The sequence below is a fragment of the Echeneis naucrates genome, chromosome 1, assembly GCF_900963305.1.
Source record: "Echeneis naucrates chromosome 1, fEcheNa1.1, whole genome shotgun sequence".
NCBI lineage: Eukaryota > Metazoa > Chordata > Actinopteri > Carangiformes > Echeneidae > Echeneis > Echeneis naucrates.
Genome location: NC_042511.1, coordinates 7,947,437 through 8,072,383, shown reverse-complemented (window position 1 = coordinate 8,072,383; position 124,947 = coordinate 7,947,437). Strand labels below are relative to the sequence as shown.

Here is a 124,947-nt window from a genome sequence, read left to right as displayed (position 1 = left end):
CCCCTCCTAAGAGAGAAGACACTAATACAGGCAGACAGACCACCAGAAACATATTCCGGCCTTATTATTAAAATATTAAACATATTCAAACTTATAATCTATTCAGTGATCTTTTGTGCTGCAATCAAATTTTTGATTTTCCTCAAATTTCCAGGAACTGTCAATAATCTAATCTATTTAGACATAAATGAACATGGATTCAATAACAGGAAACTGCAGAAGGGAAACCAAATTCTGCAGCTTGATGTTCTGCTGTTAGTAATCAAGGTATGTCAGAGGAATTGTATAAAAAAAGAAACTTTACTCTGACAGGAACAGCAGATCGAATGTAATGACTCAAAAGTACAAATCCAAACAACACATAAAAACTCAAAAGTATTTGATCCAGAAAATAGTGGACACACAGGTAGACAGTCAGACACAGACAATGAATCTAAAAGGGCCAGGTTGAAGGCTGAGTCAGAAAGTCAAAGCTAAGCCAGTGAGCACAGGGGAGGTGGGACGAGAAAGAAAGGCCTAGAACACTTCCACAGGGACAAAGACGAACTGGCACAGGGAACTCATTCATTCACTCACATGGTCATTATCCCCTCCAGCACCCCACCAGGGGCTGGAGCCAATCCCATCCAATGCTCCAGGGGAGGGCGGTCCATCACAGGGCCAACACACAGAGACAGACAGAGACCAACAACCACTCACACTCACACTCAGAGCTACGGACAATTTGGAGTCACCAATAAAAATAAATATGCATGTCTTTGGACCGCAGTAACCAGAGGAAACCTGTGCCAGCACAGGGAGCCTCACACAGGCTTCACCTCACACAGATCCTGCACAGAAATACCCCAGGCCTGGGAGGCAAACCCACAAACTTCTTGCTGTGAGGCAACATTGCTAACAGGGAACAAACACACAGACTAAATACAAATACAAAGACAATCAGAAAAGGTGGGAAGACCACAAAGGCAGCCTATGAACATGAAATGTGGGGGGAAAAAACAGGTAATTCTTAAGTTAAATACATACAAAGTCAATTTAACTTTTATCCTTGATGTTTTGAAACAAAGAAAAAAAAAGGAACACCCAACCAAATGATCAAATGCAATTCATAGACTGCCTCTCTGCCTCACTCTCAATTTTAGATAACTAAAGCCCTGATCCTGTTGAGGCCACATCCCCATGTAATGACACAGTATCACCACTAAATGGCAGCAAACATCTGTCCTTCTTTGCTGCTGAGTTCTTGTGGAGCACAAGTTTCCCAAAATATAAAGATGCAATGAAATGTATTTATTTTACAGGGATATATGAGCACAGCAATATATCACATATTTATGCCAAATGACCTTTTTGTAGCCATGTTTAATGATGTATTCCGACCCACAGCATCAACCTGCTAAAGGTTAGGTTAGTATCTTGCTTAGCAAACTTACAGCCCAAAAAAATCACACCTTACACAGTGTGTACCAGCCAAATATGCAAAGCTTACAGGTTTTGTCGGTTCAGAGCAAATATTTGTAGAGATGAGCAATTGTGTGTCAAAGCATTAGAAGCCATTATCTCTACTCATGTTTATCCCAGCTGTCTGTTTTCCAAAAGGTCACATCATCATTGTAATAACAAAACAAGATGGAGGTTCACTCATTTCCCCTTCACCTATCTGGGGGTTATTTACTGCTGTACCTTTCTAATCTAACCTCCAGGGTTTTGTCACCAACCAAATACTGATACAATCGCCGGTCCCCGGTGATATTGTAATGCTTCGTGCTTTGGCCTAGTTTTTTGAAGATGTGAGTTTGTTCTCTGACGAATTAAAAATGGCTGGCGTGCTCCCCCCTGTTTCCCCCTGCACTTGAACAGTCTGACCTCAGCCCACCCACTCTATTATTCACAGCTAAAGATCTGACTCAGACAGACAGGTGTGTGTGTGTGTGTGTCCGTGTCTGTGTGTGTGCACGAGTGCATAGTTAGGAATGTGAGACAGAGCGTGCTCGAGAAGGGCAGTGCGTGCGGATATGTGTGTGTGTTTGTGTGGACACTGACAGGCTGTGACAGGGCGGAGTTTGAAACGCTCTAGATTCCACATAAATAAACAAGCTCGCAGGTCTTTGGAGGGAGAAAACCTGTAAAAATATGTGAAACACCCAAAATATTCTGAAAGCATCTTCTTCCATCAAAAGCATATTGAATGCACTTTAGTGTTATGAAATGTATAATTTATAATAATTCATAATAAGAAACATAATTGAAACTGAAATTCTTTTGGCTACTGACCCATGCAAGCCATAAATTATCATTTGTATCACTGATATTTGCCTAAACCATTGCAGGTACAACACAACAGGTTATAAGACGCCCTCGGAGGAACACCATTTCTCTGGGGTGGACTGGATATCGGGCTGGCTGCTTTGCTAACTTCAGAAGAATAAAAGAAGACAAAGACAAAGAGAGGCAAAATGAGAGTAAGCATTGCTTTCTACTGCTGGAGGTAGCTCTTGTTAAGAAAAGGAGTAATGCTGGCTATACAGTGCTAGTAAAACTTGAGTAAACACAGTGGGGCCAAAGCCATGGACTGTATATAACAATGGATGTAAACTCCAGGGCTGTAAAGTGAATCCAGTGCTGAAGAGCCTTAAACCTGCATTTTTATCTAATGACCATCAGAAGGCAACTCCACTGGCCGTAAAAAGTAGTCAGGTTGTATTGAATTCTGGGGCCAGCTGGTCTTCTCAATGGATTCATTACATCAGTAAACGGCTAACTAATGAGTTTATGGTCTCAGTCTCTAGTTTTAAGGAGTTGTCAATACAATATGATGTCCAAGTGTGTCAAATTCAGCCCTCCTCAAATTCACGTCCCACCAATTGTTGTTACAACTACTTCTTCAAAAAACCAAGATGGTGACGGCCATATAACAAATTCCAACGAGCTAACGGGTGTCTCCCCACCTGAAAACTCATACGCTATCCTCGCAAAAATCATATGACTTTTCAAAAAGTTTAAACAACATTTCCACAAAAGAAAAGAGAAAAAAAGGAAAGAAGGAGTGAGCTCACTGTTAAATCCAATTCCATATTGGAAATGCCAGTATTGCATCTTAAAGTCGGAGTAGTTCTTGGCAGAAGCTCAGGGGTCAAATACACAATAATAACTCCTGCTGGGCAACATTCAGGCAATTTGCAGCCTCATCTGGCTTTAGTATTCACTTCTCATGTACATACTTCATTTTCTGTCACATCAATGTACAGCTCAACTTGCAATGAAGAAGATGAATCAAAAAGATGATTACAAGACCATTCTGGGGATTTTCAATACTCATAAAGACTCAATTTTCTGCCTCATGTGTGTTTTCACTGCTGTGAATCGGAGCTCATCTGGATTGAAAGACTTTAAACACTTTTTCCATGAGATCAGTCTCACATAAATTATTAATGACACAACTTCAGGTTTGACTCTTTGGGGGAATTATGGTGTGTGGTCCCGACTCCATGACTGCAAGCAGCGTTGCACATCATGTCTGGGAGCAAAGCAATAACACGGCTGTGTCTCATCTGCGGTATGCCAACATCATATACATCAACTGTGTGTGTGTGTGTGTGTGTGTGGACCTTGTCAATCTTCAACTCCACCGCCAGTGGCACGATAGGGCTCTGAAAAGGTTGTTGTAGATGCAGAAAAATTGTTCCGTAGGTCACCTCAGCTTCCCCATTTGAAGGCGTACCGCTGCATTTCAAAGAAAACACTGTCCGATTTCACCATGACCTTTAACTTTCATGCTCTCTGTCACAACGGTCGGCCCTTCGAAGGTATGCAGTATGAATGAGAAGTGTCACCTAATGTTTCCTTTTTTTCTCAGTTTGAGAAGACAATAGAATGTGAAGAAAATGACAGAAGAGACAAGAGGCAGAGAACAACGTTAATAAGCAGAGGTTTGATCTAAAAGGTTACAAATTATAGATTTTAACGCAAGCCGAGCGGCCATGTCCTGTGTAAATAAGTAAATCTGCTTAAGGTCACATTACATCACTGCTTTCAGGGACAGAGCACATTGGGTTTTAAAGCTTATCAAGATCATACTCAGAAAGAAACTAAAAACACAGTCATAGAATCTGACCAGTTCAAAACAAAACCAGACACTCCAACAGCCAGGCAAAGGGACACAATTGTCAGGCAAAAACTCAAGAAAACCGGGAGAAATAACAATGCACAAGATAAACTCAGCAGGAATCTGTTAAAACGCTGACAAACTGACAAGACGATCTTCCACAGCACGAATGGAGAACACAGCTTAAATTCACTCAGAAGAACACAGTGAGATACAGGTGCAGCGCATTAGGGTGGACAAATGTAATCACACAAGAGGGAACAAACAGTCCAGGAAGTGATCTGCATTTCAAAATAAAACAGGAAGTGGGAAACTGAACCTAAGAATAGACTCAATCAGCTAACAGGCCCTGACAAAGATTTGCTCCTTGGCTTAAAGCTGCACTTACCAACATAAATATATAAATGAAAAAAGAAATACCATCGTGCATTAAGTAAAAAGTAGTAAGTAAGCAAAAAAAAAAAAAAAACTATCCTGTCCATCTCTGCACTAAATGGAAAAAGTTAAAAAGTTAACCTCTGTGAGGTCAGCTTTCCACTCGATCTTCTCAGTGTCAGTGCCAAAAGACAGATAAGCAAAGTTAGCATACAGCTAGCAGGCATTGTGGAGTATTTAGCAGCTACAGGTCCAGATATTTCCTGTCAGTCGGTGGTGACCAAAACACAGCTTAGAGAGCAGCGACTGTAAGACTTGAGTTTATAACACGACTCTCCATCGGAATGAGGCAAAAGCTTTACCCTTCAGACAAAGGGGAAAAAGTAACTTAGAGAAGCCATTGGTAAGTTTTGCTCGTGCCATTCTCAAAAAAGTGAGTTCAAACTTCATCCCTTAACTTGTACAGAGCGATGGAAACATTGGATGAAATGTTAACGCTTGTCTTTTTTCTTTTTTTTTTCCTAGTGAAGTTTTCATGCTCGTCACTTTGTAGTAACGACGCCCGCTTGCCCTGAAGGTTTAGTGCTGCTCTGGAGACATCAGAGCTTCTTGTTTTGTAAATGCAACAATGACTGAACCTCTTGTCAAGTGCCGATCACTCCCACTCACTGCCAGCAACAAACTATGCTCTGTGGACGAGAAAACTAACAAACAACCCCTTTAATGCACGTCTCCATCAGCTACTCTTTGAAACGAACAGTTGGGGGGATTTACTCTCCAGCTGATGCCATTGAACCACTGAAGAAGAGGGTGAGTGACATAATGCAAGTGAAAAGTCCCAGATGAAACTCACATGGTAAAAAAAAAAAAAAAAACCCAGAATAAAGACATTTGTTTGTATCATGTATTCCTTTTTTGATTGTCGCTCTCCTATTTCTGAGTCTCACTTCTTCATGAGATTTTTGTGTTATTCATTGATTGATTCTTCTTTGATGTTTCCACTGTGTCTAAGTGCATTTGTAATTTGCACAGTACAATGGCTGACTGGTTAGCAGCACAAAGCCAAGTAAATGTAGTATTGCTCCATGGTGGTGGATGAGGGCATTTGCTTGCTACCACACGGACCACATTGACCGTAACTTGTCTGTCTTTAAATTTGACACTTACACCACACCCGGTGGATATGGTTAGAAAATCACAAAAGCAGGTGACTTTAATTTTAAGTTCTAATTGGCCTTAAATGTTGCTTTTTTTGTCTGAATGTAATTGTGTAACTCTGACGGCCATCTGAACAGAGAGTGTTGTTTTTCACATCTACATTTTTATAAGCTTTTTCTTTGATAGTCGCCTCAATCTAGTGATTTCCCTTCATATAGATACATTCACATTACATATGGATCTAACACAATGAAATCCACTCCGACATATGCAAAGGCATATGCCTCAGCACAACTCATATGTCTGCCTTATGCTAGATGATTCTACATGAGATGTTGTTTATATGTTTATTATATTTATGGCATGGCTGGAGGCGGCTGCACTGTATACTATATGTTAATGTGTTCACTGATCAAATGGGAGGGGGGGTCTCTTTGTTGGACTTTAAGGGACGACATATGAATACAGAACTAAACTGTAAATAAGACAGGTGCACACACATAAAAACAGAAAAACCCCAAATACACACACAGGAATAAAATGGAATCCCTGCAGGCTCAGCCAAAAGGACATTTATTCAATGTGAGCTGATGGCAGACTGTGTCCACGTACGACACTGTGTCCAGACCGACGCCTGAGGGGGATGGAGGGAGAAGGACAGGGGAGGCAGCGAGGGGGGTTCACACACTGAGGCTGAAGTGAACGGGAGAGGGAGAGTGATAGATAGCGAGAGCCAGAGAAGCGCTGCAGGCGCTCCTGTAATGGTCTGAAGACATAACCGAGTCTGATGCTCACAAGCAGAGCTGAGAGAGTACAGAACAGACGAGTGGGAGAAAGGAAACTGAGAGGAAGAAGAGAAATGGAAGGCCAAGGAGGAGGAACAGGCACGAAAGAAAGGAGGCTCAACAGGGTGTTGAGGGGCGGATGAGTTAAGGGAGAAATAAAAGAGAAAACTCAAGGGAGCAGGAGATTGCAAGAAAGGATGACTAAGAGGGAAACAAAAGTAGAGAGAGAACATTAGGAAGATGATGCATAAAGGGCGGGGGTGGCATACATGAGTAAGCTTCCAGCTCAGGAAACAAATCATCAGAGCATCACACCGACCGGCAACCTGAAACGTCTCCATGCACGCTAATGAGGTTGCACACTGACTCCCACACACACACCTGGGTACACAACAACACTCCTCCTCATGTGATGGGAGTGTAAGAGGTGCTGCCTGTGGGCCCTTAAGGTGTTTGTCTGCCCGCTGACGGCACCACACAGCCGAAGCTCAGGCAAATGTCTTGTTAGAGACAATTATGTGATGCAATATGTTCTAACAACTGGCCACATGCACCAAAATTCAGCACGCTGGACGGCTGCCATGTTGGATTTAAGATGCTTTCAGTAGATTGTGTTAATGTGAAGTTGTGTTCATCTAATCATCATCTGCACTGCTGCGGGAAATGCTCATAACGCAGCATCTGTGGAGGATGTCCCTGCTTTAAGACATTAAGCTGATGTTTGCAACATTTTTTTTTAAATAAGAAATGTGGAATTATAAAGGACTAACTTTTTTTTTACCCTTTAAAAAAAACAAACTAGTAAGCGGCTTATTGAACCGATTTCAAAAAAAAAAGGTTTCATTGTTTTGAAAGTCAAGCCCCTCGTGTAAGAATGAAACAAACTGATATTGGGCAGCAGAGTGGTTGACACCATGTCCCAACAACAAGGTTCTGCGTTCAAACCCTTCTCTGCTTGAAGTTTGTATGTCCTTTCACTCTGAGCGTTCCAGCTTCCTCCTACACTCCATGGACTGAGTGTGAGTGTGAATGGTTGTTCGTCTCTTCATGTCGGCCCTGTGATGGACTCGATGAATCCCTCATTCACCCATTGTCAGCCCCATGACCCTGATGGATAATTGGTATAGATAAGAGACTGATGGACAAAATGATATCATGCAGAGCAAAAGGCAGGGTGGCTGATGCTGATCAATACCAGTTCACTGCCTGGGACACAGCTGAATAATAGACGTTAAATAATTCATTCATGCACTTTCAATTCATTTAACTTCAAAAGCCAGAAAGAATTGAATAACAACTGCGAGCCAGAGAGGTTCGTACCTTTTTTCATCCACAATCCGTGAGCAAATGTTGGGGACATCCATTCAGCATCTCAGCTCACCTACAGATCACTGGAACATCACATACAGAACAGATTTCACTTCAGTCATTTTACAAAATGTGTTACTTTTCTTGGCATCAGCTCCTGGAGGAAAAATAGTCACACATGATGGCGTTCGATGCAGTCTGACTGCCCTGGCGGAGAGAGGACAAAGAGAAGCGAGAAGTGAAGGTCTGGGTGGAGTGGGAAGGCAATAAAGGTAAAATCATAAAGGAAACGACTTGTTTATTTGTTGTTTGCTTTGGTTCTCCCACCTGGAGGAGGAGGAAGAGACCCAGGATGAAGCTCCTCCCAAAGAAAAAAAGAAAAAGCTCATATAAAAAGTGAAATAACCTTCACATCATTTTTCACCATTCAGTTTACATGAGGAAAATAGAAAAGTTTCCAGAGGTGCATGGGGGCGGGGCTTATCGACCTCTGACGGAAGCCCTTTGGGTGCGTGGTCATCTTTCTCCGAAGTCATCATCCATAAAGCGGAGGAGGACGAACCCGGGATGACCGGAGGAGACGCGCTTTGGCGGATTTTGACGCAGCGGCGGCAGGAGGACAGGGGGACAGGTGTCTCCCCGCACAGGGACAGGACGCCTCTAAACAGTCTGAGAGAGAAGCAGAGCTGAACCCGAAGTGACTTCTGAGGCGGAAGTCAACTAAGAACACACACTCACGAGGAGAGGAGGACTCCGGCATCCCAGAGAGGCAGACAGAGAGACGGCTTCGGAGGGAGTGGAGCTCCGCTGCTGCCATGGAGCGTCGGAAGTGCGCTGGATGTGTCCTGATGGGAGTTTACCTTTGGGCCACACTCTGCTGTCAAGGTGAGTCAGTGACGGACCTGGCTGTGCACGCAAGTTTTGTTTTTGTTTTCTGATTCTGTCTTCATTTCCTGAAACGCTTGTGCTTGAAAAGACAGCTCCGTAGCTGCACATCTGGAGCGACAGGAAACATCTGCATTCACAACTGTTAAAAAAAAAAAAAAAAAAAAAAAAAAACATAAAAAAAGACATGAATGGGAGTTGACTGCAGTTTTTTTTTTTAGCTGAGAATCTTTTCTTTATGTTCTATTTGTGTTATTATGAGGTGTATTTCAAGGCTGAATCTCTTGCACTTCACATTTCAGACTGAACTTACTCATTTGAAAAGCTTGCAGTCAGTGTGTGTGTGTATTGAGCCTCCTTTAACAGACAACATCTGGCCCAGAATAAGGAGGGCGTCCCAGCCTGATGTTGGCCTGCTCATCCCCTCAGTGTAATCTACAGCTGAAGGATTGTTAAATGCGTGACAACGAGAGGACTTTCAGAGGATAAATCCCTGCTTTACACTCCATAGCTCAACATGACTTTAGCATAATCATATTTTACTAACACAGTCTGCTGGTGGGACTTTTTTTTGGTACCTTTGCTGTGACTGGAGCAGAAAAAAAAAGCCCCGTTATTCAAACAGCTGACGTTCACAATGCGCAGGCAACAGTTTGTGGATGTGGTTTCAAAACCTTCCTCAAATTAAAGTAGTTGGAATAGTTGGGCAAATTAACAGGTGATTTGCACATAATGCTTATGCCATTAGATAGAATCTCCACTGCAAGAGATCTACACGTATAATTACCATTCACCAAACATCTACCTGTTTTGCCTCTTGCTTCTCTCTGGATAGCACGGTGAGGAGGATTTAAGATTTAAAAGGAGGTTCATTCTCTTGTTCAAATATTTAGCTGTTGTTGTGTCCACCTTTGCCTCTAGACACCAGCAGTCAGTGTGCGAATGAACAGTAACATGCAACAGTACCAGTTGTCTTACTTACTCCAGACAGATGGCATTATGGTAATTATGAATGGAAGAAGAATATGAGGTTAGAAACTACTAGTTTTATTTATTTTATTTATTCTATTTGCAGCTGAATTAATTTTAGGCTAGAAAAACACCTTTTGTGCCCCTAAATGTGATTAATAAAAACTAGCTATAGTTTTGGATCTAATGAATCATGTATCCAGGTTTTCTATTGCTGCTGATTAATTGTAATTCACACTCTAACAGCCTCAGTTGCCTTGATGACAGACACATTTAATCTTTTATATTGTCCTTAATTGCTTTTGAGTTATTGTATAACATTAATAGACACCACATTTGTAAAATATTTTATATTCAAAATAGAAAATAAATAATTATTTCCAATTTGTGAGGAGTTCCTTGATGTGACAAGCTAACATATTACCATCGCTCCACTTTGTAGTTCCCATTTGCCCTGCCAACTGTTTAGCATCAGCCCATTGCTTTGAATTATAGTTATACAACTTTCCTGTTGAGGTTCAGCCTCACTGCTCCCACCAACTTTGTGTATTCATTCAGAAAAAATAAAAATTAAAAATAAAGCATTAGTGATTAAGAACATTGCCAGTCACCTCCTCAGCACCAGACAAAAGCTGGTGATCACAGTGGAACAAGTTTCAACTAAGGTGCAAGATAATTCCCTCCGGTTGAGACCAAAGTGGAGCTAAAAAGTGAAAGTATTAGAAAGTCTCTACTACTTGTGAATGTGAGGAAAATGTTGAGGGTTTTTTATGATCCAAGGGCAGCCACAGGAAAGGCCACCAAGAGACCTTGTTTGATGTTCTTGAAGAAAATAAGTTGATCCCATCAGAGCTTGTTCTGTCTCTTTTACTTCTCAGTTTTTGGTCTGTGTTGATCTTTTACAGACACGGCCAAGTTGTTTAGGTGTTAGAGCCCTGAGAGGTAAATCAATATTTAAACGGTCTCCGGACGGACTCAGAAAAGGATTACTGGTATTTTGCTGCATGTGCGTGTGTCAAAAGAGACAAATTCAATATGAGCAACAAAATGATGTCATTATCAACAATAATGATTATAATGTTAAGCATTGCTTATTTTCACCAGCAACACTGGAGAAAAACATTGCATGGCCATCAGAGAAAAATGTATTATGAATAAACCAAAATGTATGTAGTTACAATAACAGGATGTAAAGTATTTGAACAGCAGGTTTCTCTTTTATCGGGATATATTTTTGCTCAGAAGACAGAGCACTAATTGAAATATGAGGACCTTTATCCTCTCAGCTATTGGCCTTTTTAACAGGCTGTTATTCTCCTTCACAGCTGTTGTTAGTACTGACATTGTCACCTCCTCATTTTCACTGTATAGTGGTCCACTGTGTATTTTATGTCTTTTATTTACTGTGTATTTATTGTTCTTCCTTGTGCCATTCATTTTGACAACCATCAGTGAACCAAACTGCCCACTTGGGGGACATTAAAGATTGATTGTAGTCTAGTTAGTCTTTGCCCTACTGTCCTCAGACACCCCCCTTAGGGTAGAGATAATATTGCTGAAAGCAGCAAGCTGTCTGGCTTCACCTTCTGGCACTTCAAAGCTCCAATATGTTGTACAGTAAGACGGGAAAGCCTGGGCTGTGTATTCTACATATTCTCAGGTGTTCTGCACTGTACTCAGCCCAGTTGTTCAATATGGCCTACTAAGAGGTTGAGTTAAGTATAATTTTATCATTTCAGTGAGCTGAACAAGAGCATCGTGATTGGTTAGTCTTGTTGGTTGCCTGTTTTGTTCCTCATGCATCTGTGAGTGCTGTCTTAGTGCGATATGGTTCAAGTTCAAAAAGGTATCATAAGATCACATAATGAATGCAAATACCTAGATTAATGAGAACTGTATTCATCCTCACGTATCCAAAGGACAAATTTCTCCTTTACAGAGAAATTACATATTTACAGAAACACATCATGCCCCTTAGCTGTGCAAAGGAGAAGGAGATCACACAAAACTTGGTTTATGGCTGAACCACCGATGGCCAGATCCTGATTTTACAACTTCCAAACTGGACTGACAAAAACAGACAACACTTTGATGATCAAATCAAGTCACATTTTCCGACAGCACAACCAGCTGAAACGTGCTGTGAGAGATTGCTTATCTTTCTCACTATGGCATTACATTTGCCAGGCAACAAGCAGTTATCATTAAATTCCTCCTCTGGCAATAAAACACCCCAAATCCTACAGTTGGTCCTTTAACCTGTCTCTCCCAAGATCAGAACATTTATGGATGTGACTTGGGAATACATGACAAACCTGTGAGAGGCTTTCACTCAGTGGATTGTGATGGCTGTGAGTGTCATTGTCTATGACAGTAGAAAAAATTTGCTTGCTGTCCACACCAAGTCTGTAAAAATGATTTTGAAGACAGTGACAGCTTTCAAGGGTGAGGAACTCATAAAATGAATTGCTTGTACATCTATTGCTGCAGCATCCTGATTGTAAAAAGAAACCCTTTTGACAAGAGCGCTTAAATGACTGAGAATGAATTGAGACCCCCAGTGGACTCTGAAATGGAAACATGAGAGGACACCAATGCGATTTGGAAGCTGTTTGAATTTGACTGATGCCATCAGGTTACACCACGGCGCTCTCTGTATTGGTATGATCAGTGTTTCTGGTGGCATTGTGAGTCATCTGGGCTCGGCAAATCAGAGACCGTTGGTTTTACTGCTGAAAGATGAAAAAAAAAAAAAAAATCACTTGCAATCTAGAGAATGCAAGAGAGGTGGTAAGTTCAAGTGTGGTCTGGTCTTGGAAATCTGGGGCAGGGTCTTGTCAGCTGAAAGCTGTAAGAAAAAGGATCAGGCTGTTTGTGGGGAATAATATGCAGGATAAGAGCAACCAGAGAATGAACGAATGCATTCAGAATGTGTCAAAGTTTTTTACACTCAATATACAGATGAAGCCTGACGTTTACAAATGCTCTCCAGATCATTAATCTTCTTAAAAATTACCTGTCTGGGGTCAGTTAGGATCACTGCTTCATCACAGAATAATTGTAGTTATTGATTTACTTCAGCTTTAATTCATCTCATCACAGTGTGACCTAGTGGCAGAGAGAGCAGAACTCACACAGATCCTATCGCTCTCTTGCTCACTTTTTGATACTGTCGGTGATGTTATCTGAAAAGCTCAACATTTGCTAAATTTTTTCTCCAGTTACTTAAAATCTGGATCTTTCACAACTAATTTATAGCTACAACAATCAAGGTGGGCAGCACAGCTGCATAGTGGTTTGCGCTGTTGTGTGTGGCGTTTGCTTGGTCTCCCCATATTTGCGTGGGTTTCCTTCGGGTATTCTGGTTTCCTCACACCATCCAAAGACATCATGTTTGGGTTAACTGGTGACTCTAAATTGTCTGTAGGTCTGAGTGTGAATGTGAGTGATTGTTGGTCTCTGTCTGTCTCTGTTTGTTGGCCCTGTGATGGACTGGTGACCTGTCCACGGTGACCCCACCCTCACCCAATGAGAGCTGGGATTGGCTCCAGCACCCCCTGCAACCTGGAAATGGATAAGTGATAGAAGATGAATAAATAAATGAACGACCAAGGTGTTAAAAAAAAAAAAGAAAAAAGAAAAAAGATAAATCCTAATTATTTTTCTTAAAACTGGATTAAATTTAATTTGAGCCCCTGGCAGGCAATTACAAGACGGAAATTTGGGCATATAGCATACGACACTGTTGACAGGTGACCAAATAAACCAGATTGCCATCATGATTAAAATCATTTGTCTCACATAACATTATCATCACGGTGGCACCAAAGTTTATCATAATGTGTTGTGTGTGTTGTTAGATTGGTTTAAATGTATTTGAATTCAGGAAAAAGAACTATTCTTTTTTCAGTAATTGTAATTTATTATATGTGTCCCTCCCACTGGAAACCACACAGAATGGTGCTGCAGAATTCGTGTCAAAGTGTTTTTCATCTCAGAGCCCCCACTGATATTCAGTTGGAAAGTGCCTGGCACACAGCTTTCCACTGTGACGCTCAGCTGGCCTGATGGCACCACTGACTGTGGTTGTTTTTTTGTTTTTTTTTTAACCCTTCTTTTCCGGTATTGATTTATCGGAGTGATGCAACTTTCTCGTCACTGACTTTCCTGAAACAAATCTGTGTCTCTGGTTTGAAGAGTCAACTCAGCGACGGTTGAATAACTTTTTACCCGGGGACTGTTGTGTATTTAAGATGAAAACGTTTACAAGTAGGCCGAGAGACGTGTTTGGTGAAGCTCAACACCATTTGTGCCTGTAAAAAAAAAGCACACATTGTTTTATCCCACTGAAAATGTTCAGTGATGTTTGTGTTAGGTGTCGTCCTGCTGTTCACATTTGTGATTGTGTAAGGTAATTCAAATCTTCTTACATTTCACAAAATGTTGGTTGCTGGCACAACAAATTTCTATACATTTGTGTATGAATTGTGTTTGGAAAGTCGGGTTGGATGTGGGTACGATGCCATAATCTAGTTTCTGTAATATATTGAATTTTTATGACTCTTATTCTTGTATTTACCAACCTGGCAGGGACTACAGGCAGAAAACAGCAACTGCCAGAACTTTGTATAGATTTATGAGCTCTATTCATGCTGCCAATTCCCTGTCCTGCAATTAGATTCAAATCTGCTGCCTGGTGAGGCCACTTAAGTATCCTTCTGTGAGGAGCCATCAGAAGTGACTAGAAAATGATGCACATTGTCATGAACATACAGTCACACAAGTTGAATCACTGAAACTATGTTGGATTGGTACTCAAGTGTCTCAAATAAACATTCCCCACACATCACAGCACCAGCAGCAGCCTGAACTGTTGAATTTGGTTCGTGAATTTGTGTGGTTGACACCAAATTCCAAGCCGAGCATCAGCAAAAATCCAGATTCATCTGGTCAGGCCACAGTTTTTTGGTCTTCCATATTCCAGTTTTGGTGAGCATGTGTCAGATTTGCTTTCTTGGCTTTCTTGGCTGATGAATGAGCGTTGTCCTCTGCTGTTACAGCCTGTCTGCCTCAGGGTTCGATGCATTGGTCATTGCTCAGCACTGGTGGATTGAGCCTGAGTTACAATAACCTTTCTGTCAGCTTCAACCAATCTGCCCATTGTCCTCTAACCCACCCTCAGAAACCTGGATGTTTTTTTGTTTCTGGCGCCATGCTGATTACACTCTAGAAGCCAGTACGTGTGAAAATGCTGGGAGGTCGGCAGTTTCAGAAATAATCTTATCTAATCAGCCCTCTGGAACCAACGGTCGCACACATCCCATTAGTGTTTGTTTTTTAGCATTGGAAAACTGCAACGTGATGCCTGATTGAATAACTTAATGAATAAATATGTGTACAGATGTTCCCGTTGAAATGCTCTGAGTGTACATATGGAGAATGGGTTTTGTCTTGCAGCTCCGCAGGCCTCGTTCTCACGCTTTTCTCCACTTCCATTTCTAAACCATGGGGATCATAACCACCTCTGAGATCACAGCTAAAATAAACTGTGACTAAAACACAAACATAAAAGCTTTACAAAGGATTGTGCTGATATGATGTGAAAATCCATAAATTCTGAATAGATGGTATATTTAGTTTGACCGACCCACAGCTGCAGCTGCACACACGTCAAAGGAATCGAGGGAGACAAAGTGTGAAAGGAGGAAGGGGACAGTGACTTTTCTCCTGTTTCCAGGCCTGGTCGCCCTCAGGCCAACACAACACTATAAGACGGTAATCCCGTCTGCCTTAAATCCCTTGTGACCTCCTTTAACGTAAGAGGTCACGCTCTCAGCTGAATCCACTGGGACAGCAAAGCACTGTCGGACAAGAGATGGGTCGAGATGAGTTTTTGTCACTATCTTTTATGATCCCCTACAACAAGAGCTGTAAATACACTTTCTTTTTTTAATCTTTCATGAGTACAGTGGATTGGAGGAGACTTTTCACCATGTATTTCAATATATCATATGTTATATTGTCCTCTAGTGAACACTTTATTTGTATTATACCAGTTCAGAAACACTCAGATGTGATTTTCGCTCTCAGCACCGACCCCACTGGGTGGTTTAAGAGATCTCGCAGCCAAAACACTCTGGTTAATAAAGAGACGAAGTAAAACCGTTCTGTGCCATTCTTCCTGCCATTAAAATAACACGAATTACATCAACACACATTAAACATATTTGTTACTATGTGCACTTTTTGTTACCAAATTGAAAAACTGATACATTTGTCTTAATGGTGTTGCTTAAATGGCAATGGCTATATGGTGGGGGGGGCATTGTAATCTTTTGATGACTGAGTCTCAGCAAGTTGCGGTACATTATGAAAGTTTCATATTAATCCATTCATTCTACAACAGAAATCTTTTTCTTTTATCATAGAATAATCCACATTACATGGGCGGACACAGCAAAGCAAAAGGTTAACTGAGATAAGTGTTTATGTGTTTACACATCAGACACAGCTATTATTAAAGGCGGTGATTATTATACGAGGTAAGAGCTTAGAGACCGCAACACTGACGGATGTTGGGTTGCGTCGCATGTGTTGCATGTTTTTGTCACGGTGAAGTGACACACGGGCTGGCTCCAGACCTGGCACTGAAGTGAACAGCTTTAAGTACATATATTAATGCACCCAAGACTCAGTGAGGGTGCCTTTCAGATCCGATCCCTTGGACCACATGGTCCAGACCATGTATGGTCACATTCTTTATATACAGTAACACAGTAATGTGACAGGCAGATCACCGTCTCTTCTGACGTCTTCTGCCACAGCTTCATTAGTCCTGCTGGTTTCATAATGAACCAAAAATATTCTATTACTTCAAGAGGCTAAAACCTTATCTCATTGTCGAGCTGTGCGATGATTCGCTCAAACCCTGAAAGCCCCCACACAGGCGAGAAACAACGGAATATATTCATTTATTTGTATACAAAGCAGAGAAGTGAAATCAAATTACCAGTAGTCACTTGAGATGCATATGTAGATGCATGTTAATGCCTGGTCTGAACAGGCCCACACTGTAGGTGGGTAAAACCAAGATTCTTCAAGCTCATTATTAAAATCCACCAGCACTACTACGAGCTCACGTGGAAGTGTAGGTGTGTGGAAATACAGCACATGGTGAAAAGGAAGGGCAGAAAGGAAACAATAGGAAAGACATTATACAACTAATGAACTGCAGATATAAAGCATCACATATGGGACGTTGTAGGGATGAACACTGAGTCCGCTGGAAGTTGCTCTTGATGCTAACTGAAGCTCGGTCTAATAACAGATCCACAGACGCCGCCTGGGGGATACTCATCACTCATCGCTACTAACAAACAACAGAATGCATGCAGGCAGTACATTACTGCAGTCTACCTCTAACAGTAACAGCTCAGTCTCTCCAAGGAAGTTGCATAAGATGTCTGTCTGTTCCTGGAGATGGAGGTACTCCACGTGTTCAAAACGAATTGTACTCAACTGCGCTAGCTCGTCTCACAAACAGGAGCCGCACTGTAAGATTTGTTCTTCCAGTTCAAACGTATTCAGGGCATGTCAGTAGTACCTTCGCTATTTGAAGGTTTGTACTTAGTCTCTGAATGTATCATGGAAGTATATTTGGCATTTCACGCAATGAACTAATCAAAGTGCCATCTCCCGTTACATTTAAAAGCCAGATGCACTTGCACTTGGGTGGGTTGCAAATTATAATAGCATCATCTAACACCCTAGCTTTGACTGTATTCTCAGTCGGCTGATTGCATTATGTGGCTGACCAAACTGTCGGAGCTGCTGAAGTAAATGCAGCTCTTTAGTGCCCTGAGGGGCAAAAAGGGGCTGAATGAATCAATGCGCTGCACACAGCTCTGCAAGGAGGTAACGCACAAATCACATCCTTCATGTTGTGTGTAAATAAATCTTCAGGTTCATTATGAGAATGTGCTGGAAAAATTTAGTCCAGGTGACGAATGGGGAAAGTGTGTTGCAACCTGCTTGCCTGTAACATGAAGAGTGTGTGTGCTGCGGGAGCAAGTTACTCTCTTCATAATCCACCGTGAAGATAACGGTGAAATACCGGGCCACTGAGGACCTGGTTTTTGTTGGTCAGGTGTACAAATGCTCTCCACTGTCTCACGATAGCAAACCGCCAACAACACCCTTGACCACAAAAGAACAACACACATTGTGTGGAAAATGCACTTCCCGGTGTTGTGTACCTTCTGAAAAGTTGGGGATTGTGTTGCTGGACTAACTCTGTAATAAAGTACAGAGGCAGATATCATTTCTCTACCAATATCTATAAGGTAGCTATCAAACGCACAGTACATAACTTCTGTAACTAAGTGCCTCTCAGTTAAAGCTCGACATAAAATAATAACTCCACCAGAATTTGGGGTTCCTGTCTTCACCACTACTGCTGACTTTGGCTTTGATTGTTCCTCTGATGTTAATGCTGACAACAGACATTCAGGATGTTTTCAGCAAGAACTTAGCTATCTTTTATCTGCAGCTATTGAGCAATCGATCATTCAATCAATCACATTGTTCCTCAAAGTAACATCATCCCTGTTCCTGTTCCCCGGGATAGGTTCAGACTTTCCTCCCTGTGTTTGGTAGAAGTTAGCGAATGCTATCGGAGGAAGAATCATTTGAAATTTCATCTTCTCCTCTCTTTTGACAGCACATCCAACGAGAACACTTTGCCTTACTATGCAGTTTCAGGGTTAAAAACTCGATTCGCTGCCATTCCGGAGCAGGCATCTGAGATGCCCCGTGCTTGTCTGGCTTTCTCTGACAACCTAAGATCCAGACGTCTGATGACTAAAGTCGTCTGTGTGTTGGATGTTTAGCGAACTCCTCTGCCTCCTTAATAGAAGTGGGTAATTTGCTTACTTGTCAATGTTGTGAGGTTCATTGGAGTGGAACTGGCCTTCCTCTTTATGCAGTTCCCAGAAAACATACATGCATGCATGGTCCATTCCAGTCTCGAGGTTTATACACAGGTTGAATCAGGTCTGTAAAAAAAAAGAAAAGAAAAAAAGTTTTACATATTAAAATTCAAAGGGCACGAAGATGCCAGTATTTGTTCTAAGTAACATGGAAATAATGGGGGTGCCTGGAAACATTTGGCTGTTGTACATCGACACCAGTGTGGGCTCTGCTGTCAGCCTTCCAGAGATGTGTTTATTCTTACAGTGGCTCTTTGACAGGCCTCTTTACTGCTCAGCTTGTTTTGGCGCGACTTGTTTCACTCCATCAACTCTCAACACTCTGGTTGCCTGCCACTCTCACACATTATGGAGATTTCCCATCACGATGAGATTCAGCAGAGCCCCGCCCGACACTCACCCATACCCTCACACACAAACACGCAAAGCGAGCAGACTGTTTATTTTCGTCTCATTAGCTAATTAGTCATCCACTCAGTCATCGTGGGCGCACTCACATCTTGGCTGTCACTCGATAATTGCTGGAATATGTGGAGACAACATCTAATTTGGACAAGGGTCGCTGGGGAAATGCATGGCAGAACCTTTTCTGTTCTGGCTGAGATGAGACACAGAGTCTTTAGTTTCTAGCTTCTTCAGTTTCAGTGGGTAAGTGACTTATCGCAGCTGTGTGGAGAGATTTTATGTGGTTATGTCTATCAAATTATTTGATTTCAAATGTTATCAGGGGGCAACATGGGGGGTACAGCGGTTAGTTCTGTTGCACCACAACAAGAAGGTTGCAGGTCCAGTACCCAAGCCTGGAGCCTTCATTAGCTGAGTTTATATGTTCTCCCCGTGCCTGCGTGGGTTTCCTCCCACTGTCCAAAGACATCATGTTTGGGTTAACTAGTGACTCTAAATTGTCCGTCGGTCTGAGTGTGAGTGGTTGTTGGTCTCTGTCTGTCTCTGTGTGTTGGCCCTGTGATGAACTGTTGACCTGTCCAGGGTGACCCTGCCCTTGCCCAGTGTGAGCTGGGATTGGGTCCGCCACCCAGGAACAGATAAGCAGTAGAAGATGTTTGAGTGAACAAATGTGCCCACACTCTTTGTGTAAAAGCTTCTTTTGGGTAAATTTTACATAAACACCGCTATTGAAGGAAAAACAATGGAGGCAGCATGGTGGCAGGGAGTAGCCGCGCTACCTTCACAACCGACTGGCTTTTCCTTTTGCATGGGGTAATGCACCATCATATTCATCCCTATTAAAGATGGATGTCTCATTGTTTCTTGTAAACCACTTGATGAGGTCTAATGAATTGAGGAATGACAAAAGGAAAGCACAGTCAACACAATTACAGTTCACCGAGTACACCAAGCTTATGACTTAATCAGGATTTCTTGAGGGATTTGGCACCTCAGCTACAATGTTGGAAATAATTGCAATAATTGATTTGATTAGAGGCATAAACATTTGGAGGAGAAAATTTCCACTTGGCGACTGGCCTCCTGGGTTGACTGGATCTTTGCAAATGATGCTAACAAAATTTGAATTTTCCAGTTCCCCCCTCCATGCCTTCCATGCCCTCTATGCCCATGACCTCTTCTCTCTCACCTCTACAACTGTAACATCCTTGACCCTATTTGCTCACTCCTCTGCTTACGTCATGCTCCTTTCCTATATTCACTGTCCTAACTCTTCTCCCTTCAGGCTGTCATGGTGGTATGTACCAGAGGAAGCTGTACCACGATCTCCTGGTCAACTACAATCGGCTGGAGAGGCCCGTCCAGAACGACTCAGCAGCCATCGTGGTGGACCTCGGCCTCACACTGCTGCAAATCATTGATGTGGTGAGTATGTTTGTGTGTTTTCATCTTGCTTTGGGTATAGAGCACAGAATGCCCAAGAGGGGAGGATTTGTGTGGAATTTGTTTGCAGAATCAACAGAGCTGAACGCTCTCTGCAAAACTTTTGTCACACTGTGTTTTGATGCTTTGTTTTCATGAAAGAATTTAAATCTGATTTATCTACAGTGACTGACTCATGCTAATGCACCTTTTTTGTTTTTTGTTTGTGTTGCGTGTCATTTGCCTCTATACATAAAATTCCATTCCAACAACGGCAGAACTCTTTTCTTTTATCCAACAACAAACTTCAGTGTCGAGGTATGCCTTCTCCCTTTATGTCTGTTTTGTTTTTTTTGTTTTTTTTAAGTAACAGTTTGACAATTTGGGTAAAATTAATTGCCTGTTAAATATGAAGCTGCATCCAGACAGGTAGCTTAGTGTAGTTACAGCATAAAAGATAACCAGTGAATTTTAGATACGGCTTTTCTCTGATTGCATACAAATTTAACTGTAATACACAATGACAAACAAATGTACCTGGGGTGACCAGAGGGGAAGGCAGAAATAGCTTGGCTTTTGGCTGAGTTAACAGACTGAGCTGAAAGCATACACAGCAAGAACAGTCACAAGCTTTTTGTGGTGTTACAGTGTTAGAAGAACTGATATTTTCTCAGTTTTCTGTCTGAAACTGAAAAACAACATTAGCTGTAGATTAGTGAGCTTTATGTGCTTTCGTAGGAGCTTTTTTTTTTTTTTACTTTTATACCAGTGTTTTTCCAACTTCAGATCAAGGACTTAGCCACTAAAATTAGCATTTTGATGTCTTTCTTAGATAGGTCAGAGACACAGCACAGAATGTGGGATTAGAGAAGCAATGGGGCAAAGACTCCAGCTGACCTGGAGTATTAAAATAACGTCCAAGCTTTGTCCTCTTAGCTGTTTGCCATGATGGGATGATGATGACATTATACCTTGCAAACTTCCAAACAACAAGTAAATAGCACAGAAGTGTCATTGAAAGTGTACAATGGAATTGAATGCAGCCTCCTCGTTAATGTGTAACTACTGATTGACCTATGACGTCACAGACCACAACAGAGGTGGAAAGAAAAAAGACTGGTGAGCTAGCAAGTTAGCCTCTGTCTCCGTCCAAACATGAGCTTTTACTGCAGACTTTGCCATGTTGGACGCGTTAGCAGTTAGTCAGCTTCTTTCATCTGACCTCCAACGTTTGCTTTTACGTTTTAAATGCCATTTGACTTCCACGTCATAGCTTGGCACGAAACTTTAGCACATGCGCATATCACCCCCTCCAGCTCCAGTCTGACTGTCCGTATACAAGCAGCAGCAGACTTTCACATTATCTGGGTGTGTTAGTCCGACAGTCAAGCTAACGTGTTTACATATACTTTAAAAGTCCAGTTTTGGTTGGACTAACGCAATAATCTGTTTTGTTTAGTTTTTTTTTTTTTTAGGTGTCATGTAAACGTGCTTACTGTTGTTTGTTTGCTAAAAATAATCCTCATTAACTGATGCAGAGAGCACCAGCTATACTTCCAGGAGTCTTTAATGACATCCCAACACTGAACAATGCACAACACATAAACACACATTAAAACATAAAGGCATTAAATGACGCAGATACAAAAATCAACCACAAACCAAAATCAAACAGCATACACAACTACACAAGAAATTCAGCATGGGTTGCCTTGTTGGTCAGACCTGGCTTGCCCTTGATATCCTTATCCAGCTCTAAAGACAGTTCCACACCTGTATACAACAGTTTTTTGCCTCTTGTTGGATTTTGGGAAAGGTTACCAGCCTGTTACTTTAAACCGGACAATTCAAATCATAATGTTTATGTAGTACATGAGTTGAATTCATTTTGAAGAGTACACATAGCCCTACAATACTCATTAGTCAGCTCTGTCACACAGTGTGCGTCATTAACATAACATCAAACAGGGAATCACTTGCATAACCACCAGTGGTCCAAAGAGCCCACAGTTTCAGTCAGAACCTGCTGCTCCCCTTGTTTTCAGTCTTGATGCAAAGCAAAGTTAATTGGCTATAACCTTTTAAATTTAAAAACCTTGGCTATAACCTTTTAAATTTAAAAACCTTGGCTATAACCTTTTAAATTTAAAAACCTTGGCTATAACCTTTTAAATTTAAAAGCGAGCTTTTATCAAGATTTTACATCAGTAATAAATACTTCAAACTGTCATTGAAACACTTTATGTAAAGTGTACAAATCTGATTGTCATACCTGTGCTTATTTGAAGTGGTTGCTTGAGAGAAAAGTTTCATTCAAATCATAATTTCTTATCTGTGTCCTACATTTTATATCCACAAATATGCACAAAAGTAGACCCACAACCACAAACCCCATTTAACTCAATGCAGCCACTGTCCTCCTTTTGTCAGTCACTCATCACTCCTTTTCTTGTCAAGCCCACGGCTCATAAATCGACACGTTTGTGGTTTGGGTAGATTTTCTGTCACATTTCATTTTATGTTTCATTCCTTCTGTGTAGGCCCCTGTGCTTCGTTGTGTGTTTCCTCCTGTTCCCCATCTCATGTGTCTACCCTCACACAAAACCACACGTAACCTCTTGCCTGTTAGCCCCACCACACAACCAGAGCGTTCATCCAAAAAACCAAAGCTGACGTGCCATCACATCCCTGAGCCAGCCCTGTCACAAGACGTGCAAGTCTCCTGATAGCTGCACGTTAGTTAAGAGCTGCACAGGAGCCTGAAACACAGGATTCCCCCTCCATTATTCATATCATGGAGTCTCCTACAGCACATATGTGAAGCCACATTTTAATGTATGCTCTGAAACACAAGCATCAAGTGGTGAGACAGTCAACAAAGGGAATCTATTCTGTTCTTGAAAAAGGATATGACTATTAAGTACGCATTTTATAACAACCAGTTGTGACGTCACTAATTTGTTTTTGGAACAATAACCAAAGGCGCTGCTCTCAAATTCTATTTACAAAGACTCAGTTGGAGGGCGCTTTTATACAGTGAGATACACATTTAAATAAAGATTTAAATCTTTATTTTTTTTTTAAGGAAAAAAATCCCCATAAACTTTCCATAAATCTTCAGAGACCAAAGACAAACACTCAAATGTCGAATATGCCTTCTGAATGTGTGTTTGCTATTAATTTTTTGTTGTACAGTGTTCGCTGACTGAATGCATAATGGATAAGCTGGCAAGACCTTATGAATTAATGCGTACTGGACAGTGCTAAATAATGCAGAGCTGGTGTGTGTGTGTGTGCGCGCGGCCTTTGATTCCTCCATCTGTTCAGAGGTAACTTTCTGACCAGGGAACTGGGGCAGAACAGGTCATAAATGATGTCATGTGCCGGCTCAAAAAATTAGATGAATAAGAAAAGTTTGTTTGTTTGTTTTATTAAAAGAAAAAAAAAAGAATTCAGGTGTTCATCGGTTATCAGCGTTTCTGCAGTGCTTGGGGGAGCGAATGATTGTGCATACCACCCTGTTTCCCCAGTGAAGTATGTTGATGCTCTCTCTGGGCTCCCGACAGGCGCCTTACCTGGCCTGACCAAGAAAGCCCTGGACTCTGTGGCAAACTGGGGGATGGAGTTCTCTCTGGTAATGAATGGACATGAATGGACATGAATGGACCGAGCATGATAATCAGTCCCAGGAAAGAGAAAAGCTGTGCCTTCCCCAGCTCCCTCTACTATCTCGGGTCAATCCACAAGTAAAGTTTAAACTGCTCGGTGAACAGAGTTCCTCAGATCTGTCTTGGGGATGCTCAAGATTGATATATGCCCTCAAAGGAACGTCCAAGGATTCATTACCTCACTTTTAAAGAAAATATGCGTGACTTTCATCGGCCCAGTCTTTGAGATGCCAGTCCTGTTTGGGGAGGATGCTCAAAAGGCCATTCTGAGGAAACGTGCTGCAGGATCATTGGCATTCTTCCCTGAGTGATGGGTGGGATGATCCCACCCAGAGCACCCCTCAACAACATGGTCAAAGACAATTCATCCCTTCTGCACTGCTTTCTGTCAGTAACCTTTCAAAAGATCAAATTTAGATACTGAGATATCGTCATATTGTTGACACATTACAAAACGGAGAAAAAGGTGTCAGGGTCTCTCTCATCAAAACAAATTGCTTATCACATCAAAACTTCTCGATGCATGGGGCAGCGATGCAGACTCATTCAGACGCTCGATATCACTCAATTTACACAGTCTGATCAGCTCTAACTGGTCCCGCTCTATCTCCAGTCTGTCCTTTTCAAAAGACTGCCTTATCCATTCCCTTTCCATGCTTAATTTTTCCTTTCCAATCTGCTATAACAACAGCTTTTTCTGCTGCTCGAACGTTAAAGCAACAAAAATGAGACACTGCAGACTCACCAGCAGCTGCAGCTGTAGCTGACAAAACCCCATTTTACACCAAAGTGCTTCTCAATAATCCTCTAATTCATTTTTCTTAAACTACGTTTCATTAATGTCAACTTTATCCTTTTCAAACTTCAAAACTTGCCCCTTATTCAACAGTTCACAGCAAGGAGTCTGAACAAAACTAGCAACTGTAGCCATTTGCAGACAGCAGTGCTTTCAGAGGTGTACAGTGAGTTTAAACATTCCTGCTAACCTCCTACTTTGATTAACTGACCTCTAGTCTTCATGCAGCTACAGTAGTGACAGTAGATATTTTAAATAATAACAGATATGCAGACTGACAGAACAGCACCAGACACCTTATGTGTCAACCATAGAAACCAGGAACCGCGGGAGCAATATAAATACAGCTTCATTCGTTAGTTACTAGATGCTTCAAATTTTCACCTATAACAAATACAGGATGATGAGCTTGATGATAAAATAAAACATATTACCAGTTAAAAGTAGAGCCACCCCAACCATCAAATATTATATGTGCCTATAATTTTCTTCAATATAATATAAGCCTGCTGCCAGCACGGCAGCAGAGTGGCATAGTAACATGTTATGTTTTAAGATGCCATAACTTTAAGTAACTTTTCTGTTACAACCGTTACAGTGGAAACAAAGTCAGAAAACCAACACTGACATAAAATGAAATGGTAGATTAAACTGAACTCAACAGTTTCCAATATTTCCTTCAATTGTTTTGTTCAGTTTTTGGTCTCTACTGACTCCATCATTATTAGCTCAATAAACTGTAAAAATAAAATATAAGTCAAGTCCACTACTGTTGGCATGGTAACAATATTGCTACTTAAAGATTTCAGATAAGTCCTCCTAATGAAACTTGGCCTGACGTAAAGGGCTAAATCTGAACTATAGATTAGTGATCTACTCTACAATTTCCTCATGGCATCAATGGCCAGTAATGTTCCCTTAGCAAATGCTGCTTTGCAAAAGATAACTTAGCAGTTCTCTATGTACACATTTGATCCTCTCAACCCTAAAACAGAGTACAGTACAGGCCTGTACTGTAGATGCAGAGACACCTCTCACTGTGTTCTTGTCGAACCAGGCCGTGTGATGTCATTCTGGTCCGGCAGAAATTCCCCCGTATGTACTGAAACTTTTAAACGAGAGGGCACTCCGTTCATCCTCCACAGGAACAATGCTCTGTTAAAGCCCTGTGAGGAAATGGGATGAAACTGTGAAACTGTGTGCAGGAAGCAAAATGGAGGATTTGGAGATATGCTCTCTGATTTCCAGATTTATTTTTCTCTATCTTTGATGATTCACTATGCTTGAAACACTGATCCGTTGATTTAGATTACATTAGATTACAGGGATGAAACAGCATGAATCCAACAGACGAAATGCAATTTCTAGAACAATACATTGTGCATACATATGAAAACAGGTTGTTGTCCTTGGCCAAATGGTGTCAGACACTTGCATTCAGTGAAAGCTCATCCACTGTTTTTATTGCAAGTTTCCATCAATCCCGTGTCAGCCTGTCTGAAACCAATCAGGGCAGATTTATGAGGAGATTAGAGTGTTTATAGTGTGTGTGACAGGGCTGATACTGCCCATCGGAGCTGAGCAAATTCCCACGAAACAACACAAAAGAGAGGTCAGGCACAAAATAGGGCAAAAAACACAGCAAGCTCCAAGCTAAGCCAAATCGCCGTGATTGTGCGCTGGATTGCGCAGCAAAGGGACAGAAAAACGTTACTTTGTGAAGCGTACAATGGGAGGCTGCTTTTTTCAGCAGCGGAGAGAGGCGACTTTAAAGGAGGGAAAGATCAGAAAGGACAGGCGGAGATAAGAGTCAGGCAGGAGAACGGAGAGGAGCAACAATTCTGAGAATCGATTTTCACTGCAGAGTAATAGCAGTGAGCACTGAGTTTGCTTTGCTTGCTTTTGATGACAGTTTAAGCATATGTCATTACTCTGATGATACATAAAGTGAATGACATTTTATATGCTATAAGAGGTCATATAAAATAAAACACAAACAGAAAAGCTTTTAAACACTCTTTTACTCAATATCTTCAAGAAGAAAGTGGCTGGAAGAATCCTGATACTCATTTAAGTGATGCAAGCTTAGCTGAATAAAATGTCAAGGTTTTCGCTCAGCATGGTAGCATTACAGTACGTCAATACTTTAACAACATTTAGGACGCGTAATCTCTGGGCAGGTGTCCTCAGTTTGAGGCCCTGCCAGCGCAGCTCCTTTCTGCAGATCACTCCCCCTCTCTGACTGCCTGCCTTTCTCCCTCACAGTCAAACGAAGGTGTAAAGAATCCAGGATCCATGCAGTTGAAAGCAGATATTTTTCCGCCACATTCTGTCAGACTGACAGTGGACTTCTCTCCTCTTTACTTAACCTACAGAGCAAATTTATAATTCATATACCAGTCCTCCATATGTGGTCCAAACACTGAGCTGGCTGGATTAAAGACCTAACAATATCATCTTAGCTATGTGAAGTGCGATGGAGTCTAAAAATGTAAAATGTACAAGAGGTAGGAAAGGCTTATGTGCTATAATCTCATTTAATGCAGCATGTTTTCTCTTCAAAGATCTTTAAATAGCCTTTAGTGGGGGTTTAGCAAGCTTTAAAGCAAACTGGATGTTGTTAATTACAGCAGAGCATTTTCAGACACATTCATTTGGCCCTACACTCCCATGTGAAGTCAGTAATTTGGCAACCAGGCGCAAAGCTACAGTTACATAGCAGGCTCCTCCGTGAGTGTTTCAGAGCAGGAGAACGACTCAGATAAGTCCTGTGAAATCAGCGGAACGACGCAAGTCAGTGAGTGTAAAACGTTTTGGTAAAAAAGAAAACTATGCAGCACATTAGATCTGGTGAGATAAGAGGGAATAAAATACGAGAAAATTGATTTCATGATTTCATTTTACCACTGTAACACTACGAGAAAAGTTTTCTCAGCGTTACTGATGTGGAATGGTGGAAGATAACCTGAGAATTCACTCCAGTGATTCTATGAAGATAACGAAAAGGAAAAGTCCACAAAGGAACACGGAGATCGGAAAGTTTGCTGCTGACTCAGTATCACTGTCAAGCGGTTTGCAGATATTTTCAGGCGTAAGAGTGATGCGGCACGTCGGACAGTGTACCATTGTGCAACAAGGAGCAAAGCTTTTCGTTGTCATGTGGGATTCTGCAAAACACAATCTGATAAAGTCCATCCCTACCTCAGATTTATTTATTTATTTATTCTTTTATTTATCATCCTCTCTTCCTGACAGTGCTTCCACTTCCACAATATCCAGTTTTTGGCCATGAGCTGACCCTTAATAAATGATCATAAAGTGCAGCTGCCAGCCACTGTGCATCTCTGTTTTCATGACACTCATAGAAATTATGTGAACTCGTCTGTTTTTTGAAGAGCCCCATCCTTTCTGCTCAGTGTCACTGTCTACTTCTTCCACAAATTGCTGTTGAAACTTTTGTCTTTTCTTATTAATATTTCTGTTTTTGTACAAAATGACAAACATGAATGCTTCCCCCATAAATTACACAAATCTCCCAAAAGAAAAACCTGGAGTGCGTCACTGAGTTCATTATGCCAGCTCTGAGTCACCGTGGGTGCAATCTGACTTCATTACCGATCCATCTCATAATTTCACCTCATGTTCGCTATTTCTTTTTTATTTTCTCTCACCCTAAGGAATATTTTCCAAAGTAATGTCTACTGGCTGCTGATCATTGTCTCTCTCCTGCTGTGTCCCTCCAGGATGAAAAGAACCAAGTGTTGATCACAAATGCCTGGCTGCAGCTGGTACGTGTCCCCTCCAAGCGCTTTTTTTTGTGTGATCACTGTGTGGTAGCTGTCATTTAGTATATTTTTGGAAGGTGTTTGTGTGTAATGTTGATGTCCTGTGGGCTGTGCTAGTCATATTTTCACAAAGTGGCACAGAGCCAGGTATGATTTCCAGCTGCAACCAGTAACCTTATGCTTTGTTCCCGGGCGTCATGTGACAAAATACAAAATACGGCCTGAAGCTTCAATTAGCCAGAGTCAGAGCAGTCTCGCTGCTCAAACTGCTTTTCTTTTTGCTATGACAAAGGCAGTGACATGAGGTTGTGTCAAAAAGGATATTTTTAAAGTTTAAGAAAAGCATCATGTAGCATTTATTGTCACTGTTAGCCATATCACATGACGATGGGGGGCAATATCCCAGCATGACAGCTAATCTGGTTTTATGATATTTTTTAGATACTAATGAATTTCCAATTCATTTTCATTGGAATTCTATACAAATGAAATGGGGAGTTCATCCATTTTCCAAAAAGCACATATGCAGATTACCAGGATAAACTGAAATCCATGGTCATACATCTTAAACAGTTAGCTAACGAGGCTAACGTTAGCTGTGTAACTTGAAAGCAGCCAGTTAGCCAGAGATGCCAACGGCTAAAGTTTACTGCGCCCAAGCAGATAAAGACCAATTGATCAGATCCTTACACTTTTGTTTCTGGTCCAACTTTTTGTTTACGGCTCTCCGCAGCCCATTTCACGCCACTTCAGCAGAGGAATCCAAATTTCATCACCTTTTAAATAGTCACTTGACAATTAAGCTTTTGTGAAATGTCAACCGCAAACAGCGTCGATGATCGGAGTGCGTAGAACTAAGATCTGTACTTAGCTCAGCTACAGCACATCCATCTCATTTAAGGACGCTGGCTGTTAATAAATAGTACAAGACACATGCATTACAATGCTCAGCAGCTATCATTATCCCAGCAGCCTCAGTCTGAATATTAAATATGTCACAGCCTGCACTCAGTCTGGTTGATTTGGCTGCTGACTGGCTTCCTGGTTATGAATGAATCAATTATTCAGGAAACCACCTTTAATGCTGACACCCACTGTAGTGGCCTAAGCTGCAGGGGGCTTTGCAGATGCAGCAGATCTTGGAAGGGGACCTGATAAGTAAAATTAACTAGCTCACAGAGAGTCAGACAGAAGAAGGCCAGGTTCATCTCCCCTGCGTCAGGGAGAGGGAAGAGGGGATTTTAGGATTACAGGTTTATCAGGTAATGAATGTCCCACATCCCAATGGATTGGATTTTATGTGGTTTCTAACTGGAAGAATTGCAGTGAGCTTAGGTTTCAAAGAACCGAGTATTACCTTGGTGTCCTCCTCAACAGCCATTGTGGGTTATTTTTGTCACAGAATTACCAAAACTAAACTAAAAAACTTTCACCTTTGTTAGCCTCAGACATTTCTGCTTCCATCTGACTTGGTGATTGGAATTGTTTCAGTATAAAAGAAAAGAAAGGAAAAGTGAAGTTCCTCTTCAGAAACCGAAGCTTTTGATAACTGACACATCCTGCCGTGACCAGTTTTCAACGGAGCAACTTCCTCCTGAAGAGGTTGTTTACTGCGGATCCATTAAATTCATTGTGGCGCTGGTCTGAGCACCCTAAATAAAATATCATTCAGTTCATCTGTTACAGTGAAGGCAGAAGTCCTTTATTCAAAAATCAGCATGGCTTGTAGAATAATATCTTTAATGCTCATGTTGATGATTATGATGCTTTAAAGACTATTTATTATTAATTTTCCCTTAAATTGGTAGTTTTCAGAGTTTTCTGGCTAAGGAAGCTGCAAATCAAAGATTAATATTTCTCAATAATTACTAGAAATGGTGAAAAAATCTAAACCCACCGTTGATAAATATCACCATTTAAGAGCTCTGATTTCTAAATACATGAGAAATATATATCTTACAGCCTGAAATGGATCGACCTTCATTGTGCATTCAGACAATGATTTTCACGTTTCCAAGAACCTAGCTGTCTCGAATTAGTGACACTTGCTTAATTTCCTTTTACGTAACCACCAGCCTATTCTTAGACAGCTGTTACCTTACGTGGCCTAGCGTCCTGCTCATCTGTCCCTGTCAGACTGCAAAGTTACTGAGCTGTGATTTGTTCTGTTGGCTGTTAGTTGTGTTTTCTCAGCCAGTGAACATGAAAAAGAGGCTCTCACACCAAACCGCCAAGGCCCAAAGATAACAAGTGTTCTGATTCAGCCCTTAGCTGCCCGAGCGGAAACATATGTCGGCGGGCTCCCTTCTTCGGAGAGAATGTGATTTTGCGTTGATTGTGAAATCATTAGACAGAGACAAAATGTGCAAAAACACATTAGTTCCGTGCATGTTATATCCTTTTGACTCTGTGTGCACATATGTGCACACACACGGGTGCAAATGAATGTGTCCAATGTAGTGTGGCCACATTAGTAATGGAACTGTGTGCTCTATAGGGAGTGTGCCCTCTGGCTGCAGCATCTGAGTGCCTCCATCTATATATGCAACTTCTATACGTTATTGACACACACACACACACACACACACACAGGGACACAAATGTAACACAAACACATGCCAAAACACACAACATCTATACCATTCTACAGATCATACGTCATCTTGCAGCTCATTGTAAGTCATGAAAAGAAGCAGGGCAGCGATACACAACACACACACACACACACACACACACACACACACACACACACACACACTCTGCTTTTGTGTTTTTAAACCCTTCAATAACAAGCTCAGTTTGCCCCTTTTCTGAATTTGGGCCCAGGATCAAATGAGAGTGCAGGGGTCAGTTCCAACAAGACAAAGTGTTAGAGCCCTGTGCTAAAGGTCATGGTGAGATTTCTCATGATTTAAGCTTGAATATAAAATTCTAAAGAGAGTTTTGAGGTTGATCATCGTTGTTATTTCATGAGGCAGGTTGGTTTTTCTTCCCTGTTATTTGCCAGAGTATATTTTTAGAGAAGATGCTATGATTCACAGATATTGTATGCAGCACGTGTGTCATAGTACCAACACCATGTAAGCGCTGTGACACTGCTTGCTTTCAGAGCTGTGAAGATTGTTCGTGTGCTGTCTTGCCATCATGTGAAACAACAAAAGCAACAAATTGGTTTTGCGCAGCCAAAAGCAGACTATTGAAGAAAATCTGTCAATTGCTGATTGACACAGTGTCTGTCACGCTGTGTTTCGTCTCCGTGTTTATGCCCTCGCTTCGTTGGCTGCCTCATGACCACTCTCTCTGTCCATCATTCCCATCAGTACTGGAAAGACATTTATCTCTCGTGGAATCCAGAGAACTACCCCGGAGTGCAGAACCTTCGCTTCCCTTCTAACCTCATATGGGTTCCTGACATCCTCCTCTACAACAGGTACGTAAGGGCAGCATCATCCTCCTCTGCAGTTTGTCTCATCATGTCTTCACCCTGAATGAGCCAACCAGACACTTTGAATCATAATTTATAAGAACACAGTCATCACACTCCTTCATTGGTTTCTTGTAAAGTTTTAGAATTTTTAGATTTCATTGATTAGTTTCATCGCAGATCTCCCAGTGGCATTCTTGCATACAAAATCTCTGACAGCTATCAAACAACCAAAAGCTCTTTACTTTAAAAGCTAACAAGTGAGCCAAAAAAAAAAAGAAGCAAAAATAAACCTAATCATAAATTAATCATAGATCCCATCATTTTCATAATTGATCATTTTGTCTGCACAGAGTGAAAAAAGGCCATTATCATTTCCCTGAGCTCAAAATAATGTTCCAATTAGTCAAAGCAAATCTCTCACACAAAGATAATCAGTTTACCCGACAATGATAAAGTTCTCTCATCTGAGAAGCTGGAAAAAAAAAAGGATGGATCTTTTCTAGGAGCTTTTCAACTGCTTCAACCTTAAGGAAGGGACAGAGGTCGAATGTGACTGGTTCTGTGTACATTCTGAGGATGGGTTGGGGCTTTGCAGCTAAAACTTTCCTAATTCAAATTAGATGGATTGATTTTGGATTTCTTTCTTCACATTTTTCTGGTCATCTGTGTCCAAAGTTACATTTGCTAATTATTTCTGAGAAACTGTCACATAATTATTCAAATTTTATTACAATCCCAAAGTCCCAAAGTGACAGAAAGAATTAACAAATAACAACAACCATTTCTTCTGTTAATCAGCTTGTAGAGGCTGAGCCTGGTGCTTTAGGCTGTGAGGCGCTGCTCCTCGGGTTGACCTAATTGAAGCACATAAAATGCAATCTGATGACAGAATTGCAACAAAACACTTGATCCACTTCTTGTTTTTCGGCAACTGACAATCCAGATATCAGTGAACCAACAAACACGAGCTTCCGATGTATACTGTTTACCCTTTGTGCATCAAGACATAACCAACAACAGGCGAGTCCCCACCTAAACCAACTGCTTCCCATTAAAGTGGGTGGAGCAACTGACTGACCCAGTTCTGAATGGGAGGAGCAACACTGACCCAATCAACCTGAATTTGGCTCTTAAGCTAATTACACATCCGTATCCAGCTAAGTATACCGTTTTAGGTAGTTTTAGGCAGTAGGAAGTAGGTATGCTTTCAAAAATGGAACAATATATTGAAATCAAATATTGATTTGATTTAGATTTCTCTTCTGCTCATTTACTTTGCATTTTGTTTAATGATGAAAAGAAGTGATCATATTTTTAAATGCGTTCTTTTCATTTTCTTCTCACCTGCCTAAAACTCTTGCGCAGTACTTTGCAATTGCACGTTCGACAGCTTAAAAAAAAGTTTGAAATTTAAAAGCTAGTTCAAAAATAGCATTAAATATTTTATAGCATCGCATAAAAGGCATTCATTGGTCAAATGTAATCTCAGCTCCACAGACTAATCGAGTTTCACTACTCTGCGCTGACAGAGTCATTTGTTATTTCACCCTTTTGCATTTAAAATCAGCACCATGGAGTGGTTCCCATGAGCAGTATCTCATATGTAAGAGCAGTTATCAAATAAAGTGTATTAACTTGAAGCAGTGGATGAAAAAAGACAAATGATGAAAGCCCACATTGGCTGGTAATTGTAACAGCAGCTACTGGCCACAGGCTTGTTCAGCACAGCGGTTAATCTGTCACTGCAGTGCTAACGTTCCCAGTTCTCTCCCTTTTCTTAAGTCTTCTATACCAATTCTTTTCCTGTTATACACGTGCAGATACTCCACATTGCCTGAGCACTGTTTACCCAATAACACAGTGTAGAGACAGTCCCCAGATGAAATTACACACACGGATACCGCCCCATTTAATGACATAATTGAGCCGATTCCCTCCGGATGGATATAAGCCGTGTCTCCCTGGGGTCGTGCATCTGTTGCCAGTAATGGACAGTATAATCATTGGCCTGCTGAAAGCACTGCGCTAACTGGTTAAAAATGGCAAGAGAAATCTTTTTTACATACCTTTATTTATCAGCAGTGTCTTGACCTGCTTCAGACCTCAACGTGAGTTTTTAAGTAGGTTTTTTTCATACCTGTGATAGTAATATATAGAAATATATAGAAAATATTTTAGAATATAAAATAAAAGACTAAATATGTCTCCTGAAGAGCGTGTTGCTTTTATTGATTAAAAGGTCGGTCAGACAGAATTTCTGTCCTGGTCGACCTACTGAGCCGCTTTCGCCGTGTTTTGTTTGGATGGTGATGCCTGTTGTGCTGCTGCTTGACTGGATACTAAGAAATCTTTGCTAAGTGTTTCTGAGATTGATATTCACAATGTGATCTGGACCTCGGTTTCAAAAACATTTCAATGACCTCCCGAGTCTGCCAGCAAGCAACTTGATCGATTTCCAGAGTCCTTTTTTTAAAAAGTGTGGGGTTTTTTGTGTTTTTCTATGGTGCCAATTTTGCCCTCAAACACAAGCTGCTTTTAGATTCTTATTACATTTATAGACATCTATAGACATCTGCCTACAAAGTATAAATGGCATCTAAAACATTCACCCTCCACAAAAACACAAAGTTCCTCCGTGTACTGTAGTACACAGTTGAATAACTTGATCTTATTAGGGACAAAGACACACATGTCTGTGTACCTGTCAAGGTAGGTAGGTAGATAGATATCACATGCTCCTTTCAATGTGTTGCCAACTGTAAAAGAGGTTGTAACATTACTGGTCATTGTAACCTTTTTATTAGACGATATGTAAAAAGGAAGTATGTTGTTTTTAAATTCTTCACATGCCTCCTTAGAATTGTGCGCACTTTCTTCTTTACACACACACAAATCCAGAGAATCACAAACGAATCGATGCAAGCCAGAGCTCTAGTTTACTGATGATGTTTATTTTTCAGCTCTACCTTCAAGGTGATTTAGGGTTCTTAAATTTGCAGGTGGAGAGTCAGATTTCCAAGTTGTGAGCTCAAATTGTCTGTGTGGAGGGGTTGTGCGTTTGAATGGGAAAAAAAAGTGGGGAGAGCAGGAGGTTACAAAGGGAGAGAAAAGAGACTAACAGGGACGATCCACGGTGAGGATCAGTGAGCATGTTGAACCTGACATTCCTTATGCATGCAGCATACATCATTTAGTTATATTTTTACGAAGCCAAAAAAAAAAAACAAAGGAAGGAGACATAAAGTTATGAGATAAATTATGAGATAAGAACAATTTCCCACAACAATATTGTAAGCGAAAAGGCATACCCAGGCATCCTTTAGGTCCTGTTTGGTATTATCTAATCTGATCAGATGTAAACAGATCAACAGGCAAACAAAACACATCGAGTTCTTTTAGCAGTGTATCATGGTAAGGATATATGTCTTTATCCTGTTCCCTCCACACTTGGGCACCCCAAGTGCCCCTCTCCAATACACACCAACTCTTTAAGTACAGTTATTTATCACGTTGCATGTCACTGCTCTGCTGACAGCTCATTTTTGCCAGACATCCCCAATCACTGGCATATCAACTCTCTAAGCGTGAACTCCTCATCAACCTAGCCGTCACAGTATCAGAATCAATATTGCCTCTTTCTGCATCACAGCCAAGGTCAGAGGAAACTTGGATGTTAATTTCTGATAGCTTGGTGCATTTCACAGGCCAAGATGCAACCATCTCCCAGTTGTGCTGTTTTGCAAAATACAAAATATGAAACATTGCAGTCTCAGTATGGCAACTAGCTCCTGGTCCAGCCAATGGTTTCCCTCTGTGCAGGGAAAAACCTTTACATTGGATCAGACAGCATCAGCCCTTTGGGTCTTCAGTCAGCCCAAAGCGTTGTTTTGGCCTTCCATGGCTGCCTGAATCAAATCCAAGACTCTAATCCTTGGCTTCAGAATAACTCCTCTGGGTCTGAACCCATCTGCTAGAACTCAATCATACAGCCTTATGCTCCATCCCAAAAACTGCTTGTCATCTGGTTTTGCCGTCCTACACACAAGTCAGTCTGAGTCCAGATTGTTGTAGTCTGTTCCTTGATGGTGAAACAAGCTGCCCAGTGCTATCAGAGCAGGGGCATCCTTCACTTTTGTTAAGCATGTCTTCAAGAGCGCCTCCTCTCATACACAGAGCCGCACTCGACAACTTTTGTGAAAGCCCTGGTATGCTGACCTCCGACGGTGGAAACTGGCTCTAAGGGCATTCCTGTCATCTCCCAGGTGGTTGAACAGCTACAGGGAGTGCAGGAAGTGGGAAGAGGCCAAAGGTGACAAGCCTGAGTGTGAGTGTTGCCATGCCAGAGCTTTCTCTGTGTAACAAGAGGGATGATCTCTGTGACAGCATCCTTCGGAGAGAAAGGTGCTTATTGCTGTTTATGGCTGTGCAGCGAACAACAGATCAAATTACCTTCTCGGAGTCTCTGGGTAGGTCCAAGATCACCGTGCCTGGAAACATCATAATGTTGCGTGCACAATAACACCGGAGGATCACTGCCGGTGTGCGTGCTTGGATTTGCAGAGAAGTGCAGTTTCGACTCTAACAGATGTAGGGTCTTCTATGTAGGTCAGTCTTAGGTCTCATTTGAACCCAACAGGAAGACAGCTGTATGTTCTGTCTGAGCTCATTTCAGCCCGGCGATAGATGAATAATAAACGAACCATTTGTCTGTACCAGGCATAATTTTGAATATTTCACCATTTACTTTGGAAGCCAGCACACAACAGGGCTTGTTCTCCTGCTTTCTTTGTGTTCCTGTGTGAATAATGTAAACCATCTACTTGTTCAGCTGTTTGCTTCACATGTAGAAATGGCTTTTTTTGTGGATCTACTTTATATGGTGCTCCCTTTCCTGGCTCTAAAGGCTTCTCTTGATGCTGATGTAGTAACAGCAATGATTTTACAGGAATTAAGCGTGAATGTCGGTGAAGCCATGAGCCAGAGGACGTTAAAGTAGTATATTCAAGATGGACGTATTCTAGCAGGGCTCTACATGAGTAGAAAGTGAGTTACTCGAAAAAAACTTTTTGAGGCCTTTGCGGCTTTCTTTTGGAGCACACTTAAAAAAATATACCCATATTGTTTACGTATTAATGGAGTTATCTAGGCAGGTAAGGCACTTGTACCTCTGCTTAGCTCCTGGTCTTTCTCCTTCCTACAGTGATAGCATCCTTCACAGTACGTATTGGTGTGCATGCAATTTTCTTTCAAATTTGGTTTCCATTTAATGAAAATTAACTTAAAGGTTAAACTCTTGAGGAGTCCCATTGCAGGCAAGAAGACTCTTTTAGGATTCAAAGCCTTCATCGTACCCTTATCTTTTCCACATGATAACTGACCTTTGGGAAGCATGTTCTACTTAGTGATCTGATTAAGATGTGGTTAAGGCTACATATGAAGGAAATTCTTGAGATGTTCATGTGAATGTTCTATTCATTGTTTAGCCATCGTATAAGCCTCTTGAAAAACCAATTACTTAGCCAGCCCTTGTCCAGGCATTGACTGACCTTTAATTTAAAAGAATCCCTCCCATGTTGACCGTGTCCTTCATTTGGCTTTTAGTATATCTGTTTTTTAAACATTGGAAATTAAACTGTTTATTTCAAATACCAACACCAGCCTATTAATGTATGCATAAGCTAAATGTATTCCAAATACCAGTATTTGAATTAATGCTAATTTAGTTAGTTTATTCTCTGCAAGAGAAGTGCAGCTGTCTCAAAGTATTCTCACGGCCTTTTTGTATTCCACCATCTGCTCAGTGAAAGGCGCTGGTGTAATTTACAGGCACGGGGAAGGGACCTGAAAGCACGACTCTGAGACACAGGGATCAGTTCAACAGGCTTTAGTCTGGGTTCAGTGTACGAGTAGTCAGTCCACACGGCAGAAGCAAGAAGGGAAGAGGCAAAAGACGAGACCAAATTATCTAAACAGGGTTGAAAACAAGGGAACACAAGAGACGACAAGGAGTGCTGGAACATGAGACAGGCTATAAGGATGTGGCAAAGAACAGAAGGGTGAAGTGAGGTCTAAACAGACGGGGGAGGTGATTAGACAGAGGTGAGGCACATTAGGGTGATCCCAGGAGGTGGAAACACACCGGACCAGGAAGTAAGGTGACCTGAATCAAGACAGAATGTGAGTATGAATATAAAACAGGAAGTGGCACACAGACACACACAGAGGACAGGGCAAGTCATGACAGTTAGATTCAGATGTATAGACAATTTTCATGTAACAGCTATAAGTCTGCATTGGGTAAAGTGCTTTCCTTTTATATATATAAAGCCGCTATAAATAAATATATAGAGCCTCCTGTCATAGTGCACTTTGCTAAAATTTATGTTCTATTTTGTCTAACAAAAAGGAAGAGTTTTAGCATACCCCTGATATTCTCCTTCCACTTCCTGTGTTGTGTCTAAAATGTGAGGAATGCGCCAGTTGACAGAAACATATGATGGTGTGTGTGAGAGACTGTCTGCTGCTGGGTGAGCACTCATTCATAGTCAGAAATGAGGTGCATCCATTCTACATTGCACCTCACTCAGCGGCTTTATAGCCGTCATTTCATTCTGGAAGATATGAACAAATACCATTATATTTCTGAATAAATGAATAAATGCTGTTTTGTTATCACATGAAGCCTTTTACTGCTTCATTAGGCCTTTCAAGAAAGTATAATTCAGTTCAGCATATTTGTTTGTCCATTCATCAGCTCCTCTGCCTGTTCCATTATTCAGCATATTATCATAACAGAGCTCAGTCTGTCTGTGAGGCAAACTGGCATCAGCCAAATGCTGATTTCAATTTTCTGACATGCTCACAGTGACAGTCCTAAAATCCTTATGATTAGCATTTAAAATCTCACTTCGTTAAATTAGCATGCTGACATTTGATAGTTAGCTTTAAAAAACTGCTTTTTCTCCCAGAATCCCAGAATCCAAAAATGTCTGATCAATTCAATTATTGTTGAGATATTTCAATTAGAAATAAAGTGGTGACATTACAGCTATGCTGCCTGCTGGGCAAAGAAGGACTTTCAGAATTTCACTTAACTCTATTGAAGTAAGTTCAAGCACAGAATTAACTATTTTTATTATTATTCTTTTTAGTTTCCACATATTCAAAGATGAGGACAAACTCTGCTAACTCCTAAACACATTGTGCTATTTCAACTATTTGGGACAAAAGGTGTGAATGACCATTACTGGTCAGTTGATTTTGTTGACAATTTATTATAAAATTCCCTTCCAGTGGAGACACATTGGATATGTTTGCGTTGCTGTATGGTGTGTTCACACCAGCTGTGGTTCTGTCCCTCTACATAGTTTGCATGATAATTGCAACTTGAACTAATTTAAATTAGCAGTGAAATAAAAAAACAAAACGAAACAAAGAGCCGCCACACAGTCTGCGATGCACCCAATGTCTTCTTGGCCTTAGGTTTCTCTGAAAATCAAGGTCACTGCAACTTTGAGGTCTGTATGGCCTCAGTAGGAAGATTTTGTCAGTTAACTGAATGTAGATCTGTGAGTTTTGGAAAACCTTTGTTCTAGGTATTCAACAAGGATGAAATGTTTAACATTAGTGTGTCACTCTTAAGTTCATCTATGACTGTCTTCATAGGACAATTACACTTGTGGTAAACGCTGCTCTTGGTTTGGCTAAGCCTTTTTGGTTTTGGTCCCTGGTAGAGAGATAGAAAAGTAAAAAATTTTCCAGGAGTTATTTTTGTCCTTGTGGATGTGTTTTATGAGGCTTTTACTTTGGTGTCTTTGTGTATTTAAAGCTCTTCTGTTTGAAGGACATCTTGATGGCCAGACAGCCATATTTGTTTATGACAATCAGTGAAATTAAACACCGTCTGGCTGGATCCACACTAATCCCCCTCATATCTCCATGTCACCTCCATTCCCACCTGCTGTCTTCTGCCTGTGTTTCATTTTGTATCTGTTTTTGTCTTTGTACTTTTGTGATCACTTCTGGGTTTTCCTCGTTTTCTTATGGCTATATGTCTTATTTTTTGGAACTTGACCATTCAAATTCTACTTAAACACTGCTCTCTGCCAACAGTGCTGACGAGAGGTTTGATGCCACGTTCCATACAAATGTGCTGGTCAATGCTTCAGGATCGTGCCAGTACATCCCACCAGGTGACACGTTCAAGACTTTCCCCATATTTATTCAGATGTTACAAATGTCAATGTGTTCACAAACGCCGTTAGCACTGTCGTTATCAACATCACATTATTTGGGCATTTATCTTATATGTCATTTCAGTTTAATCAGTGTTTCAGTTATATTTTAACGTGGCTCTTGATGATGTGATCGATGTTTTGCTTGTAGCAAACAAAGCCTTTACACTTGTAGAATATAAATGATGGCCAGAGGGTTTCTGTAGCACCGCAATGCTTATTGATGATGTGACACAACTGGTTTGTTGCACATTTAAAGAGCAATTAGTGCCCGTGAATTGCTTTGTTTCAGGTTCAAATGCCATTTGATTTGATTTAATTTCATTAGACTAGATTAGATTTTTAGTTGTTTAATAGTTAATTTGGCAACAGTAGTTTTTGATAAATAGTTTAAACTTATGTTTGGAAATCTGGAAATTTGAATTGCAGAAGCTAATTTTGATTAAAAAAAGTTAGCAAAGTAACAACTCACAGCACATCAAAATAGTTTAAGCAGTTAGTTCTAAAACAAACTTTCTCCAACACGTCTCACCAGGCATCTTGAAAAGTACCTGCTACATCGATGTGCGATGGTTTCCCTTCGACGTGCAGAAGTGTGACCTGAAATTTGGCTCCTGGACTCACGATGGGTGGCTGCTGGACCTCCAGATGATGGACGTTGACATCTCTACCTACATACCCAATGGAGAGTGGGACCTTGTTGGTAAGAAGAATAAGAAGTGCAGTCAAATGTGTAGCACAAAAAAAAAAAAAAACACAAGAAAATAAATCAGCGACAAGGCCATCTGATTAGTGGACAAAATACTGATTTACACTGATTTTCACAGAAATGGATTCAGTGGAAGTTGTTCATTTAGAAGAAATAACCTGGTAAGTGAAGTGGGCAAAAAAATTGAAAATGCATGTCACTGAAGACCAGAATTACAGTTGTGGTCATCTCCTCACCAGCCACATTGCAGGAAATACAGCTTGCCAAAGAATTTTTTGGTAGAACAATATCATGTTGTGCTGAAGATGATCATTGCCCATTTGAATATAAAATGTCATCACTTCATAATTTTATCCCATTATGACATAATGAGCTTATGATTTTGTGATGGCAGAACCCAAGGTCACAGCTAGCTTGACTTTTGACAGCCATATTTTAATCACTTTATCCAAGTGGATCTGAGTCAAGGCAGCGTTTGTACCACATACTGTAGAATGAAATCCTCTTTTGCTCACCAAAATCTAAGAAGTTACTCTTTTAGTCCAACTGGATAGTTATGTGGACTCTGAAGGGATTCCCTTGTGGAATTCCCAAGATTTTGTGTTCTAGGGGCCTAAACTGTGATGTGTTAAGGCAGTGTGACTTTCATCCTTTGGCCATCAGAATCTAATTTGTTTATCCTTTGGTCAAAATGAATATACATGTTCAGGAGAATGTAACAGACAGACAAAGCCTCATCAAGGTTCCATTTTTGTTATTTTGAATTGCTATTCAAGCTTTGTATCATGCAACTGTTGTTTGGAGTCACTAAAATCTGAGGGAATCATAATCAGAGATTCATGAGAACCAGCAGCTCAGTTTATTATTTGTTACTTCACTTAGCTTCTCAAGCTGTCTGAGCAACCTCTCAGTCTATCTGTCTCCCCTAAAGAAACAGACAAAGAGAGATTGACAGTAAATATACTGACTCCTCTCCGTTTCTTCTTTTGTCTTCAATTATTTCTCATTGAACCTAATTTGTGTGTTAATCCGAGGCCAATGCAAGATTTCATAATCACGCATACAAATATAAATACACACAAAGTCAGTGGACCCAGCTGGCTGGCTGGCTGGCTGGCTGGGGGAGGCCATGGGTGTGTGTGGTGACAGCTGGTCCAGGGATGGTTCACTTATTTCAGGCAAAGGTAGGCGGCAAGCTGGCCAAGAACACACACTGTCCTTTTGCTTCGATCAGAGCATACCCATGCCCATGCCAGTGAATAGGCACACACACCTCCAGTGACACACTCACAAAGAGAGAGGATGTGGTACAGTAGATGCATCTGCAGGTCTGCCATCTATTAAATGAACAGATGTCTAACAAAAGCTACTTCTCTTCAGCATTCAGGTGACACAGTTTGAACTAAATTAAAATGAGTTGAATTTCCAATACAAATGAACACAGCAAACATACAACCACCTATTCTGGGGTAAAATCTGGTTTGTGACATATTATTGTGTATTTTCAATATGCTGCTTAAACATCTAGGCTTCCTGTGCAGCTGTGAAATGCTGCTTAGATCACAATCACATGCAGGGCACTTGGCTTTCAATCATACACAAGGTGCAGCAGATCTGAGTAGATTACTTGGCCCTGAAGTGCATTTTCTGTTTTTCAGTGACAAGCTGCTTCAAACATGCTTAGCAAGAAAATGTGTTTTTGGTGAAACCCCGATCCTCCCTGAAACCACACAACTCACAATACAATATTTGTTCTCAGTATAAGTCTGGAATACTGCAAATTATAGATTAACAAAAATATTTATGTGTAATTTTATAGAAACTGGTGGCGTATTCATAGCCTCATGTCCTGGGGTTATAGACGATATGATTTATTTTCCTTTCTTTTGATCACTAACCCCCTATTTCAACTGCATTAAAACGCTGTCGCTGAAGATTTTATTGGTAATTACAAAAGTTGAGCCAAGTGTCCTCGACAACAGTAAAAAGAAAAAAAAAAAAGACAACAAAATTTATAACAGGAGCTACAGCTGTGTTTTAATGGCTTCTTTTACAATGTCTTTGAAAAACTGAACCAGGAAACTGAGCATTTATTTCATAACGCTGAGCTTTTGACCTTTAATTGACATCTTCCCACCTCTTCATCTATCCCCAAGGTGTGCCAGCAAAGCGTAATGAGCTGTACTACGACTGCTGTAAAGAGCCCTACCCTGATGTGACGTTCACAGTCACCATGCGCCGCAGGACACTTTACTACGGCCTCAACCTGCTCATCCCCTGTGTGCTCATCTCTGGTCTTGCACTGCTGGTCTTCCTGCTCCCTGCTGACTCCGGAGAGAAGATCTCACTGGGTACACAGTAGACCACACACATCAGTACATCGAAATCACACATACACATTCTGCCACACTAACAAAAAGGGGACAGTGATTCATGATGATAATCATTCGTGCAGACGAATACATCACTCTCCCCCTCTGTGATCTGAGCACACCAGAACACAGCACAATTGTTAAATGTGTCATTGCTCTATGCTAATGCTGACATTATGGCTGTAAATTAGCATTTGTGTTGGTTTCTATTCATTAGCAGGTGAATAAAGCCTTCATTACAAACAACACAACAGATTATCACCTGGACCTGAAAATTGTGTCTAAATGTCATTTAAGGCGACAGGGCCAGAATACATGTATCAGCAGAGGTGGACAGAGTACACAACTTCACTATTTGAGTAAAAGTACAGATACTCTGTCAAATATTACTCCAATACAATACAATACAATAAAATACAGGAAAGGAAAGTAGCTTTCTTGTCATGATACAATACACCGATGTGATTCTGCTACATGTTAATGGCTCAAAAATACCTCCAGTTAAAGAGGCTCTACAAGAGCCGGTCTGTGGAGGGATCCGGTCTAGTCTCTGGAGCAGTTTGGTCCAGATTCTCATCTGTACAAAATATATTTAATATGGACCAGTAAACACAGTCTCAAACTCCTCCGGGGGTCCTGGGGGTCCAGTCCGTGGATGTCTGCGGGGGTCTGGTCTCTGCTGGTTGTGCTGCGTGTTACTTCGTGTTTCTGTCTCTACTATTCACACTGATTAATAGACTGTCCTGTGTGCTCCATGTCTCGTTCCTCCTCTGCCTCCTTTTATGAATCGTTTGTCATAGATTCAGGATGACGGCAAAAATGGAGGTGAGAACTAGCGAGTTAGAGTCCGGCTCCGCACTTTAGCTAGCTCAGCTAATGCTAGTGTAGCTAGCTATAAAGCTAAGTCTCGTTTCATCTTAGCTTGACTCGTTGCCGCTGGTAACCATGGTAACTAGTAGTCCGGGCTAAGAGGAGAGGCGGAGTAGTTGGACACATGGACCGGATTTATTCAGCTATTTTCAACATCACAACACAGGACTTTTATGAGTTTCATCACACTGACTATAGAGCTTACAGCGGCTACAGCTGCCGGTACTTCTCACACCGTTCACCGGAGACAACACAACACGGCTACCTGCTGACTACGTCACACATTACCCACAAGGCCACCTGCTTAAAGGGGAATGCTTAGGTCACACTGCGCAGCCGCCATTGGACAAGTGAAGGAGAGACTCAGGACAGAAGACCCGGAGTCGGATCCCCTAAAGTGGAGTTGTGTGGATATTAACCAGCTGTGCTCCAAGTATCAACATACATTTCTATATAGTTCCCCATTGCTGAGCCTGTTTTGTGTTTGTAAACCTTTCATCATCTAATCTCTACAAAAACAAGCTGTGTGTCTGTCATGTTGTAAGTAAAGCACATTGCAGTGTAAAGCTGAGGCAGCATGTTTCTATGTCTTATTGTTTATCTGTGGTGTGAGTGATGCATGTTAGTGAATTTCCCTCCCTGTTTGCCCACCGAGCCTTCACTAAGCCCCGCCCCCCTTGGTTACTGTTGCTATACCAGGCTGTTCTCTGTTGTCTGAAGTTTGGTAGGAAAATGTCCAGTCAGCATCAGTCCGGTGATCAGAGAGAAAGGACAATGAGAAAAGAAAGGGAAATTTAAAAAGTAAAAAAATATTTAAAAAGGAGGTAACGGTGAAGCTGAGATGAGAAACGTAGAGCAAGGTAAGAAACAGCGCAGTTAGCTTAGTAAGCTAACTGTCCAGCTCTGATGCTAACGTCCATTAGCCTATCTTGTATTAAAGACCGACACAAAACTTTATCTTTGACAGAAACAGCTGAGTTTGGTATCTCCATCAGAAAGGAAGAGACAGAGAGGAGAGGGCTCTTCTCTGTCTCCATCCAAACTCTGGATACAAGCTGATGTGTGTTCAGGTAATAATATGGCCACAATGCATAATGAAGAATGAGCCGATGTTCTGGAGAAATAATCCAGGTAGGATGAGGATTATACATCGTGGACATATTTTTACCTGAAACACACAAAGAGGTGTGCCTGTTACAAAAACAACGTAATGTTAGACTAGAGCAAAAGTAGTGAGTAACGAGAGCATCAATAGAAATGTAGTGGAGTAAAAAAGTACAATATTTGTCTTTCAAATACAGTGAAGTGAAAGTAAAAGTATCCCCCAAAATAATATTCAAGTAAAGTACTTACTGTCCACCCCTGTGTATAACTGTGACTTTTCACTTGAGGGAAGTTGAAAATTGAACAGAACTGAAATAAATCACAGCTGTTTTCACCTATTTTGGAACGACCGCCTGCCTTTCTTGTAGAGAAAGTAGACTATGATGAAAGATATTTTCACATTTTTGTGTTGCTGCTCATCTCTGTCTACTGTCTTTTTATATTTCTCCAGGCATCACAGTGCTGCTGTCTCTAACTGTGTTCATGTTACTGGTAGCTGAGATCATGCCAGCCACTTCAGACTCTGTTCCTCTGATCGGTAAGACACATTCCAGCACTAATTGCTGCTCTTTTTAAATTATACTTTGACATTGAAAGGGATGGACAATAATATAAAAAATGCAACATAAAGTATTATTACCTGTGAAATGTATCCATAATGATGTGTAAAGCACATCAAAACCACACAGGAGTAGTTAAACACAAGTCCAAATCTTTTCTTTTTTTATCCAGGATTGGGTGAGAGATGCTACATTAGCAGAGCGGAAAAGTCGGTTGTCAAACCTCTAAAGCTGATGAATTCTTTTCTGTTTATTTAAAGATTAAGCAAATAACACAGAGAATGTTTATTAGGAAGTTAGAGGGTTTCTTTGTCTTTTACTTGGGATAGAGGCAGTGGCTGCATCTTTGCTCATCATATAGGTAAATTCACACTGAACCAAAATGTTATTTTTACTTGAATTTCAGATTCTTTCCTTACAATTTTGAAAGTCTAGAGGAGCCATATCATTCCATTAACATCCCATTCATGTGTCCTGGGGGCTGACAGTAAGTCAGCTGTCTCCGTCAGCAGAACATACTCTAATCTGGCTTATCTGGGGATGGACAGACAATTATGAAACAAATTGTCAGAATCTTTCTATTTAATTTGTTTAGGATTTTCCGTTTTCTTTGAGAAACGTATTGGGTTTTCATGAGGTTTATCGGATATCCCGGTTATGTTTTGTGCCTTTTAAATTGCTTATCCAAGTTTTATATACACGAGGCCTCTAATATGCAGCAAGTTCAACACAAAAAGATACTTTCATTGGACTAAACACTGACATCCAAATAACTTGTTCTAGGAAGCCAGTTATCAACTAGTTTTGTTTGCTTTGATTTTTTTCTGTGCAAATCCAAATGCATTCATGCGTTGAGTTTTAATCATAGGTTACATCTTCACAAAGACTTGTCTCACTAAACTCTTTTGTTTCCCTTGAGATCCTGTAGAAATAATGATTACGTTTTTCCAGTGACCTGAATGGTTGGTAACAGGTTATGACTGAACCCCCCCAGTATCTGTATCTGTAAACCTTCCAGATAGAGATAGAGCTAAAGTTATCTCAAAAACCTAATATCCTGCTTCTGGATAAGACCTTGATATGAGTATACCAGTTAGTATACTCCTATCAGAGTCGGACCACTCTGATAGAAGCACAGATACAGAGGCAGGTTAAAACCTAATCCAGGTCTCTGAACCATGAACTCTGTTACTGGCATGGTTAGACTAAGGGAACAGCTCCCGACCTGGAACTGCTGTAAATCAGTATAAGAATGGATGTTTGTTCCTGAAAAAATAACTAATCCCTAAAGTGGTCCATCAAAATTAGATGATACAGATCTGAGGAAATGGCTGATTGATGAAAAGAATCAACTACCCAGCAGGAAGTTGGCCATTACTTGTTGTCATTTCAAAAGAACATCTATTCATTTCAGGGTATCTTAAGAAAAAATTCTTGGGGGGAGTTTACTGGATGGAAATTTGATAAGACCATACTAATACAGACAAGAAGACACAAGGCAGTGAGATGATGGTGATGAGATGTGGCGGAGGCTGCGTACAGAGATGCTGCTCAGGGTCATTTGGCAGCGCAGCGACATAAAACAAAGCCATTAGCAAACTTGCCTCTATTGGTGTGGATGTATTAACATGTCCATCTACAGGGTGGAACAGAATAAATCTACTGAAGAAAATAAAATGCTCCTCTGCACAGCATTCGCTCTTTCACACAGCTATTAAGACTTTGACAGTGACAGGTATAGGAGGTAATTCGATTGGTCCACCCCCCGTGAGGTTGCCAATATCAGAGCATATCTTAGGAAGAAAAACGAGGGGGTTATACATGTTCATATCTGTCTGACTTGCAGTGCCTTCAAGCTTGTGTGTGTGTGTGTGTGTTTTAAGAAACGAAATGTGAGTCATCCTCAAAGCTACCCCTGTGGTGTTTTGACCTTAGGCATGTTAACAGGGATAAACTTCCCACTGACTTTTTATTGCTCTCTTTCCCAAGTGACATGTCTGCGTCATGCTTGTGCTCTTCTCTTCAGCTCAGTACTTTGCTAGCACGATGATGATTGTAGGGTTGTCTGTGGTGGTGACAGTCCTGGTGCTACAGTTCCATCACCATGATCCCCAAGGAGGGAAGATGCCTAAATGGGTATGTTAATCATTTTAATTTATTATCTGGTAGGAATACAAAACCTCAAACAGGGAATAAGAAGTTCATTTACACATATTGGTGCAGTCAATTACAGTTAAGAGACTTACTTAACTAAGGCTCCTTTCTTGAAGCTATCAGGTAAAAATCTATTCAGAGGTTGACAAAGATATCAACATGAAGGGCAAAAGTAGCATTGTACTGTTATATTGTGGCAGATGTGCAATTACATACTGTGTATATATATATATATATATATATATATATATATATATATATATATATTTTTTTTTTTTTTTTTTTTTTTTTTTTTTTCAAGGTTTTGCTTCAAGGTTGACAAAGCTTTTGATTAAATGTGGGCTTTCCAAAAATTAGGACACAGAAGCATTTCATCAAAAGCAGGATTATCTTTGGAGAGAAAATCTCACATTATTTTTTAAAGCTTATGGCACAATGTGCATCATCACCTTGTCACAGTTCACCTTGATAAATGTTGCATTTGCAGAAATAAGATTACAGAGTAAAGTTGTAATTTATACTTGTTCTCAAATTCTTCCTGATGCCACAGTTTCTCTTTTCCATTTTACCATTCTTTTCTTCATCTGTACTCAAAAACAACCTCCCTTTCTTGCCTCTCTCCTCCCTACTCCCTACCTGCTCTCGTTTCTTTATCCAGGTTCGAGTCATCCTTCTCAACTGGTGTGCTTGGTTCCTCCGCATGAAGAAGCCTGGAGAGGAGAGCAAAACAGCTGTAAGTTCCAGGAGCCCCCCGAACTACAAGTATGCCCACCCTCCTCCTCACCACACCAGCACCAGCAGCATCCAAATGAGCACCATACCAGGCCAGGCATCCACCCAATCGACCACGACCAACGGGAACATGAACCTGTACTTTGGCTACCACTCAATGTGCACAGAGAACCCCGCCTTTCCCACGAGCACCGACTCAACTGTGCTGGCGTGTGGTGGTGGAGGTGGAGGCCACCCAAACAGCTCATCCCCACATGACATCCACTCAGAGCAAACCCGGACTTTGCTGCTGGAGAAGGTCCCGGAAATTTCCCAGATCCTGGAGGAAGTGCAGTACATTGCGAGGCGCTTCCGAGAGCAGGACGAGGAAGAGGCCATCTGCAGCGAGTGGAAGTTTGCAGCGGCGGTCGTGGATCGGTTATGCCTGGTGGCCTTTTCCCTCTTCTCCATCATCTGCACCTTCACCATTCTCATGTCAGCTCCCAATTTTATTGAGGCTGTGTCCAAAGACTTCACATAAGGATGATCTCTTCCTACTCTTGAGAGGAGAGACGTGAGGAAAGGCTAATACAAATCCTGACACAATTCGAACATACACATTACAGTACTTCATAACCAAACCTCCCCACTCCCTGTCTTTGTCAGTAATACCTGGGTGTACTGGAGTGATGTCTTTTTAACCATTTCAAGGAGTCTCTCTTAGTGAACACCTTATATAGATTCCATGTAGGAGTTCGAGGGCACATGCAGTAGTTGATTATGTAGAAACTCACATGAAGGCACTTTGCATCTGCTGAACCATATAATGTACCTCCCCTCACTTGGGCTTTGTGTCCCATCAAATACACTTCTTTCCCTTCCTTTGACTGCCTCCTAATGTGATGCTTTTCATCCTTTAGAAACATCTCAGTGTCTTTGGCTGTTAAACACAGCTCAGTCAACAGAGTAATCACAGTTGTAGGAATCAAATTTTCAGGCCTGTATTTTAGAAATAATAGCACTGTTTTTTGTATTTTGTAAATATATCCGCATTGTGCTTTCTAACTGACCGGATAGTGATGATAGGATGATGTCTTTTCTATTAAGTGACTTTACTGAGAGCTGCCAACATGTTCAGCCACAGCACTTGCACATCTCGCTTCTCTTCTAACGACACAAAATTACCAGATTCAGATGACTTCATTTATCCAACAGCCCATAACCCAAATAAAACCAACTACTTTCACATGTCAGTGGCTGGAAGCAGTTTAGTTTTCTTGCTTTAAAAAAAAAAAAAAGCAACTAACTTTTCTCTCTTTCAATTTTGTTCCTTTCTGATTATTCCTTCGGTTCACCCTTTTTTTCTTCCCTTTCAAACAGTCCCTCTTACTTCCTTCATGCACAGCACTGTATAAAGATGGGAGGTTTTACTATGAGCAGTAAAAGTCATAATTAACTGCTCCATGTGAGACATTTACAGTTGATTTATTAGACCAAGAGATGATTTCAAAAGGGAACTTCTAACTGCTCTTTGTGTCCATCCTTTGTGCTAAACTGTATGTAGCGTGCTTAGCCCACAATACTCTGCAGCATTCACATTAGCTCACAACGCACATATCTATTGCGTGTAATATTAGCGTCTATCTGATGTATGTGCTAGTTTCGTAATGCGTGGCTGTATTCAGAGGAGGATGAGAACTATGACTGAACGAGCATATTCCTTCTGATAGGACATCACTCTAATAGAGATGCATTTGGACTAATCTTTTGTTGTGCTGAGTGCTTTGTGATTTTACTCCCTAATACGCAACAAAAAGGCGAACACTTTCTTCTCTAATCTCCAGTAACATGGAACAAAAATTACTGGATGATGCAGCAGATTTGTGTTAATACATGTTTCTCACCACTCGAGTGTCCACTGTGATCTTAAGCGCTAAAAAGATGTGTTAATTCCCACTTTTACACAAGCACTGAACTCACAGACTTGACTTGAAGCGATCACAAGGATCAAAACAGATAAAGGCAACTTGAATTTAAAAGCTAATTGATGGGCTGAGTACAGACTAATAGCTGCCACCCAATGACTATTTACTGTATTAGGAGGCTAAACTGTAAAGTGCATAAATGTCATGTCCACATCCAAAGAAATGGCATCAATGATGCCTATGGTAATTTATTTTTGACCATTTCTGATCGAAATTCAATTAGCTCTACAACCCTAACATACAATTTTGTTTTCCCAATTAGTTCATTATTTTGGTCTGTTCTTCATTGCACAGTGTTTTTATATTTTAAGTTTTAAAGGGTTACTGTAGGTGAAAACAGAAAGATAAGCATCTGTGATTTAAGAGAACAAAGCTGCTGTTTTTCACAGGAACCATGTTGGGTTTATTGTTTTGTTTGTTGAATGTTGACCAAAGTGGAGAGGACAGCTGTACAGTATGGAATAGTGCAGCGCCTCCATCAGTGACCTGTCCCTGAGAATATGGACACTGGAGATGGTATGACAAAATATGTGTCTTCTATATACATGTGACTTGGAAAGACAACTGACGGCAGTCACCATTATGTAAATATTCTCTGAGACAACCTGATCCTTTTCTATTGGTACTTACACTTGTTGATGTCTATTAAGAATATTTTAGACTTCCATGTGGGAAACAATGCAGTTATTGCACAAGAAGTGTTCAAGGTGTCTGAGAATGATGGAAACTGTACTGAAAAGGAGAAGCTACTTTTGCTACTTTGAGGCTGAAACTACATAAGTAGATCAAAAACTATAAAATTGTGTTGACTACTTTTGAAAAGTGAGGGCGTGACTGTTTGCTTTTCCCATCCTGTCACAGCCTTTTTACTTTTATTCACCAGTGTTGTTTTTAATTTTGGTCAACTTCGGTGTCTTTTAATTTGTGGTCTGTGCCTCTGATCGGTAAGATTCTCCTTTGAAGGATGTACACATATGCTCACTGTATGTGACCTTTTCGTGAAAAATAAAAGGAAAATAATTGCTGACATTTGATTGGCCGACTTGCAACCGTTCACGAAGAAATGCATTTGAAAATGCATTAGACAGTCAAATGGTACTGTTCCCATATCTGTCACATTTCAGTTTTAAGAAAGAGTTTAACTTTAGTGGAAACACATCTACACATCTACTGCCAAAAATTTGTGTCTTTCCTTTGTCCATGTTTGTTGACTGGTTTGCAAAATGACACAATTATTTTGAAAAAATATGCCAGAATCTGTTGATTGATGAATCTGGTCAGATTTGTGTATTGAAGTTTTTGTTATTTTATTCCTATGAGTTGCAAACAACAAGTGATGCATTTTCTCCATTTCAACAGTGTCTGAGCTGACTGTTCCTTTCTGAGGAGCAGTGTGATTAATGTATGTCCATTACTCTGTGTAACTGCACGTCTCGAGTTTATCTACAAGTTTCAGACTGCTGCGCAAAGTTGTGCTTGAAGCATCTGCACCCAGAGCAGATAGGCTGACCTGAACCCAGATATGAGAATACGTGACACACACAGTGCTCAGCCAGCAGCAGCTGAGCGATATTCCTCATTTCCCAGCAGAGATGAATGAGTGAGATAGACCAAAAGTCAAATTGGTCAAATCTAATCTCAGGCTTCACTACACACAGACAGGCAGCTGTTGGTGGCTGGACTCACACCACTCTGTGTCATCCCATGCAAACATACACATACCATCCATCTGCAGGCAGGAGAAAGGGAGGGTCCCTGCGTGCCAGCTCACCCTTGGCTGCAGAGTGTCCTGCTGCTCCTTCCATTTTTCAGGTCCAGAGATGGAATGGACCACCTGGGTTGTAAGGGAAGAGCTCAGGGTTACTTAATCTTGCGGAATAACATTTGCTCTGTTCAGTGGTGGTGCCAGGTCAGCTGGAGCAGATTTTGTCCAGTTAATGTAATGTACAGACCACACACCTGCCTCTCCTGTGAGATCTATATGGCTGTGTAGAAACCTTTCCTGCATGCACACACCCTTCTGGCCATCAGGTGGGTACTCTGAACTAGTTTGCACACTAGTGATCATTTGCGGTTTGCCTTTTTACGTCAGTAACTGAGGTGGAGGGCTTCAGGATGGCTTTTCTGTGTGGAGTTTACATGTTCTCCTGGTGTCCGCATGGGTTTCCTCCAGGTACTCCGGTCTCCTCTCACTGTCCAAAGACATCATGTTTGGGTTAACTGCTGACTCTAAACTGTCTGTAGCTCTGAGTGTGAGTGTGAGTGGTTGTTGGTCTCTGTCTGTCTCTGTGTGTTGGCCCTGTGATGGACTGGTGACCTGTCCACGGTGTCCTCCGTCCTCACCCAGTGTGAGCTGGGATTGACTCCAGTAACCACCACAACACAGTAACAGATAAGCAGCTGATGATGAATGAATGAATTTATTCCCATTCTCACCAATATCAGTACCATCTTATGTTTTTACACTAAATATTAAGTAACTTGTAAGCATAGCAAAGTAAATACTGCAAAAAAGGTAAACAGCCAGTTTGTCTTTCTAATTTCTTCATCCCCCACTTACTCCTTTAAATCTTTAAAATATTTGACAATATGGTCAAATAACCTGAAAGTCACCACTGTTAACACATAAAACATCTAAAATGATACATGCAAACTTTCTATTCAGCTCAAATGACTGTTGTCAGCATCATTAAACCACAAAGTTGCACATTGTTCCAGTGAGCGCACATGGCTGACCCACTGTCAGTCTGTGCTTCTCATCATTATAAACATGTTGATTAGTTGCCAGATCTTGTGCCCTCACTGTCATACAGCTGGTGTCATCAGCTAAGTGCAATTTGCACTTTTTTTTTTATTTTTATATCCGCTCCACTTTTTTTTATCCTTTCAAAAAAGTGAAAAACAAACAAAAACAAAAAAAAAAACAAAACTAAATATACCATTTGTCCCATCTGTTTCAGACATCAACCATGTCCTCTTCCCTCTGACTTAATCCACTGGGATGGAACTATGTGTGGTGTGTGTGTCTGATGATAAAAGATTGTTAATCTGGTTTCAGAGTGACTGGAGCATATAATCTCATTTACTCCATCAGCCCCCCTTCATTAGGACTGCTATCTACTAACCGTACAGCACTTTCATAGTTATTCATAGTGCATAATCTTGGCCCATAAAAGGATTGGTTGGGAAAGGAGGTTAATAAAAGGGGTTAGGATGTCAGTTGACGCTGCTGTTTATGACACAAGAGCTGCAGAAAATCATGCATGTGTGAAGTGCAGTCATTGTGTATGCACTAGTTGGAGCAAATTGCACAATATTATGAGTGAAACAAATGGAACTGGATAGCTGCTGCTTTTCCCAATGAAAGAAACATTTTAGTGCATAAACGAAATAAAACAGTTTTTATTTTCCACAACGACCTCTTTGAAGAGCAGATTAATACTTCACCTTTGCACCAGTGCACCCTGATGAAGGGTACTTGAAAGTCTCAACAAAGCTCGTCCAGTCATCACCATTTACAGCTTTAGCATAGCAGCAAAGGCATGTGGGCTTTCCACAGCTCCAAAACCTGCAGAAAAATATCTAAGTTAATACTCTGCACACATGATGGGACCGGTAAGAGGAAGATGGCAGACACTGAACATAAAAATAGAAGTGCCTGAAGACCAAAAAGACTGTTAAAATGTTACAGAACTTGAGGTAGAACTCCATAAGCAACATGGCTTACCTGAACATAAAGACTGGAAACAGCTTGTTTCTGTCCATAGTTACCAAAACCACCCTGACAGCACCAGGCCAGAAACAGCATGGCCTCATGTTAGTAGCTAGTTGGATTTCACTGATGTAAATGTTTTCATCCATTAATACGTTTAATTTTTTTCCTGCGCAGCTTATCCCCAGGTTGATGATTAATATCATATAATTAGGCTATTATCATTTGCAAATAAGGTGTGGAGAAGGCAGGGAATAGTGAATAGAGAGAGAGCTTCCTGACCCACTACTGTAGTGGGTGCATTTAAAATGTTTGAAGAGCCATATTTTACATGTTTGCACTGCATGCCCTTAGGAACACAAAAAGGCTGCTGATGTGCGTGGGGGCTGTAGTGGAAACATTCCATAATTTGATGATCATCGCTCCTTGTCTCGACTCAGCTGTCCTTGCTCGCTTTTTTTTGTCTATGTGTCTGTCTACACAGAATATCTCTGCTATGTCTCCTCTGCAGTCCATCCAGCCGTCTTGTCTCATTCTTAGGCTCCTTGCCGGCTGTATATTTCAGTAATAATATCCATCCAATGATTTACAGCATAGTGAGTGGTGCTCTCCAGTATGGTACCTTGTATATGGTGTTTACGCTGTCGAGGCAGAATGTGTCATCTTCAGAGATCTGGATGTACTGTGCTGCTCTCATCAACTGTCAGCACGGTAAGACTGTTGCTGCATCTAACTGTTACAAGAGTTTTCCCAGGAAGCAGACAGATCAGCAGCTGGAAACTCAAAGATGTTTATTACAGTGCATGTAAACCGAGTACAATTTCAGCAAACCAAGGTGGTGCATAGAGTTTCTTTGTCATAAAATAAAAGCTTAATCATCCAACTGGCACAAGAGAGCAGAGCCTTTTGATATCCAATAGTCGCTGGGTCGGTTGGAGGGAAGCATTACTGTCACAACAAAATTAGTTGAGTGACCTGTGGGAAGAAGGAAATGAAAGGTCAGGTGGAATCTCCATGAAAATAATATTATAAAAATAAGTTTTAATACCAAGAACAACTGTTGAGGTATGTTTCCATGCCATACCATTTCCAGATCCAGTACATACCGGTGGTAGACAGAGTCCCGGCTCGGGCTGAAGTCTTGTAAAGAGGAGCATGGTAGAGGTCAGGCTCTGGCACATAGTTCTGCTGTGGCTCAAAGTGCACCACCGGCAGCATGGTATTCATCACTCGAGGCAATGAATCCTCAATCACCATGTTCTCATCGTCCCAGCGACTGGCATCCATGAACATACCGTGAACAAGCACACCATCCTGCAGCTCTGGTAACTGTAGTACCCAAAAGTGAGATGAGACAGTGATGAAGAGATATATAAAGTAATTAGTCTTCATTTGTTTTCATACTAAGTTACGTAGCAGTGGTGCTTAATATCCTTTCACACTCATGATTGTTCTCGGCTTGTCATTGCTCCTGGGTTATCGACAAAAACCCGAACATTTTCTTTGCCTTGGCAGAATTATACATTTTCCTAAGTTTTAGGGATTCAATTTTCATTAGTCAAATAACTCATGATATTCCCATTAAACTCTCAGCAAGAAAGCATGCACCTAGTTTCCAAAATGTCAAACTTCTTCATTAAATATAACTTGTAGTTCTATTAAGACGGAGAAGAAATCTGGAGACAATTTTAAATACTGTGAAGCGAAAACCACCTATAATAACTGACTTCTACCAACCACATACTCTATTTCGGTGTCTTTATGTTAACCTCTGCCGTTAATCACAGCAATATTGATGACTATGTCATTAGAACAACAGGCACCTCATCATCCATGTCCGGCTCAGCGGTACTGGGGAGAGCTTGCAGAGCCTCACAGAATGTGAGCTGGTCCCTGTACATTGGCATCACGTTGAAGTGGAAGTTGAGCTCATCAATGGGCAAATTGTAATGCCTTGCATGATTCTGCAGCACCCCTACAGGCCAGAGACACATGTCATAATGTCCTTGCAACACTAACCCTAACTAAATAGCTTAATAGCACATTTAGTAGCTAATCCTATAATTTTCATATATTCTTGAAAGAATGTTCAAAGTACAATCATGGCATTAAAACACTGACCTGTTGCTATTGTTCAATAAAAACATGCAAAATATTTTGGTGCTACAGTGTTATACCAGTTAGAAACCCCTGAGGAAAGAAGAATCCTGAGATCCAGAAAGATTTGGGTTGACCATGTGTGATCCAAGTCTAGTAAGAGAGGAGTTGAGAGAAAAAAAGAGAGGCAGAGATGTAAATACCTTTTCCTGTCTTGAAATAGCTGAGTTTTTTTAATGGTTGTGTTCAGTGTTAAACAAGTCATGGTGCATTACATCTGTCCTGTTACTTATGGGACCTGAAAGTGACTCAGTGACTCGACTTGTACTTCAGAGTGAGACAGATTCTCTCTCCTGAGGAAGTGAACATGTGCAGTCTGACTCAGCGGCTACCCATCATCACTTTGTGAACTAATGCAACTCTCCCCTGTTTGTCCGTTTTGTGTGTGTGGGAGTGAATTTTAGTGATTTTACAACACGCATGTTCAAACCAGTGTTACGGAAGAACAACTTAAGTCAGGGGAGATGAACCAAATGTTGGAAGAGGGTGTATGTGGAAATGAGAGGGCTGGGGTGGTGGGGTCTGTGCCTCAGGGAACAACACAACAGTAATAATAGTGGTTTTCATTTTAATGAGATAACACAAAAATTTGATTTTCTCTCCCATGGTTTTCTAATTTCATAACATTTGTTAGAGTTATCTCTATAAATTACTTATTCACTTTCAGAACCCTGTGGCTACTACTCACAGTAGACAAGTCAATAACTGACAGACACACGTGTTGGTGTGTGAATACCTGGATAAAGGAGGTCCTGAGGACTAGGTCCCTGACCCAGGATGCCAGGCTTTTGAGAGAAGGATAGGCAGCATTTGCCCAGTAGTTTGGGACCTGGTTGTTCAAGAAGCTTGTGTAGATGCGGTCCATCTCTTCTGACATCACCACTAGACCTGCTAGGGCTTTCTGTAAAGTGATGAGGGACATCTACAAAACACAAAGAGAATCGCACTTAAGAGTAAAGTATTAAAATCATATATTATATATATATATATATATATATATATATATATATATATATATATAAAGTAAAAGTAGACATTTTTGATTAGCTATTTTTTTCTTCTTAATCTTAATATAAGCAGCTTTACAAATGTATAAAGATGTTTTTTGGCATCTACTCTTACGAGAGCAACTGTAGTTTAAGATAATTTCCTCCCAGGGATCCATTTGGTTTTTGGATTTTGATTTGATTTTTATTCAATTTAAACATATGGCTTTGTGAATGTTACCCTGAGCACTTGCAGCAGTTTGTTGAAACGATCTGTTTCCTGTCCCAACACAGTCGTGAGGGAGTTAAGGCGGCCATTTTCATCTCGTTCAAACAGAGCTTCCACTGCGTCACTCATGTCCAGATGCTCTGCACACAGAACGACACAATGAACATAGAAAACAAACTGTCAGGTGTTGATTTTATGAGGAAATATATTTTAAACATTGATCATGTGTATGTGGGTATGTATCTGTCTTTGTACCAGGTAGTCTGGCTAGTATAGAATCAGCCAGCTCGCAGACTATCTCATCACTACTTTTAGCTCCATGTTGGGCTGAGGAGCGAGGATTGACATCCAGTATAGTGTTGATTAGATTTATGGTTTCTTGGCGCTGTGGGGCGACACAAAAACAAACACAGATGCACACAGTAAAATCCTTGTTTAATTTGCTATTGCACTCTCATGAATTAGAAACATTTTTAAAATGGCAATTAACTGTATAAGCAGTTCTATGCTCAGTCATTAATGACTCATAAACAATGTAAATTTGTAGTCTAAATGTGATAATCAGCATGTCACCTCTGCAAAAACACAAAGACGTCTGTTAGTTTTGAAGATCTGCTTAAATGATTCTAGAGTGTGGTTTTTTTACACTATTAATACACTTCTATGATGAATTCAGTATTGTTTCTCACTTGGAAGGCCAGGTTGGCATTCTCATGCATACCAAAGACCTCAGGATCATCAGTGATTGGAAGACTCTCAATGTACTTCTTATATTGATCCAGTTCGTCTGTGTCTGGTGCATAGTAGATACCTTTATACACACAAGAATCCGCATAAAATATATATAAAGTTAGGATGTGGATTTGGTATTTGAGCTTGCTAAACAACCAGATTCTGGAAAAATAGAGTTTGGGATTGAAAAACACCTGAAGATGAGTAGATGTAGCCATATTCCAGAGTTTTTGGGGAAAAAAAGCCTTTGAGGATTGTCCTGAGGCAGCGCTGATCCCACACGTCCGTCACTCTGCCTCCATATGTGATCTCACCTGGGGAGACAGACACAAAGACCACATAATGTTTACTGTCTATCTTTTCAGGGATGTTGTCATTTTAATGGTCATTGTTTTGTTCCAGTTTGAGTTCAGCCAGTGGTGCAAATTAAAGTATTTTAAAAAGTACATTTAGAATCATCATTTACATCGACTCACGCTCTAGCTGTTGTTATCCAAAGCAACTCAGAAGTGGGGGACAAAAGTAAAACCTAAGCGCAGTAGTAGATTTTGAAGTCTAAAGAACTTAATCTGTTCAATATGGTTAAGTGCAAGAAGAGCATGCAAAGAAGTTCACTAAATCGCCTTTGGAGGGGAGCTGCTCTCAAAAGATATTCTTGACGCTTGAGAGGGACGTACCTGGTCTGACAGTATTTTACAAAGGTGATAAAACATGCATGATAGAGCGAAGATTTTGAGTAAAACGTTTACTCTTTTCAATTACGTAACATTTAACAATCCAAAAATTAAAATCCCCACTCTCTGTAAATATCCATAGTTATTTGAGTTATTTGACAAGGGGAGGGAATAATCTGACTCATTTCTACTGAAGCTCTTAATAAGCTTTAGGCGTGGCAAAGCTAGCAGAGCCATTTCTTCACACCAGAAGAGAGACTGCTCCTTCTTAAAGAAGAAAGGCAAGAAAGGCAATATCATGCTTGGTTTGAGCCCAAATTCTATCCCTCAAAGAGCATGTGTAGCTTTGGCTCACAAGGGCTGTTCGAATTAAGGATTAAACTAATAACACAGAAGTGTGATAACAATGAGAGACATCAATTGGATGTGGTCTGCTCCACTGAGACTGAATGCAGCACATTATTATTTGGAGGTGTAATTGAAAACCAGATTAGGGAAACAAATGAACTTTAGAGATGTGATGAGCTTTCTTCATGAAAGCGATCCTCTCTCTTCTTCGTAATAACTTTGAAGATGTCTCTTGAAAATTCAAGATGATATATACGAAGAATACGAATGATGACTACATTCTTGAAGGGATTTTAGTTTCGTGTTCAAAAATGCCTTTTTGTTGCAACTACTCATGAAAATTAAACAAAATTAACAATGGATGAAACTAATGAAATGATTACATTTCATTGACACACAGTTATAATATTACCTCTGTTGAAAAAGTTTAAGCTAACTACACCACTGACAGTTTATTTGAACATTTTGTAGGAGGGTTGGACACCTCCATGTACAATAACAAAAGCTGTGATTTGTCAAACTCTTTAATATTATGTGCCTGCAGTATCTTTTGGTAACATCTGTTCTTCTCTTTTAATTTCCATAAACATGCAGTCAAGAGGAAGAGAGCAGTGTTATGTTGTTGAGTGAAGAGTTCACCGCGCAGGATCGCAGCTGCAAGACAGTCCAGAATTGTACATGGTTTTTTTTTAAACAGGCACATATTCATTTCATTTGAAGCTGAAAAAGTCTCTGTGGTTGAGAAACAACAATGAGCTGTCTGTGCTGGACAAGGGCAATGCAACAAACAATGGTGTTAAAAAGACAACATTTACAATTCCTATCTATTCAAAATAAGACAATCAGAATATTGAAGGAATGCTTATGTTTTTGCATTACATACATTCAATGGTCACAATTAAACTGACCAATGGGCATAAAAAGTTACTTTATCAGTTTTTATTTTATCATTCAGACATACAGATGACTCTCAGTGTGACTGCTGATGTTACTGCGTTAATGAGCACATACGTGGTAATTATATTAGATAAACCTGGACACACTAACACACAGTTTTTTGCAAGCTTCCCTACCAGTGATGTAAATGAGAGCATCCCAAGGGATGGTGCCGTCTTTGCAGTAGAGGTCGAGGTTGAGCAGAGCGCACTCCCTGTCACTGTCGTTAAACTCATAGTGGATGTTCCAGCCTAGAGGGCCAAACTTCTTCCTCTCCTAACACACAGAGGGGACACACAAAGAATGACAAGCAGAGTGATGATGCAAAGACAAACAGCAGAAGCAGCAGGCAACAAGGAAAGTAATAATAACAATAATAAATATATATATATATATTATAAAGGCACACAATATGTAATGATCAAATATGTTTAAGGTCCTGTGTGTGTAACCTGGATGATTGCATGGAAAAAGCTGATTCCAAAGACAATTTTCCTCCACTGGCGTCCCAAAATGTGGTCTTCAAAGAAAATGCTAGAGATCTCTGTGAAGGCCCGCCGCACGTTGGCTCGTAGTCCTTTGGGAGGCTCATTGGTCACCTGAGGATTACAGAACAAAGACACACAGGACTTGAAAGTATTGAAAAGAGCAAGCCTAAATTCTTTGCTACTGAAACACTGACATTGTGCCATTTAGGAGAAAGTAGCAGCGTTACCTTTTGTTTAACTAATTACATAACATGCAAAATATCACATATAGTACCAATAAACGGAATGAAAATTACATTCATTCTGCCTTTCTACTTACATTTCACGATCGCTCTCATGTATCCAAACATTGTTTAGTTATTCATGTGCTTTCTTTTATCCACTGTCTCTAGAACACATACCTCCTCTGGAATTAAATATTAACAGTCTCTGTACGGATGCAATATGTGCACTGTCAAGTTCCCATACGGTGTAAGAAGTTATTCTCTTGATGAATAATTAGAATAGTTGCTCTCAGAGCATGTATGTCCGTAATCTTTCTGAAGAATAATGATGACAAAGCTGCATTCAGAAGTAGACTAAACTGCTCAGTGGAGAAAAGACAGAGTTGTTCAACAATCAGCAATATCTCATTGAAAGTGGATGCAGCAGACTTCTCTTTATTGGGAACATTAATCCTGAAGCACAATTGGTGATCTTAGAACTAAATGGACTGAAGTAAGATTTTCAAGCAACAGGGCAACGAGGGGATAAACGTAGTGTGTGTGGTTACCTTGACAGAGTTCTGAAGCACTGTAACAGGAAATACTTTTGTTGGCATGGAACTAAGAAACAAACGGAAGTTCTCATGGATTGATGTATCTGCATGGGAAAAGATAGGAATATGTTCAACGTCAAGAACTTCATGGTTGTCGCTCTCAAAATCACACATCATTGCTTATTTCTGCAAAATAATATTTGAAAAACTATTAAAAGAATTTTTGTGCCTTCAGAGGCTAAATTATGTTGTTATGGACATGCTGCAAAGTATTGGTTATATACGCATTTGATGTCTGCAATAAAGTGAGCTCTCAACCACCACACATTAGAGCTGTACAGAGCAAGTGATAGATTTAAAAAATCATTGCTTCCCTATGTAACAACGGGACGGCAGACAAGTATGTAACCTGTCAAGTATGTAACTGAACTGGAATCTCTTCTTCTGTACTCACAGTTTATGATACTACTATTTTATATCCTTAGTAAATTTCAGCCCCAGTGTTTTCCTCATTGGAGCCCTGAACACTGGGAGTTGTGTCTGGTCCACCCGCAGGGGTGTGATCCTGTGGGCTGTTACACTTCTCGGTGTGGATGGCTCCCTAAGATAGCGTTTCTTCATCTGGTTCATACTGTACTTACCTACTTACTGTGTGACTATGTATGTTATATGTTGTATGTTTTACTTTTTTGTGTTCTTTCTGCTCTTTCTTTCTTTCTTTTTTTACCTGTGAAGAACTTTGTGTTGCTAACTTGCATGAAATGTGCTATACAAATAAAACTTGATTTGATTTACTGTAATGTCTGGAAAGCATATCATGTAGAGTCGAGCACAATGACATGATTTCAGACAGTAATCGTCTGAAATTTAAGCTCAAATGTAGTGATTAATCAAATAATCAAATCAGTCCAAATATGACGTTAAATGTGAAAAAACATGACGATAAAGCCTTTGGTATAGTTAAATGCAGTCTGTACTATAGAAAAGTCACTAACATATACAATAACACCATCAACTTCCTACTGATTCTATATCAGGTAATGTTACTGATAACCAAACCAATGCTGTGACAATGCATTCCAGATGCAGCCTGATTGAGCAGCTGTAGTGTGATAGTTCATGATTTGATGAATGCTAGACATGCAAGACATAAAGAAATAAGCTTTTATTTTGAAGGAAAACAGAAGGGACTATATTCCCTTACCTGGTTCAGTGAAGGTCTTGATGAGCTCTTCCATGGCTAACATCCAAGAGACTGCCAGATGGCAGTTCTGCAGAAAGACCCAGTTTCCACTCTTCAGTGCTGCATGGATCATCTTCTCGGCTATAGGCCCCTGGCCTTGACCCAGTGAGATAGATTCAACTCTGAGAGACATCATGTGGTATTGTAATTAGTACAACTCCATATTTATGTTTGGAAGGCAAAGCTGGAGGGATTTTAATTAAGATTTTAATTGTATCTTAGCTCATGGTTAGAAAATTACAACTGCAACTGACAAAATCCCTTACAAGTCAGTGGTCTTATGTGTTTTTTTTGTGTGTTTTTTTTTACCTATCAAGACATCCTCTCTCTTTAGCAAAACGCTGGAAGGCACCCATAGGGTCAGATCCTGTGCTGAGAATGAAAATCAGTGGGGTGGTGGTGGACATGTTGTTGTACAGGTTAGTCAGGTCAATAGGAGGGTTTTCCACAAACTGCTTCCCGAGGCTGACAATGACAAACTCTGTTGCTGCAAAGACTACCTGCAAGGAAAGGAAGGTGAGTGTTACAAAGAAAAATGGTAAAGAGACAGCAAAAAAGTAAAAATGTGGGAGTGGAAGGCATAATTTTCTAAAATAAAGGAGCTTAAACACCTGGTTTTCTATGAAGGAGAAAGGAAAGAAAAATGTTTTGGCAGAGTGCTGATGAGGGCTTGTTGGATAAAAAAAAGTGACACTGACATTTCTTCTGAAATTCTTATTATGAACCTGTAAATCTGAAAAACTATATCTAAAACCTTCCTGAGTAATGCAGAGAATTCATGTAGGTTCACCTTCTCCTCCATGAAGCTCTTGATAAGGATAAGCTTTTGGAAGGACCCCAGCCTCTCATTCCAGTTGCTACCCTTATTCCCCTCTTTGAATTCATAGTCTTCCCAGTTCTCTGGATTAATGGATGCTTGGAAACATCCTACAATGAGGCAAGAAAGATCACTATCATTATCACACAAATCTCTGAATCAATATGATTTTTTAAAAAATTTAGTCACAGCGTACATGTAAAATTGTCAACTTTGCGGAAATGGTTCAAGAATGTTTAGAATTGCAAAACCTTACAGTGGAAAATTAGGTTGGGCACCTCAATCAAACATTCTAGATTTTATATAGACCAGGACAACATCCACTTAATATACAGAATCTTCCTAGATCAGATAGGACACCCATGGGGTTGGATTACCCAGCTTAATGTGAATATTAGTTCTGGTGATTTGTTTGGAGATGTCCTTGAAGCAGGGCAATGTGTCCTCCAGCTGACAACATGTCTGCCAGTGAAAATCACTTAGCCATGGCACATCTGGTCGCTCTGCATAGTCCTGGTAGGGAAATACAAGGAATCATTACAACAATAAAGGGAGGAGATGGGGAAAAAATATGGAGGACAAACCCAGAGTAGTGAGGCACTAAAAAATAAACAATTCTGTCAAAAAAAATATGTAAAAAGCACATGATTCAAAACGTCCAAGGAAAGTAAACATTCAAAATTGTATGGTGCCTTGGAAACACAAAGAGAAATTTGAATTGGTAAAAAGCGCTCAAAATGAATAAGAGATGTATAAATGATGGATGCACAGCATTGAAGATGCAAAGGAAAGGACACAGGTGAAGGAGAAGAAAGGATAGTATTAGCATGAGGATCACAACAGCTGACAATGCAGCACCTCCAGCCTAACTCAGGACATCTAAGATACAAGAGAGCCGAATGGTGAGTAAAAACAGGAATATGCTCTTAGTGATTGGAGGATCAGATTTTTTCAGTGACTCATGTCTTTTAATCTTGTTCAGTAAAATGAGCAAGATTATATAGTGACCTATAGTAGGTCAGCTTGCACTTTTTTGCGGGTGACATAATGTTCGCACACGTTTTTATACCAGCCAACCTTTAGTAGATCAGGCCCATAGACAGGAAGCTTTTGCAATATATGCAAAGTTGGAATATTCTGAGGTCAGTGGCTTTGTATAGCCTCAATTAGCCTCTCTGGAGGTGTGTAGAAGGACTTATGTCAGTGTGATGTACTAGGTATTGGTGGCTCAAGGTCTGTTTGTGTGCTACATGAAGGTTGTATGGACAGCTGACAAACAGAGATATTCTCCATTTCTTATCTCTCATTCACAGAAATATTTATTTTGTGAACCTCTGCCCAGAAAGACTACTCTGTTGAGTTTCCATCAGCGTCAGTAGATTCTGAGTAATAAGCTGGCTGAGACAGAGAGAGTCACGACTGTCACTTTGTGACAATAGACTTTTATATCGACTCAATCCCTATGTGAGATTGGGAAAGAATGAAAATATTGCCTACAGGCCAAGTTGGGAGGAATTTGGGAGGGCTAAATAAAACAGCATTTTTTTATCTGTAGTTACAAGGATCCTGTCAGTAAACTGTAACAAATTTCCCTATTTTCTTATAAATATTAGAATATCTGGGAGCCAAAAAATTTTTACATTTAGAACTCATGACACAGTTAAAACTGTCCCATTATCTCCTTACTCCCACAGGCAATTAATCCTTATGCCTTATTATGGTCAAATCGTCTTCCTAACAAATGGGTGCTCTTGTATATTCGAATAGCCCTCCGAATATAGAGTAGTTGAACAGATGTAATTCAGCTATTAACTCAATGACACCAAATATTTTTCTGTATGTTTTTTTTTTTTTTTTTTTTTTTTTTTTTTAATCTTGCTTGGTCTGAATGCAGTGAGGCTGTTAAGCTATAAACAATCTCTGATTTCACTTTACGAGCTAGCAACAAAGTACTGCAGTTATTTTTCCATTTCTATTTAACCAAGCTGGTTTAAGTTGTGTGCTTTGAAAAATAACTATACTAAAGTTAAAGATGAATCATATCTTTTTTCCCCCTGATAAATCAAAGAAAGACTGTGACTGATGACATCCATTTACAGTAGCATACACTGTGATGAACAGACTATTGAATTTTGTTTATGTATTTTGCTCCACAGTCAATTTAAGTCAATTTGAAAAAATAGGCACAAATGTGACTTTATGCTAAGTTCCCCTGAGACAAGGGATGTATATGACACCACACACCACCTTTGACAATTTTTTGTAAATTTTTGCCAGCTGATGTTTTCATTGTTTATAAACATGCGTGATGAATTCATTTTGACCCTAGCAACAAAAAAATGGACATCTGAAGAGGCTGACAATCAGAATCTTTTCCATGAACACTAATGAGTTGAGTAAGTAATCTCATTCATTCATCTTCAACCGCTTAAGCTGTTTCTGGATCGTGGGGGGTTCTAGGGCCAATCCCAGCTCACATTGGGCGAGGGCGGGGTACACCCTGGACAGGTCACCAGTCCATCACAGGATATGTAATCTGACAACAGTAAGTTATTCACCTGAATTTACTTACTGGGTTTCATGCCTCACCTTTTCCAAAGAAGCAGCTCCTCTTAGAAAATACTGCCATTCCACATCAGAAATTTCACCACGCTGCCTCATGATCTCCACACACAAAATGAAACTGTAGATGAGTTTGTGCTGTTCGAAGAGGCCCCGGGACACATTGATGTAGGAGTTGAGCAAGATCTGGTCCAGCAGGATCTGGAGACGTTCTTCTAGGACACTGCTTTTCTCTGACGTTTCAATGGTGGAGTTAAATACCTAGGAATGGAGGGAGAAAAGCACAGTAATGGAGGGGGGAAGAAAAAGTATATTACATGGATGCTTGATGCCTTTTCATTTTCACAATGATGTTTGCCAGTTACAACCTGTTGCAGGGTGCAGGATTTGAAGTCTCTCCTCTCCTCTTACATATTAACAGCTTTGAATGATGGTCATTTAAGTGTTTTTGAATAACATTACGATGCCACAGCAAATTTAACCTTCAGCCATTTGAACATAATAGGCTATTATTTTATCCCATTAGACATTTTTACCAGATTGTGTCACAATTAATGCGTGAAAGCCTGGATTTATGTCACAGAAACTTAAAATATAGTTCCTCCACCACCGCTTTAGTCAGCAAGATGGAATAAAAACTCAAGATAGAGATTTGTCTGTGCATTGTTAAACAAAACCTGATTGCTCACACCTGTTTGAAGTACTTGAGGGAGTACTGGTACATCGGATCAATCTCAGATAGGCTGGCGATGACAAAGTACAAGACAGAGCCCCGAGTGGCCACGGGCCGGTAGCATTCCCTTGCAGAGTTGATCATTAGCTCAGTAGCCTCTGCCTCTTCCAGACGGTGCTTTATGGCTTCAGATGTCACCTGAAGTAACAGAGAGGAAAATACCAGAAAGAGAAAAAGCACAGCCATTTAGGAGAGTTAATAAAAATTCCCGACAGAGGAAATTATATGTATACTAAATGATAATGTCACATTATTTCAAATCAATTTCCTTAACAATGAAATAAATTTCAATATTTTCTTTTTCCTTGTCCCATATTTACCTTTGATTCCTGGAGGGTTTGAACAAGCTCTTCATTATCTAGTATATTTCCCTCAGAGGTAAAGAGAAGCCTAAGGATGCGATCTTCGAGGTCTTTCAGCTGATTGCGGTCAGCGTTGATGCGCACAATCAGCTCATTCCTTTGTTCCTCAAGATGTGGACTCTCCAGACGTACCACATCACTTAGGAAGAAGAGGAGTAGGAAGATTGCAGGAGAAATTAATGCAACAGAAAGAAATGTTATCAATATAATACAAAGAAATGTATTATATTAAATGTTGCATGATAAAAAGTGTGACTTTGGTCTCAACGTGCAGGTGCAAATCATCTCACTGAACTATACAGTTTAACATAGAGTTGTTTGTAAAAGTGAATCACAAAGTATCTGTTTTCTAATTGTGTTTATTGTATTTACCCGAGTAGTTGGTCCTCTAAACCAGACTTGGTCACAGTGAAATTGATGATTGTAACTTTGATGCACACCTGGCAGAGAATAGAGACCCAGACACATTGAATAACAGCAAGTGAAACTGTAAAAGATGCATAGAATACATTGGAACTTATATCCTTTGTGTATTAGATATCCAAATGCCTTTTCAGATAACTGTCAAATACTTATTGTAAGTGGGTTTTACTTTAAATGCAAAAACCAAAGTTTTAGGGGGTTGTTGCTCTCCTGGGTGTGCATAAAAGGGTATACATTTTTAATATCTGATGATATTGTGCCTCTGATGCACAATTCTTTATGCCGAATGTGTGTGCTTACCTCTGGCAGGTAGTGGGGGTTAGCCATCTTAGTCGTCATATACAGCCTGAAGTTTTTGTCATAGTCAATATCTGAGTCTCCGAGTCGGATCAATGTCCGTCCACCAGACATAAATGTCTGCTTTAAAAGGATGGGCTCCAACGCTGGATCTAGGGTCTCCTTCAACTATTCATACATAGTGCAGGATTATACAAGCAAACGCATCCAACATGAAGCAATAATGAATCTTTATTTTACAATCTTTTTATTATCAATCAACTTCAACAATTACATGTCCTGTGTTCTTACCTCCTCTAACAGTACAGGTGTGCCCAGTTGAATAGCGTTCTTTAAGATACAAAGAAAGTTCGAATCTGTCAGCTTCATAACCTTTAAGCCATGCTTGGCCTCCTTGGAGCGGATCCATCGGTTGGCCTTATGGGTGAAAAAAATAACTTAATTAATTTGATGAAAAGTTGGTCTCTTAACAGATTTGCATGGTATAAAAAGAAAGGGAACAACAGAGAGTTACATGGAGGCCGTAAAAGTGTAGCTGTGATAATATTTCCATCCTGTTTATATCCTTTCTATGTGGTGAAGCTGGGCAGAGTGTTTGTCTTGGAGCAGAGGCCTGTCTGTGACTTTGTTTCCGGCCATTTCTGACAGGAAGTTCTGTTCTTTAAGCTGACATTGCAACCTCATGACCAGCTTTTTAAATCAAACTCCTTAGACAAGAAATTCTTGGAATGAAATATTACGTGCTTTAGGTTTTATAACATTCTGTATACAGTAAAGGCATATTTACATGTCCCCTTCATGTTGTTTGTAAAACTGTGTGGTATATAAATGAATGAAACACTTAAACCCTAGAATAACAAAATGATTATCGGCACACCACATCCAGATTTCTAGTTCACCTGATCCTGTGGATCAATCATAAGAGGCCAGCGTCGGCCCCCAGTCACTAGGATCCCGTTCTCTGTGGAGACAGTGTCACGGGGCAGTCCCTCTGTGTTCCACTGCCGAATGACAAATGGGTCACCCAAAATGTTGATCAGGCTAAAGCTAGAACTGATGGGGATTTTGAGCTCCTGGCACTGTTTTATCCACTGGTCAATCAGCTAGGAAAAGAAGCAAACACACACACACACACACACACACACACACAAAAACACATACATACAGTTGTGGTCATAAGTTTACATATACTCATCACGGTAATGAATGTCATATTAATTTTGTGCTTTTAATGATTTATTTGAACAGTTCTTTTTCCAGAGTGGAATGATTATATAATGTACATCTTGAGATATTATTTGTTTTGTTTGAAAGAGTATTTAATTAGTCTTTGCAAACACAGGTTTCCTCATTTAATCATTTTTATCACTTCTGCTTTAATGTTGTACATGCAGATTCAGTTTAGTGAACTGAACATTACTCCAATGGGAATTATATCTGAAAGAAAATGTCCATGCATAACAATGAGGCAATTAGGTGCAGTTAATTTTTTATGTAGCACAATGTATTGCTTGAAAGAGCCTGCAGACCTGCATCCACCAGTTATCCATCTCTAACTAACTCTAAATAAGTTGTGAGCACCACAGCACACTGCACTTACCAGCTGTCTATAATGGGAGGTAAATGCTCCATAGTAGGCTACACATGCAGCTGCAATGAAGACATTTCCCACAACATTGATAATCTCTTGGTCAAACAGGGCAACACTTTCCTGCCAGCGCACTTGCTCATCACCAAGAGCAGAGGTCAGCTTTCCTGCCCTGGTCAATCGAGCCTGCGTCAGAGCCATGGTGTTAACTTTGAGGGAACAGGGTCAGAAGACAGAGATAAAAAAAATAATTAAAAAGTCAGCTAAAAAGTAGGAAGATGCATTCAATTTCACCTTCATTGGATAATAAAACAATGAAAGACTTGAGCATTGGAACATACATTAGACTAAACAATGGGCTTTGGGGTGGAATATGTTTTATTTTTAGGGATTTAGTTTGACAGTAAATTTCTTAAAACATACAGTAGATTGGCACTTTAAGACCCAAGCAGAGTTTAAATTGTTAACATAATAAGTTTGCAGCTCTCACCCAAATCCTCCTTTTCATTCACACTGTTGTCAAACTGATCCTGGAGAATGGTGATCTCGTTCTCCACCTCCTGAAGCTTTTGTTGCTTCTCTCTCAGGGTCGCCATGGTCATATCCAGCTCTTTCTGCAGGGGTTGGAATATGAGGAGAAAAAGACAGCGGGAAATGCCATTAATAAAGCATTTAGACAACCTTTGGGCCATTTTTCATTCTCATCGTTAAGCTTAATGTATGTGTGGCAATATTTGGTGGAAAGAAAAAATAAGGCACTGAATTTTTAAAGCAAGAGTATATGGAACAAATTCAACAAAACTTATCTTGTAATTTGTGTACCCACTGTATGGAGTACATCTTATATTAATTCCGCTCTCTGTGTAACTAACCTGTGCTTTGGCAAGATTTTCTCTCTTAGGGCCGACTTCTTTGAGAACTCTGGTGTAAAGATCCATAGCTCTGACCCACATACACATCGATGTGCAGGCTTTGGATACTTTCTCCACCTAACAGAAGCAAAATAATTAGCAATTACACCAAGTAACAGACATTAAAACAAACTGCATCATCTTCAATGTTCAAGTTATGTAATGTCATGACACCATACTCCAAGGTGTAAATTTTCTTGACCATCCGTTTTAACTCCAATAAAAGACTAAAGTGTCTGAGTGAAATTTTACCACAAAGCTTTTGCACAGATTCCTTTTGAAATCCAAACAGACCTTCTCAGGTATGAAGTCAGGGCTGGTGATGTATTTTTGCAGCTTTGAGAGGATCTGGGGCTTGATATTGTCCTTGTCATAGTCTGTCAGACGCCTGAGAAAATTGGCATCTCCAAGTAATTGTTTGGCACTAGGCCAGTCTGGTCTGTAAGAAAAATAGCATGCAAGGGAGGAGTTGTGAAAATAAGAAACTGAGATAATGAGGGAATTTATATGAGGCCAAAAGAAATATTCCAAAAAATATTATGGTTCTGGTTTCCAGTTTGATTGCAGGCTATTACATGTTTGGAATTGTTAACTGCTAGCAATAATATAAGAATTAAACAGTACTTACAAACAACTAAGACAGATGGTAATATGATATCAGTAATGGAATGTGGGGACTGCACTTTGAAATAACCATACTGGCAAAAAATCATACAATGCAATTCAAAAGTAAAACTCACATCCTAACTCATAAAACAAAGAAACAAAAAGAGTACAAAGAGTATCATCTATCAATGGATTTATTACACACTCATACTAACGTAATGTTTCATAGTGTTAGAAGTAAATGAAAATGTATGTATGTCATGTTGGTCCGCTTCAAGCAGAAGAGGGGGTGTTAAAGTCTAAAGCAGCTATGTTTTTGGGTTGGACTTGTTTTGGTGCAGCATTAGGGCAGATTAATGAATGATGATATCTACAGGTGTCAAGTCATGAGACAAGATGGGAATCCCCAGAAATGCTTTCTATAAATATATATTGGGTAAAACGTGGGCCTGAATATCAAACACTTTGGCACAGACACTATAACGCAGAGAAGATTATGATTACAACGATGATGAAAGCCATTTAGGAAATTACTGAGATGGTGTTTATAGTAATTACATGGAATATAGCAGCAAAATCATTATGTACTACTTTCATCTCAGACGGGGGAAGTCACTGCTGAGATGATTGATTGTGATCATGAATCATCAGGATAAATGGAAAGATATCAGGATGTTCAAAGTTCTTTCTTCAGATTGTTTGATGATCCTGTACACTCATTTGCTGTATTGAATTAAATCAACTGTGCTTAGTTAAATAAAACATTTAGTATAAAGAGATTGTATGTTGTATGTAATTGGCATCTGTCATCTTCAAATTTAATATAATGGAAATAATATAGTGACATAAATTAATTTTATTTGTATACAGGAAGGACCTTGTATAGATATAATGTATCAAAAATCATTAAGGAAGAAAAAGAGAAGCATACTGACTTGCAATGGAGCAGGATGCAGACTGCCTCCATGACAGTCATGACTAGGTCTGGGGGTTTGGTGAACACCTTGATCTCAGAGATGTCAGCCTTGTCAAGAGAATTAAGAGCTTTATTGGCACCCTCCAGAGCTGGAAGAGCTTCATCCAGGTCCCTCTGTGCATCATCAGCTATGGCCTGGGTGTCTTCAGCTTTGACCTTGGCTAAAGCCTCATCCTCTTGTACTACCTTACGGACCTGTGAAAAGGTTGTAATTTTTTCCTCACGTTACACAGTCATTATTTGAAATCTTATATATACACATACATATACATATATACATATCCATCTTTGGACAAAAGATGGACAAAAATGTGATAATTATTACCTAAATAAGATAATTGGCAGTCAATAGGATCTTTCATTCCTCAACAATCATATTAAAATCTGGATTTTACTAAACAAAATTACCAACGATGAAAATGGCATTTTTTGCAAAATAACTTCAAATGTAGTGTTCCAAATTATCACGCACAGCAGAGTTTCAAGACACTCAAGTATTTCTAAAGAATTTTAAATAGAAATCTGTTGTAATTTCTTGCATAAAAAGGAAATTTTTTCCAAATCAAAGCTATTTTACTCAAAAACATCTTTCCAGATTAAGTTACATTTAAACATAGGAGCTCTTCTTTGGTATCACCTTATCAACTCTCTCATCCATTGAGCTTGTGCTTCCATGTATAGTTTGTGCCTGTATTTCAAAACAGAATTGCTTCCCAGAGCTGCTTTTTTGAGGTAAACTGCCGTCCACCTTCATAGAGCTTCCTTTTAAGGCTGCTCCACAGGTTCTCAACAGAGTTGAGGTCAGGGGATGATGGTGGCCACATGATGATTTTTTTTCTCACTTTACGTCTATAGCAGCCAAACCTCAATGGTATTCTTTTCTTTTTGCAGCATGCCATGAATGCATTGTCTTGCATGAGTATTGTTTTACTACAGAAGTTACGATTCTTCTTTTTATATTATACCATGGCAGGAAAGTTAGGCACTCCACATATTTTTCTGAGGTTATTTTGGTACCAAGTCACTTCCTATGATTCCAGCCCAAAACATTACTCCGCTACCTCTAAGTACTAAGTTGGAGCCTTGATGGGACATGGTGGTCATCCACCAACCATGCAGAACTTCATCCATTTGGACCATCCAGTGTAGCACAGCATTCATCAGTGAATAAAACAATTAGAATTTTAGACTTCATACATTTCTGAGCCTACTGCAATAGTTTCTCCTTGTAGGCATTGGTTAAGGGTGGCTGATATACAGCTTTACGCACATCAGTAAGCCTCTGGAGGATCCTGCATCGAGAGGTTCTTGGGACTCCAGAGGCGTGAGAAGCTTTGAATACCTGTTTGCTACTCATCGGTGGATTTTTCACAGCTGTTCTCTTAATACACCTCAATCTGAACAAAGGGATGTGTACTCAGAATCACACTAAAATCTTTTTACAGTATGAAGTTTCTTAGTTTCTGGTTATCTTTCTTTTCCCTCCTATTGCATGGAACCTGTGACTTGCTTAATAATGTGTAACAAACTCCTTAAGTAGTTTCAGCTCAAATGGCAAATTACCAAACCTGTCTGAGATTGCGCAACTGAAAACATCAACTGAAAAACTGAAATTCAAACATTTATTTAATTGAAATCATATTTGTATAATAATTTGGAACACGCTGTGTATTTCTCTCCCTCTCACACACACAAACCTCATCAGCACTCTTCTGGTCAACAGCCAGTCTCTCCATGAGTGCATCAACATCAATGGACTTTTGTTTCAGGACTGGTTCCAGAGCAGACAGGTCCACTTTCATTTTGTCAACCAGCTTGTTGGTTTCCAAAAGTTTGGTCAGACCGTTCTTCACCCGATCCCTGGCCTATTCAACACATAACATATACACTCTTACATATATTGCATTTTGTCTGCTCTACGAGACCAGACAAAATATACTCAAGTAACAAGAGTTAATACAAAGAAGCTAAAAGAAAAGTGCTAACAAGAACTTTCAGCCATATTTGTGACGTTTCAACTTACAAGCACTAACTGCTGTCTCTTCTCGTTGAGCATGCCCAAGTAAAGATTGATGAGCTCCAGGTAGGAGGTAGGTGTGGTGTAGTATCGGCGTCTCAGCTCTGAGTAGAAACGCTCAGCCATGTCAGTAACACTAACATGTATCGCCACGCACATGACTGAGAAGCTCTGCTTTAGCTCCTCACTGCCAAAATCCACATTCTGGAAGAATGCCTGAGAGACAGAGAGCAGTGCCTCACGAGGCCACTGAGCACCAGAAGGCAGGAGAAAAGAGGGAATAGAGGAGATACAGCTGCAACACCCCTTTTAAATTATATAACTTTTTTAAATAAATTATATTTAAACGATATAACTTCTGTGACAGAATTAAAACAAAGAGTCAAGTTAGTAAGATAACAAAAGGCACTAAAAATTATTTAAAACAAGAATTTGCAATACAGCTCTGGAAAAAGAGAATGGTGGACAAAAGACAAGAGCGAAAGAGAAAACCTGATAAAACCAAGACGAAAAAAGAACGGCGTGGACATTTATGTCAGGGCCAAAAGAAATTACATTTTAGTTATTGCTGCAAGGACCAGCAACATGATGGTAATGTTATATGGACTGAAAGAAGGCTGGCATGAACTGGTTCAACAACCAGAGTAAGGTCATTTGGACTACTTTGTAAATCCCTGTAAAACATACCAGATAGTAAAAATGAGATTGTATTATTGTTATCGTCAATCCATGATAATTGTAGTAATGTCTTTACTTACACAAACTCTCACCTCACCAGATGAAAATAAGAGCTGTCTAAGAATACCTGCACAAACCAGTCAATGGTGCAGCAGTTGACCAGTGAGGGAAACATGCGACAACGGGACCTGAAGGCATCGCCGACGGGACTCATGCAAAGCACTATGTGCAGCTTCTCCCGTACACGAGAGATGAAATACTGGAACACCTTAAGGCGGGGTTACAAACACACGCGCAAATAAAAAAGAGAGAAAGGAATTTTGGTAACTTTCCAATTCAATCACTTAGTTGAATGAACAGGCAATCTGATCATATCGTTTGTAAATGTTTTTTTCCTGACCCGATAAATGTTTTCTGTAGTCTGTTTTCTTTGTGTTTCAGTTTAAGCGTACCTCATCCCTGTTCTCTTCACTGATTCCAGCCTCTTTGGCTTGAGGTCGAGTGGCAGCCAGTACTTGCTCTAACTCATCTTTCTCAAAAAGGTTGGGTACCTCACCAGAGTTCAGCATGTTGTTAATATCCTCCAAAAACTCCTCAACCACAATCTACAAGACACAAAACAGAGTGGACAGCAATGATGCTATACTTGGATATATAAATGTGTATCTTCTCTTTTGACAATTGCTTGATACCTGAGTGTCTGTAAATAGGAACACCATATCTTTGCCCTCCACACCAGCCATCTTGTAGAGCTGCCTCAAGTCTTCATGGAAGCTATCATAGTTGTAGCCTCTACTCAGTTCAATTTCGAAGCAGCGGTATCCACACATGTGAGCTGCTAACCGGGTGAGTGATTGCTTGCCTGTGCCACCCACTCCTACTAGCAAAGAACTGCCTCTTTCCTGGCGCATCACACGGGCGATTCTGTAAGATGAGAGGCTAAAGCACTCAGGCTCAGTGTACACAGTTGGATTAATTCTATCAAAGCTTTTGCATCTAAATATGCAAGATGAACTTCTTCTCAGCAGGGTTAGCAGGCTATCTCTTGCCAATGTAAATCCCACTGCAATCTCTTCTGTGGTGAACAACGCATATGCAGCTGACTTTCCCAATGATGTAGAAGAAAATGTGATTCATCAGATTCATTTCCAATGGTCACATACCAATGATAGTTGTTATTGAGCTGAACAAGTTTGTAAAGGTCTTAATAGGCAGTCTGATAACTCAGCTTGGGCGCTTGATGTTGCACATGCAGCAAAATGTGATGAACTGCGTTTTGATGGTTTTCTATTAACCAACACAAAGGTTTTCAACAGTTTCTGCTACAGTAGCACTTTTGTGGGACTGAACCACACATTCATTGTTGAGCCTTGATTCTCAATGGCACTATTACCAATTTTGGAAGGCACTAACCACTGAATACTCAGCACTGCCCACAAGACATACCATTTGGAGATAGCCTGGCTAGGTTGTCTATTCCAATCTGTTCCTTGTCAAAGTAACACATAAACATCAAGAAATGACTCTTCGCCAGCTCTTTATTATAACTCAACACTTGTCATGTGCCATTGTATTGATGATTATCTGTTAGTCACTTCACTTTTCAAAGGTTTTATTCTTGTGGCAAATCATGTCACACAGTTCATGTGTCATTTTATGCCATAGAAGTTAACACTATTATTGTGGAAATAAAGTGGTTGTTTTCCCTGATATCTGCTTTGTTGTAACTTTTGTCAAGCAGTTTGAACCACCTAGAACTAAAATCAATTAACTACATTCTAAGGAGTGTCTTTACAAAATTTTCTTACTGTATATTATTTTTACTTTTTATATTTTTTACACACCTGGAAACATGCTCAATGGCATTCTGGAAGAACACCACCTTTGTCTTCTTGGAAAATGTCATGTTGTAATCATCAAGGTAGTCCTGAAGGACAGTCTGAATCTTACTCATGTCTGTCAGATCCTCATACACACGATCTTCTCTCTCTGTACCCACCTATAATAGTTTGGAAGATGGATGGCAGAGGGAATAAATTAAAAATATGAGGTGTTTCAGTGTAAACAGAAATAAAAATTACTGATCAAGCACTTTATGTAATAGGATCTGACCTTGATGAAATCACCAAATATAATGGGCTGAGTCTCAAAGTATGACGGCTCTAAATTGAAGCTAAAATATTTGCCTGCAGAAAGAGAGAGAGTCAAAAACAACATTGTCCAACTGGCAAGATGCAAAATTGGAAAGATGGTAAAACTAGTAATCCAAAACTGTGGAGGATACAGTTTGGGTATTTTGCAAAGAAAAGTAAAAGTAAATGGACTTACTGGCCATCTCAGAAATGATGGTGTTGAAATAGGTCTTATCTTGGTTGTTAATGAGTCGATCCTGGAACACCCGCTGACACTCATGGCAGAACAGACGGAAGATTTGTTTCTTTTCTCTCACTTGACTTGGCTCACACTGCAACATGCCTACACATTCAAGAAATGTATGTTTAAAGGATAAATTTATTTTATTCCAGTTCACTTCAAATCATGAATTTTGAATTTTTTTTAATGAAAAAGCCTTAAGGGAAGCAAAATACCAAAGAGGAAGTCAGAAATAAAAGCAATGCACCTCAGAGATTATAAAAAATTGTTAGTCTTTGTGCAACATTTTCTGTTATTCTGTTTACATGTCCATGTTTTCGGATTCATTATCTTCATATGATGAGCAGCAGAAAATACATAATCAGGCCTATTGTAGTGGATGATGGTTAATTAAACCTCACCAACAGTGCACATTAAGAAAAAGGGTGATGCACTTTTGATGTTGAAAAAGCAGTGTGTACAAAAGAGTGGCAGAATTCACTTTAGCTCATCTTCATGCACTGAAGATCCCTACATGCTAACAAGTGGGAGGAACAGAGGGAGTGGAGGAAAAGGGGTGACGGTGCAGAAGACTTGGAAGCATGAGGCTCAAGCATAGCTTATAAATGTTGGTAATGTAGCTTGAAAAGATACATCAGAGCTGTCTATTGCTTTGGAAGTACAAATATTTAAACATTGCAGTTGTCACACTCAGTAAATCCAAAGTTTAGTTAGTGCTGTTGAGAAAAACCGATGGCATTCATATATTTGGTATGAACTGTGCTTCCATTGTATCCATGTTTTCTCTCTCATGGCTATGTTTACCATTCACCCTTTATTTTAAAACTTGAAAGACTCAGCACTGTGTCAGCTCTGGGCCATTAGATGTTAGCAGGTATAACCACAGAAATGATTCTATGCAGAGTCCCTCGTGTCCACTGAGCTCTGTGTTTCTCTGCTCCAAATAATGCGTGTGCTTTTATCTCACCTTGGACACACTTGGAAAGGTCTCTGAGGTTGAAGACATAGTGGGACTTTGCTGGAGTGGGCAGCAGATCCACACTCAAGCGGTTGTAAATCTCCACAGCTGCATCCACAACCTGTCCAGCACAGTCCTTCACCACTTGGGAAAAGTCAATGAGGAAACCATTTAGGATGGCCTGGAGGAAGGTTTGGGAGGAAAAAAGACATGCATGCATGAAAGAAGAAATTAAATGTACTAAACAGACTAAAGGAGTGAGAGAAATCAGAAATGAGTAGGACTACGATATCACAATTTTAAAGCTGGAAATTGTGAATTTGACAGTTCATAGAGTGTAATCATTTCTGTATACTGATGTTCAGTATTTGCGAGTATTTAGGTGTGTGTGTATACTGACATTGAAGATCTTTTTGAGGCTCTGCTGGGAGGGTGTGGGCAGACACAGCATGCTGAAGTGGCGGATGAATCGGGGTGTCACAGGGTTCCGCCCACCTCCTGGAGGAGCACACGCTGCTGCAATGGACATTTTCTGCAGAACAGAGAGGGAGAAAGTAGAGGAACTTGGGTTTGCAAAAATTTGAAAATATTAAAAGGAATGCAAAGATAAACATGTTTCTTCTAATAAACTTGCTTTAATACAAAGCATAATGGCAAGCTGTCATTCCATCACCTAGAGAACTGCGGGTAGTGAGAAACTGCATGAGCCCTTCTTTAGATTGAAGTAACTTATTAGTTCTACATGTATCTGAGACATGGCATATGTTTGCAACGAGAGTCAAATTCAGAGTAACAAATTATGCAGCAGCTTTGTTTTTTTTTTTGTTTAATTGAAAGATCATTCCTAGACATCGGTTTTAAATTAACACTGAAGATGGTATTAACTACCATTAACGTGTGTTTGCTGTATCTATAGGAAACTACAAATTAGTCAAACATTGAACCTCAAGCAGCCAAAACTGCTCAATTCACATCAAGGGGCTCATTTTGTTTGTACCTGGATCTTTTTCCAAAATAATTTTTTTCTGTCGTAGAAGCCAGAAAAATCTTGGAACTGTCGCAAGAGTTCTATAGGTGGCTGAGAGCCATAACTGTCCAGCTTGGGCATATTCAAGTCATCCACAAAGACCACTAATGTCTTGTTACCAGGAGGACCTATAGGGAAAATGGAAAAAAATGTGAGATGGGGAAAAGGGGGTTAACAGTTGTAAAACAGTGGAAAGTATGGCCACAGCATTGCTGATATACTTCCCTATTTGTACACAAGGATAGTAAACAAGCATGGATGCAATAAAAAGGGTAAAGTGAACATGTCAGTTTCTTTGCCTTAAAATGGAAATTGCTGACGGTTGACGGCACATCATATTTTTCACTGCTTTGAAGAAACAGTCAACAATATTTCAGGATATATGCATCCTCCTTTAAATTTCTGGGTTTATAGGTATAATTCCCTGAGGCAACCTGTTTACCTACCAAGGATATTTTTTCTCTTTTTCTCCAGCTTGGACTCAATGATCTCCTGTGTGCAGGCAGAAGAGGTCTGAGCAGAGAAGCTGATGTAGACAGGAAGGTATCCAGCTTTTTCCTGGATACTGTTAAGAAGGCCCCGAGCCACCACAGACTGCCAAAGACACAGAGACATTCTTGAAAAAGACTAACACCAACTGTTTCTAATCCTCCAAGTTTTACAGTCAACACTATCTGAATTGCAAAGACAATTTAATTTTCACAGTAAAATAAGGCACTGAAGTCAGTAATTACCTGGTATGTTTGCATTGTAATTTAAAATAAGCTTTCCAACACAGATATTTATTACAATGATTGCACTCCAAGTTTCCCTCCACTACAAATTCTGCTGTATTTCTATATTTTTATGGTACAAAACACATTGTCTAAAGCGCTTGGTAGAAATGCATTTGGTGTGTCAACACTTTTGCTATTATATGACGGAAGAATCAGCTGCTGTGCCAGTTACAATCATGGTAGTGTTTTGCATCTAACATGCAATAAACCAAACAGAGTGCCATCTCCCTTTCCTTCTTAAAAAGCCAGACCCACTTGCACCTTGCACCACAGGAAATTAATTTTATTTGTTGTGAGTTAATGACAATTTGTGACCAGTGAGCCTTGTCCCATCAGGCTCAGGTGGTGGCTCTTTTAAAGCATATCATTGTGTTGATAATGTGTTTTAATTTAACAGTGAAATGTTGGTGGAAGTTTTGTTGGTAAGTCATATAGGTGTTTTCCACTGTCTCAAGATAGCAATGCTCCAATAAAGCAGCTGGCCAACACACCACTGGGTACACAGATGAATACAAGTGTATTAGCAATTTAAAAAACAATGAGATCCTACATCTAATCAAATTTAGCGCTGGCTATGAAAAATACTGCTTACATAATAAGAAGTCAAGATAAAACACATTATCTTCTCAATCAATTAAACAGACGAACAGTAACAATAAAATGGAACCAGTTAAATATCATCAGTTACAAGAGAAATTAGGCTGGCATTTACCGCTTCTACAATTACACAGTATATACGTTTTTTGTTTTTTTTTTTATAATACAACAACAAAGAAACACGTCTGTGTGAAAAAAGCAAAGACAATGGCATTGTGTAAAGAATTTCACACAAGAGTTTCACACAAAGACTGACTGTACAATGCTTTCATCAAGACGTGTTAAAATCCTTGTGTAGGGACACAAGCATGGGGTTTTTGTTTGTCCACTGAAGTGATAAAATTCACACATTCATAATTTTGACAGGAAATGTGGGCAGAGGTGACAAGGATTCCGATTAGCACCGACAGTAAAGGACAAAACAGTGTTGCATATAACAGAATCATCACCTTTCCAACTCCAGTGTGGCCAGTGAACAATACAGAGCGTTGAGCAGATAGCAGTTTCTCCATCAGGTATCCGTAGCGGACGGTATCAGTGGTGGGAACCAACATCTCAAAAAATGGCTGCTCTCTGTTGTACTTAAATGAAGGGATTATTGACTCCCATGGTTCCAGATGCTTGTGTTTAAAATTCATGTACATGCTCCAGAGGGTGCCAGACTTAGGGAGCTATAGAACACATCAGAATGCAGATGATTAAACACATACAAACATTTATTATTAGCCTGTATGCATAAGTTATAAAAATGTTTCCCTGATTCCTGTTGCCTGTGTCTGTGTGTGCAATCTGTATTCCTTTAAGCCTTGGTGGTTTCATTTTATGGTAAAAAATGTACACAAAAAAAATATTTAACGTTCAAGACACAAATAACACAGAAAAGGATGAAAATTGGTTCCACATTCACACAGATAAACAGATGCAGGAACATTTGGGTTGTTCCACATGCTACTTCCTATCCCACTGGTTACTGTCTGTGTCAGTAAGAAATCCCTTCAATTACCTGACACTACTGCCAGTAATGTCTACTCTCTCCAACTATTAAATTTCCATTTCCTGTTTGAGAGAATGACTGAAAAGGAAACAACCTCCAACCAATTTTGCATATTTAATTCTTTAAAAATGAAAATGAGTTCCTCCATTCCATTACCTATTAATAATTTTTCAACATAGAATAATGATATGCAACATACTTTCATAACCTTGGCACACTGCTCTGCTATGAGCTGATTTAATCTGTTCATGAATCTCCTGAATGTATGACTAAAAATTGCATTATGGGTGCTCTTCCTTAATACCTTCATTGTACATGAGCAACTGATATCATATAGGAGCAGAAGCCTGTTCAAATAAACTGTACTACAGCTAGATACAGCTAGTGTCAGAAGTAGTTTGATATAGTAGAAAATACTATGCTAAAAATGGCATTTGGGCCATCGCATACACTGAACTAATAACAGGAAATATGCAGGAAATGGATTTGACTCTTAGCAATACAAGTAAGCATAAAGACAACTTTTTCCTTTATGCATGCTTGTTATTAAAATATAAATGCTTAAAGATCATGCAGCAACCTGTCATCTTTTTCTGTATGTAATTATTCAATGTATGTTTGCAAATATAAATACCTGAACAACACTGTTGTCTGAAAATTGCTTTCTAACAAAGGTGTCAAAAGCATCCCAGTGGGAATTTGTCAGGTTGCCGCCTAGTGCCCATAGGTAGCAAAATAAGAAGGTCTGGCACAAAACACTCTTGAGGTGCTTGGAATCCTGTCACCAACACAGATATAAACAAGATTAGGAAGCTTGATCAGTAAGTCGAGATGATTTGTCCTTTGGCATTAAAACTTGCCCATAACAGTGAATATTTGTGGTTACAGGACAAAACTGCGATGACACACTGAGCACTGTGTGGCATCCTGTAAAAAAGATTAAAGTGACTGTAAATATTTTTATCTTACCATATTGAGATCTGGCCCTCCTTCACCAAGCAGCAGTGCCTCCAAAAGGAAACACAGGGTGGCAACTTTGCTGATGTCCACCTGCCGAATCACCTGAGTGCAATTCTTCAACACAAACTGGAGACCCCTCTCAACATAGTGCTCAAACAGCTCCAGCAGGTATGTTTGCACCTGGTCTGGGAGCTAGTTGGACAGGAGCGCGTGAAAGAGGAAAGAATTAATGGGAGTTGGCTGTGGCCAGAACAGGGTAGAGTTACACAGGGATCTCTGCAAGCTTTACAAACTGTACTCGATAAAAGACTCTTCTTACAACTGGAATCAATGTACCCAACCAAATAGCTGCTCATTAAAAAAAAATGACAAAGCCAATTTAAAAATCACTAGATATGAGGATGGTCAACAAACAGAGAAGTCAATTAGATGTGGCATCCAAGAGAAGAAAGAGAAGAAAGAAAGAGAGTTGGTAAGCGATGGCCCACTCTCTCTATGGTACTGAGTCACCCTAAATAGCTCAGGGCTTATATTGCATACTTTAACTTTGAGGTGATGCTCTGCCATCAAGGTTTATGCTGATGCTGAAGTTATACTGCCACTGATGTCTGAAAGGGGACATTACCATACATGCAACAGCGCACACACAGTCGGGAACAGTTGGCCACCATTTCACAAAAAGAGAATACAAAACCAATGATTCTGGCAGATGAGGCATTAGTAGTTAGTGGTATAAAGTCTTTCCCTGCAACTGATGTTCGAATCAAAGGTTCAAAACTATGATCACTTATTTTATGCATAATACAAATCATTAATTTGTTCATTCATTCATTCAATTATTCATCTTCTACCGCTACCATTTCCAGGTAGCAGGGGGTGCTGGAGCCAATCCCAGCTCTCAATGGGTGAGGACAGTATACACCCTGGACAGGCGGCTAATCCATCACTGGGCCAACATACAGAGACCGGTAGAGACAACCACTCACACTCATACTCATTCCTATGGACAATTTAGAGTCACCAATTAACCTAAACATGCATGTTTTAGGATGGAGGGATGAAACCGGAGTACCCGGAGGAAACCCACACAAACACGGGGAGAACATTCCTCACAAGTCCTCACATAAAGGCCCCAGGCCGGGAAATGAACCCAAGACCTTCTTGCTGTGAGGCAACAGCGCTAACCACTATTCTGCCTTGCTGCCTAATACAAATCTAATTACATTATAAACAAATACTGCTACTAATCTGCTATTATTATACGTGTGTTAAAACAGGATGTGCCACCTTGGCTCCTAGATTAGCAATCCATGTCTGCACAGTGGGCATCCACTTAAGATCATCAGGATCAATATACACCATCCCACAGCGACTGACTGTGGCTGGGGATGCCACAGCCAAGTCCTGGACCTGCGAAACACAGAGTGATACATGTTACCTTTGTGGACATACCAGGCTTTACAGTTAGATTAGATAAATTAAACAAGGAGCACAAAATACTGCAATCATTTGTTCAACTGTATGTCCATTTTCAGTGACGTGAACATCAAATATAAATCTTACTTATTGACCCTATAAAACGGCTCTAACCTCAAACACCATATGTATGGATGGGGTTAATTTGATTCTCTCGCTGTTCGCCAAGCAAAGCATCTTGTTGTCATCAAGTACTGTGTTCATGTTCTCAATCCACAAAGCATCAACTGGTCCATCACAGATCACCCACTTGTGGTAATCGCTGGTATCACTGACTGCATCACGGACGCTCAGAGCCATAAGTCCGTCACGCCACTCCAGTGTCAACGTATTAACCTGAGGATGAGGTAAATAATTAATGTCTCCAGACGAAGAAGTAAAGAAGATGTATCACTTTCACTGAAGTCTGTTAGTACCTCTCCATAGAGCTCTCCCATGGTGACTGATTTTGGATTGAGGACATATGTCTTGACAGGCTGATAGAAAGGGTTATTCGCCATGCCACTGCTGTGATGCAGGCTGTCCAGAGTGTCTGCCAGTATGGTGTAGACAGTGGTTTTACCTCCACCAGTAGGCCCCACCAACATCACACCATGACGCACTAACATAGTCTCATAGAGTTGGATCACCTAGTCCACAGAACAAAATAATATAGCAAAAAATGTAAAATGTGTGAAAGGTGGCTAGCTTTACATCACTAATCAGAGGTTTTGCAATATGTCTACAGAAAATACTCATACAAACTAAATTTTACTCACATCTGTGGATAGAACCTGACTTTATAAAAACCCTGTCTATGTAATGTCTACCAGAGACCTGCTGGAAAAGTATGTATTTTTGGAATGTGGGTGTACCAACCCTTTTAAGGATAATGAACTGTACCTTCTTGGTCATGCTAGGCAAGGGCTGCAGGTTCCGTTTAACCAGAGACTCCAGAATGGTGGAGTGCAACACACCATAGTCATGCTCAGGGATACACACACCGGGGAACAGATCTGACAGTATACCACTGGAGTGGGACAGGAGGAATGGGGAGGTGGGGGCGGGTTGTACAGTAATCCACAAAATAGATAGATTGATAGATAGACAGATAAATATTTTATTAATCAAAAAAAAAAAATGTAAGCATATAATTTAAATATAAAATGATTGTTTTCACATATAATAACACAAACAAATAACTTTAATTTTACTCCATCAATATCAAGTAATGCAGAAGTAAGATAGGCTTACCCAAACAGCGCAGCATCATCAGTGAGGAACTTTGGCAAGTTGGAATCCCTCAGTGCTCTGATAAGAACAACATCTTCACTGAGTTGGGGGTTATCCCTCTTTAGGGACCTAAGAACAAATAGATTTTTATTTTGGGACTCTCTTGGAAAAATGTTGATACATCAAGCATTTTGTTAAAATTATGGTATTGATTAGGGGCACTAAAAGTTATTTATGCACAATAAAAGACAAAATGGACTTGCCTTCAGAAGTGACAACACAACCAACTCTTCAAATTAGTTGTGGCACTTTAAAAATGTTGTAAGCATTCACAGCCTAAGAGTGTGTTTCTTGCTTTGTAAATTTACTGCAAAATTTTAATTTGCTTATACAATTGAACACTTTTTCAAATTAAAGTCATCTGTGCCAGTTTTAGTGAAGAATGGGACAAAATTTACAGCAATTCTTGCAGAAAGAGTTCAGGGTTAGGTGTGTTTTGGTAGCGCTTGAGACAGAGAGGGTTCACTTTAAAGATGATGATGATGATTATAAAAATGTAGAAACACAATCAAGATAACAAGAAGCTAATGTTTGCTATAAATTCAATATTGGACATCCTGATCTTCACAACTAGCTGGCTCCATTCATTCATATTAAAGTGAGAAAAAAACATTATAAACAATAAGTCAGAAGATAATTAATGTGTGCTTCTGCACAACCAGCCAATGGCAGCAATTCACTGAGCTCCAGCTAGAAAGTAACCTGAAAAGAGTAACTATGATTGCATGTGGTCAAGAGCATCAATTCAAATCACTTGACAGTATGTACACAAGTGTACCAGGAACAACTCGGTTTCTGTTATCACCAAATGTATCTATCTAATCTCGTTCCTTATTTCTTCATGTCTCAACAAATACCTCATCTGAACTATTTGACCAATACAAATCATATATAGTGTGCTTATTGTTTATTTAAAATTATTATAGTGCTTCTTTTCTTTTTTTTTTATAGTTTTACTTTTATATTTGATTACATTTTACTGACTAGATGAGAGTTCAGCAACAAACATGATCATGTTAGCCAACTGTTTCTGCAGTAGACAAACATGATAGCTGTGTACTGAAATTTTGCCATTTAACATCTGTGATCTGTAATAGCAGTCTAGATACATTGTTATTTGATACACTGAATGTATTCATACATATATGTTTGTTTGTCTCTAAGTATCTCACAGTCACAATGATCCTGCTGGGATTCTTCTGAAAAGGGGAATACTTGGAGTTGTCAGTAACTGAATGCACATGTGTATCAGTGAGTGTGTAAGGCTCTGACCCTGCCATGACTAGGACAGACTTGACTGCTCTCATGCCAAAATCGTAGTGGTCCTGCTGGGACAGCTGCTCGGAGCAGAGCTTGTACATCTGGGTCATCTTCCTCGCAAGGATTTTACTGGATTCAAATCCCTCTGAGTACAGAATCACCTGGAAAAAGGCACAGAAGGAATGGAACTGTAAACTGTTAGGTAGAGAACATATCCAAGCATTAAACCATGCACGCAGAGATTCTTACCTCGGCAATGAGTGCATAGTTTGGGACCATCATTGCTATGGGTCGGAAGAGAGCTTTAAGGTTGTCAGGTAGCTCCGTCCTTCCAGCATAGCCTGGGTTCATGGTGATGAATGCAGCACACGTCATCACCAGCTTGATTTCATGACCCTCAAAGTGAAACCTTGATAGCTACATAACACACAGAGTTCACTGAGAAATCTCAGTCCAACAGAATAATTATTATACAACAAATTAGTTGTTTGATAAAATACCACAGAAACCATATAAAGTGTTGCTTTTTCCTCAATACTTAGTATTGTATATTCAGTAGACAAATAATATATATCTGACTCTTTCAGTCTGTAACCCTATTCATTTGGTTGTTCTTAGCACCCTAGGTCAACAGACAAATGTTCTTAACTCAAATATCTTGTAATCATTTCATTTAAGACAAATTTAAAGTAGCCTATATATGTGTCTTTGTGGGTGTACCTTGGCAGCTTTAGCATTTCGTATTGTTATAAGCTGCTGAGCAATCACAGACAACACCTCTATGTCGATTCGGTTAAATTCGTCAAAACAACACCAGGCTCCAGACTGAGCAAGCCCACTGAAGAAGCGGCCCATCATCTGGAAGATAGACATGTGATTGATGAAAGAAAACAGTAAGTATATTTCAAGTAATAATTTAAATCTAAAAAACTGCAGAGTAAGTGGAGATTTGGTCTTTTGATTTAAGTGTTGACCTGTTAGATCAGAATATAGTCGAGTATATGTTAGCAGCAGCAGGTGCTTCAGTAATTTCATTAAACATGCATTACTTTGTCTTATTTACACTATGAGCGACATGAAAAGCAAACTTCAAAGGAATAATATCTTATTGGACTGATAATAAATATCACATTTAATAGGAGCTAAGAAGACAGTGGAGCCAGATCTGGGAAAAGCATTACCACATGAAATCAGATTGTGAGACCACCCCTGTTAAATCAGAGCCCAGTCTAACTCTTTAACATTATAGGTGTCTCCTAGCAATAATTTACTAGGGAGAATGGCTTTCCAAATGCACTGCAAGACACAGCACAATGCATTTGATATGAAACTGGAGTGCAAAGTTTTGGGGTCATAAAACACAGATATACTCAAGTTGTTGATTAAAACATGTCAATATAGTGTGTTTGTCAGCTGATCATAATTCATAGGTGAATGAGTGTATGTGTGTAACAGACAGTGAACAACCCAGATGTATCGCAGCATCTGTCTGTTAATTAGGTTAGCAAGATCAATTCCTGAATTTTAATTTGTTTAGATTGGGTTAATGGACTGCAGCTTGAATAAAATGGTAATGTAATAAATATACCCGAATTGGATATTTTAACCAATTACCATCCAAATATAAGGTATAGAAAATGTGCCTTGATATGTATGAACGTTTTGGGGTTCGGGCTTTCTTTAAAGCTCTGTCAAGCGTACCAGTGCCATAATTAACACAGGACAGAATGCTTTTGCAATAGTGCCATCTATAGGCAACTCTTAGAAAGTACAGAGTGAGATTGAACGAACACACAGAGTGTAACAGTCACTTGAGGGAAAATAGATGAAGAAGTGCAGGTGAACTGATGGTGGAACAAATAAATAAGTGGAAACTATCAAACAAAAAAGTAAAGTGCAATAAAAGGAACAAACAAAAGTTTATAGATATATATAGATTGGTGATGACCTTATAATCAAGGCCATCAGAGCAGTTGAAGACCACACACTGAATGGCCAAGGCTTTAGCCAAGTCCTTCGTGGTCTCTGTTTTGCCTGTCCCTGCCGGTCCAGCTGGTGCACCTCCTAAATCCAACTGGAGCGCCCCCATTAGACACAGATAGCAGCGGTCCTGAACAATAGAGATGGGTGAATGATATTAAAAAGTGCAGAAGATTTTGGATGTAGCAATTACACCCAAAATCGTTTGTAATTTAAAAAACAACATGATGGAAACCTGAGGAGTTGCTGTTCTATACTGGCACTATGAGACAAGTCTATGCAATCTAAAGGACTGAGTACAGGGGATACAAACATATGCTATGCTGAAGGTTTGTCAAACTTAATATAAAATTTGTGTTTCCATCATACAACACATATTTGGTATTACCGTGAGTGGTGTGATGACCAGCCGTGGACAGGCTCCCAGGTATTCGTAGCCATAAATGTAAGTGGACAGAGCCATTGTGGCTACACAGTTGTCCAGGTCGAAGTCCCAGTAGTAGCGCAACTGTCTCTGCCATTCAAAGTTAGACCTTGTATCCACCTGAAACAGAAAACTGAAGTTACTTTGAAGTGATGAGTAGTTACAACTCTCTGAGGAAATTCCCCAGTCCACTCTTGTTATTACAAGCATGTTTGATGCTGTACACTATTGTACCTTCTGCCGAACCAGATCAGTGACAATGTCTCTTGCATGGACATCAATGGTGATGAGGGCTGTGATGATATTACGGTGTAAAGTAGGGAGCTGTCCTCGCACCAATGCTGCCAGGGCATTTAGCCTCTAAACGAACACACAAAACCACACAAATAGTGTTGACTTAAGTTGAAAAGAGTTTTCATCTTTCTCTCTAACAGGGACAAAAATGAGATGACAAGGACAAAACCAAGCAGTGTAGGTAAGAGAGGATTACATCAAAGTTGATGGACTCAAATCCCTGTAGGGCAGCAAAGTGGTCATGGTCTCCCTCCAAGCAGGCATCCATGTCCCTACACCACATCATCTGTGAAATTGTCAGCACCACCTGGTGGACACAGAAACAAACTGATTCTACACTGCTTAAAAAAACAAATACAAAAAAAAAAAAAAAAAAAGCACTTAGTATCCCCTGAAACTATAACAAAACATTTACCATCAGTCACTGAGGTACAATATGTCCAAAAGTAAACATGCTGCTCACAGTGTGTAAAGTGTAAAAGTGTAAAATGTACTGGAAACTATATGTATTGTCTTGACATTTACCCAGGCAAGGCCAATAGGCGTAATACTATATATGCAGTAGCACACAAGACTGTCTAAACTAGCCTGCAAAGCAGCAGTGTAATGTGTGTCTGTGTGTACCTGTGATGGATATCCAGCCACCACCCATTCCTCCCGAGACTTCATCCCGTAGTCTACAATGGCAGCTTTGCTGAGGTGTTTTAGTGAAGAAAACATGGCCTCCTCCACCTTGCAAAGCCAATCTTCCACATTACCTTGTGCCTTCAGCCCCTCAGTCAAACCAACCTAGACCACAGACAGAGGTACAAGTTAAGTTAAGGACACATTTACAGGTGATTTGCCTTTTTCATTTATTTATTTTTTAATACGTTTTCACAATGAAACCTTTCCTTGGTCTTTGTGATAGGAGCACCAATAACACATTTTTAATGAATGTGCAGTACATATAAAGTTTTTATTTGTGTAATACCAAATAAATGTTTGGACACACTTTCCTATTCATTTGAATGGGAAAGTGTGTCCAAACGCTCAACTGGTACAATATACTACATTATTTTTGCTTTCATTTTGATATTTGCACTTATGCTTGCTTCATTGATTACTTATAGGCCCACTCATTTTAATTATATCTTACTTAGTTCTTTTGTATTTTTTTTTTAATTTTTTTTATTCTATCACTGTTATGATTTATGTGTTTACATATTTTAGTAATACTTCTATTTCTATTCAGGAAATAGAATGTGTAATTTCTGAGGAAAACAAGCAACCTTTATTTATTACATTTTAATCATTTCAACTTGGACTTTTGTCCATCCACTATTTTGCCTTAATTACGGTTGCACAATTTGAGAATCAATTTCAGTCTATTATTACTTTAGGGTTTGTACCTTCTCTCCCTCAGGAGAAACCATATACAGGATGTCTTTACTGTATATTCTCTCCTCTTCTCCAGGATCCTGAGAAAGTCCAGTCATACTGGAAGACTGTTTAGGCAGCAAGGCAAACTCTAGTCGGGTAATGGCATCAAAACACTTTCTAAGATGAGGCTGTACAGCCTGGGGATTTCTTGTTTGGGCCAAGATCTTTAACAACTCATCATTAGATAAGAAGTAGAACCTGCAGGGGACAGATAAAGGATGAATATCAATATCAGCTGTCAACAATAAACATCGGCCATCATATCTACCACTCTGTGGCAGATACCAGACTGAAGAAATGTTTAGATTCATAATTGGCATCTGCAGAGTGGGAACTGTCATCATCAGACTATACACAGACTATTGTAAAATTGTAAATTGATTTTGTGAGCACAGAAAACTACTGGTCAAGAAAAGAAACAAAAGAAATAATAAAACAAACCAAAACAATGCATGTGTAAACAACAAAGCACTTGTATACCTGGGAAAGATGACTCTCTTGGATTCAAGGTATGCTTCTAGGCACTTCTGTATCTCATCCAGAAGAGCATTGTTGTGCTGAAAATTCTCCAGCAGATCTGTGTGGGGGTAAAATGAAAAGTCTCTATGGTGTATGAAAATGTGTTGACCTGAGCAAGCGTGATCATGCATCAATACAAATTGGATACCAATTTGCACTGTTTTTTTGTGTCCTTCTCAGCCCATCCTATCAGAACACCTACCAGGTTGTGTGGCTGCTTTAAGAGCATTGGGCATCTTCTTGACCCTCGCCATGATTTGCTTCCAGGACTTGTCCACTTTAAGGAACATCTTTGACTCTGCAGGGAGCTGCCTCTTGATGTCTGGGGCTAAGAAAATACTCTCTAGGTACAGCCAGTTCCTTTGGCATGTAAGCCATTCATCCTGCAAAGGCAGGAGGGGCAGAGGGGGATCAGAACAATGTGGCCGAAGAAATCAATAACGCTAATACACTTGAGTCTTAAATATATATTGTTAGTCTTTATGTCGATAAATTGCAATATGTGACTCAACATATATTAACAAAACATAATTGCTTCTGCAGCCAGCAGGGAGAGCTACTGCATTACATTTGAGGCAAACTCTGAATTAAGCTGTGGAAGACAAGCCCTAATATTTAGAGTCACAGTCACTTGAGCAATGCTCTCTCTATGGCATGGCCTCTGTTCTAAGCCTTTACCAGTGTTTGGTTGAAGAGGTTCAGCTGTCTCAGCAATTTGTCCACCCTGAGCTTGATGGGTGCAACATAATGAGAAGATGCCACTGTGCCCACATTAATAATGCTGTCATCCAGTAGTACCTGGAAAACACACCAATACTGTAAATTAGATGCACTCCAAGGCAACGAGGGAAAAGGCTGTATGTTGGAATATGCGTTCTGCATACCTGGATATCATCTGTGCCTCCTAAGATGAACACCTCTTTAGAGTCACCATGAGAGAGAACTGTGAACTCAGTCGTCTTCCACAACTCCTCCACCTGCATTGCTCATGAAGAAGGCAGAGGTTTTACAACATTGACTCGCTGTGCCCCACTCAACATGTATCAGTGTACATGTACATGAGATTCTGTAGTGGTGGCATGGCGAGACTTGGCAAGAGTGTTGTGACAGAGGAGGAAAGTCTGGACTCTTTGGTGCCTCATTCCTCAGGGACTTGGAGATACCAATTTGCACTGCTTTCATATTAGATTCTCTTTGATTACACTTAATGATTGAGTAGAACTTTAGTACAGTGGGTTCCAAGTGTCTGAGACCATGTCCCATTAATTTGAATGGAAACCATTTAGTACCAGAGTTTGCAGTTGTATATGCTTATTATAAGGAATCCAGAAAAGGTTTGTATATATGTTGATTGAAAAAAGGGCACCAGAAAACAGCATATAAAACTCTTAAAAAATGTATAAAATGTTGTTTTTATCCTGCGTGGATGATGACAAACAGCTCATATTTGTCATCATCCTGGTCTGGGTGTGAGTGTGAGCGGTTGTTCATCTCTGTCTGTCTCTGTATGTTGGCCCTGTGTTGGACTGGTGGCCTGCCTAGGGTGTACCCCACCCTCGCCCAATATGAGCTGGGATTGGTTCCTGCATCCCCTGCAACCCAGACATGGATAAGCTGTAGAAAATGATTGAATTAATGCACAGTCTCAGAATAGTTTGTTAATTTAATTACATTTGAGTGAAAAGCTCATCTGCCCTTTAATATGAATCCACAGCTTTACTCTGTATACAGATTAAAAAAGAGAGGAAACCATCTTGATTCTGTTTAAAATGGCAGCACACCTCAACGACTTACAAATTATCATTCATTCATTCATTCATCTTTTACTGCTTATCCATTTCTGGATTTCCAGGTGACTACTATTTTGGAAACACAGTAAATGCAATTTATTGAATTTTAAACGCCAGAAATCTCTGTATTTGCAGAGGAGTCCTTGCACCTTTGAAATAATGTTCTCCATCGAGGCTTCTCCTGATGCCTGTCCTGACACCTGAAAATTAGGGCTTGTGTTAGTTCTGTTTACGTAAGTTAAACTTAAAAAAATATTCATTTGGCTATAACTAGTCTGGTTATTTGTGTTGACGTGCAATTCTATGCTAGACCTCATAAAAAAATATCTAAAGTAGTTGGTTAAAATGAAGGCAAATATTACAAACTATATAGCATCTTAATCTCTATGCTACCTCTTGTATCTGTGTGCTATAGGAAAATATGTTGAGCTCCTCCAAAACAGCCACAGTAAGCTCCTCAGCATTTAGGGAAGTCCCCACATTCTTCTCCAGGGTCTTCCAGTGTGCTGGCTTCATGCAAGGGTTACGCAGATCAGTGAGCACAGGCAGCTGAAAGAGAACACATTAACACCATTTAGATATGAGTATGAGTAGAGTATGTATATATGTATATTTATGTTACAATTTGAAAACAGCTTTGTGAAAAACTTTGTTAATTATAATAGAAAATATACATATCAACGCCAATCACTAATAAAACACCATCTCCTACTCACCCTCTGCTTCATGGCTTCCACCTTGGCCTTTAGACTTGGCAAAACATTGTTAAATGGCAGGCCCTTCTCCAGCTGGCTGATGTATTTACTGTATTTAGTCACCTGTGAGCTGAACTGCTCTAGGTCCAACTGCCAAAGTGTGCTCTGGGGAAGAGACACAGCCAAGGTTAAATGTGAGGAAGTGCCACTTATGTCTGTGTGCCTAAATTTTACTGTACGGCTGTTCAGGCTGACTCCACCACAAAGCCGTTGTGTTAGGTGCACTTCACCTGCTGCCATCCATTCTGGAGAGAGTCCCATTCCTCTAGAGAGTCCCACAGCAGTTGCATCAGCCTGAACTTTGTGGTTAATTCCTCAAGCAAGTCAAATTTGGTTACCTCCAGCTTTATGTAAAGAAGAAGAACTAGTTGGATTTGCTTTGGATTTCCAGGCTTGTTTGCTGGTAATAACAGTAACATTGTCTTTTTACCTACACAAAATAATTTTATGACTTGCTACGTTTAATGGGCAAATAATTTTGTAATTACAGAGCAAATCTACAAATACAGCACCTTAAATTCCTTCTGGTAGGATGCAAACGTGGAAGCCTGGGCCTGCAACTCGTTTATAGAGATCTGGTTTTCCCCCAGCAGCCCACGCACTATGAAGGAATCTGCATTGATGTCAGAGATTTCAGGAACCTCCACAACAAGGAAAAAATAAAACAAATAAATAAGAAATAGGGCAAAGCTCTGTATACAGTAGATTTAACTTAAGTAACGAGGCGTAGCATGAAAAATACCAGAGATTCATATACTGCTTATATATCCCATGTACCTCTAACTTAAGCTTGACTTTCTTGACGTTATTGTTCAGTTCCTTTATGTCCTTGCTTAGGGATGAGCAAAACATTTCCATTCTGGCATTCCTCCCTTCCATTGCATTATCAAACAGCACACGCAGGGAGTTAAATGAAGGTTGCAAGGTGGCAAAAACAACCAGATCATCAGGTGGTGTGGGTACTGAGTACATGTTAATCAGGTTGTACATTTGACACACTGTTTCCTGCTCCTCCTTTATCACCACAATCTGGTAAGTGGGAAATCAAAGCAAAAAATAGTAATTATATATATAGAGTTAAAGAAAAAAGAATCAAATGGAAAAGGTGGGAAAGGGAACAGGGAAAAAAATATGCCTTTTGTTTTAGTAAAAACATGAGATTATTAACAGGCTGCTATTAACATAAAATTCATGACTTACCCTCTCCTGTATCTCATCAAGGGACATGAGTGAGTTGGCTAGCTCCACTGTAGTACAGGGATTGAACTCAAGTTTAAACTGGGCTTCACAAGTTTCGGAAAGGATGGCATCTAATTTCCTCCTAGCTAGTTGACTGAGCATCTCGTTAATAACCTGTAGCAAAGATTCAGAGCGAAGAAATTATTCTGTTAACAAATATTTTCCATTAGATCACCAACTGGGGCATAGGGCACTGCCTGTATTTCCATTTCAGTTACACTGTTGTTTGAATCACTGTACCTCACCCCAAGTTTGATGGATTTTAAAGTGGGTTACTGGGATATATATCTGTGTGCAATATTTCACCTCCAGACAGCGAAGGGAAGATGACAGAAGCTGTTCTTTGAGCTTTGTTTTATCCACCATCAATATCCCAAGATTTCTCTTCTGTTGAATGGATAAAACCTCTTTATTCTCGTTGTGGTATAACTCCAGTGATTTTCCAAAGAAGGACACTCCTGGGAAATTAAGTCAACAGTCAGTGGAAAACAGCCATGCTGTTTACTTTCCATCCTGTGCCATTTAACTACAACTTGTGGTTTGTCTTGCAGGTTTTATCTTCAACACTACTCATCTACTGCATTACACAGTGAGAGCCCTTAGCAGCAAATTGCTCCAACAACCGCAAGTCATTCACTCCAACTGCCTCATCACCTATTCAATAGCCACCACACTATGCTATTTTGCTACACACTGTGTGTGTCTTTTTGGAATAAATAAATAAATAAAAAAATAAATAAAAAAATAAAAAACTGCATAATATGTACAGTATTTATCTGTGTAAAAAGGGCATCTTTCATTTTTTAAATAACAAAGCACTACTCTCAACTGAACTGCTCTTCGTTTTTTGAGTGGGGGGTTTTTCACAAAAATAATGTCTAAGCTGATGTATTGTACATCACCATGATCCTGTTGCCGCATTGTGTCCAGATTCAGACTCTCATTCTCCTCGTAGAACAGTCGAAAGCGCTCAAAGGTGTGCGAGTACACCCTTGCTGCGTCAAAGGCAAACTGCACTGATTCCTAGGTGGAAAGAAAATCATGACCATATATTCACGGAACTGTACAAAATACAATCTCAAAAGATGGAAACAAGTAAAAGTCAACCTTAATGTTTTGGATGATGCTTTGAAGGTGGTCATCAGTCTCCATGATGAATTCCAAACTAGGGCCATCTTTATAATTTAAGAGTAGTTCCTGTTATACAACAACAAACCAAATATCAAACATTTACTAATGTAAAATCGAGCAGTACTTCATACCAGTAACGTTAATATTTACAACAATAAGTTTCACCCTCAGTGTGCATGTTTTTGTTTTTTTTATTTACCTCATAGAGCTCAGGCTGTGTCAGTGAATCAAAATCAGGATGAGCCGTGAATCTTTGAACTGACATGACTGTCTTTTCAAATGTCCCAATAACCTCTGCAATAGTGTTCTGGAAAACAAGAAATGGAGGATTAAGGATAAACACACACATGTGTACTGTAGAGAGGAAATTGATTGGAAATAAATAACTTGAAGTACAACAGTTCATAACAATTTTAGAAACAAACCTGAAAGTTTTCCTCAGAGGGATTGAACGTTAAAGCATTTCTTTCCAGTGTCAGCTCGGAGATGAACAAAGGCTGAATGTGGGAAGTTTCTGACTTGACAGACTAATTAAAAACACACAGAACAAACAAAAAAACTGAATACTGGTCTGTTTTTGCTTGAATTGATACTGCATGTAGGATACAGTACAACAGTGGTTAAACTGATGAAAACACTGAAACAATGTCCTACCTTACTATCTGTCTCTTTATGAGCAGGGTCAGCGACACCCTCAGAGCTCTGGTTCCAACTCTGAATGATGGCATGGCTTGGTGTTTGACATAGCTGCTTCTGGAACACAGCCAGTAGTTTCACCACGGCATTCGTAAACAAGGAGTGCATAGTGTCGACAACCAGATAGTCAACAAGACGGATGAAGCTGAGTAGGTAACAGACAGAAAGATTTGACTAGGTTTATGTGAAGGATGTGTCTGATTTATCAAATTCAGACTTGTCATTGTTGGAAAAGCATGAGTGATACTATTAACATTCACAATGGTGCTGTCATATTCAGCTGCTTAATCTGTGTCCAAGTAGAATTCAGTAATCACTGGTGATTTACGCTTGTGTTTTACAACTATCTATTCCGTTATTCAAAAAAAGGGGAGGGGCATATTCACAAGTACACAAAGAGAAAAAGTGTGAAAGAGAAGTACATTCTAAATAATTACTCACCAGACAAGGCGACTAGAGAGAAAAGTCTTATTGATCATCTTAATCATTTTCTTGTCGTTCAGATGAACTGTGTTAAAAAGACAGCATAATCAACCATTTAACACTATTCTAAGTATATTCATTTCAATGTGCTCATGTATGCTGTGTCACAAACCTGTGTATTTAGAGGTGTGTCTGGGTTCCAAAAAATAATTGCCACAGGCACAAAACATCACCTCCTTTACCAAGTCTTGAAACCTCCGCAAGTCTTTCAAAATCTGACAAAATAATTGAATAAATGAGAATGCAGGTGACGTCATATAAAGTTCTTACATGCAGCCCAATTTGGGTATGACTGTAGAATTGCACCTCTTCTTGTTGTTTGAACAGGGTGTTCTGGAACTCCTGCAGCGTGTAAGTGTGTGTTTCCTCCATGTGAAACAAGCCTGTGTCACTGATTTGGTAACACATTTTCCTGATATCAACCAATGCAGCACTCAGGGACTAAAAGACATTTGCACGTTATTAACAAAATCATATCAATAATTGTGTGGTATTCCATTTTCAAGATCTTTAAGAGATCATTTAAGAAACGTTTGATGACAGTCAGTTTGATACACAGTCACAGTCACATACCTTACTAACAATAAACAAACTGTTTTGGAGAGACTTCCGGGCCAAATGAATCTTCTTGGCCCGAATTGCAGTGCGCCAACGATAAAATGGTTTCCACATTTTGAAGAGGGCAAAGAAAGGGATGCAAATCATCTTGCAGTAGTTTTTGTACTCTTCTTCCCAGCACTCAAGGGTTGTAAAGTCAAACTTATCGTGATATACTGATAAAACACCTTCATGGTTGATCATCAAAATGTCATCCTCACTGTACTTAAAAATTTGTATTTTGTTCGGAGTATCCAGGAGTCCACCCTCTCTAATGGAAAAGGGCCGTTTGGGGGGATCATGCTTCGATTCCACATTGTTGGACAACTGAGGAGAGGAGGAGCATTGGAGACACATAAGCATAGAGTAATTTTCTCCTGCAAGTAGCCAATTTCTTGGAATCGAATGACAGATTTTTGGCTTCAACAAAAAAAGGCTATATCAACCACTTGTGCGGAGTTTACCAAGACAGTTTTGATAAAGGCTTAATCTTGTCACTTGTGGTAGTGGAACAGGTACTCTAAAGGCAGGTTCTGATTTTAGCATTGCCTTCATCATACATTTATGATGTTATTTAATACCAGAGACACTTTTGAGGAAAGTGCCTGTGACGCAATATAATTTTCTAGATACTGCTTCTTTTGTTCTCATTCTTTTTTGTCACTGACCTTTGTAGTGGATTTCAGAGGAGGTAAATGAATAGGCAAGTTCTCTCTGCGCCTGTATGGCTGCTTTATTTGCTGAGGTGAAGGTGTCTGAGTATACCAGCCAGGGAAAAACATCCTCTCACGGACTTTTAAGTGATCGAGACTGGGCTGGTTGCGTTTTACATGTCTCTTTAGCACAGCCTACATCAAGGGGAAGAAAAGATCAAAGATCCACATTTGTATACATTAATTACTTTCAGCCTGAGCCATAGCTTATTTACAAAACGTATTGTGAGAGGTACTGAATTCTGCTTCCAGCAGATAGCATTTTATATTGTCTTAGTTTGATCACAGTTTTACCTCTGGGTCTTTAACCTGGACCGGGGGCCTTGGCAGGATGGCAGGCCTCTGTAGTTCAGGAAGTCTATAACATTGCTCTGAAATTTTTGTTTAGAAGTTTAGAACTTAAGTTTACTACTTAAATGCAATCAAAGTCAAAGAACAGCTTTATAATACATAAAAGGTGCAATATTTACTGGATCTACCTCTGGACTCATTTTCCCTTTGGACAGGGTGGCCCGGCAGAGAGGCCCCGGAGGACACACCGGCCATGGCCTATGTCCTCACCTGGGACCGGTGAATGAAGCACAGGAAGGGAGAGCATTCATGTTACAGTATGGTGAAAACACTTAAGACAAATTATATTGTTTGCCTACACAGCTAACTCTATCCACAGCTTAAGTTTTAAGAAGCAATGTTTCTTCTTCTACAAAATGCACCAGCTTATTATTTTTTCTACAGCACACATTATCAGTAGCGTCATATGGTCGATAACGAGCTAAGTTACCCAACTTAACCAAACCAGGTTACTGTCCAACTTCGACGTCTAACGTTGATACAACTTCAACCAACGTTACGTTTAAAAACTCTTATTAAATAAACACAGGATCGAAACGCGCCTACCGTCTCAAATATTTAGCTCCGAAATGTTTTCAGATGAAACGTTAAGCTTCATATGACGGCTCTGCCAGAGCCGCTGGGCTGTAGCTGAGGTTTACTGTTACCTAGCAACAAAATTCTCTCCCAGCATGCAACGAAACCAAACAGAGGGAAGCTGCACGAGGTGCTCAAATAAAGAGAAGTCAAATGACATTCAATAACAGAGATCATAGCAAAGTACTGCAGGTCTGTATATGATATATTAACTATATTTCAGAACAACTTACTACACCTGGAAGCTAAACAGATAACCAGAATAATAGGAGGGTATGAGCAGCCATGCAATTCAAGAGCTGTTTAGTCTTTCCTGGCCTGCACATATCCACATAGTAAAGAAGGAGTAAACATGGCCATAGAGGATATTAACAATATCTTCCGTCAAGGCGCACAATAATCTAACTTATCGTTCCTAAAACTGAACCCAAAAAAGAGAAGACAAGAAAAATTTTCCCAAATGAAGGACTGAGGAATGAGCTTGAGAAAACTAGGATCTACGGACTCACTATGGTGATACACCAAAACAATATAAAGAGAATAAACAGAGGCTGAGAACTAAGAGAGAGCAACCCCTCAAAAACCAGGTCAACTTAATAGAAGAATCAATAAACTCTACTTTCTGGGACCACTAGAGGAACCTAGACAATAATAATAACTGGAGCAAAAGCAATAAAATAAAAATGTAGACATTCAAGATGGAGATATGCCTGGGGACGTAGCTCAGTGGTAGAGCGAATGCTTTGCATGCAGAGGGCCGACCAGTGGTAGTCTTATGCCAGTCCCAAGCTGGGATGAAAGGTGAGGGTTGTGGCAGGAAGAGCATCTGCATCAAAAACTGCAGCCAAATCAGTCATGCAAGTCACAGAGCTGACTTGCTGTGGCGACCCTGAGCAGGGAAAACCCGAAAGAGGGAGAGGAAAAAAAAAAAAAGAAAAAGAAAATGGAGATGTAAAGCATTTCAAATACTTGCATCAAGAAATATGAAACACAATCTTTACCAATCTTGAAAAACAACCAAAATCTATTTGCTTACCAAATTATCGAAAACGATTTGGACCAAAACCTGAAAACCCCATGATGCAGAAAAGCCTGTGGGCCTGACAGCATTGCTAATGAGATACTGAAACCCACAGACTGTAAATTCAGATCAGCCCGTCCTGAAACTTTTCAATTTAGTACTCAGAGTTGGATATTTTCGTGAGACATGCAGAAATAATATGCCCAATGTTTAAAAGTGGGGACATGACAGACCCCAGAATTACTCCTTTATAGGTCCTCAATTTCTCAATGCCCCCCTACATTGTTACCATTTTAATTTTATTTTGTGCATTTATATTTTAATTCATCTATAAATTGTTCCTCTTTTTATTTATTTTGTTTAATTCATCTATAACGTATAATCTAATAAGTGTAGAACTTGCATAAATATGGTTTGGCAAAATTGTATTGTATGCAATAAAGCCATTTGAATTTACATGAATGGGGGGGAGAGGGGGGAGATAAGGAGGGGAGGGGTGGGACAGAAAGAGAACAAGAGCAGGAGGAGAGAGAATACAATAAAGATGCAAGCAAAAATATACAAATGTAGGTTACCACAAAACCAGCACAAGTAAATATTAAAATTAGCATAAGAAGTGCTAAACAAAATGATTAATTGTGGTTAAATTAACTAAAGTTAACTCCTGGTATTGAGCTGGAACATGGAGCAGAGATGATTCTGAAGGACAAGGACAGGAAGAGACAAGAGGGACAAAACACATGCTATTGGAAGAAGCAAAGTATATATATATATATATATATATATACATACATACATATATATATATGGGGGGGGGCAGTCTAACCATAGCTAGAGAGTAAGTGGCTGACTGATACTGGGAATTGAATCCACAGAAAAGGAGTCCCTACTGGGACAATAACAAACTACGAGCTGTCTGAGATATGATGGAGCTTGGTATGGTAGGAGAAAGAAATTAAATTCTGGTTCAGTCACAGTCAATTAAAGTTCCAGGTTATCCAGGCCATTATTTACTTTCCTGACTCTGACAAGCTAATTAGTCTCATTTGGCTTCATTGATAAGTAAAGTGAGCATCATCATCATAGAAATGAAAATTGATGCAATGCTACCTGATATATCTTAAAGGAAGCATATAGAGGGTGAAAAAGATTTGTCCTTGTACAGTAGCCTGTGGAACTCCATGATCAATTATAGTGTGAGGAAGAGCCATTGTTAACATGAACAAACTGGTATCGGATAAACATAATGTAAACCAACTTAGTGTGGTTCCTTTCATCACCATTTCATGTTACGGTCGCTAACAAAATGTTATGGTCAATGATGCCAAATGATCTCACAGGTCAAGTATAGAGGCCAATCAGTAGTCTGAATCCATAAGAATGTCACTGATAACGCTTAGCAGTTCTGTTTCTGTGCTGTGATATACAGAGCAGTCCTGACTGAAACTCTTCAAACAAGCCATTCTTATGCGCATTTCACGTTATTAATTTCCAGATTAGGTTTTTTGAGCAGATGCTGAATGACTGCAATCTTGAAATTTTGTGGTACATTACCTAAAAGATAAAATCACATTAATCAGGTTCAGAATATCTGCATTAACTCATAGAAAAAACATCTTTGAACAGCGTGGTTGGTCTAACAGAAAATTTGATAGTTTAGATGATGAAACTATAAAAACTAGCTCAGAGACAGTTAAAGGTGAGAAAGATTCCAAAAACATCAGAGGTGTGCAGTTGATTCACAAGTTGCTGTATTTAATAGTAAATTATTGCCAGTTGTGGGTAAGAGCTGATGATTTTTTTCTTTGATGTTACATTTTATTTACATTTTATAAGTAACTCATAACATCATTGCTGCTGAGAGTTACAGGAATCAACGGTTCAGATGAGCTATGACTGTCAGTCAGCCTGGCTACAACACTGAGGAGAAACTTGGGGTTGTTCTTATTTTTTTCCATTAATGTTGAATAATAAAAGCTTGCTGGAACTCCACTTCCTTTCCAGTTTTCGTGATGTCTGCTTTAAAGCACAAATTTGAGAATTACACCACGGAGCCAACCTCCTGTTTCATTACTTTCTTTTGTAGAGAAATAAAATTATGAAGTTTTGAACATAGTGAGTAGGGGAGAAGTCATCTATTAAATTTGCACATGGCATTGGAGCAAATGATGCAGCAGATGATTGAATGTTCTCCTTAAACTTAGCCACATCATGTTCATCTGGAAAGTTTAATTAACATGTCTGGTGAAATATAAAGTGAAATCCAATAAACCCAAATGCCTGTAGATGCAATTAAGATACATTTGATATTGTGAGGATGTTTACTTTGTAATTAAAAAAAGTTTTGTTTTACACACTACATAGGGTTATCATCTTTCTATCCTCACAACAATTGGAACAAGAATGTACAAAACGAAACATGCAGCAGCCAGTTAATCAAAACAGCACTGACAACAGATTTGCTGTCTTTTGCCTTGGCTCGAAATGTTGAAGTCGCATTAGCAAAAAGAACGAAGTGCTCTTAACACATGGCCACATTATTTATCCTATAGCACAGTAATGAGTAAACATTAAACAGTCTCTGGATCCATCGTTGTCATTTTCCTTCTCTGCGATGCCAGTATATTTAGCTGTTAAAAAAAACAAAAAAAACACAAGAATTAATTAACTCTAGTCATCAATCCAAAGTACATATCTCTCTGTGTGAAAGTCACGTTGTGTCACCACATTTATACACAAAACACAGTTATCCTCACCTGTTGTGTAGCAGTTGCTGCCCTCTGTTCAGCTTGTGTCAGTCGTTTCTGGAGACGATTCGTCTTCTCTTGATTCTCTGCCAGCTGCCTGTCATACTACACAAACACACACATACCTATTAGTTAAATGAAGTCAGGTAACGGGTTGTGAAAACAATCCATTATAGGCATACTTTTCTGGCAGTTGTTTGTAAATGTTGACTTGGCATTAAAAACATGAATATTTATATTCGAACCTATGTATTAGTCCAAGATTCAGATGTCTGTGTGAGTGCTCACCACTTTTTTCACAAATATATTTTTTTTCAACTAACCATGTATTATTTCCCATAATCATGCCAAATGCTTATAATATAGAATTTAAAATGAAAAATTTCCCAACTAATGTTTGATTCTCAATGTTGCAATGCACCTCAAGCTAATGTTTTAGATTTCCAGTAAAAGGCCTCCCATTTCTTGCATTTTTTATCTTCCTGCTCGAGAGTGACTCCCAACAGCGGCTTGACATTTCTAACATTAGCCAAAAAGGGCAACTCCTCAGGAAGACAATGTCCTGTAGCGCTGGAAGAACGCCATGCACTTAGGCTGATAAAACTACAATTTTTCGAAACAGTCCCTTTCTGTCATTTAATTTTAATATCTGTATCTCATACACACCTCAGCAATGACACTATGGTCAGTTTCAAGCTGCATCTCCAGTTCATGTGTACGTTTTTTATGCCGATTCAGCTCTGCCCTGAAAAAAATATTGCAAAAAATAGAAAAAGAACATTAGAGCCTTACTGTCTCATGGATACAAAACTAAATTTATAGAGCTCTCTTAACAAATGTATCTTTATGTTTAAAATTTACAAAATATCTCAGCATGGTACAGCTGTTGCTAATGGCAAAACACCTGGTTAGGGATTTTTGCTGCTGCATCTTTGATCCAGTGTGTCATGCACTAAATATAAATAAATATATAACAATTTATTTCAGGTATATTGGAGGAAAATGCTTCTGCTGTCTGTCAGTTACAAGTTACTAAACAGGCTGGTTGTAAATGTATGCCAAATTTTGCACAGACGATTTAACCTGAAAATGTTTGCTCAGCCTGCTTGCTCTTTTTGAGCACCATATTATACACAGGAAAGATAAATGCATCTTATGTTGTTGTTAGAACAGACATTTCGTTTTATTTATGTTCCTTGACAATTTCAAGGTTCTCAGCCAATGTTTTGCATTTTTCTTCCCTTACGTTCAACGTTCAATCTACTTACTTGAGGCCTGTGATTTTACTCTCAAAGGCCTGGACCAGATTCTTGGCCTCTTCCTTCCAGCGCTGAGTGCTTTTCTGCTGTGCTGTTAGGAGGCGTGTCAGATTGGCACTGGTATTTCGGCTGCTCTCCTCCAGCTCCCTCACCCGTGCATCAAGGCCCTGCTCCTTTAAAACATATTCCTGCTCCATCTGTGACACCTGGACAATGGCAGAAGAGTGAGGATGCTGGTGGACATAAGGTGCTGGTCCAAGACTCATTTAAGTGGATAAAGAAGAGTCACATATTCAGCCTTGTGTGAACTTACAATCAATTCTACATTATTAGTCAGCAACATCAATTTAAAAAGCGTGGCTTGAGTGTGAACCATTTACCTGATGGTTCCATCTTTCTCTGCTTTTAACTTCCTCCAACTATCCCACCACCTTCTATGCAACTGTTTCTTCCATTCATGGCTCTCCCACAGTTGAGCCAAATGGTTGTCCATAAAACCACTTCATATCAGCAGGCTGAACAAAAAATTCTCTTACCCTGCCTGTCACTGGTGGCTTAAAGGGGAGTCTGAGAAAATAACACTAATGAAGATGTCTGCAGGTTATTTCAGCTTCACTTAGAGAAAACACATTCTTAAAAGAAAACCTCTTAAATCTCTTAAAGTGAACAGAGCACACAGCACACAAAGGGCCTAACAAAAGAAATGTGAGATGCAGGGGTTAACCTTTAACCTCCAACGCCAACGTGAAGCCGCCCTCTTCTGACTTTTTAAAAAAAATACTTTCAATGAATTTCCGTGAGAACATTTATGGTGCCAGAGTTTTCATTTTCCCTGTGAAAGGACATTCAGCAGAGGGTTTTCATGATTTGCTAAGAGATTGGTACTGATCCAGACATGTTTCTCTAAAAAATCTAGGTACCATCAGGGAAAAAATTCCACTTGCTCAATGCTTTTGTTTTCACCCATTAGCCTTAGTAGTATGAGTTTGTGCAAATGAGACACAAGACATGGGGGTAAAATGCTTTGATGAGATCTCACCCCTTCATTGGACAGGTTGAGTATAGCACAGTGTGTATCTGGTTCATTGGTCTTGTCTGACTCCGTATTTTATTCAGTTTCTTGCAAGTTACCCAACTTAATGGAGGAGCATTACAAAACTACTACTGCTGCTGAGTGGATGGTCCATCTTCTCTGCGCCTTGTAATTATTCAAAAGTCTTCTTCCTATTGTCATTTTTCGTTCTTTCAAATGAACAACACTCTGTCTTTGTCTAGGTTCACCTATTCCAGTTTCTTCCCTTTCTTCATTGACTGCCAAACTCCAACTGGCTGTTCTTGTAAAAAGCACCAATTTTTTCACTCCTTCCTGTTTCTATCCATTGTTAAGTTACCTGTTGCTTGGCCTTTTTTTGTACTAGCAAAGTGGCCTTTCGCAGCTCATCCATTTCCTTGCGGAGCTGCAGGTTCTCCTGTTGCAGCTGAAGCCGCTCATCACTGACAGTAACACAGTCGTCCCGGGTGGCAGCCAGAGAGCCCTGTAGCCGTCGCACTTCCTCCTGGCACCGAGACAGCTCCTCACTATAGCTGCAGATGGATGGACAGGCCAAGTGAGAAAGAGACGGAAAAGACAGAGATATGAATAATATGCAAATTTTTGAACCACAGTTATTATTAGTGACAGACAGAGCCACATGGGAAACACCCCATGTCCTTCTGTGCTCTGGAATGAGAAAAGAAACAGTAAAGGTGGAGAACCTTACCTCCTGACTACCACACTAAATACTGTATTCTACACTTACTCCATGTCCATCTTTTTCAGTTTATTTTGCGTGCTTTGTAGAGTGAGGCTCATGTCTTCCTTCATCCTCTCTGCATTCAGACACCTCTGATGAAGGGCATCAATCCGTCTGAACTCTGGCTCTGCCCTGCCCTCTTTATACACCTACAACAACAGTACCACAAGCAGCATTACAAATATGCATAGTATTGCCCTAGCCCACTCACATTTCCATATCATCAAGCGATGCACCCTGAATCCTGCTTTAGCAGATTATTTCTCGTGGTGTCACTGTTAATTCCACTGATACCTTCTCCAGCTCCTCCTCTGCCGCTTTTCTTTCTCGTAAGGACCTTTCAATCTGAGACTCTTTATCAGCACATTCCTGGAGAGTGGTAGAAAGAGAGAACAAGGAAAATGGAGGTATGGGAGGGTGGGAGACGATGAGTCGACAGCTACAGACTAGGAAAGGATTTTGTATGATTGTGAGAGGTATTTGTCCTTCTTACCAGCTGCAGGGCTGACAGCTCCTCGGTCATACGGTGAATTTGAACATTGCACTGCCTGCGCACATTTTCCACCTGTTAAAGATAAAGTCACACAACTCGAATATGGGCAATGAGAGTGGGGATTTGGGGATTGGAATTGCTTTGCTTTTTTCTTTCAATTAGATAGACTGTAACTTTTAAGAAGGTACTTCAAGTGGAGAATGAACTCTGCAGCTTAAATTTAAAAGTTGAGGTGAAGCATATGTGAACAAAGTTATCTGAAGCCAGACTTTTGCTTTGACTGGGCAGCACATTCAGATACTGTAACTAACATTGCCTGAAAATTACCAGTCCACATCTGAGAAGCTGTGGGGATCCAGAGCTGTGGACTCCATAAACCATATTTTAGACAGTATTCCAATGTGCAAAGAAACCAGTTGTCTTTAATACTTAAGATTTCAGAAATGGAAAAAACAGACAAAACAACAACAAGGTGTCAAAAAGCAAAAATAAAAAACAGTAACTTTGTGACATATTTACTGACTTGAATTCTCAAAATACACAGACTTAAAAGAGAAGAGAAACTACTATTGCAAAAAATGAAGGAGAGTGTAGTGTTCATAGAGTCTTGTCTGCAATCTGTAGAGTACTGAGAGTCTGACCAGTGTATCTTTGCTGACCCCCACCACCTCCCCTGCCTCCCCCATCCTTCCCTGATTTCCTGTCACTTTTGAGTATGTGTGAGAATCAAGAGGAAAAAAATGGGCAAAAGGCTGTAGCTGTTGCATAAACTACAAGATCTCTCCAAGGAAATTTAACATATTCCGCAAATGAAAACCTTCAATTATGGTTTGTTTGTCTGATCTGATGCCACCAATAATCCATTGATGGAATAGTGACAAACAATTTTTAAACACTTTGTGTCTTTGTAGGGTTCAAAATCCAAGCAAAAATGGGGCCCCCTCTTAAAACCATTGCTACAGTAGGCTACTAGTGGTTAGGGCTCATCAGGGTATTTAAGTTCACCACTCTATTTTGGGAAACTCCTCATGCATTCTGTGTGAATGGTACTTTAACGCTCAGGTAAGTCTGAGGATAGTTTGGGGATTAATTCTTCATTACATGCGCTTATCTCAGCACTGAATGGCTTTAAATGAAGATGAAGGAGGGAGAAGATTAAGCAGAAAAAACTCCATCACTTTGGCTGCAACGTTTAACCTTAACATCCAACACCATGAAAGATTTACCTGGAAGGTAAAATAGCAAATGGAAGGCAAGGTCATTAATTTACAGAAAGGCTTATGCATCAACGCAGCCAAAGACTAAGATGACAGCCAGCACTGCAGTCATACCTCCATAGGCCTCATGAACAGGATTAAACAGTTTAAGTGCTTGATGAAGAAGACCCATTAATAGATCATTAATCACCAAGTCTCTAACTGAGGTTATGCAGGAGAAAGAGCAACACTGCTTTTGGCTTAGTAAGTCATGTGCTTAGAAAAAATACTAAGGCATTGAAGGGAACTTGTACATCTGCAGGTTACAATTCCAGGTGAGGAGATATATTTGTTAAAAAATAAATAAATAAAAACAAACCTTAGAAATAGAAGTTAATAGCATTACTCACCAAAACCTGCTTCCATCAAAAAACAACCAACCAACCAAAAAATATAACAGGTCTCTTGTTTTGCTTCTATTGCTATCATTCCTCTATTGAAGTTAACATGTTAACGAGCAAGCTCTGGCTTGGTCACTTCAAGAGACTAAGTTCCTGTAGCATCCAGCATGCACTAAGGTATTCATAAAAAGAAAAACAGACCTCAGAAGATTTATTATCACCTCTTGACTTGCAAATGCCACAATAGCCAAAACTCTTGGTAAGCCTAGCCAGTAAACAGCTGTTAATGTTAATGTCAGCTATTTAGCTATTAAGCTATAATGGCAAAGTTTAAAACTTATAATCCAAAATTGTGTGGTTTCTTACATTTTTGTGATTATTTATTTCTTTAGATAAGTATAAAGAGATAAAATGACTTGCTGCCATCCAATGCTTTTAAAAAAAATGTGTGATAATATAATTTACTGTAATTGTGGACCAGCAAAGGTATACACTGAGCTGTAAAATAATTTTCCTCCTTTTTGTGAAAACTTCTGCATTCTGAGGTTCTATTTGGAGGTTTTGTTCTGGTAAACACTCGAAAGCAATGATGACAATGAATGATGATACCTTCACAAAATTTATTCATTAATTAATTATTGTAGTCGCACCTAAAGTCATCATCATTTAGTAGACAGAGCTGCGACCTGTTAAATATTTCATAACTGATGACCACAGTGGTTCAGTGTTAATGATGGGAAACAAAGCACAGTACCCCACTGGTGCTTGTTTAGACAGCCACGAAAAACTCCCCACCTCTTTTCTAGTGCGGACTGCAGCGTCCTGGATCAACTGTTTGATGGCTTCCTTTGTCTTCTCTAACTCTTCCATCCTCTGTTTCTCTCTCAACAAGGCCTGAAGGGAGACAGTAAAGACAGACACAGAAACATATTTCAGAAGGCAACTTTCTGTGGTATTGAGGGGATGTAAAAATCTGCTAGGGGATAGTCGAGCTTAACAGACTTAGGGGAGGACTTGTTCAGTGAAAAAGATCAAAACAAAGGGAGAAGTGACAAAGTAATAAAGGAAGGGAAAAAAACAGAGAGAATGTGGTGACCTGGTCCTTCTGCAGAGCAGCCTCCTCAGCCACCTGAACACTTTCTCGGACTTTGGCCAGCGCCTCATACTTCTCTTCTTCTAAGGTGGTACAGCGTGACTGAAGTTCCCCCAACTTTCTCTCCCACACAGTTTGCTCTCTGCGGAAGGACTCTGTCTCCTGAGACAAAGCCTTTAGCCTGGCAATGGAGAAAAGGAGTGAGAAGCAGCAGCAGAGGTACAGACAATGAACTGAATTCTATCTTATTTATCTTTTGTAAATGTCTGAGGCTTAAATATAAATCCACCATTTGAGTTGACCCAATTGGTATTTCCCTGTGATAAGACACGATAATAGTTGACAAGAGTTCTTGAATTTTGATGTACCACAATATTCCAAAAGATGTAATCATAGAGCAACCTTAACTACTGTTGATGTTGGTGACCTGTTGTTATACATTTTAAGTCAGAATCATATTTTAGATCCACTTTTACAAAATGCTGAGACTCTTGAAATTGCATGAGCATTTTAAATAATTTTATCACCTAATTAGCATGGAATTCACATAGAAATTGCAAAAATTTCAGAAATAATGAAATTGCTTAACAAGGTCAGAAGAGAATGAAAAACGCAACATTTAACTCTGCTCACCTGGCCTCTTGCTGGCTCAAGGCTGTTTGGAGCTGTTGGAGCCGTCTGTCTGCTGCATCCTCTCGGCCCTTAGCCTCTGCCACTTCCTCCTCCTGAGGAGAAAAACATGTCTGAACGAAGGGTTGAGAAAAAGAACGATTTTCATTACAAAGTTAACAAACCGATGTGGCTAAAGCAGCCAGTAGAAGTGATCCTAAACAGCAAAGACTTACCTTTAACAAGAATCAACGAATGTTTAGTCAGAAGTTGTAAACTACCCCCCATCCCATTCAATTAGGGATCAAACCAGTTTTCTGTTCTAACATCTTCTTTGCACCAAACATTTACCCTTCTGTTCATCTGGTCCTGGATATTCTGCAGCAATTTGGTCATCTCATCCACCTTGGCTGTGGCTGTTCTCAGTTCAGCCTTGGCTTGTCTACAGCAGGAGGAGAGAGAGAAACAGAAGTTCAAGTATATAACAACAAAGAAAACTGGCTGCCAATTTGTACTTTGAGTGAATTTATTTGGACCAGAGTCTCCTTATTTGATAAGCTTAATTACCTGAGCTGGCTTTGTAGGTGCTCCATCTCTGTGCTCTGCTCTGTTACTGTCTTCAGGAACTGCTGGTTTGTCTGTGTATGGCAAGAAAGACATGACTGCCATTTGTGTGGCATGACTTCAAATAGACACTTCAGACTTTATATCAAAACCAACTCTCCCTGAAACCTCCCTCAAAACTTTGTAGGCCCCTTTTAGAATGAACCCTAAGGAGACTTTGTCAGTCATTCACTGCTACAAAGGCAATCGTTACCGCATAAAGTGAATGAAAAGGCTGCTCATATGAAAAGTCAGAAAGGGGAAAGCACAAGGCTCACCCTCTCATTAAATATGCATCAGAGTGATATAGTGTTACTGTCTCCTCACACGTTGTAATTTGTCCAAAGCAAGCACTAAGCATATGTGCGCTTTTGTTAATGCGTTGTTGTGTGAATAAATCGAGCAAAATATTCTTGATTTATTTTTGTCTCTGAGTCAGGTTGAGCCTCACTTGGGTTAACAGTCTCCCTAAGTAGAGACTAAACTATTTGGAGCTTAAAGTATTTATCACTGACAATGGGTGGGAGAGGGAGAGGGTGAGAGAGAGGGAGAGGTAGAGAGAGAGAGAGAGAGAGGGAGGGAGGGAGGGAGAGAGAGAGAGAGAGGGAGGGAGGGAGGGAGGGAGGGAGAGAGAGAGAGAGAGAGAGAGAGAGAGAGAGAGAGAAACTAGGGTACAACTGTAGGTGCTGGAAAAAGGAGACTCTAAGGTAGTTAGAGGATTACCAAGCCATCTGACAGTCCATTCATTATGCAACCAAGACAGTTCTGGCTGACTACCAAACTGATTTAGAAACCAATTCACTTAGTTATAAGATTAATTATTGGAGCAGGGTTTAATTTGGAGAAGTGCACACCATTTCGATCCCATGGATAATTAGAAGGGAAAAACTTAACACACTTTTAATTAGGTCTCACTTACCGATTCTAGTTTCTGATTGGCCACTTGTAGTTTGTGTGAGTGCTGCTGGAACTGAACAAGCTGATCCTGTGACAGAAAAAACGGGTACACTCAATAAAACTTCACAGCCTGTAATTAACTCACACTTGTGTTGAGCGTTAACTAAGGACAAACTGCTCTAATTAAAGCTATTTCTATAATAAGGGCTCCATCTAGTGGTCAGGTGTTAATGCTCTCATAATACAATGCCTATGTATGTTAATGTGGGAACCTTGAGCTGCTGTCTCTGAGCATCGTGGATCTGTCCTTCAGAGGTGGCTTTCTGGTAGAAATGCTGGAGCCGGTCCAGCTCCTGGGATGCAGTCTGCCACAGCTCCACAGCCAGCACCCGCTCCTAAGCACGCACACAAATATAATGAGCACACACACACTCTAGAGACACATATGCATGTTAAATAAAGTGTTGCTTTCTTCCTGGGAGAAGGATGAGTAGAAGAACAATAAAAACCTTTGTTCAATCCGTTGAGACGAACACTGGAAACATAGAAATCAGGTTCAGGGATAAAAAGGTTTAACTAGGGCTAGACAATATGGTCAAAATCTGTATTGTGATATACTGCTAAATTTCAGTTGATACGATATAATTCCAATATTGATATGAACAGTATAAAAGTCAGCAAAAGCTGCAAAGAATGCCCACAATGGATGTCCGTATTAAACCCCCTTTTGATGTAAAAATTGTACAAGTAAATCAAATCATGTTTCCCTTTTATTTACATTATCCCCGTATTAACAGACACATCACTGTGAAATAAACAAAAACCTCAGCTTTGACAATATTAATATCTCTAAAATAATACCACAATATGGGTTGGTTATCTCATTGTTTTGTAAAGACAGTGTAACAACAGTACTTCGAATTGCTATAGCATACATGAAAAAGAGTGGGCAACAAGAAAAACATGGGGTGGAGATGTTTTAGTGAAGGGCTAGCTGAATGGACATTCTCTGAAGGTGAACTGCTTCAGATGGTGGATGGATTTGATGTGATTATGCTGCTGGTTGGCACTCTTCTGCACATTTAGCAGCACACTGAAACCCAAGTTTATCTGATCTTTGATGGCTGAACCTCTCCTACACAACTGCATTAGTCTCTTATCAACTACTTCGTATGCTATAATATGACTTGTGGGGGCTCATTCAATCACATTGGGTAGCAGTCAGAGGTAAACATTTAGAAGCTGGCATTCACATTGTCGGAGCCTAGCCTACTAAGCAGTGATGGCTGCATCGCTGTGGTGACGAGACACATGGACGTAGCTTGTGGTGTTCTGCTCTTGAGAAAGTAATTAAATGACAGAAGCATCCTGTAATGAATGTCAATCTGTGACAGACACTGTAAATAATGTATGATGTCAGAAATGTGTTTCAAAACCATTTCACCATTATTGAAACAATTTATACTGTGATGTATATTGATATCAAATTATTGTCCAGCCCTCCTTCCAATCAATTTCAAAATATTAATTTCAAAGCCGATGTGGCTCTTTCCAACTTGCTCACTACTAAATGTAAAGAGATCTAAATCCTACTGATACTTTAAACAAACATCAGCGCATCCAACTGCGTCAAATTCAGTTTGCTATCAAAGAATAAGAAAAATAAAACATCACAACCTCAGCATAAAAAGCTCAAACCAAAAAATGCTTTTGTTGCTTTTTGCAGATTTGCTGAATTGTATTGATAAAGGAAGCAATTAACCAAATAATCCTTGCAGCTACAGAAAATAATTTAATTTACAACTGACAATGCAAGCTAAAAAATATGCAAATGATAACTATATTTTGAACCCAGGTTGATAAGGCATTGTATAAATCATAGAGAAGACTGAACTGATGCAAATTTGGTCCTTTTCTTATTCCTTTTCCTTTTTGCCCTTTAACTAACTACAAAAATACCAGTGCAGGTTGTGTCCAACATGCGTAAATACATCTTTTTAAAGTCAGAGCGGCACAGATTTATGCAAAAATAGACCTGCGGTGTAAAGATAGTGGAGTGTGAGAAAAAGCCTAATGTGTGAAGCAGAATGTGTTTTATTATGCACTAAAAGAAATTCTAGGGACATTCTTAACACATCATTATCATGGCCTTTCCTTGAACTAGCATATTGACATATTGCAGACCTGTTCAGACAGCTGGACCTGTTCTTGCAGGTTTTTGATGACTGCTTCTTCCTCCACTGTGTTACCCTCCACTCCTGAAGCCACTGGCAGAGCATGTAGCTGCTTCTCAACAGATTCCCTTAGCTCCGCATGTAGGCTGCAAAAGACAGAGGTTGATAATGAGGGTTGCTACTGAAGAGGAAATTTATCAAAATAATTTAACTTTTACAGCTAGTGCTTGAGTAAAATTTTAAGCAAAAAATGTTGAGTATTTAAACTGGCTGTAATGTTGAGTTTCCAGTAGAAACTAACACTCACTGAAACCTTATCTGACCTGATACATACCCACTTGAGACCTACAGCGAAAACATTTTTTAACTTGTATTTTGGTGATTTAGATTTAGCAGTGAAAGAAAAGATTCCTCTCTAAAAAAATATTTTCATTCCAATTTTACAACATGTCCACTGAAGTGTATAATGGGACTTATAATGGGGGAACAATTTTATAATGCATTCTAATTTTTGGGTACCCAAGGCATGCCATGTACACTGAATTTCAAGAAAACAAGCACAGCTGATGTAGTGAAACAGTAAACACAAGTTTAGATTTCTACATACTACTGAGAATTATATTTGGGTTTACATACAAAAAGTTAGGCAGAACGGCAGCATAGTGGTTAGCGCTGTCACCCCACAATAAGGTCGCAGGTTTGGTTCCCAGGCCTGGGGCCTTTCTGTGCGCAGTTTGTGTGTTCTCCCCATGTCTGCGTGGGTTTCCTCCCACCATCCAAAGAAATGCATGTTTGGGTTAACTGGTGATTCTAAATTGACCGTAGGTCTGAATACGAGCGTGAGTGGTTGTTGGTCTCTGTCTGTCTCTGTGCGTTGGCCCTGCGATGGACTGGTGACCTGTCCAGGGTGTACCCTGCCTATCTGCCAGAACGTTGTCTGGGATTGGCTCCAGCACCCTGCGACCCGGAAAAAGAAAAGCCGTAGAAGATAGATGGATGGATACATATGGAAGCAAAAGTACCAAGTCTTGGCACCCTTTGCATCGGGAAGTTGGCAAGCACAGCCCATTACATGTCATACAATTTTAAACAGCCAGATGCCCTCTTCAAGGAATCACAGAACTTAACACAATAAGATGGATAGTACGACTGACAAAACTAAAAACTGCCAACGACAGTAAACAAAAATTAATAGCTGTGTCTCAAGGGGATACACCTACAATTACAGTCACACAACTTCCGTATGATTCAGCTGAGAAATTTACATGATACCTGATATTCTCTCGTAACATCTTTCACTGATTTTTGTAAATTGATGTGATGCATCTTCACTAATATCTCCTATCTCTTATGCTGTTGTGTCCTGGGGCAGCAGCATCACAGTCGAAGACACCAACGACTGAACATCATCATCACAAAGGCTGGCTCAGTCCTTGGAGAGACACTGAACCTGGTAGAAATGGCGGCAGAGCGTCAGAGGCTTAGAGAGGTGTCTGCAATCACGAGGAACCTTGTCTCTCCCACTCTCCAGCGCACCACAGGGACAGAGAAAAGCACTGAGCAGCATACTGCTCCTGCCCCACTGCAGTCAGGGACATTTCCAGAGGTCATTTTTCTCTGCAGCCATCAGACTGCACCACTTTGGACTCTATTTCGTCCACTCACCATCTGTATTATCACCTGCACTGAACGCTCTCTATTCTATGCACTTTGATACTGATAATGCGTATGGATCACACAGCCTTGCGAAGCACACTGTGTACTAAATACTGGAGGACTGAAGGGTACAGTGCTGTCCTGTGACAATTCACAGGCACTTTACTGCTGTAGACAAAGAAACACTCATTTCAACATGTGCCCACTCGTGTGTACACACACAGAAGAATTCCCATTGTGAACTCTTTCCCAATTTACCTTCCTTTTGAAATTACTGTTATTTTATCATACTTTTCTGACTCCCGAGGGTACTTAGTGTATATCTTAAGTTGAAGTACTTGGTTCAAACTAAGTTGCCTTTCAGATTGATAAAGTCTTATCTATTGTGTAACTGCTCTTCATATGTTGACAACAGCATTTTTCTACCTTTCATTCTCCTTGACAACACTCTCCAACTTCACTTTGACATCTGTCATCTGTGCCTGTTAATTTCAAAGAGAAGAACAATTGCGTTATTAAGTAGTTGGGACACACTAGACAAATTTAATATCAGATTTTGCAAATTTTCAAGTCATTAAATAGGAATCACTCAAGATAAAAACTAAAATATTCATCACACAGCTGTCATTTAGTCCTACACTTTCTACTATACAATGCCTTTACCTCAGTATATATTTTGTTTTCCTTTATTTTGCCAGGAAGTCTGACTGAGATTTAAAAAAAAAAAAAAAAAAAAAAACCTCTTTAACAGGAGGGGCCTGCCTGAGATTGCAGCCATAAAAATACACTTTAAAACACAGTATACATAAAGTATAAAACACCAGATATTCACACTATATTTATAATATTTCAGTAAATTAAGTTAATGGATGTTGGTCAATTTGACTGTAATTTCTTAATTCTCTTTGTGTGCCCCATTATTTCAGTGATTCTCACCTGGTACCTCTGTAGTTGCTCAGTCATTTCATCCATGTGCCGATCATACTCTGCTATCAGGGGAGCCATTATACTGTAACACAAACAAGAGATGTCACCTGTCCAAAAAGAACTTGCTCTTAAGGGCAATCTTCTCAACATAAGGTTGTTTTTCCTGTGGCCTATAATGAGAATATGTTCACCGTCATACAGGGAAAGACTTTCATTGTGCCTGACCTTCTGTCGGAGATCCACGGTGCAGGAGACTCAGCCCGCCTTGCCTCTTCAACCTGATGGGCATAAAGCACACAGGTAGAAGGTTTCCAATCATAAATAATGATCCCAAATGATTTCAGTTTCAGTTTATATAAGTTCACAGGTTGTTGGTTTTTGTTGTAGTTATACCTGAGATGATGTAGACTGATTTTGGTGCCCATGCTGATATTGGCTCAGAGCTGAATTTAGCCTGTGGACTGAAAACAAACAGATCTAAGGGTAGGCTCATACTGTAAGCTTCAAATGACAGTTTCTATACCAAAACATGAAAAACGCAACATTTCAGGGCCCACGTTGAAATCCATTGTGGACATGTTGCGTCTTTGCCAATGCAAACACATTTTTGGTCAGAATTATGTTTTATTTAACAGGAAGAGAGAGAAGTCATACATAAGAGCTATGGAGGAGAGAAGTTAGTTGACAAATCCATCATCCATCTACTGGTCCTGTCTCCGCTGTTTCTTTGTTTGTTTTTTTTACCTTGATCACGCAAAAACGCAACTTCTTCCTCCATACCAGGAGAATGCTCTAAAGAGGGGAAAAGATAAAATTGCCGCTTGATAAGTCAACTTTAGCTTTTGGTATCTATAAAGTGTACAAAAAAAAGACATGAGTGAGTGCTTCATTTGTTACCGTAGTTGCCCGGTGCAGCTGACGTTAGCTCCTGCGGCTAATCAATCTCAGCTAAGTTTAGCTAACACGCAGGATATGTCACACGGACATGATATTTTTATGAGAAATGTAAACGGACGATAATCCACTGGGCGATAGTTTAAACGCGAAAGACACTGGCATGGCTTTTTATTTTGTTTTAGCTGTCGGTTCCGCCGTCCGTTTCAAAGTAAACAAATGGCAACCAATGACAATCAAGATGTGCACCCGGAAAGCTGTTCCGTGCGTACTTCGGAGGGGGACAAAGGTTCCGCCTCAGAAACGGGAAGCGTCGAGCTGATTTTTCGATGATCTCAGGAAAGATTTTGCTTCAGGTGGATTAACGTGATAATCCAACGAGGAACGAGGAAACATCTCACGTTTGAATCGTGGCTATTTAGTGTGGTTCGTCAGGAAGTAACAAACATATGTGTGACAACGTCTCGATCATATTGCTATGATCTGCTGGCAAAACTTTTGTTGATGAGTTACGATTCTGTCAGAAAATAACTTTACTGGTCATCTGCCTTTTATGCGTACTACGACCAGCAAATCAGGTAAATTCACATTGATAGTTCCAAGTTTCGTCCGCTAGGAAGTCGATTTTACCACCTTACTAAGTTATTGAGTAACAGAACTGTATTTTACATTAACCTTGCTTGATAACGAACCGCTTAAATAGCTGGACAGTTTTTTGACAAGCTCGGTTCATAGATGAGAATTGTAAGACAACATGGGGGTATCTCATGGACTCCAGTTTCTGACACTTTTCCGCATCTTGCTGTGTTGTGCATCTGTGTAAGTCTGCACTGTACCGCTGTTCCGTGTCACTGTGGTCACACAGCAGACTCATTCAAAATACATTTCTTTTCCAGTCCTCATTCCGTGATGGAATTTGCTATCCGGCACACCTGGGACAGTGATCCCGTGAAGCATGACCCTATCTCGATCATCTTCTCTCCGGGACAAGGGGGGCTGAAGATGGAGGTTTCTGGTCCCTTCTTCAATGACCCAGCTGCTCCTGCAGGGCCTCCAGGTCATGCCTTCCCTGGACTCTGGGATTATGAAGGTAGGTAATGGTAAGAAGGCGAGGTGCACATCCAGAGATGTTGTGTGTGTGTTACTGCCCTTATCAGTCTGTATACATAAAAAACTTTAGTTAAACCACAAAATTTAATTTGTATAGCATCAGTTCACAATTATATATCTCAGGGCACTTTCTCATTATAATAAAAGTGAGATGCATAAAAAAATGCACAATTAATGTTTAAATAAGACAAGGAAACAGAATAACTAAAAGTATATTAAAAAAACCTCAAGAGATTAATTAATATACCGTATTTTTCGCACTATAAGGCGCACTTCAAATCTTTAAACTTTCTCAAAAATCTTCAGTGTGCCTTATGTATGAATTCTTGTGCTTACTGACCTCAAACCAATTTTATTTGGAACACTGCGCTCAAAAATGTGTCAAAATGTTTTAGTGCGACTTTGGTAAGCCACGCAGCTGCTCCACTTGATGGACTGTCGGAGCATTCCCAGCTGACACAGGGAGTTGTGTTAACGTTGGTCCTTTGTTAGATATGGGCTGCAACTTCAGACAACGTTGGATAAATAATTATGTAGTGCTGGGAACCAACCATCAGCCAACATTTAGTCAGCGTTACCTTACTGTAATTAGACATCAAGCCAACGTTAGGTTTTTTAACGTAAACCCAATTTTCAAATCTATATCATCAACCAATTATAATCAAATGTTGGGAGACAACGTTGTTCCGACGTCACACTTATAGTCCACAAAACACGGTAGTTACGAATTGGCATAGAAGTTATTCATTTTATAATGTGTCTAACAAAAGCTGTTAACAGGTTATTTGTATCCCTTAAATATAAATGTGAGTAATTATTTTAAAACTGGAGGTCACTGTGGGTAATGTACATTTGGCTTTATTGTAAAGTGTTTTTGCCAGTTTAGTTCAATCTGCACAAAGCTCACTAACAAGAGGAAGTTACTCCAAAGTTCCAAAAGACAATCTTCAAGCAGGAACTTCAACTCGTAGATCTCTATTGTTTAAGTTGTACAGAAGCTGAAATATAACAACAGCAACATGCAGCTCCCCTTCATTTCCCGTCCATATACCAAACTAAATTAACCATCTCACAGCTCAGGCTTCATTCTGAATAGCAGATATTAGGCCATCAATCTGTCTACACAATGCCAATACTTGGCAATAAAGGAAATTAATGTCTTTCCCAAAATGGTTGACTTTCCATTTTTATTTGTATATTGTTCAAACAATTCATAGTTGTCTAATAAAAAGGTGGTTTATTATACCTGTGACTCACTCCAGTATCCTTAGAATTGAACTTTATTAACACTACAAAGGTCATTTATAGCCTATCGTATCAGCCCAATTGATGTAGGGATTGATTGGTGTTACCTCTATGGTTCATACCCACCAGTCGTGTAATTTAAGCTGTGATTTAGTAATGTAGTCTATACGATGCAATTTTAAGAAGCTCTGCAAGCAGAGATAAGATTATGAATGTACTCCAATGAGGTTTGAGATTGTAAGGACTAGCTCTGTTTATGAGGCCATAATAGTAATTACATTATCATCATTATGGTGGCACAGCAATTAAACATTTTTATGAGGTTGAGTTATAACAATCCCATCTAATTGACCTTAAGTAAGTTCGATTTCTGGTTAATGAGCCCCACATATTTGGCCTCATTAATGTTAGTTATTAGATTGGAAACCAACCCCATTATAATGTAGGTAGATAATGAGTACACTGTAAGGTTAGCGGCTGCGCTGGTCCATCTTATTTGAAAGTTTATGTATCTCTTGCTTTTGCATGATATTATTTAAACTAGCTTCAATTAAATAACTTGATTTATTTAATTATCTTTTTTTCCCTTAATGGCTGCTAATGAGGTTAATAACATATTTTAAGGATGAACATAAGATTAAAGGTCTGCCCTTTTTTTCTTTTTACAGTTGTCGAGTCCTTCTTCCTTGACAGCACTACAGAAAATTATCTGGAGGTGGAGCTTTGTCCGTAAGCAGACTTAGGTGTTGTACTGTACATGTGTCTGACATTTATTTATGGACGGTCACATTCCAACAATAATATAAATGTGCTTTAATTCTAGACATGGACAACACCTGATATTATTGCTGTCTGGAGTTGGCCAAGCTTTCCAGGTAGGCAAATGTCAAAGGATTCACTTAACAGCTTTTTTTTTGTTACATATTTCTCAATATACTTTGTATTTGTCTCTCTAGCAACAACTGCCCATGGTGTTTACTTCCACAATCAAAGGGGACATGTGGATGGGTGAGGCTCTCATCCCCTGGTCATACTTTCCTCCTAATGTTAACAAGATGAACTCCTACGCCATCCATGGCTCAGGAGACAAGCGCACATATGAGGCTCTCTACCCCATTCCCAAGGCAGAGATAGTGGAAGGCCAAAAACCCAACTTGTGAGTATGCTGGCTCATTTGTGTAATATAATTCAAGGTCACGTAGAACACCTTCACAAGACATTATTCACACAAAACACAGTTTTTGTTTTTTGTCCAAAGAGAAGCACCAGTGACAGATGTAGAAACAAATCCCACTTATTTATGAGTGGGGATGGGTATTGCCACTGATGTCGTGGAACAATAGGAGGGGAAGTAATGTCTGTTGCCAGCTCACATGTGCCCGGTCCAGTTGCGCCAGAAGGTGGTCATGCAAGATTTTAGGAATACAAAACAATATCAGACTCATACAAATATCTACTTGAGTTAATAATTATGCTAGCCCTACTTGTAAATACCCTTGTCTTTGAAACTACACACCACAGTTTGCAACAGGCTTTCTTGAGCAAATTTAGTCAGAAGCCTAAAATGAAATTATTCAGATGAGATCATCAGGATTAGTATGACATTTTCTCGCTTTTGTGAGCTTTCTCTGAGCCACAGAGGACAAGTGTTTTCACAGGCTAAATGCTACTTTAAGTGATAGCTAAGCTAATATGTGGAATGCCCTTTTCATTTCTTCAAGTTTGGATGTCACTCCATCGACAGGCTCACTTTCAAATGACTTTTTAGACACGAGAGCGTGTAGCCAACACCTAGGTGAATAATCACAGCACTCGGAGCACGAGATGCACAGTTTATGAATGTGTGGATTTTTTACACCCTACTTTAAATTCTCTCTCTGTCCCACAGCCACCGCCTTGAATACTTCCAAAATTTCCACCTGCAAAGCATCATGGGAGAAGACTGGGTCCAGCCAGAGTCTAATCTGTGGATAGGAAAACCCTAAGCTCTTCCAAAGTGCTTCCTTTTCCATCATTCTATCTCTCCTTTGCACACACAGGCATGCACACGCCTCGGTGTCAAGCCACCAGAGCAAACACTCGTTCTCAGGGAACAAAGGGCAATCAATCTTTATTAGTTAATGATGTCAAATGATATGACAAGAAACATGTTATCAGCTTGTCGGACCACATTAGCCTTCACACACACTCATGCGAGCACAGAAACACAGACATCACAAGCTACAGGACGTCACCAAAGATTGCCATGGGAAAGGGTGACCTACAGTGGTTATGGTGTGGATGGTGAAAACCTCCTCTATAGCTTGTGCTTTATGACATGAACACATTGGATTCTCTGGATTCTTTCCTCTGTTAGCAGACAACCACAATCATACACACCCTTGGTGAGAAAAATGTGTTCCTTAGAGATTTACAGTTGAGCTATTGATTTAAGTTTGTACTTTTAAAGACATCTTTTCAATTATTCCACCATCTTTATTGATTTGTTTTTACGATTAAATATGTTTTTCAAATTGATCACTAATTTCTGCTGTATTGTCCTTTTTGGCTGGACTGGAAGTTTGTTTTCACCCAAAGCTATTACTGAGGTTATTTGGCATCGGAGTGTGTGAGGTTCTTATCTGTGGTCAGTATGTGCAGTAGATACATGCAGAAGAATCAGATCAGTGTTCTTCCAGTTTAGAGAGGCCGCAGGCAGCAACACACAGAAGCTGAGTGGTACAATGCTGTGGATGGGGCCTTGAGTCTTATCTTTTATGTTAGCTAAAACATCTTTCTGCTGTCTCCATCACAGCACGCACTTCTGCAGGTAATACGCTGACTGTAGATAGGTTACTCACACTGTTCTATGTCAAATTACACAAACCATCACGCAAAGGTTTTTGGTCAGAGTAGACAAAAGTAATGTATTGAATTAATTAGTGAACTTCTAGCTGCTGATTGTGGTGACAGACTGAGTCAGTCTAGCTGCTTCTCTCTTGGAGTTAACCAGCTTGCAGCTTCATCATGACAAATGAAAGAAATGCAGAAGGTTTAAAGCAGAACTTTAATTCACTTGCCTCAGTAAATCCTCTGGTTTAATGAATGTGGTTTTCTTCACAGTGATGTGCCAAGTCAGAACGTAGTGCATGAATCCGTTAAGCCCAACCTGCCTTGTGTCAGGAGTCCAGGTTGGCAGTGGCGGAGGAGAGCTGAGAGAACACTTTCCTGGCACACTTGAAGCCAATTGATTATTGTTTTGAATGCCACAGGCTGTTTGAATATTATTGCTCCATGTGTACATCACGATTCAAAGCAAAAGTTGTCTCTAACTGATTTTAACATGACAACAAGGCCAGTGCAATTCGGTGGCTTCCTCAGTCACAAAAACTGTATCAAGCAGATCACCAGTGGGATGTACAGTAGTAGAACAGGGGAATGGCAGCATGAATGTGGGCAAATCTTCAGAAATCCTGCAAAGCGTCAAAGGAAGTTTTCAAACATCTCCTAAGAATCCAAGACATAAAGAACCAAGGATGTTTTCACAGCTAACAGCCCTCAGCATTAGTGTGGTGGTCCTAATAAAGCGCTCGGTGAGACGTATCAAAGTCCCCCTGCTTACTTTTCCACCCACTTGAGAAAAGTTGAGATCACAGGCCCTCTGATCCTTGACATACACAGTCACACACACGCGATGATTGGGGACTCACAAATCTGTGTCTTCTCCCAACGACCCTGAGAGTCTCTCCCCCTTGCCCCTTGTAGAGCCCACGTATTTATCAGAGGGTCCTCTCGGACCGCTGGCTGGCAAACCACTTCTCCTGACCAGGACACTGAGGGCTGATTGATTTTCATGTTGGATGTGTTGCTCTTCGCTGTGGCAGCCCAAAATCCCATATTGAGCCCTATCAGTTTTAATTGGCGTTCTTGCCTTTGAAATGTGTGCAGTGATTAGGCCTAGAGAGCGTACTGCTTAAGCCCCCTCCTTATCATCGCCTGCAGTGCCTTGCCACCTCAGTACACAGTAGTTACCCACACACACACACACACTCAGAGGTGGCACATTGCATTCCACCACATCCCATACTAATAAAATGTTGACCCAAAAATATGTTTCTGGATTCATTTAGACAAAAACCTGATCTTTCCAAAACACTTTGATTTATACGTAACAACGAACACCCAGCGATGTGCAGGCAGGGGAATTGTGTCCCCACTAAGATTTAAATCCAGTTCTTGGTAATTAGTATGAAGAGATGAGAGGGGAGAGCAGAACAGGTAGCTGCCTCTGCTCTACCTCCAAAGCCCCAGAAGACAAGCAGACACAAGAGCCGTCTCATCCCTGTCAGAAGAAGAGACCAGCCGGCTCTAAAACATTCACCACCAGCTTAAGGGTGTTTTTGTGTGTCAGAAACTTTCTGGTGATCACCCTAGACCTAGTTCCATCTTTTCTCTCTCTCTCTCTTTCCAAAAGACGTGGGGCTCATTTCTTCAAGTTTAAAGAGTGTTTGAGGGTATGAACGAGGATAAAGTTGTGATGAAAAATAGAAGGAGAGGGATAAAGGAGTGATCTCAGGACATGAAAAGAGCGAGAGATTGAAAAAGTGAAAACGGTAATGACTTTACCTAGTTTCACAGGGGCTCTGTGATAGAGTCCCAAATGAAAGATTCATATATGGAGCTAATAAGATATTGAGACATACCCTTTGCAGGCTCATGCCAAGAAAACACTATCTGACTGCAAAAATTCTGAGATTTAAACACTGCAATACACAATCCTGGTGCAGTTCACTATCCATGCACGATATCGCACAAACAAAAGTAAACTTTGATCTGTGTTCACTATAGTGCCTCAGCTGGAGGAAAGCTCACTTCCAATCTAATTCACCACTCACAAAATACTGTAATATACAATTGGTGCTGTGTTCTGTCTTCCACGGACGTTAAAGTAGACCATTAATAAAGACCTAATGGAAACGAACATGGATTCCCAGCGTTCCCCTGGACCAACTGAATGCTTATTAACTCTGTCCAATTATTGTCCAACAAGTCCATCATTACTGAGAGGTCTGCACGGGTGAAAGATTGGAAGAGATGTGGTGAGCATAAAATAAAAATAAATAAATAAATAAATAAAATAAAAGCTGGACCTAAACGCTATACTTTGCATGTATATCTGTG

General features: G+C 39.9%; 4 protein-coding genes across 6 annotated transcripts; 2 read left to right on the top strand and 2 right to left on the bottom strand.

The window, feature by feature from the left end:
- The first annotated feature begins 8,331 nt into the window (after positions 1 to 8,331).
- Positions 8,332 to 49,330, top strand: LOC115040381 (neuronal acetylcholine receptor subunit alpha-7-like). Its single transcript, XM_029497376.1, has 10 exons — positions 8,332 to 8,616; positions 20,263 to 20,402; positions 28,607 to 28,651; positions 31,969 to 32,078; positions 40,188 to 40,267; positions 40,845 to 41,012; positions 43,175 to 43,369; positions 45,816 to 45,902; positions 47,951 to 48,060; positions 48,737 to 49,330. Exons 1-10 carry the CDS (start codon positions 8,547 to 8,549, stop codon positions 49,328 to 49,330), a joined length of 1,599 nt encoding a protein of 532 aa, XP_029353236.1. The 5' UTR covers positions 8,332 to 8,546.
- A 6,027-nt stretch (positions 49,331 to 55,357) lies between these two features.
- Positions 55,358 to 99,288, bottom strand: dnah6 (dynein, axonemal, heavy chain 6). The gene is made up of 81 exons (XM_029512083.1): positions 99,222 to 99,288; positions 99,037 to 99,113; positions 98,698 to 98,877; positions 98,006 to 98,356; positions 97,739 to 97,873; positions 97,545 to 97,647; positions 97,391 to 97,457; positions 96,908 to 97,094; positions 96,679 to 96,771; positions 96,453 to 96,560; positions 96,230 to 96,319; positions 96,025 to 96,145; positions 95,429 to 95,580; positions 95,084 to 95,236; positions 94,661 to 94,912; positions 94,396 to 94,524; positions 94,114 to 94,227; positions 93,845 to 93,988; positions 93,522 to 93,677; positions 93,278 to 93,328; positions 92,223 to 92,315; positions 92,017 to 92,136; positions 91,541 to 91,721; positions 91,300 to 91,396; positions 90,789 to 91,017; positions 90,022 to 90,186; positions 89,594 to 89,704; positions 89,338 to 89,463; positions 89,068 to 89,223; positions 88,648 to 88,809; positions 87,420 to 87,557; positions 86,949 to 87,116; positions 86,712 to 86,860; positions 85,401 to 85,508; positions 85,050 to 85,176; positions 84,584 to 84,796; positions 84,282 to 84,503; positions 83,967 to 84,101; positions 82,701 to 82,871; positions 82,366 to 82,509; positions 81,187 to 81,408; positions 79,811 to 79,958; positions 79,335 to 79,492; positions 78,738 to 78,869; positions 78,347 to 78,518; positions 77,335 to 77,481; positions 77,119 to 77,192; positions 76,851 to 77,005; positions 75,699 to 75,930; positions 75,459 to 75,611; positions 75,134 to 75,274; positions 74,335 to 74,577; positions 74,009 to 74,176; positions 72,271 to 72,506; positions 71,024 to 71,168; positions 70,687 to 70,807; positions 70,309 to 70,428; positions 69,831 to 70,027; positions 69,130 to 69,333; positions 68,522 to 68,647; positions 68,234 to 68,398; positions 67,883 to 67,950; positions 67,469 to 67,649; positions 67,107 to 67,286; positions 66,443 to 66,676; positions 64,231 to 64,366; positions 63,827 to 63,963; positions 63,346 to 63,536; positions 62,998 to 63,158; positions 61,809 to 61,897; positions 61,001 to 61,147; positions 60,686 to 60,824; positions 58,785 to 58,904; positions 58,548 to 58,669; positions 58,114 to 58,243; positions 57,871 to 57,998; positions 57,380 to 57,565; positions 56,664 to 56,736; positions 56,310 to 56,461; positions 55,593 to 55,815; positions 55,358 to 55,461 (listed from the first exon to the last, which is right to left on the bottom strand). The coding sequence occupies exons 1-81, from the start codon at positions 99,286 to 99,288 to the stop codon at positions 55,358 to 55,360; spliced, it is 12,105 nt and encodes a 4,034-aa protein (XP_029367943.1).
- Positions 99,289 to 102,436: 3,148 nt separating this feature from the next.
- Positions 102,437 to 117,651, bottom strand: sclt1 (sodium channel and clathrin linker 1). 2 transcript variants are annotated; one of them, XM_029503066.1, is made up of 22 exons: positions 117,436 to 117,651; positions 117,193 to 117,330; positions 116,932 to 116,999; positions 116,764 to 116,816; positions 116,548 to 116,620; positions 116,038 to 116,093; positions 113,966 to 114,101; positions 112,054 to 112,176; positions 111,804 to 111,869; positions 110,849 to 110,919; positions 110,633 to 110,723; positions 110,306 to 110,397; positions 109,676 to 109,853; positions 109,375 to 109,473; positions 106,983 to 107,054; positions 106,784 to 106,858; positions 106,496 to 106,638; positions 106,088 to 106,280; positions 104,706 to 104,902; positions 104,104 to 104,182; positions 103,447 to 103,542; positions 102,437 to 103,320 (listed from the first exon to the last, which is right to left on the bottom strand). In XM_029503066.1, the coding sequence occupies exons 5-22, from the start codon at positions 116,614 to 116,616 to the stop codon at positions 103,261 to 103,263; spliced, it is 1,896 nt and encodes a 631-aa protein (XP_029358926.1). In that variant the 5' UTR covers positions 116,617 to 116,620; positions 116,764 to 116,816; positions 116,932 to 116,999; positions 117,193 to 117,330; positions 117,436 to 117,651; the 3' UTR covers positions 102,437 to 103,260. The 2 variants fall into 2 exon arrangements, with proteins under 2 accessions (XP_029358926.1, XP_029358916.1); XM_029503056.1 differs by having other exon boundaries at positions 117,283 to 117,330.
- Positions 117,652 to 117,736: 85 nt separating this feature from the next.
- On the top strand, positions 117,737 to 122,304 carry c1h4orf33 (chromosome 1 C4orf33 homolog). 2 transcript variants are annotated; one of them, XM_029509332.1, is made up of 6 exons: positions 117,737 to 118,010; positions 118,329 to 118,522; positions 120,456 to 120,516; positions 120,611 to 120,662; positions 120,744 to 120,943; positions 121,676 to 122,304. In XM_029509332.1, exons 2-6 carry the CDS (start codon positions 118,342 to 118,344, stop codon positions 121,770 to 121,772), a joined length of 591 nt encoding a protein of 196 aa, XP_029365192.1. In that variant the 5' UTR covers positions 117,737 to 118,010; positions 118,329 to 118,341; the 3' UTR covers positions 121,773 to 122,304. The 2 variants fall into 2 exon arrangements, with proteins under 2 accessions (XP_029365192.1, XP_029365185.1); XM_029509325.1 differs by lacking the exon at positions 117,737 to 118,010 and adding an exon at positions 118,033 to 118,251.
- Positions 122,305 to 124,947: the final 2,643 nt, after the last annotated feature.

What these genes read in the sequence shown, in the direction of transcription:
- c1h4orf33 (XM_029509325.1), top strand. Translation starts at nt 118,187, where the DNA reads ATGGGGGTATCTCATGGACTCCAGTTTCTGACACTTTTCCGCATCTTG. An exon ending in TGGACTCTGGGATTATGAAG is followed by an intron (nt 118,523 to 120,455) that starts GTAGGTAATGGT and finishes TTCTTTTTACAG; the next exon opens with TTGTCGAGTCCTTCTTCCTT. An exon ending in CTGGAGGTGGAGCTTTGTCC is followed by an intron (nt 120,517 to 120,610) that starts GTAAGCAGACTT and finishes CTTTAATTCTAG; the next exon opens with ACATGGACAACACCTGATAT.
- LOC115040381 (XM_029497376.1), top strand. Translation starts at nt 8,547, where the DNA reads ATGGAGCGTCGGAAGTGCGCTGGATGTGTCCTGATGGGAGTTTACCTT. An exon ending in AGACTCTGTTCCTCTGATCG is followed by an intron (nt 45,903 to 47,950) that starts GTAAGACACATT and finishes TCTTCTCTTCAG; the next exon opens with CTCAGTACTTTGCTAGCACG. An exon ending in GAGGGAAGATGCCTAAATGG is followed by an intron (nt 48,061 to 48,736) that starts GTATGTTAATCA and finishes TTCTTTATCCAG; the next exon opens with GTTCGAGTCATCCTTCTCAA.
- dnah6 (XM_029512083.1), bottom strand. Translation starts at nt 99,288, where the DNA reads ATGGCCGGTGTGTCCTCCGGGGCCTCTCTGCCGGGCCACCCTGTCCAA. An exon ending in GTTTGTTTATTGTTAGTAAG is followed by an intron (nt 97,874 to 98,005) that starts GTATGTGACTGT and finishes AATGTCTTTTAG; the next exon opens with TCCCTGAGTGCTGCATTGGT. An exon ending in TGATTGATCCACAGGATCAG is followed by an intron (nt 68,648 to 69,129) that starts GTGAACTAGAAA and finishes TTCACCCATAAG; the next exon opens with GCCAACCGATGGATCCGCTC.
- sclt1 (XM_029503056.1), bottom strand. Translation starts at nt 117,316, where the DNA reads ATGGAGGAAGAAGTTGCGTTTTTGCGTGATCAAG. An exon ending in TTGAGCCAGCAAGAGGCCAG is followed by an intron (nt 109,854 to 110,305) that starts GTGAGCAGAGTT and finishes CTCCATTGCCAG; the next exon opens with GCTAAAGGCTTTGTCTCAGG. An exon ending in CTGAAAAAGATGGACATGGA is followed by an intron (nt 106,281 to 106,495) that starts GTAAGTGTAGAA and finishes ATCCATCTGCAG; the next exon opens with CTATAGTGAGGAGCTGTCTC.